At 41.0% G+C, this 120,793-nt stretch overlaps 6 protein-coding genes and 2 long non-coding RNA genes across 10 annotated transcripts; 4 read left to right on the top strand and 4 right to left on the bottom strand.

Annotated features, from left to right (window-relative positions):
* The first annotated feature begins 15,615 nt into the window (after positions 1–15,615).
* LOC138594172 (uncharacterized) lies at positions 15,616–16,327 on the top strand. The gene is made up of 3 exons (XR_011308429.1): positions 15,616–15,684; positions 15,767–15,816; positions 16,042–16,327. It is a non-coding gene; the product is annotated as an uncharacterized lncRNA (long non-coding RNA).
* Positions 16,328–26,625: 10,298 nt separating this feature from the next.
* On the top strand, positions 26,626–27,205 carry LOC138594210 (uncharacterized). The gene is made up of 3 exons (XR_011308436.1): positions 26,626–26,728; positions 26,811–26,860; positions 27,086–27,205. It is a non-coding gene; the product is annotated as an uncharacterized lncRNA (long non-coding RNA).
* A 28,987-nt stretch (positions 27,206–56,192) lies between these two features.
* On the bottom strand, positions 56,193–68,317 carry LOC138594580 (stromal interaction molecule 2-like). Of its 2 annotated transcripts, none has more exons than XM_069665721.1 (12): positions 68,221–68,317; positions 65,551–65,681; positions 64,213–64,324; positions 63,815–63,926; positions 63,559–63,674; positions 61,562–61,739; positions 61,294–61,471; positions 60,941–61,102; positions 60,721–60,821; positions 60,386–60,636; positions 59,736–59,931; positions 56,193–59,570 (listed from the first exon to the last, which is right to left on the bottom strand). In XM_069665721.1, the coding sequence occupies exons 1-12, from the start codon at positions 68,315–68,317 to the stop codon at positions 58,064–58,066; spliced, it is 3,141 nt and encodes a 1,046-aa protein (XP_069521822.1). In that variant the 3' UTR covers positions 56,193–58,063. The 2 variants fall into 2 exon arrangements, with proteins under 2 accessions (XP_069521822.1, XP_069521821.1); XM_069665720.1 differs by having other exon boundaries at positions 68,194–68,240.
* A 2,547-nt stretch (positions 68,318–70,864) lies between these two features.
* LOC138594566 (recombining binding protein suppressor of hairless-like) lies at positions 70,865–76,849 on the bottom strand. The gene is made up of 11 exons (XM_069665701.1): positions 76,792–76,849; positions 75,997–76,035; positions 75,747–75,842; positions 75,470–75,635; positions 74,926–75,100; positions 74,679–74,816; positions 74,426–74,538; positions 74,179–74,319; positions 72,623–72,778; positions 72,391–72,494; positions 70,865–72,308 (listed from the first exon to the last, which is right to left on the bottom strand). The coding sequence occupies exons 1-11, from the start codon at positions 76,809–76,811 to the stop codon at positions 71,966–71,968; spliced, it is 1,491 nt and encodes a 496-aa protein (XP_069521802.1). The 5' UTR covers positions 76,812–76,849; the 3' UTR covers positions 70,865–71,965.
* Positions 76,850–77,471: 622 nt separating this feature from the next.
* hgsnat (heparan-alpha-glucosaminide N-acetyltransferase) lies at positions 77,472–86,102 on the bottom strand. The gene is made up of 18 exons (XM_069665859.1): positions 85,931–86,102; positions 84,956–85,071; positions 84,694–84,830; positions 84,307–84,425; positions 84,097–84,166; positions 83,878–83,947; positions 83,607–83,710; positions 82,921–82,997; positions 82,755–82,785; positions 82,165–82,325; positions 81,948–82,063; positions 81,639–81,760; positions 81,188–81,314; positions 80,947–81,033; positions 80,770–80,847; positions 79,845–79,915; positions 79,195–79,307; positions 77,472–78,843 (listed from the first exon to the last, which is right to left on the bottom strand). The coding sequence occupies exons 1-18, from the start codon at positions 86,100–86,102 to the stop codon at positions 78,662–78,664; spliced, it is 1,953 nt and encodes a 650-aa protein (XP_069521960.1). The 3' UTR covers positions 77,472–78,661.
* A 469-nt stretch (positions 86,103–86,571) lies between these two features.
* LOC138594961 (dynactin subunit 6-like) lies at positions 86,572–88,621 on the top strand. Its single transcript, XM_069666251.1, has 7 exons — positions 86,572–86,658; positions 86,871–86,935; positions 87,089–87,194; positions 87,310–87,395; positions 87,506–87,553; positions 87,685–87,827; positions 88,289–88,621. Exons 1-7 carry the CDS (start codon positions 86,630–86,632, stop codon positions 88,379–88,381), a joined length of 570 nt encoding a protein of 189 aa, XP_069522352.1. The 5' UTR covers positions 86,572–86,629; the 3' UTR covers positions 88,382–88,621.
* A 282-nt stretch (positions 88,622–88,903) lies between these two features.
* On the bottom strand, positions 88,904–100,926 carry gtf2e2 (general transcription factor IIE, polypeptide 2, beta). Of its 2 annotated transcripts, none has more exons than XM_069666094.1 (8): positions 100,550–100,926; positions 97,955–98,115; positions 92,822–92,904; positions 92,051–92,158; positions 91,116–91,298; positions 90,910–91,003; positions 89,814–89,929; positions 88,904–89,668 (listed from the first exon to the last, which is right to left on the bottom strand). In XM_069666094.1, exons 2-8 carry the CDS (start codon positions 98,112–98,114, stop codon positions 89,549–89,551), a joined length of 864 nt encoding a protein of 287 aa, XP_069522195.1. In that variant the 5' UTR covers position 98,115; positions 100,550–100,926; the 3' UTR covers positions 88,904–89,548. The 2 variants fall into 2 exon arrangements, with proteins under 2 accessions (XP_069522195.1, XP_069522194.1); XM_069666093.1 differs by lacking the exon at positions 100,550–100,926 and adding an exon at positions 98,921–99,169.
* Positions 93,655–97,355, top strand: smim18 (small integral membrane protein 18). The gene is made up of 2 exons (XM_069666224.1): positions 93,655–93,850; positions 96,218–97,355. The coding sequence occupies exon 2, from the start codon at positions 96,223–96,225 to the stop codon at positions 96,544–96,546; it is 324 nt and encodes a 107-aa protein (XP_069522325.1). The 5' UTR covers positions 93,655–93,850; positions 96,218–96,222; the 3' UTR covers positions 96,547–97,355.
* Positions 100,927–120,793: the final 19,867 nt, after the last annotated feature.

The following is a 120,793-nucleotide window of genomic DNA, read 5'->3' as shown; positions in this document are numbered from 1 at the left end:
ATTACTGCAGTCATTAGTTTTCATTTCCTGCTCTATTTTGTCATTGAAAAAAACATTTGGCCATCCGTAAGTTATTGTGGTGTCTCTGAGGCAGAGACCAGCTGCAGGAGATGCCACAGTAAGGGCGTCCTTGAAGAAGAACTAAACTGAAACTCTTGTAGCTCACAGGCAACACTGAGCATATACAGTATATGTAGGACAAACAAAAAGTAGGCAGCCTCATAATCCTTTAGATGTTTAATGAAATATGTCAAATGTATGATACTACATTACAATGTTGTGTTATTTAAAATGGTTTCTGTTCACACAGTTCGGTGTTTGTACATATTGTTCTTGCCTGTAGTGTTAGTGTTTACAGGATTTCTCTTCATGATTTAAAAATTCTCAATAAAATAATCTAGATAAAACATTAGTGTGTTGTTATTGAGTCAAAATTACAGTAGCTCAAGTTTATTTATGGACATGTCACAAACAATTTCTCCTTTAGCTGATGTAATACAAACTGCCCTGACTATACAGTATCAAACATGTGCAGAGACCATATAGAGTTCACATTAAAGCTAACCAAGGACATCATGTTGTCTGTGAGATCAGGAAGGCTCACAGGAAACCCACAGTGAAAAACAGACCCTCATACGGCTACAGAGCTCAACATGCAGGCCGACTGAAGCTGCAGCTTAGTGGCTTGATGAAGGTGTTGGTGCACAACATCACTGTGTTCACTGTTTATCAGGGGAAACTAAACATCTAGATCAAACCACCACACATGCTGAGTCTGATGTGAAGCAGGGAGACAGGTTTCTGTTTTAATCACAGATACTAATATCACTGAATTCATCTTAAACCAACATTAACTTTTTTTAAAGGGGCAGTCATGGTTCTGTTGATCTGATGAATGAGTCCAAGTTAGTAACTTTCCTGGCTGAAAATAGCTGTGTCTGGTTGTCATGCTAATGAGAGAGAACTAAACCACTGAAGTGACCATAAAACCAAAACAATGAGACTCAAGGCTCTATGCAGCAGCGACAAACTGCAGAGTTGGGTTCCTGAGGGCACATTATTCACCATATACACACAGGAAAACTAAAAAGTTAAAACAACATATTTGATAACCCCTTAGCTCGCATCTAAGAACAGCTAATGTTAGCATTAAGTCAAATCAAGCTAACTGTTTGCTTGAAAGTGGCTAACATCTAACAGTAGCTCTACTTTATGATACAGTTAATGCTGGTTCTGATACAAAGCTGTCAGAACACTCAGTACATTGCAGTTTGTTGCTTATGGGACTGGGTAGCGGCAGACCAGTCACAGGCCCATGCTGACCCCGTTCACCGTCAAAAGCGTGAACAATGTGCATGTGAGCATCAGAACTGGACCATGGAGCAATGGAAGAAAGTGGCCGGGTCTGATGAAGCACGTTTTCTTTTACATCATGTGGATGCCGGGTGCGTGGGCCTGAGGGAGACATGGCACCAGGATGCACTATGGGAAGAAGGCAAGCCGGCTGAAGCAGTGTGATGCTTTGGGAAATGTTCTGCTGGGAAACCTTGGCTCCTGCCATTCATGTGGATGTGAACTTTTGACACTTTTGTCCAAAGCAACGTATATCTGAGAGTTCATACGACACAAGCAACGATCGAGACAGGAGGGAACAAAGTCAGTAAGTGCCAACAAACAGCTTCAAGTGTGATTGGACACAGGTGCTGACAGGCAGTGCACAGGGCGTTTGTTCAAAGTGTTGATTTGGCCTCCACATTCCCCAGATCTCAATCCAATCCAGCATCTGTGGGATGTGCTGGACAAACAAGTCTGATCCCTGGAGGCCCCACCAACTTAAAGGACTTAAAGGATCTGCTGCTAACGTCTTGGTGCCAGATACCTCCGCACACCTTCAGAGGTCTACTGGAGTCCATGCCTCGATGGGTCGAGGCTGTTTTGGTGGCAAAAGGGGGACCTATATAATAATAGGCAGGTGGTCATAATGTTATGGCTGATCGGTGTATGTATACTCAGTTGTTGCATTGCTAATACGAACCTATGAACAGCTTTAAGGATACATCGTTTTTCCTGGCTCTGCCACACTTGCTCAAGGTCAAACTCTTGTTGACCTCTTTGGAGATGTTGGAGGTTTGACCCCTTGTTGCCATAAAATCAAAAACTCAAATATTCTGTATTATACAAGTTATTTTGTCATCATAGCTGCTTGTACCATATATTTTGGATATTAATATTAAAATGTTACTTCTGACCAGCTTACAAATCCCATTCAATATATTCAACAACAAACAGGTTAAAGTTTCGCTTTCATCAGTCATTGAAAGTTACTTATTGAACTGTCTGTTTCATGTTATTAGCATGGAAGCTCAACACCAAATGCATCATGGGATTTTATTTTTAACCAGATGTGGGTTTAAAATGAGATGAATACAGTGAAATGTGTATTATTTTACAGCCATTGTATCACAAATGTTTCCATACAGACATCAAGTTTGCCACACTACATTGGGTTAATTGGGTCAAAGCTTCTTCAGTTTTTGTTTTTCCTTTTTTTTTTTCTCTCTTCCTGAATGTGTCATAGTGTCAGATATCTGCCAGTCCCTTTTTATCGCTCAATATGGCAGCTCGATGGAGATATAACTGTGAAGTCCTCTGTCAGAGCCTCAGAGAAGGATGCCGCTCTAAACTGTACAAAAATGACTTCATCTCTTCTTTTTTACCTAATACATCAAAAAGCCTCCAAATGCAAAATACAGTGTGGTATCATCTGGATACATCTTGTTTAATCTCTTCAACTAGGCTGTCACTTTGCATCAAACAGAAAACAACCACAGAAAAAAAAGTTCAATTCAACCAGCCAATCACATCTTACGTTTCCTTTAATGAAAAAGTCTGTGCAAGGCATGACACCCTGTCGTAACACCTGCTTCGTTGTCTTTCAACACCAGGTCGTCGTCACATATGGACGGGCTGCGTATTTTTCTGCTCATTCTCCAAGGTACGTTTACATAACATTATTTAAAATCAGATTGTTATAAATACAGATATTTCATGCCTACCATGCAGTAACTCTGCTTTGTGGTTGTGTTTGTATTACAGGAGTTGGTTCCTTAAGTCATGATCGGATCTCCAGACCAGCGTTGGAGGTGTCAGTCAGACCAGGAGACAACATCACTCTCTACTGTGACTGCAAAACATCAACTGGAGTATTCATAGTTTGGTACAGAAACTGCTCTCATGAGAACCAGCCTCCTCTCGTCCTGGAACTAAATCTTGCTGAATTGAAACATACCAGTGAGGCTGCAGGCGTTCTGAATCCTCTCCCTCGTTTCCACTTTGTGAAGAACCAGTCCTCTGAATCCTACGACCTGCTCATTATGAACACCACTGATTCTGATGAAGGTCTCTACTACTGTGGAACTTGGGAGAACAAGGTGTTGGACAAGGAAACAATCACTGAGGAAAAGGTTTACAGCTACGGCAACATAACAACAAGGGTCCTATTCAGTAAGTATGCTGTTAGAATTGTCTCTGTCTCTGTGTGACTGTGGTTTCAGTAAATGTAATCATTTGAATTAATGACCGTCACGCATGAGAAAAATGTGCCTAGACATCGAGAATTACACGTTTATATTATATCATATTTTAACACCTTCCACAGACATGTGACACCTGGTTGCAATATTTCTTTCACCTTTCAGCAACAAAAGGGGGCAAAGATATTAATGGGAATGCAGCAGCAGTTTATTTTCTTCACATTTCTTGTATCAGAGCAATACACTTAGATTCAGTTAAATGACACAACTTTGTGTTTGTCCAGACTCCAGTGAGCCTCACGGCCCAATTACGCAAGACTGTGGTGTGTGCTGGATGCTGCTGTTCTCTCTGTGTCCGGCCTTTGCTGTTCTCTCCTCTCTCTTATCTGTTCTGGTGAATCACCTCTGTCAGAAAGCAGGTACCTGTTGTATATGACACTTATATCCATTCACTCCTTTCTTAAGTTCATTGCATTACTTTGGTGACAAATATCTTCTGTTTCAGTTCTCTTTCTCAGCTAAATATTTATCAAGTGCTTCTTTTCACGATGTTGGTTGTCATGGTTTTTGATGCTTTGATCATGTCTGCAGCTGGGGAACCTAAAACTGATGGGAAAAGACCTGACAGCTGGAATAAGGTAATTTAAAGCTGGACGCTGATGTATGGAACGTTTTCAAGCCGCCATTTGATTGACCAGATACAAGTACGACTAATATTATTTATAAGTGGTGGTTTGCATTTGGTGTTCCAGGAGTAGGACCCTGTTATTGTGCTTGTTGTCTCGTTGGCATAGCTCACTGTCACAGCTTATGCAGTTATTGACTCGTCATCATTATTGTAATGAGTAAGACGTGTGTTTTAGTTGCACCATGCATTTCAGTAAATCATATTACATCAGAAAATGTTGATTCATTAGAAATGAGAATGTAAATATTTCTGTATATCAAATCTTAGGATGGAGGTGTGTGTTTTGCTGCAATGGAAATCCTTCAGACATCACAGAGACCAAAGAAGAAGAGAACGCTGAATTCAGACTCCAGCACCTATTCTGCCATATACTATACTGTACAAGGAGGATGTGAAGAGATGTAAAGAGAGGAAAGGCAATTTACGCTCATATAAGAAAATGTCAATTTATTTTATTGGTGTAATTTAGCTTTTCTTCTAAACCAAACTCGCTCCATATTAATAATGAAACATGCATTATAAAAAGTAATGATGTGTTTGAAAAGTTGATAATAAACTCTTCTAATCTAACTAATCAGTTTTCATCTGTAAATAAATATTAGTAGCTCATGAAGAAAACCAGAAGCAAATAAAAATAAAGATAAACTGTGTGTGTGTGTGTGTGTGTGTGTAGGTGTGTGTGTGTGTGTGTGTGTGTGTGTCCTTGTGTCCTTGTGTCCTTGTGTCCTTAAAGTGTGCCTTGTGTTTGCATAAAGACGTCATTCTCAAGTAATGAACATTGAACATAGTGAACAGATGAGGGGCTATTTCACTGTGGGTTTCCTGTGAGCCTGGTCACATGGGAAACACAATGTGGTTAAAGTAAACAACAACTACATTTTCACTCTGTACTGAGCTGTGAATACTCAGAGGAAGACAATTGAAGAGCAGCAACCTTTACTTTTGTGTGATTTGTCCATGGAACATACATTGAGTCTAATTCTCATAGAAAAATTGGCGTCAGCATAACAAATAATCCCTTTCCAACCCCAATCATTAAAAACACACTCTCACCATATCACAGACAACAGAATAATCCTTTGTACTGTTTTACAAACATGACATCACTTATTCTAGTTTACAATACATCAGCTCAAAGGACCATGACAAGTCTTAATCAGCCAACTTGTGTCCAATAACTGAGAATTAAGTTATTCATAAATGAACTGATCTGAAATAATGTTGCACTCTTATTTGAAATAAAGGCAATACAAGCACAGAGCTCAGGGTGGTCCAAAGATTTGCCAAGTTGAGACCATGTGACTGACTGGCACAGATAGCACTTTATTTGTTATAACTGCACAGCAGCAGAATATTCACAGCTAATGAACCACCTTAGACACATTCCTACTTTGCAATAAACAAAGCCAAAATATGTCAAAGAGAACATTAAGGAATTAATGGCACTCTGTGTAAGGTCGGCGATCATATTAAATATTTCCGGGTGGAAACCCAGTCGTCCAGGTCCAGTCTGATCTTCTTCTCAAAGCTGCAAATACTGAAACTCTGTCCATGCGTGTCATACAGAAGCACCAGGCACCCTTTGTTATGCATCGTCCCTGTTGTTGAATCTTTGCATTTCAATTACTGCAGTCATTAGTTTTCATTTCCTGCTCTATTTTGTCATTGAAAAAAACATTTGGCCATCCGTAAGTTATTGTGGTGTCTCTGAGGCAGAGACCAGCTGCAGGAGATGCCACAGTAAGGGCGTCCTTGAAGAAGAACTAAACTGAAACTCTTGTAGCTCACAGGCAACACTGAGCATATACAGTATATGTAGGACAAACAAAAAGTAGGCAGCCTCATAATCCTTTAGATGTTTAATGAGGTATGTCAAATGTATCATACTACATTACAATGTTGTGTTATTTAAAATGGTTTCTGTTCACACAGTTCGGTGTTTGTACATATTGTTCTTGCCTGTAGTGTTAGTGTTTACAGTATTTCTCTTCATGACTTAAAAATTCTCAATAAAATAATCTAGATAAAACATTAGTGTGTTGTTATTGAGTCAAAATTACAGTAGCTCAAGTTTATTTATGGACACAAACAATTTCTCCTTTAGCTGATCTAATACAAACTGCCCTGACTATACAGTATCAAACATGTGCAGTGACCATATAGAGTTCACATTAAAGCTAACCAAGGACATCATGTTGTCTGTGAGATCAGGAAGGCTCACAGGAAACCCACAGTGAAAAACAGACCCTCATACGGCTACAGAGCTCAACATGCAGGCCGACTGAAGCTGCAGCTTAGTGGCTTGATGAAGGTGTTGGTGCACAACATCACTGTGTTCACTGTTTATCAGGGGAAACTAAAAATCTAGATCAAACCACCACACATGCTGAGTCTGATGTGAAGCAGGGAGACAGGTTTCTGTTTTAATCACAGATACTAATATCACTGAATTCATCTTAAACCAACATGAACTTTTTTTAAAGGGGCAGTCACGGTTCTGTTGATCTGATGAATGAGTCCAAGTTAGTAACTTTCCTGGCTGAAAATAGCTGTGTCTGGTTGTCATGCTAATGAGAGAGAACTAAACCACTGAAGTGACCATAAAACCAAAACAATGAGACTCAAGGCTCTATGCAGCAGCGACAAACTGCAGAGTTGGGTTCCTGAGGGCACATTATTCACCATATACACACAGGAAAACTAAAAAGTTAAAACAACATATTTGATAACCCCTTAGCTCGCATCTAAGAACAGCTAATGTTAGCATTAAGTCACATCAAGCTAACTGTTTGCTTGAAAGTGGCTAACTTCTAACTGTCACAGTTTCCATTTCCTGGTTTCATTCATTCATTCACTCTCTGCCTCGGCCATGCATCAGCTTGCCTCTGCTCTGCTTCAATCAGGACAATCACACACACCTGGCTGCAATCACTCTGCCACTATAAAGACTCCGGTTTCACTCACACTGCCAGATTGTTCTTCGACATCCTGATGCAAGACTGTCCAGCGTTTCCCGATTGGATTACCTGTTGCCGACTCTGCCTGTTCCCGACTCTTCTCTTTTGCCTGCTACCCGGTAAAATACCCTGCCTTCTGTACCAGACTACGAGACTTTGTTCAGTCCTCCTGTTTCTCTGCCAGTTTGAGGTGTGTGTTGTTTTACCACATCAGTGGTGGATTTTTCTCCGTGATGCATTATCTCCGTGGAGAGAATACAGGGATTACGTCTGTGCCTGCTGTTTACTGTGTTTCCTTTCAGCTGGTATCTCTGCCTGAAGCTTGTCAGTAAAAGACACTGTGAACTGTACCTGGTTGTCTGTGTGTTGCATTTGGGTCCTGTGGCACGTTACACTAACAGTAGCTCTACTTTATGATACAGTTAATGCTGGTTCTGATACAAAGCTGTCAGAACACTCAGTACATTACAGTTTGTTGCTTATGGGACTGGGTAGCGGCAGACCAGTCACAGGCCCATGCTGACCCCTGTTCACCGCCGAAAGCGTGAACAATGTGCATGTGAGCATCAGAACTGGACCGTGGAGCAATGGAAGAAAGTGGCCGGGTCTGATGAAGCACGTTTTCTTTTACATCATGTGGATGCCGGGTGCGTGTGCCTGAGGAAGACATGGCACCAGGATGCACTATGGGAAGAAGGCAAGCCGGCTGAAGCAGTGTGATGCTTTGGGAAACGTTCTGCTGGGAAACCTTGGCTCCTGCCATGCATGTGGATGTTCATGCAGACTGTATTCCCTGGTGGCAGAGGCCCCTTCAGCAGGATAATGTGCCCTGCCAAATTGCAAAAATGGTTCAGGAATGGTTTGAGGAGCACAACAAGGAGTTACAATGTTACAATTTAATTTAGCAGACACTTTTGTCCAAAGCAACGTACATCTGAGAGTTCATACGACACAAGCAACGATCGAGACAGGAGGGAACAAAGTCAGTAAGTGCCAACAAACAGCTTCAATTGTGATTGGACACAGGTGCTGACAGGCAGTGCACAGTCCGATCCCTGGAGGCCCCACCAACTTAAAGGACTTAAAGGATCTGCTGCTAACGTCTTGGTGCCAGATACCTCCGCACACCTTCAGAGGTGTAGTGGAGTCCATGCCTCGATGGGTCGAGGCTGTTTTGGTGGCAAAAGGGGGACCTATATAATAATAGGCAGGTGATCATAATGTTATGGCTGATCGGTGCATATATACTCAGTTGTTGCATCGCTAATACGAACCTATGAACAGCTTTAAGGATACATCGTTTTTCCTGGCTCTGCCACACTTGCTCAAGGTCAAACTCTTGTTGACCTCTTTGGAGATGTTGGAGGTTTGACCCCTTGTTGCCATAAAATCAAAAACTAAAATATTCTGTATTATACAAGTTATTTTGTCATTATAGCTGCTTGTACCATATATTTTGGAAAATAATATTAAAATGTTACTTCTGACCAGCTTACAAATCCTGTGTCCTCTGTCAGAGCCTCAGAGAAGGATGCCGCTCTAAACTGTACAAAAATGACTTCATCTCTTCTTTTTTACCTAATACATCAAAAAGCCTCCAAATGCAAAATACAGTGTGGTATCATCTGGATACATCTTGTTTAATCTCTTCAACTAGGCTGTCACTTTGCATCAAACAGAAAACAACCACAGAAAAAAAAGTTCCATTCAACTAGCCAATCACATGTGACGTTTCCTTTAATGGAAAAGTCTGTGCAAGGCATGACACCCTGTCGTAACACCTGCTTCGCTGTCTTTCAACACCAGGTCGTCGTCACATATGGACGGGCTGCGTATTTTTCTGCTCATTCTCCAAGGTACGTTTACATAACATTATTTAAAATCAGATTGTTATAAATACAGATATTTCATGCCTACCATGCAGTAACTCTGCTTTGTGGTTGTGTTTGTATTACAGGAGTTGGTTCCTTAAGTCATGATTGGATCTCCAGACCAGCGTTGGAGGTGTCAGTCAGACCAGGAGACAACATCACTCTCTACTGTGACTGCAAAACATCAACTGGAGTATTCATAGTTTGGTACAGAAACTGCTCTCATGAGAACCAGCCTCCTCTCGTCCTGGAACTAAATCTTGCTGAATTTAAACATACCAGTGAGGCTGCAGGCGTTCTGAATCCTCTCCCTCGTTTCCACTTTGTGAGGAACCAGTCCTCTGAATCCTACGACCTGCTGATTATGAACATCACTGATTCTGATGAAGGTCTCTACTACTGTGGAACTGGGGAGAACAAGGTGTTGGACAGGGAAAAAATCACTGAGGAAAAGGTTTACAGCTACGGCAACATAACAACAAGGGTCCTATTCAGTAAGTATGCTGTTAGAATTGTCTCTGTCTCTGTGTAACTGTGGTTTCAGGAAATGTAATCATTTGAATTAATGACCGTCACGCATGAGAAAAATGTGCCTAGATATCAACAATATGCACGTTTATATTATATTATATTTTAACACCTTCCACAGACATGTGACACCTGGTTGCAATATTTCTTTCACCTTTCAACAACAAAAGGGGGCAAAGATATTAATGGGAATGCAACAGCAGTTTATTTTCTTCACATCTCTTGTATCAGAGCAATACACTTAGATTCAGTTAAATGACACAACTTTGTGTTTGTCCAGACTCCAGTGAGCCGAGTACGCAATACTGTGGTGTGTGCTGGATGCTGCTGTTCTCTCTGTGTCCGGCCTTTGCTGTTCTCTCCTCTCTCTTATCTGTTCTGGTGAATCACCTCTGTCAGAAAGCAGGTACCTGTTGTATATGACACTTATATCCATTCACTCCTTTCTTAAGTTCATTGCATTACTTTGGTGACAAATATCTTCTGTTTCAGTTCTCTTTCTCAGCTAAATATTTATCAAGTGCTTCTTTTCACAATGTTGGTTGTCATGGTTTTTGATGCTTTGATCATGTCTGCAGCTGGGGAACCTAAAACTGATGGGAAAAGACCTGACAGCTGGAATAAGGTAATTTAAAGCTGGACGCTGATGTATGGAACGTTTTCAAGCCGCCATTTGATTGACCAGATACAAGTACGACTAATATTATTTATAAGTGGTGGTTTGCATTTGGTGTTCCAGGAGTAGGACCCTGTTATTGTGCTTGTTGTCTCGTTGGCATAGCTCACTGTCACAGCTTATGCAGTTATTGACTCGTCATCATTATTGTAATGAGTAAGACGTGTGTTTTAGTTGCACCATGCATTTCAGTAAATCATATTACATCAGAAAATGTTGATTCATTAGAAATGAGAATGTAAATATTTCTGTATATCAAATCTTAGGATGGAGGTGTGTGTTTTGCTGCAATGGAAATCCTTCAGACATCACAGAGACCAAAGAAGAAGAGAACGCTGAATTCAGACTCCAGCACCTATTCTGCCATATACTATACTGTACAAGGAGGATGTGAAGAGATGTAAAGAGAGGAAAGGCAATTTATGCTCATATAAGAAAATGTCAATTTATTTTATTGGTGTAATTTAGCTTTTCTTCTAAACCAAACTCGCTCCATATTAATAATGAAACATGCATTATAAAAAGTAATGATGTGTTTGAAAAGTTGATAATAAACTCTTCTAATCTAACTAATCAGTTTTCATCTGTAAATAAATATTAGTAGCTCATGAAGAAAACCAGAAGCAAATAAAAATAAAGATAAACTGTGTGTGTGTGTGTGTGCGTGTGTGTGTGTGTGTGTGTGTGTCCTTGTGTCCTTAAAGTGTGCCTTGTGTTTGCATAAAGACGTCATTCTCAAGTAATGAACATTGAACATAGTGAACAGATGAGGGGCTATTTCACTGTGGGTTTCCTGTGAGCCTGATCACATGGGAAACACAATGTGGTTAAAGTAAACAACAACTACATTTTCACTCTGTACTGAGCTGTGAATACTCAGAGGAAGACAATTGAAGAGCAGCAACCTTTACTTTTGTGTGATTTGTCCATGGAACATACATTGAGTCTAATTCTCATAGAAAAATTGGCGTCAACATAACAAATAATCCCTTTCCAACCCCAACCATTAAAAACACACTCTCACCATATCACAGACAACAGAATAGTCCTTTGTACTGTTTTACAAACATGACATCACTTATTCTAGTTTACAATACATCAGCTCAAAGGACCATGACAAGTCTTAATCAGCCAACTTGTGTCCAATAACTGAGAATTAAGTTATTCATAAATGAACTGATCTGAAATAATGTTGCATTCTTATTGATTTGCCGAGTTGAGACCATGTGACTGACTGGCACAGACAGCACTTTATTTGTTATAACTGCACAGCAGCAGAATATTCACAGCTAATGAACCACCTTAGACACATTCTTACTTTGCAAATATACAAAGCCAAAATATGTCAAAGGGAACATTAAGGAATTAATGGCACTCTGTGTAAGGTCGGCGATCATATTAAATATTTCCGGGTGGAAACCCAGTCGTCCAGGTCCAGTCTGATCTTCTTCTCAAAGCTGCAAATACTGAAACTCTGTTCATGCGTGTCATACAGAAGCACCAGGCACCCTTTGTTATGCATCGTCCCTGTTGTTGAATCTTTGCATTTCAATTACTGCAGTCATTAGTTTTCATTTCCTGCTCTATTTTGTCATTGAAAAAAACATTTGGCCATCCGTAAGTTATTGTGGTGTCTCTGAGGCAGAGACCAGCTGCAGGAGATGCCGCAGTAAGGGCGTCCTTGAAGAAGAACTAAACTGAAACTCTTGTAGCTCACAGGCAACACTGAGCATATACAGTATATGTAGGACAAACAAAAAGTAGGCAGCCTCATAATCCTTTAGATGTTTAATGAAATATGTCAAATGTATCATACTACATTACAATGTTGTGTTATTTAAAATGGTTTCTGTTCACACAGTTCGGTGTTTGTACATATTGTTCTTGCCTGTAGTGTTAGTGTTTACAGTATTTCTCTTCATGATTTAAAAATTCTCAATAAAATAATCTAGATAAAACATTAGTGTGTTGTTATTGAGTCAAAATTACAGTAGCTCAAGTTTATTTATGGACACAAACAATTTCTCCTTTAGCTGATGTAATACAAACTGCCCTGAGTATACAGTATCAAACATGTGCAGTGACCATATAGAGTTCACATTAAAGCTAACCAAGGACATCATGTTATCTGTGAGATCAGGAAGGCTCACAGGAAACCCACAGTGAAAAACAGACCCTCATATGGCTACAGAGCTCAACATGCAGGCCGACTGAAGCTGCAGCTTAGTGGCTTGATGAAGGTGTTGGTGCACAACATCACTGTGTTCACTGTTTATCAGGGGAAACTAAACATCTAGATCAAACCACCACACATGCTGAGTCTGATGTGAAGCAGGGAGACAGGTTTCTGTTTTAATCACAGATACTAATATCACTGAATTCATCTTAAACCAACATTAACTTTTTTTAAAGGGGCAGTCATGGTTCTGTTGATCTGATGAATGAGTCCAAGTTAGTAACTTTCCTGGCTGAAAATAGCTGTGTCTGGTTGTCATGCTAATGAGAGAGAACTAAACCACTGAAGTGACCATAAAACCAAAACAATGAGACTCAAGGCTCTATGCAGCAGCGACAAACTGCAGAGTTGGGTTCCTGAGGGCACATTATTCACCATATACACACAGGAAAACTAAAAAGTTAAAACAACATATTTGATAACCCCTTAGCTTCCATCTAAGAACAGCTAATGTTAGCATTAAGTCACATCAAGCTAACTGTTTGCTTGAAAGTGGCTAACTTCTAACTGTCACAGTTTCCATTTTCTGGTTTCATTCATTCATTCACTCTCTGCCTCGGCCATGCATCAGCTTGCCTCTGCTCTGCTTCAATCAGGACAATCACACACACCTGGCTGCAATCACTCTGCCACTATAAAGACTCCGGTTTCACTCACACTGCCAGATTGTTCTTCGACATCCTGATGCAAGACTGTCCAGCGTTTCCCGATTGGACACTGTGAACTGTACCTGGTTGTCTGTGTGTTGCATTTGGGTCCTATGGCACGTTACACTAACAGTAGCTCTACTTTATGATACAGTTAATGCTGGTTCTGATACAAAGCTGTCAGAACACTCAGTACATTACAGTTTGTTGCTTATGGGACTGGGTAGCGGCAGACCAGTCACAGGCCCATGCTGACCCCTGTTCACCGCCGAAAGCGTGAACAATGTGCATGTGAGCATCAGAACTGGACCGTGGAGCAATGGAAGAAAGTGGCCGGGTCTGATGAAGCATGTTTTCTTTTACATCATGTGGATGCCGGGTGCGTGTGCCTGAGGAAGACATGGCACCAGGATGCACTATGGGAAGAAGGCAAGCCGGCTGAAGCAGTGTGATGCTTTGGGAAACGTTCTGCTGGGAAACCTTGGCTCCTGCCATGCATGTGGATGTTCATGCAGACTGTATTCCCTGGTGGCAGAGGCCCCTTCAGCAGGATAATGTGCCCTGCCAAATTGCAAAAATGGTTCAGGAATGGTTTGAGGAGCACAACAAGGAGTTACAATGTTACAATTTCATTTAGCAGACACTTTTGTCCAAAGCAACGTACATCTGAGAGTTCATACGACACAAGCAACGATCGAGACAGGAGGGAACAAAGTCAGTAAGTGCCAACAAACAGCTTCAATTGTGATTGGACACAGGTGCTGACAGGCAGTGCACAGTCCGATCCCTGGAGGCCCCACCAACTTAAAGGACTTACAGGATCTGCTGCTAACGTCTTGGTGCCAGATACCTCCGCACACCTTCAGAGGTGTAGTGGAGTCCATGCCTCGATGGGTCGAGGCTGTTTTGGTGGCAAAAGGGGGACCTATATAATAATAGGCAGGTGATCATAATGTTATGGCTGATCGGTGCATATATACTCAGTTGTTGCATCGCTAATACGAACCTATGAACAGCTTTAAGGATACATCGTTTTTCCTGGCTCTGCCACACTTGCTCAAGGTCAAACTCTTGTTGACCTCTTTGGAGATGTTGGAGGTTTGACCCCTTGTTGCCATAAAATCAAAAACTAAAATATTCTGTATTATACAAGTTAATTTGTCATTATAGCTGCTTGTACCATATATTTTGGAAAATAATATTAAAATGTTAGTTCTGACCAGCTTACAAATCCTGTGTCCTCTGTCAGAGCCTCAGAGAAGGATGCCGCTCTAAACTGTACAAAAATGACTTCATCTCTTCTTTTTTACCTAATACATCAAAAAGCCTCCAAATGCAAAATACAGTGTGGTATCATCTGGATACATCTTGTTTAATCTCTTCAACTAGGCTGTCACTTTGCATCGAACAGAAAACAACCACAGAAAAAAAAGTTCCATTCAACTTCACATCTTCCGTTTCCTTTAATGGAAAAGTCTGTGCAAGGCATGACACCCTGTCGTAAGACCTGCTTCGTTGTCTTTCAACACCAGGTCGTCGTCACATATGGACGGGCTGCGTATTTTTCTGCTCATTCTCCAAGGTACGTTTACATAACATTATTTAAAATCAGATTGTTATAAATACAGATATTTCATGCCTACCATGCAGTAACTCTGCTTTGTGGTTGTGTTTGTATTACAGGAGTTGGTTCCTTAAGTCATGATTGGATCTCCAGACCAGCGTTGGAGGTGTCAGTCAGACCAGGAGACAACATCACTCTCTACTGTGACTGCAAAACATCAACTGGAGTATTCATAGTTTGGTACAGAAACTGCTCTCATGAGAACCAGCCTCCTCTCGTCCTGGAACTAAATCCTTATGAATTTAAACATACCAGTGAGGCTACAGGCATTCTGAATCCTCTCCCTCGTTTCCACTTTGTGAAGAACCAGTCCTCTGAATCCTACGACCTGCTCATTATGAACATCACTGATTCTGATGAAGGTCTCTACTACTGTGGAACTGGGGAGAAAAAGCTGTTGGACAGGGAAACAATCACTTTAGAAAGGGTTTACAGCTACGGCAACATGACAACAAGGGTCCTATTCAGTAAGTATGCTGTTAGAATTGTCTCTGTCTCTGTGTGACTGTGGTTTCAGTAAATGTAATCATTTGAATTAATGACCGTCACGCATGAGAAAAATGTGCCTAGATATCAACAATATGCACGTTTATATTATATTATATTATATTATAACACCTTCCGCAGACATGTGACACCTGGTTGCAATATTTCTTTCACCTTTCAGCAACAAAAGGGGGCAAAGATATCAATGGGAATGCAGCAGCAGTTTATTTTCTTCACATCTCTTGTATCAGAGCAATACACTTAGATTCAGTTAAATGACACAACTTTGTGTTTGTCAAGACTCCAGTGAGCCTCACGGCCCGATTACACAAGACTGTGGTGTGTGCTGGATGCTGCTGTTCTCTCTGTGTCCGGCCTTTGCTGTTCTCTCCTCTCTCTTATCATCTGTTCTGGTGTATCACCTCTGTCAGAAAGCAGGTACCTGTTTATTTATCTAGTGCTTCTTTTACCGGTGTTGGTTGTCATGGTTAACGATGCTTTGTCCGTGTCATGTCCGCAGATAGGGAACCTAAAGCCGATGGGAAAAGACCTGACGGCAGACAGAATAAGGTAATTTAAAGCTGGACGTTTTTCATATGTATCATTTTCAAGCAGACATTTTGAATTACCAGTTTAAAGTGAGACTAATGTTATCTATAATTGGTAGATGGCATTTGGTGTTCACGGGGTAGGACCCTGTTATAGTGCTTGTTGTCTCGCTGGAATAGCTCGCTGGTACACCTTAATGCACACGCATTGACTAAATATTGTCAATTTCTGTATATCAAATCTTAGGATGAAGATGTGTGTTATGCTGCTCTGGACATCCGTCAGACATCACAGAGACCAAAGAAGAACCAAAGACAAACACAGAGTTCAGACTCCAGCACCTATTCTACCACCAACACTTGTAGAATTTAAGAGTGAAATGTGCACAGCAAGTTACACACACTTAAGAAATGTTAGTGCAGTTTTGTTAGTGCAGATAATACTTCAATGTAGATTTTCTTCCAACCCGGTTCTGACAATAACATTGATGATAAGCATTATAAAATAGTTTTTAAAAACAAGTATGTTTAAAAATGTGACAATAAACTCAAAGTTTTGCTCTGAAAAATAATATCAGTAGTTCATGAACAGTGCTGTTACAGCAAATAAAGATAGATTGTGATTTGAAGTGTGTGTGTGTGTGTGTGTGTGTGTGTGTGTGTGTGTGTGTGTGTGTGTGTTCTGATAATTGCACCCGAATTGTGTTTCATTGCCAAATCACACAAAAGCTAAGTATACTCCACTTCAAACCTACAACATCTCCAACACACAACAGAAAATGAAGTTGACCAAAATCACATTTTGTTTCCCATGTGATCATGTCCGCAGGAAACAGCCCCTCACGCAGACTGACTGAAGTTGAATAAGAAGCCTTGATGAGGCAGCCTCATAATCCTTTAGATGTTTAATGAAATATGTAAAATGTATGATACTACATTACAATGTTGTGTTATTTAAAATGGTTATATCTTTGTTTTCTGTTCACACAGTTCGGTGTTCGTACATATTGTTCTTGCCTGTAGTGTTAGTGTTTACAGTATTTCTCTTCATGATTTAAAAATTCTCAAGAAAATAATCTAGATAAAACATTAGTGTGTTGTTATTGAGTCAAAATTACAGTAGCTCAAGTTTATTTATGGACACAAACAATTTCTCCTTTAGCTGATGTAATACAAACTGCCCTGACTATACAGTATCAAACATGTGCAGAGACCATATAGAGTTCACATTAAAGCTAACCAAGGACATCATGTTGTCTGTGAGATCAGGGAGGCTCACAGGAAACCCACAGTGACAAACAGACCCTCATACGGCTACAGAGCTCAACATGCAGGCCGACTGAAGCTGCAGCTTAGTGGCTTGATGAAGGTGTTGGTGCACAACATCACTGTGTTCACTGTTTATCAGGGGAAACTAAACATCTAGATCAAACCACCACACATGCTGAGTCTGATGTGAAGCAGGGAGACAGGTTTCTGTTTTAATCACAGATACTAATATCACTGAATTCATCTTAAACCAACATTAACTTTTTTTAAAGGCGCAGTCATGGTTCTGTTGATCTGATGAATGAGTCCAAGTTAGTAACTTTCCTGGCTGAAAATAGCTGTGTCTGGTTGTCATGCTAATGAGAGAGAACTAAACCACTGAAGTGACCATAAAACCAAAACAATGAGACTCAAGGCTCTATGCAGCAGCGACAAACTGCAGAGTTGGGTTCCTGAGGGCACATTATTCACCGTATACACACAGGAAAACTAAAAAGTTAAAACAACATATTTGATAACCCCTTAGCTCGCATCTAAGAACAGCTAATGTTAGCATTAAGTCACATCAAGCTAACTGTTTGCTTGAAAGTGGCTAACTTCTAACTGTCACAGTTTCCATTTCCTGGTTTCATTCATTCATTCACTCTCTGCCTCGGCCATGCATCAGCTTCCCTCTGCTCTGCTTCAATCAGGACAATCACACACACCTGGCTGCAATCACTCTGCCACTATAAAGACTCCGGTTTCACTCACACTGCCAGATTGTTCTTCGACATCCTGATGCAAGACTGTCCAGCGTTTCCCGATTGGATTACCTGTTGCCGACTCTGCCTGTTCCCGACTCTTCTCTTTTGCCTGCTACCCGGTAAAATACCCTGCCTTCTGTACCAGACTACGAGACTTTGTTCAGTCATCCTGTTTCTCTGCCAGTTTGAGGTGTGTGTTGTTTTACCACATCATTGGTGGATTTTTCTCCATGATGCATTATCTCCGTGGAGTGAATACAGGGATTACGTCTGTGCCTGCTGTTTACTGTGTTTCCTTTCAGCTGGTATCTCTGCCTGAAGCTTGTCAGTAAAAGACACTGTGAACTGTACCTGGTTGTCTGTGTGTTGCATTTGGGTCCTCCGTGGCACGTTACACTAACAGTAGCTCTACTTTATGATACAGTTAATGCTGGTTCTGATACAAAGCTGTCAGAACACTCAGTACATTACAGTTTGTTGCTTATGGGACTGGGTAGCGGCAGACCAGTCACAGGCCCATGCTGACCCCTGTTCACCGCCGAAAGCATGAACAATGTGCATGTGAGCATCAGAACTGGACCGTGGAGCAATGGAAGAAAGTGGCCGGGTCTGATGAAGCACGTTTTCTTTTACATCATGTGGATGCCGGGTGCGTGTGCCTGAGGAAGACATGGCACCAGGATGCACTATGGGAAGAAGGCAAGCCGGCTGAAGCAGTGTGATGCTTTGGGAAACGTTCTGCTGGGAAACCTTGGCTCCTGCCATGCATGTGGATGTTCATGCAGACTGTATTCCCTGGTGGCAGAGGCCCCTTCAGCAGGATAATGTGCCCTGCCAAATTGCAAAAATGGTTCAGGAATGGTTTGAGGAGCACAACAAGGAGTTACAATGTTACAATTTCATTTAGCAGACACTTTTGTCCAAAGCAACGTACATCTGAGAGTTCATACGACACAAGCAACGATCGAGACAGGAGGGAACAAAGTCAGTAAGTGCCAACAAACAGCTTCAAGTGTGATTGGACACAGGTGCTGACAGGCAGTGCACAGTCCGATCCCTGGAGGCCCCACCAACTTAAAGGACTTACAGGATCTGCTGCTAACGTCTTGGTGCCAGATACCTCCGCACACCTTCAGAGGTGTAGTGGAGTCCATGCCTCGATGGGTCGAGGCTGTTTTGGTGGCAAAAGGGGGACCTATATAATAATAGGCAGGTGATCATAATGTTATGGCTGATCGGTGTATGTATACTCAGTTGTTGCATCGCTAATACGAACCTATGAACAGCTTTAAGGATACATCGTTTTTCCTGGCTCTGCCACACTTGCTCAAGGTCAAACTCTTGTTGACCTCTTTGGAGATGTTGGAGGTTTGACCCCTTGTTGCCATAAAATCAAAAACTCAAATATTCTGTTTTATACAAGTTATTTTGTCATCATAGCTGCTTGTACCATATATTTTGGATATTAATATTAAAATGTTACTTCTGACCAGCTTACAAATCCCATTCAATATATTCAACAACAAACAGGTTAAAGTTTCGCTTTCATCAGTCATTGAAAGTTACTTATTAAACTGTCTGTTTCATGTTATTAGCATGGAAGCTCAACACCAAATGCATCATGGGATTTTATTTTTAACCAGATGTGGGTTTAAAATGAGATGAATACAGTGAAATCTGTATTATTTTACAGCCATTGTATCACAAATGTTTCCATACAGACATCAAGTTTGCCACACTACATTGGGTTAATTGGGTCAAAGCTTCTTCAGTTTTGGTTTTTACTTTTTTTTTTCTCTCTTCCTGAATGTGTCATAGTGTCAGATATCTGCCAGTCCCTTTTTATCGCTCAATATGGCAGCTCGATGGAGATATAACTGTGAAGTCCTCTGTCAGAGCCTCAGAGAAGGATGCCGCTCTAAACTTTACAAAAATGACTTCATCTCTTCTTTTTTACCTAATACATCAAAAAGCCTCCAAATGCAAAATACAGTGTGGTATCATCTGGATACATCTTGTTTAATCTCTTCAACTAGGCTGTCACTTTGCATCGAACAGAAAACAACCACAGAAAAAAAAGTTCCATTCAACTAGCCAATCACATCTTACGTTTCCTTTAATGAAAAAGTCTGTGCAAGGCATGACACCCTGTCGTAAGACCTGCTTCGCTGTCTTTCAACACCAGGTCGTCGTCACATATGGACGGGCTGCGTATTTTTCTGCTCATTCTCCAAGGTACGTTTACATAACATTATTTAAAATCAGATTGTTATAAATACAGATATTTCATGCCTACCATGCAGTAACTCTGCTTTGTGGTTGTGTTTGTATTACAGGAGTTGGTTCCTTAAGTCATGATTGGATCTCCAGACCAGCGTTGGAGGTGTCAGTCAGACCAGGAGACAACATCACTCTCTACTGTGACTGCAAAACATCAACTGGAGTATTCATAGTTTGGTACAGAAACTGCTCTCATGAGAACCAGCCTCCTCTCGTCCTGGAACTAAATTTTGGTGCAGGCGCTCTGAATCCTCTCCCTCGTTTCCACTTTGTGAAGAACCAGTCCTCTGAATCCCACGACCTGCTGATTATGAACATCACTGATTCTGATGAAGGTCTCTACTACTGTGGAACTGGGGAGAAAAAGGTGTTTGACAGGGAAAAAATCACTCAGGAAACAGTTTACAGCTACGGCAACATAACAACAAGGGTCCTAATCAGTAAGTATGCTGTTAGAATTGTCTCTGTCTCTGTGTGACTGTGGTTTCAGGAAATGTAATCATTTGAATTAATGACCGTCACGCATGAGAAAAATGTGACCAGACATCGAGAATTACACGTTTATATTATATCATATTTTAACACCTTCCACAGACATGTGACACCTGGTTGCAATATTTCTTTCACCTTTCAGCAACAAAAGGGGGCAAAGATATTAATGGGAATGCAGCAGCAGTTTATTTTCTTCACATTTCTTGTATCAGAGCAATACTCTTAGATTCAGTTAAATGACACAACTTTGTGTTTGTCCAGACTCCAGTGAGCCTCACGGCCCGATTACGCAAGACTGTGGTGTGTGCTGGATGCTGCTGTTCTCTCTGTGTCCGGCCTTTGCTGTTCTCTCCTCTCTCTTATCTGTTCTGGTGAATCACCTCTGTCAGAAAGCAGGTACCTGTTGTATATGACACTTATATCCATTCACTCCTTTCTTAAGTTCATTGCATTACTTTGGTGACAAATATCTTCTGTTTCAGTTCTCTTTCTCAGCTAAATATTTATCAAGTGCTTCTTTTCACGATGTTGGTTGTCATGGTTTTTGATGCTTTGATCATGTCTGCAGCTGGGGAACCTAAAACTGATGGGAAAAGACCTGACAGCTGGAATAAGGTAATTTAAAGCTGGACGCTGATGTATGGAACGTTTTCAAGCCGCTATTTGATTGACCAGATACAAGTACGACTAATATTATTTATAAGTGGTGGTTTGCATTTGGTGTTCCAGGAGTAGGACCCTGTTATTGTGCTTGTTGTCTCGTTGGCATAGCTCACTGTCACAGCTTATGCAGTTATTGACTCGTCATCATCATTATTGTAATGAGTAAGACGTGTGTTTTAGTTGCACCATGCATTTCAGTAAATCATATTACATCAGAAAATGTTGATTCATTAGAAATGAGAATGTAAATATTTCTGTATATCAAATCTTAGGATGGAGGTGTGTGTTTTGCTGCAATGGAAATCCTTCAGACATCACAGAGACCAAAGAAGAAGAGAACGCTGAATTCAGACTCCAGCACCTATTCTGCCATATACTATACTGTACAAGGAGGATGTGAAGAGATGTAAAGAGAGGAAAGGCAATTTACGCTCATATAAGAAAATGTCAATTTATTTTATTGGTGTAATTTAGCTTTTCTTCTAAACCAAACTCGCTCCATATTAATAATGAAACATGCATTATAAAAAGTAATGATGTGTTTGAAAAGTTGATAATAAACTCTTCTAATCTAACTAATCAGTTTTCATCTGTAAATAAATATTAGTAGCTCATGAAGAAAACCAGAAGCAAATAAAAATAAAGATAAACTGTGTGTGTGTGTGTGTGTGTGTGTAGGTGTGTGTGTGTGTGTGTCCTTGTGTCCTTAAAGTGTGCCTTGTGTTTGCATAAAGACGTCATTCTCAAGTAATGAACATTGAACATAGTGAACAGATGAGGGGCTATTTCACTGTGGGTTTCCTGTGAGCCTGATCACATGGGAAACACAATGTGGTTAAAGTAAACAACAACTACATTTTCACTCTGTACTGAGCTGTGAATACTCAGAGGAAGACAATTGAAGAGCAGCAACCTTTACTTTTGTGTGATTTGTCCATGGAACATACATTGAGTCTAATTCTCATAGAAAAATTGGCGTCAACATAACAAATAATCCCTTTCCAACCCCAACCATTAAAAACACACTCTCACCATATCACAGACAACAGAATAGTCCTTTGTACTGTTTTACAAACATGACATCACTTATTCTAGTTTACAATACATCAGCTCAAAGGACCATGACAAGTCTTAATCAGCCAACTTGTGTCCAATAACTGAGAATTAAGTTATTCATAAATGAACTGATCTGAAATAATGTTGCATTCTTATTGATTTGCCGAGTTGAGACCATGTGACTGACTGGCACAGACAGCACTTTATTTGTTATAACTGCACAGCAGCAGAATATTCACAGCTAATGAACCACCTTAGACACATTCTTACTTTGCAAATATACAAAGCCAAAATATGTCAAAGGGAACATTAAGGAATTAATGGCACTCTGTGTAAGGTCGGCGATCATATTAAATATTTCTGGGTGGAAACCCAGTCGTCCAGGTCCAGTCTGATCTTCTTCTCAAAGCTGCAAATACTGAAACTCTGTTCATGCGTGTCATACAGAAGCACCAGGCACCCTTTGTTATGCATCGTCCCTGTTGTTGAATCTTTGCATTTCAATTACTGCAGTCATTAGTTTTCATTTCCTGCTCTATTTTGTCATTGAAAAAAACATTTGGCCATCCGTAAGTTATTGTGGTGTCTCTGAGGCAGAGACCAGCTGCAGGAGATGCCACAGTAAGGGCGTCCTTGAAGAAGAACTAAACTGAAACTCTTGTAGCTCACAGGCAACACTGAGCATATACAGTATATGTAGGACAAACAAAAAGTAGGCAGCCTCATAATCCTTTAGATGTTTAATGAAATATGTCAAATGTATCATACTACATTACAATGTTGTGTTATTTAAAATGGTTTCTGTTCACACAGTTCGGTGTTTGTACATATTGTTCTTGCCTGTAGTGTTAGTGTTTACAGGATTTCTCTTCATGATTTAAAAATTCTCAATAAAATAATCTAGATAAAACATTAGTGTGTTGTTATTGAGTCAAAATTACAGTAGCTCAAGTTTATTTATGGACACAAACAATTTCTCCTTTAGCTGATGTAATACAAACTGCCCTGACTATACAGTATCAAACATGTGCAGAGACCATATAGAGTTCACATTAAAGCTAACCAAGGACATCATGTTGTCTGTGAGATCAGGAAGGCTCACAGGAAACCCACAGTGAAAAACAGACCCTCATACGGCTACAGAGCTCAACATGCAGGCCGACTGAAGCTGCAGCTTAGTGGCTTGATGAAGGTGTTGGTGCACAACATCACTGTGTTCACTGTTTATCAGGGGAAACTAAACATCTAGATCAAACCACTACACATGCTGAGTCTGATGTGAAGCAGGGAGACAGGTTTCTGTTTTAATCACAGATACTAATATCATTGAATTCATCTTAAACCAACATTAACTTTTTTTAAAGGGGCAGTCATGGTTCTGTTGATCTGATGAATGAGTCCAAGTTAGTAACTTTCCTGGCTGAAAATAGCTGTGTCTGGTTGTCATGCTAATGAGAGAGAACTAAACCACTGAAGTGACCATAAAGCCAAAACAATGAGACTCAAGGCTCTATGCAGCAGCGACAAACTGCAGAGTTGGGTTCCTGAGGGCACATTATTCACCATATACACACAGGAAAACTAAAAAGTTAAAACAACATATTTGATAACCCCTTAGCTCGCATCTAAGAACAGCTAATGTTAGCATTAAGTCAAATCAAGCTAACTGTTTGCTTGAAAGTGGCTAACATCTAACAGTAGCTCTACTTTATGATACAGTTAATGCTGGTTCTGATACAAAGCTGTCAGAACACTCAGTACATTGCAGTTTGTTGCTTATGGGACTGGGTAGCGGCAGACCAGTCACAGGCCCATGCTGACCCCGTTCACCGCCAAAAGCGTGAACAATGTGCATGTGAGCATCAGAACTGGACCATGGAGCAATGGAAGAAAGTGGCCTGGTCAGATGAAGCACGTTTTCTTTTACATCATGTGGATGCCGGGTGCGTGGGCCTGAGGGAGACATGGCACCAGGATGCACTATGGGAAGAAGGCAAGCCGGCTGAAGCAGTGTGATGCTTTGGGAAATGTTCTGCTGGGAAACCTTGGCTCCTGCCATTCATGTGGATGTGAACTTTTGACACTTTTGTCCAAAGCAACGTATATCTGAGAGTTCATACGACACAAGCAACGATCGAGACAGGAGGGAACAAAGTCAGTAAGTGCCAACAAACAGCTTCAAGTGTGATTGGACACAGGTGCTGACAGGCAGTGCACAGGGCGTTTGTTCAAAGTGTTGATTTGGCCTCCACATTCCCCAGATCTCAATCCAATCCAGCATCTGTGGGATGTGCTGGACAAACAAGTCCGATCCCTGGAGGCCCCACCAACTTAAAGGACTTAAAGGATCTGCTGCTAACGTCTTGGTGCCAGATACCTCCGCACACCTTCAGAGGTCTACTGGAGTCCATGCCTCGATGGGTCGAGGCTGTTTTGGTGGCAAAAGGGGGACCTATATAATAATAGGCAGGTGGTCATAATGTTATGGCTGATCGGTGTATGTATACTCAGTTGTTGCATTGCTACTACGAACCTATGAACAGCTTTAAGGATACATCGTTTTTCCTGGCTCTGCCACACTTGCTCAAGGTCAAACTCTTGTTGACCTCTTTGGAGATGTTGGAGGTTTGACCCCTTGTTGCCATAAAATCAAAACCTAAAATATTCTGTTTTATACAAGTTATTTTGTCATCATAGCTGCTTGTACCATATATTTTGGATATTAATATTAAAATGTTACTTCTGACCAGCTTACAAATCCCATTCAATATATTCAACAACAAACAGGTTAAAGTTTCGCTTTCATCAGTCATTGAAAGTTACTTATTAAATTGTCTGTTTCATGTTATTAGCATGGAAGCTCAACACCAAATGCATCATGGGATTTTATTTTTAACCAGATGTGGGTTTAAAATGAGATGAATACAGTGAAATGTGTATTATTTTACAGCCATTGTATCACAAATGTTTCCATACAGACATCAAGTTTGCCACACTACATTGGGTTAATTGGGTCAAAGCTTCTTCAGTTTTTGTTTTCACTTTTTTTTCTCTCTCTTCCTGAATGTGTCTCAGTGTCAGATATCTGCCAGTCCCTTTTTATCGCTCAATATGGCAGCTCGATGGAGATATAACTGTGAAGTCTTCTGTCAGAGCCTCAGAGAAGGATGCCGCTCTAAACTGTACAAAAATGACTTCATCTCTTCTTTTTTACCTAATACATCAAAAAGCCTCCAAATGCAAAATACAGTGTGGTATCATCTGGATACATCTTGTTTAATCTCTTCAACTAGGCTGTCACTTTGCATCAAACAGAAAACAACCACAGAAAAAAAAGTTCAATTCAACTAGCCAATCACATCTTACGTTTCCTTTAATGAAAAAGTCTGTGCAAGGCATGACACCCTGTCGTAACACCTGCTTCGTTGTCTTTCAACACCAGGTCGTCGTCACATATGGACGGGCTGCGTATTTTTCTGCTCATTCTCCAAGGTACGTTTACATAACATTATTTAAAATCAGATTGTTATAAATACAGATATTTCATGCCTACCATTCAGTAACTCTGCTTTGTGGTTGTGTTTGTATTACAGGAGTTGGTTCCTTAAGTCATGATCGGATCTCCAGACCAGCGTTGGAGGTGTCAGTCAGACCAGGAGACAACATTACTCTCTACTGTGACTGCAAAACATCAACTGGAGTATTCATAGTTTGGTACAGAAACTGCTCTCATGAGAACCAGCCTCCTCTCGTCCTGGAACTAAATGTTGGTGCAGGCGTTCTGAATCCTCTCCCTCGTTTCCACTTTGTGAAGAACCAGTCCTCTAAATCCTACGACCTGCTCATTATGAACATCACTGATTCTGATGAAGGTCTCTACTACTGTGGAACTGGGGAGAAAAAGGTGTTTGACAGGGAAAAAAACACTCAGGAAAAGGTTTACAGCTACGGCAACATAACAACAAGGGTCCTATTCAGTAAGTATGCTGTTAGAATTGTCTCTGTCTCTGTGTGACTGTGGTTTCAGTAAATGTAATCATTTGAATTAATGACCGTCACGCATGAGAAAAATGTGCCCAGACATCGAGAATTACACGTTTATATTATATCATATTTTAACACCTTCCACAGACATGTGACACCTGGTTGCAATATTTCTTTCACCTTTCAGCAACAAAAGGGGGCAAAGATATTAATGGGAATGCAGCAGCAGTTTATTTTCTTCACATCTCTTGTATCAGAGCAATACACTTAGATTCAGTTAAATGACACAACTTTGTGTTTGTCCAGACTCCAGTGAGCCTCACGGCCCGATTACGCAAGACTGTGGTGTGTGCTGGATGCTGCTGTTCTCTCTGTGTCCGGCCTTTGCTGTTCTCTCCTCTCTCTTATCATCTGTTCTGGTGTATCACCTCTGTCAGAAAGCAGGTACCTGTTTATTTATCTAGTGCTTCTTTTACCGGTGTTGGTTGTCATGGTTAACGATGCTTTGTCCGTGTCATGTCCGCAGATAGGGAACCTAAAGCCGATGGGAAAAGACCTGACGGCAGACAGAATAAGGTCATTTAAAGCTGGACGTTTTTTATATGTATCATTTTCAAGCAGACATTTTGAATTACCAGTTTAAAGTGAGACTAATGTTATCTATAATTGGTAGATGGCATTTGGTGTTCACGGGGTAGGACCCTGTTATAGTGCTTGTTGTCTCGCTGGAATAGCTCGCTGGTACACCTTAATGCACACGCATTGACTAAATATTGTCAATTTCTGTATATCATATCTTAGGATGAAGATGTGTGTTATGCTGCTCTGGACATCCGTCAGACATCACAGAGACCAAAGAAGAACCAAAGACAAACACAGAGTTCAGACTCCAGCACCTATTCTACCATCAAAACTTGTAGAATTTAAGAGTGACATGTGCACAGCAAGTTACACACACTTAAGAAATGTTGGTGCAGTTTTGTTAGTGCAGATAATACTTCAATGTAGTTTTTCTTCCAACCCGGTTCTGACAATAACATTGATGATAAGCATTATAAAATAGTTTTTAAAAACACAAGGATGTTTAAAAATGTGATAATAAACTCAAAGTTTTGCTCTGAAAAATAATATCAGTAGTTGATGAACAGTGCTGTTACAGCAAATAAAGATAGATTGTGATTTGAAATGTGTGTGTGTGTGTGTGTGTGTGTGTGTGTGTGTGTGTGTGTGGGTGTGTGTTTTAATTTGCTTTGATAATTGCACCCGAATTGTGTTTCATTGCCAAATCACACGAAAGCTAAGTATACTCCACTTCAAACCTACAACATCTACAACACACAACAGAAAATGAAGTTGACCACAATCACATTTTGTTTCCCATGTGATCATGTCCGCAGGAAACAGCCCCTCACGCAGACTGACTGAAGTTGAATAAGAAGCCTTGATGAGGCAGCCTCATAATCCTTTAGATGTTTAATTAAATATGTCAAATGTATGATACTACATTACAATGTTGTGTTATTTAAAATGGTTATATCTTTGTTTTCTGTTCACACAGTTCGGTGTTCGTACATATTGTTCTTGCCTGTAGTGTTAGTGTTTACAGGATTTCTCTTCATGACTTAAAAATTCTCAATAAAATAATCTAGATAAAACATTAGTGTGTTGTTATTGAGTCAAAATTACAGTAGTTCAAGTTTATTTATGGACACAAACAATTTCTCCTTTAGCTGATGTAATACAAACTGCCCTGACTATACAGTATCAAACACGTGCAGTGACCATATAGAGTTCACATTAAAGCTAACCAAGGACATCATGTTGTCTGTGAGATCAGGGAGGCTCACAGGAAACCCACAGTGACAAACAGACCCTCATACGGCTACAGAGCTCAACATGCAGGCCGACTGAAGCTGCAGCTTAGTGGCTTGATGAAGGTGTTGGTGCACAACATCACTGTGTTCACTGTTTATCAGGGGAAACTAAACATCTAGATCAAACCACCACACATGCTGAGTCTGATGTGAAGCAGGGAGACAGGTTTCTGTTTTAATCACAGATACTAATATCACTGAATTCATCTTAAACCAACATTAACTTTTTTTAAAGGGGCAGTCATGGTTCTGTTGATCTGATGAATGAGTCCAAGTTAGTAACTTTCCTGGCTGAAAATAGCTGTGTCTGGTTGTCATGCTAATGAGAGAGAACTAAACCACTGAAGTGACCATAAAGCCAAAACAATGAGACTCAAGGCTCTATGCAGCAGCGACAAACTGCAGAGTTGGGTTCCTGAGGGCACATTATTCACCATATACACACAGGAAAACTAAAAAGTTAAAACAACATATTTGATAACCCCTTAGCTCGCATCTAAGAACAGCTAATGTTAGCATTAAGTCACATCAAGCTAACTGTTTGCTTGAAAGTGGCTAACTTCTAACTGTCACAGTTTCCATTTCCTGGTTTCATTCATTCATTCACTCTCTGCCTCGGCCATGCATCAGCTTCCCTCTGCTCTGCTTCAATCAGGACAATCACACACACCTGGCTGCAATCACTCTGCCACTGTAGAGACTCCGGTTTCACTCACACTGCCAGATTGTTCTTCAACATCCTGATGCAAGACTGTCCAGCGTTTCCCGATTGGATTACCTGTTGCCGACTCTGCCTGTTCCCGACTCTTCTCTTTCACCTGCTACCCGGTAAAATACCCTGCCTTCTGTACCAGACTACGAGACTTTGTTCAGTCATCCTGTTTCTCTGCCAGTTTGAGGTGTGTGTTGTTTTACCACATCATTGGTGGATTTTTCTCCATGATGCATTATCGCCGTGGAGTGAATACAGGGATTACGTCTGTGCCTGCTGTTTACTGTGTTTCCTTTCAGCTGGTATCTCTGCCTGAAGCTTGTCAGTAAAAGACACTGTGAACTGTACCTGGTTGTCTGTGTGTTGCATTTGGGTCCTCCGTGGCACGTTACACTAACAGTAGCTCTACTTTATGATACAGTTAATGCTGGTTCTGATACAAAGCTGTCAGAACACTCAGTACATTACAGTTTGTTGCTTATGGGACTGGGTAGCGGCAGACCAGTCACAGGCCCATGCTGACCCCTGTTCACCGCCGAAAGCATGAACAATGTGCATGTGAGCATCAGAACTGGACCGTGGAGCAATGGAAGAAAGTGGCCGGGTCTGATGAAGCACGTTTTCTTTTACATCATGTGGATGCCGGGTGCGTGTGCCTGAGGAAGACATGGCACCAGGATGCACTATGGGAAGAAGGCAAGCCGGCTGAAGCAGTGTGATGCTTTGGGAAACGTTCTGCTGGGAAACCTTGGCTCCTGCCATGCATGTGGATGTTCATGCAGACTGTATTCCCTGGTGGCAGAGGCCCCTTCAGCAGGATAATGTGCCCTGCCAAATTGCAAAAATGGTTCAGGAATGGTTTGAGGAGCACAACAAGGAGTTACAATGTTACAATTTCATTTAGCAGACACTTTTGTCCAAAGCAACGTACATCTGAGAGTTCATACGACACAAGCAACGATCGAGACAGGAGGGAACAAAGTCAGTAAGTGCCAACAAACAGCTTCAATTGTGATTGGACACAGGTGCTGACAGGCAGTGCAGTCCGATCCCTGGAGGCCCCACCAACTTAAAGGACTTACAGGATCTGCTGCTAACGTCTTGGTGCCAGATACCTCCGCACACCTTCAGAGGTGTAGTGGAGTCCATGCCTCGATGGGTCGAGGCTGTTTTGGTGGCAAAAGGGGGACCTATATAATAATAGGCAGGTGATCATAATGTTATGGCTGATCGGTGCATATATACTCAGTTGTTGCATCGCTAATACGAACCTATGAACAGCTTTAAGGATACATCGTTTTTCCTGGCTCTGCCACACTTGCTCAAGGTCAAACTCTTGTTGACCTCTTTGGAGATGTTGGAGGTTTGACCCCTTGTTGCCATAAAATCAAAAACTAAAATATTCTGTATTATACAAGTTAATTTGTCATTATAGCTGCTTGTACCATATATTTTGGAAAATAATATTAAAATGTTACTTCTGACCAGCTTACAAATCCTGTGTCCTCTGTCAGAGCCTCAGAGAAGGATGCCGCTCTAAACTGTACAAAAATGACTTCATCTCTTCTTTTTTACCTAATACATCAAAAAGCCTCCAAATGCAAAATACAGTGTGGTATCATCTGGATACATCTTGTTTAATCTCTTCAACTAGGCTGTCACTTTGCATCAAACAGAAAACAACCACAGAAAAAAAAGTTCCATTCAACTAGCCAATCACATCTTACGTTTCCTTTAATGGAAAAGTCTGTGCAAGGCATGACACCCTGTCGTAACACCTGCTTCGTTGTCTTTCAACACCAGGTCGTCGTCACATATGGACGGGCTGCGTATTTTTCTGCTCATTCTCCAAGGTACGTTTACATAACATTATTTAAAATCAGATTGTTATAAATACAGATATTTCATGCCTACCATGCAGTAACTCTGCTTTGTGGTTGTGTTTGTATTACAGGAGTTGGTTCCTTAAGTCATGATTGGATCTCCAGACCAGCGTTGGAGGTGTCAGTCAGACCAGGAGACAACATCACTCTCTACTGTGACTGCAAAACATCAACTGGAGTATTCATAGTTTGGTACAGAAACTGCTCTCATGAGAATCAGCCTCCTCTCGTCCTGGAACTAAATCCTTATGAATTTAAACCTACCGGTGAGGCTGCAGGCGTTCAGAATCCTCTCCCTCGTTTCCACTTTGTGAAGAACCAGTCCTCTGAATCCTACGACCTGCTGATTATGAACATCACTGATTCTGATGAAGGTCTCTACTACTGTGGAACTATGCAGAAAAAGGTGTTGGAGAGGGAAACAATCACTTTAGAAAGGGTTTACAGCTACGGCAACATGACAACAAGGGTCCTATTCAGTAAGTATGCTGTTAGAATTGTCTCTGTCTCTGTGTGACTGTGGTTTCAGTAAATGTAATCATTTGAATTAATGACCGTCACGCATGAGAAAAATGTGCCTAGATATCAACAATATGCACGTTTATATTATATTATATTTTAACACCTTCCACAGACATGTGACACCTGGTTGCAATATTTCTTTCACCTTTCAGCAACAAAAGGGGGCAAAGATATCAATGGGAATGCAGCAGCAGTTTATTTTCTTCACATCTCTTGTATCAGAGCAATACACTTAGATTCAGTTAAATGACACAACTTTGTGTTTGTCCAGACTCCAGTGAGCCTCACGGCCCGATTACTCAAGACTGTGGTGTGTGCTGGATGCTGCTGTTCTCTCTGTGTCCGGCCTTTGCTGTTCTCTCCTCTCTCTTATCATCTGTTCTGGTGTATCACCTCTGTCAGAAAGCAGGTACCTGTTTATTTATCTAGTGCTTCTTTTACCGGTGTTGGTTGTCATGGTTAACGATGCTTTGTCCGTGTCATGTCCGCAGATAGGGAACCTAAAGCCGATGGGAAAAGACCTGACGGCAGACAGAATAAGGTAATTTAAAGCTGGACGATTTTTATATGTATCATTTTCAAGCAGACATTTTGAATTACCAGTTTAAAGTGAGACTAATGTTATCTATAATTGGTAGATGGCATTTGGTGTTCACGGGGTAGGACCCTGTTATAGTGCTTGTTGTCTCGCTGGAATAGCTCGCTGGTACACCTTAATGCACACGCATTGACTAAATATTGTCAATTTCTGTATATCAAATCTTAGGATGAAGATGTGTATTATGCTGCTCTGGACATCCGTCAGACATCACAGAGACCAAAGAAGAACCAAAGACAAACACAGAGTTCAGACTCCAGCACCTATTCTACCACCAACACTTGTAGAAGTTAAGAGTGACATGTGCACAGCAAGTTACATACACTTAAGAAATGTTGGTGCAGTTTTGTTAGTGCAGATAATACTTCAATGTAGATTTTCTTCCAACCCGGTTCTGACAATAACATTGATGATAAGCATTATAAAATAGTTTTTAAAAACACAAGGATGTTTAAAAATGTGATAATAAACTCAAAGTTTTGCTCTGAAAAATAATATCAGTGGTTCATGAACAGTGCTGTTACAGCAAATAAAGATAGATTGTGATTTCAAATGTGTGTGTGTGTGTGTGTGTGTGTGTGTGTGTGTGTGTGTGTGTGTGTGTGTGTGTGTGTGTTCTGATAATTGCACCCGAATTGTGTTTCATTGCCAAATCACACGAAAGCTAAGTATACTCCACTTCAAACCTACAACATCTACAACACACAACAGAAAATGAAGTTGACCACAATCACATTTTGTTTCCCATGTGATCATGTCCGCAGGAAACAGCCCCTCACGCAGACTGACTGAAGTTGAATAAGAAGCCTTGATGAGGCAGCCTCATAATCCTTTAGATGTTTAATTAAATATGTCAAATGTATGATACTACATTACAATGTTGTGTTATTTAAAATGGTTATATCTTTGTTTTCTGTTCACACAGTTCGGTGTTTGTACATATTGTTCTTGTCTGTAGTGTTAGTGTTTACAGGATTTCTCTTCATGACTTAAAAATTCTCAATAAAATAATCTAGATAAAACATTAGTGTGTTGTTATTGAGTCAAAATTACAGTAGCTCAAGTTTATTTATGGACACAAACAATTTCTCCTTTAGCTGATGTAATACAAACTGCCCTGACTATACAGTATCAAACACGTGCAGTGACCATATAGAGTTCACATTAAAGCTAACCAAGGACATCATGTTGTCTGTGAGATCAGGGAGGCTCACAGGAAACCCACAGTGACAAACAGACCCTCATACGGCTACAGAGCTCAACATGCAGGCCGACTGAAGCTGCAGCTTAGTGGCTTGATGAAGGTGTTGGTGCACAACATCACTGTGTTCACTGTTTATCAGGGGAAACTAAACATCTAGATCAAACCACCACACATGCTGAGTCTGATGTGAAGCAGGGAGACAGGTTTCTGTTTTAATCACAGATACTAATATCACTGAATTCATCTTAAACCAACATTAACTTTTTTTAAAGGGGCAGTCATGGTTCTGTTGATCTGATGAATGAGTCCAAGTTAGTAACTTTCCTGGCTGAAAATAGCTGTGTCTGGTTGTCATGCTAATGAGAGAGAACTAAACCACTGAAGTGACCATAAAGCCAAAACAATGAGACTCAAGGCTCTATGCAGCAGCGACAAACTGCAGAGTTGGGTTCCTGAGGGCACATTATTCACCATATACACACAGGAAAACTAAAAAGTTAAAACAACATATTTGATAACCCCTTAGCTCGCATCTAAGAACAGCTAATGTTAGCATTAAGTCACATCAAGCTAACTGTTTGCTTGAAAGTGGCTAACTTCTAACTGTCACAGTTTCCATTTCCTGGTTTCATTCATTCATTCACTCTCTGCCTCGGCCATGCATCAGCTTCCCTCTGCTCTGCTTCAATCAGGACAATCACACACACCTGGCTGCAATCACTCTGCCACTATAAAGACTCCGGTTTCACTCACACTGCCAGATTGTTCTTCGACATCCTGATGCAAGACTGTCCAGCGTTTCCCGATTGGATTACCTGTTGCCGACTCTGCCTGTTCCCGACTCTTCTCTTTTGCCTGCTACCCGGTAAAATACCCTGCCTTCTGTACCAGACTACGAGACTTTGTTCAGTCATCCTGTTTCTCTGCCAGTTTGAGGTGTGTGTTGTTTTACCACATCATTGGTGGATTTTTCTCCATGATGCATTATCTCCGTGGAGTGAATACAGGGATTACGTCTGTGCCTGCTGTTTACTGTGTTTCCTTTCAGCTGGTATCTCTGCCTGAAGCTTGTCAGTAAAAGACACTGTGAACTGTACCTGGTTGTCTGTGTGTTGCATTTGGGTCCTCCGTGGCACGTTACACTAACAGTAGCTCTACTTTATGATACAGTTAATGCTGGTTCTGATACAAAGCTGTCAGAACACTCAGTACATTACAGTTTGTTGCTTATGGGACTGGGTAGCGGCAGACCAGTCACAGGCCCATGCTGACCCCTGTTCACCGCCGAAAGCATGAACAATGTGCATGTGAGCATCAGAACTGGACCGTGGAGCAATGGAAGAAAGTGGCCGGGTCTGATGAAGCACGTTTTCTTTTACATCATGTGGATGCCGGGTGCGTGTGCCTGAGGAAGACATGGCACCAGGATGCACTATGGGAAGAAGGCAAGCCGGCTGAAGCAGTGTGATGCTTTGGGAAACGTTCTGCTGGGAAACCTTGGCTCCTGCCATGCATGTGGATGTTCATGCAGACTGTATTCCCTGGTGGCAGAGGCCCCTTCAGCAGGATAATGTGCCCTGCCAAATTGCAAAAATGGTTCAGGAATGGTTTGAGGAGCACAACAAGGAGTTACAATGTTACAATTTCATTTAGCAGACACTTTTGTCCAAAGCAACGTACATCTGAGAGTTCATACGACACAAGCAACGATCGAGACAGGAGGGAACAAAGTCAGTAAGTGCCAACAAACAGCTTCAAGTGTGATTGGACACAGGTGCTGACAGGCAGTGCACAGTCCGATCCCTGGAGGCCCCACCAACTTAAAGGACTTACAGGATCTGCTGCTAACGTCTTGGTGCCAGATACCTCCGCACACCTTCAGAGGTGTAGTGGAGTCCATGCCTCGATGGGTCGAGGCTGTTTTGGTGGCAAAAGGGGGACCTATATAATAATAGGCAGGTGATCATAATGTTATGGCTGATCGGTGTATGTATACTCAGTTGTTGCATCGCTAATACGAACCTATGAACAGCTTTAAGGATACATCGTTTTTCCTGGCTCTGCCACACTTGCTCAAGGTCAAACTCTTGTTGACCTCTTTGGAGATGTTGGAGGTTTGACCCCTTGTTGCCATAAAATCAAAAACTAAAATATTCTGTATTATACAAGTTATTTTGTCATCATAGCTGCTTGTACCATATATTTTGGATATTAATATTAAAATGTTACTTCTGACCAGCTTACAAATCCCATTCAATATATTCAACAACAAACAGGTTAAAGTTTCGCTTTCATCAGTCATTGAAAGTTACTTATTAAACTGTCTGTTTCATGTTATTAGCATGGAAGCTCAACACCAAATGCATCATGGGATTTTATTTTTAACCAGATGTGGGTTTAAAATGAGATGAATACAGTGAAATGTGTATTATTTTACAGCCATTGTATCACAAATGTTTCCATACAGACATCAAGTTTGCCACACTACATTGGGTTAATTGGGTCAAAGCTTCTTCAGTTTTGGTTTTTACTTTTTTTTTTCTCTCTTCCTGAATGTGTCATAGTGTCAGATATCTGCCAGTCCCTTTTTATCGCTCAATATGGCAGCTCGATGGAGATATAACTGTGAAGTCCTCTGTCAGAGCCTCAGAGAAGGATGCCGCTCTAAACTGTACAAAAATGACTTCATCTCTTCTTTTTTACCTAATACATCAAAAAGCCTCCAAATGCAAAATACAGTGTGGTATCATCTGGATACATCTTGTTTAATCTCTTCAACTAGGCTGTCACTTTGCATCAAACAGAAAACAACCACAGAAAAAAAAGTTCCATTCAACTAGCCAATCACATCTTACGTTTCCTTTAATGGAAAAGTCTGTGCAAGGCATGACACCCTGTCGTAAGACCTGCTTCGCTGTCTTTCAACACCAGGTCGTCGTCACATATGGACGGGCTGCGTATTTTTCTGCTCATTCTCCAAGGTACGTTTACATAACATTATTTAAAATCAGATTGTTATAAATACAGATATTTCATGCCTACCATGCAGTAACTCTGCTTTGTGGTTGTGTTTGTATTACAGGAGTTGGTTCCTTAAGTCATGATTGGATCTCCAGACCAGCGTTGGAGGTGTCAGTCAGACCAGGAGACAACATTACTCTCTACTGTGACTGCAAAACATCAACTGGAGTATTCATAGTTTGGTACAGAAACTGCTCTCATGAGAACCAGCCTCCTCTCGTCCTGGAACTAAATTTTGGTGCAGGCGTTCTGAATCCTCTCCCTCGTTTCCACTTTGTGAAGAACCAGTCCTCTGAATCCCACGACCTGCTGATTATGAACATCACTGATTCTGATGAAGGTCTCTACTACTGTGGAACTGGGGAGAAAAAGGTGTTTGACAGGGAAAAAATCACTCAGGAAACAGTTTACAGCTACGGCAACATAACAACAAGGGTCCTAATCAGTAAGTATGCTGTTAGAATTGTCTCTGTCTCTGTGTGACTGTGGTTTCAGGAAATGTAATCATTTGAATTAATGACCGTCACGCATGAGAAAAATGTGACCAGACATCGAGAATTACACGTTTATATTATATCATATTTTAACACCTTCCACAGACATGTGACACCTGGTTGCAATATTTCTTTCACCATTCAGCAACAAAAGGGGGCAAAGATATTAATGGGAATGCAGCAGCAGTTTATTTTCTTCACATTTCTTGTATCAGAGCAATACTCTTAGATTCAGTTAAATGACACAACTTTGTGTTTGTCCAGACTCCAGTGAGCCTCACGGCCCGATTACGCAAGACTGTGGTGTGTGCTGGATGCTGCTGTTCTCTCTGTGTCCGGCCTTTGCTGTTCTCTCCTCTCTCTTATCTGTTCTGGTGAATCACCTCTGTCAGAAAGCAGGTACCTGTTGTATATGACACTTATATCCATTCACTCCTTTCTTAAGTTCATTGCATTACTTTGGTGACAAATATCTTCTGTTTCAGTTCTCTTTCTCAGCTAAATATTTATCAAGTGCTTCTTTTCACGATGTTGGTTGTCATGGTTTTTGATGCTTTGATCATGTCTGCAGCTGGGGAACCTAAAACTGATGGGAAAAGACCTGACAGCTGGAATAAGGTAATTTAAAGCTGGACGCTGATGTATGGAACGTTTTCAAGCCGCTATTTGATTGACCAGATACAAGTACGACTAATATTATTTATAAGTGGTGGTTTGCATTTGGTGTTCCAGGAGTAGGACCCTGTTATTGTGCTTGTTGTCTCGTTGGCATAGCTCACTGTCACAGCTTATGCAGTTATTGACTCGTCATCATCATTATTGTAATGAGTAAGACGTGTGTTTTAGTTGCACCATGCATTTCAGTAAATCATATTACATCAGAAAATGTTGATTCATTAGAAATGAGAATGTAAATATTTCTGTATATCAAATCTTAGGATGGAGGTGTGTGTTTTGCTGCAATGGAAATCCTTCAGACATCACAGAGACCAAAGAAGAAGAGAACGCTGAATTCAGACTCCAGCACCTATTCTGCCATATACTATACTGTACAAGGAGGATGTGAAGAGATGTAAAGAGAGGAAAGGCAATTTACGCTCATATAAGAAAATGTCAATTTATTTTATTGGTGTAATTTAGCTTTTCTTCTAAACCAAACTCGCTCCATATTAATAATGAAACATGCATTATAAAAAGTAATGATGTGTTTGAAAAGTTGATAATAAACTCTTCTAATCTAACTAATCAGTTTTCATCTGTAAATAAATATTAGTAGCTCATGAAGAAAACCAGAAGCAAATAAAAATAAAGATAAACTGTGTGTGTGTGTGTAGGTGTGTGTGTGTGTGTGTCCTTGTGTCCTTAAAGTGTGCCTTGTGTTTGCATAAAGACGTCATTCTCAAGTAATGAACATTGAACATAGTGAACAGATGAGGGGCTATTTCACTGTGGGTTTCCTGTGAGCCTGATCACATGGGAAACACAATGTGGTTAAAGTAAACAACAACTACATTTTCACTCTGTACTGAGCTGTGAATACTCAGAGGAAGACAATTGAAGAGCAGCAACCTTTACTTTTGTGTGATTTGTCCATGGAACATACATTGAGTCTAATTCTCATAGAAAAATTGGCGTCAACATAACAAATAATCCCTTTCCAACCCCAACCATTAAAAACACACTCTCACCATATCACAGACAACAGAATAGTCCTTTGTACTGTTTTACAAACATGACATCACTTATTCTAGTTTACAATACATCAGCTCAAAGGACCATGACAAGTCTTAATCAGCCAACTTGTGTCCAATAACTGAGAATTAAGTTATTCATAAATGAACTGATCTGAAATAATGTTGCATTCTTATTGATTTGCCGAGTTGAGACCATGTGACTGACTGGCACAGACAGCACTTTATTTGTTATAACTGCACAGCAGCAGAATATTCACAGCTAATGAACCACCTTAGACACATTCTTACTTTGCAAATATACAAAGCCAAAATATGTCAAAGGGAACATTAAGGAATTAATGGCACTCTGTGTAAGGTCGGCGATCATATTAAATATTTCTGGGTGGAAACCCAGTCGTCCAGGTCCAGTCTGATCTTCTTCTCAAAGCTGCAAATACTGAAACTCTGTTCATGCGTGTCATACAGAAGCACCAGGCACCCTTTGTTATGCATCGTCCCTGTTGTTGAATCTTTGCATTTCAATTACTGCAGTCATTAGTTTTCATTTCCTGCTCTATTTTGTCATTGAAAAAAACATTTGGCCATCCGTAAGTTATTGTGGTGTCTCTGAGGCAGAGACCAGCTGCAGGAGATGCCACAGTAAGGGCGTCCTTGAAGAAGAACTAAACTGAAACTCTTGTAGCTCACAGGCAACACTGAGCATATACAGTATATGTAGGACAAACAAAAAGTAGGCAGCCTCATAATCCTTTAGATGTTTAATGAAATATGTCAAATGTATCATACTACATTACAATGTTGTGTTATTTAAAATGGTTTCTGTTCACACAGTTCGGTGTTTGTACATATTGTTCTTGCCTGTAGTGTTAGTGTTTACAGGATTTCTCTTCATGATTTAAAAATTCTCAATAAAATAATCTAGATAAAACATTAGTGTGTTGTTATTGAGTCAAAATTACAGTAGCTCAAGTTTATTTATGGACACAAACAATTTCTCCTTTAGCTGATGTAATACAAACTGCCCTGACTATACAGTATCAAACATGTGCAGAGACCATATAGAGTTCACATTAAAGCTAACCAAGGACATCATGTTGTCTGTGAGATCAGGAAGGCTCACAGGAAACCCACAGTGAAAAACAGACCCTCATACGGCTACAGAGCTCAACATGCAGGCCGACTGAAGCTGCAGCTTAGTGGCTTGATGAAGGTGTTGGTGCACAACATCACTGTGTTCACTGTTTATCAGGGGAAACTAAACATCTAGATCAAACCACTACACATGCTGAGTCTGATGTGAAGCAGGGAGACAGGTTTCTGTTTTAATCACAGATACTAATATCATTGAATTCATCTTAAACCAACATTAACTTTTTTTAAAGGGGCAGTCATGGTTCTGTTGATCTGATGAATGAGTCCAAGTTAGTAACTTTCCTGGCTGAAAATAGCTGTGTCTGGTTGTCATGCTAATGAGAGAGAACTAAACCACTGAAGTGACCATAAAGCCAAAACAATGAGACTCAAGGCTCTATGCAGCAGCGACAAACTGCAGAGTTGGGTTCCTGAGGGCACATTATTCACCATATACACACAGGAAAACTAAAAAGTTAAAACAACATATTTGATAACCCCTTAGCTCGCATCTAAGAACAGCTAATGTTAGCATTAAGTCAAATCAAGCTAACTGTTTGCTTGAAAGTGGCTAACATCTAACAGTAGCTCTACTTTATGATACAGTTAATGCTGGTTCTGATACAAAGCTGTCAGAACACTCAGTACATTGCAGTTTGTTGCTTATGGGACTGGGTAGCGGCAGACCAGTCACAGGCCCATGCTGACCCCGTTCACCGCCAAAAGCGTGAACAATGTGCATGTGAGCATCAGAACTGGACCATGGAGCAATGGAAGAAAGTGGCCTGGTCAGATGAAGCACGTTTTCTTTTACATCATGTGGATGCCGGGTGCGTGGGCCTGAGGGAGACATGGCACCAGGATGCACTATGGGAAGAAGGCAAGCCGGCTGAAGCAGTGTGATGCTTTGGGAAATGTTCTGCTGGGAAACCTTGGCTCCTGCCATTCATGTGGATGTGAACTTTTGACACTTTTGTCCAAAGCAACGTATATCTGAGAGTTCATACGACACAAGCAACGATCGAGACAGGAGGGAACAAAGTCAGTAAGTGCCAACAAACAGCTTCAAGTGTGATTGGACACAGGTGCTGACAGGCAGTGCACAGGGCGTTTGTTCAAAGTGTTGATTTGGCCTCCACATTCCCCAGATCTCAATCCAATCCAGCATCTGTGGGATGTGCTGGACAAACAAGTCCGATCCCTGGAGGCCCCACCAACTTAAAGGACTTAAAGGATCTGCTGCTAACGTCTTGGTGCCAGATACCTCCGCACACCTTCAGAGGTCTACTGGAGTCCATGCCTCGATGGGTCGAGGCTGTTTTGGTGGCAAAAGGGGGACCTATATAATAATAGGCAGGTGGTCATAATGTTATGGCTGATCGGTGTATGTATACTCAGTTGTTGCATTGCTACTACGAACCTATGAACAGCTTTAAGGATACATCGTTTTTCCTGGCTCTGCCACACTTGCTCAAGGTCAAACTCTTGTTGACCTCTTTGGAGATGTTGGAGGTTTGACCCCTTGTTGCCATAAAATCAAAACCTAAAATATTCTGTTTTATACAAGTTATTTTGTCATCATAGCTGCTTGTACCATATATTTTGGATATTAATATTAAAATGTTACTTCTGACCAGCTTACAAATCCCATTCAATATATTCAACAACAAACAGGTTAAAGTTTCGCTTTCATCAGTCATTGAAAGTTACTTATTAAATTGTCTGTTTCATGTTATTAGCATGGAAGCTCAACACCAAATGCATCATGGGATTTTATTTTTAACCAGATGTGGGTTTAAAATGAGATGAATACAGTGAAATGTGTATTATTTTACAGCCATTGTATCACAAATGTTTCCATACAGACATCAAGTTTGCCACACTACATTGGGTTAATTGGGTCAAAGCTTCTTCAGTTTTTGTTTTCACTTTTTTTCCTCTCTCTTCCTGAATGTGTCTCAGTGTCAGATATCTGCCAGTCCCTTTTTATCGCTCAATATGGCAGCTCGATGGAGATATAACTGTGAAGTCTTCTGTCAGAGCCTCAGAGAAGGATGCCGCTCTAAACTGTACAAAAATGACTTCATCTCTTCTTTTTTACCTAATACATCAAAAAGCCTCCAAATGCAAAATACAGTGTGGTATCATCTGGATACATCTTGTTTAATCTCTTCAACTAGGCTGTCACTTTGCATCAAACAGAAAACAACCACAGAAAAAAAAGTTCAATTCAACTAGCCAATCACATCTTACGTTTCCTTTAATGAAAAAGTCTGTGCAAGGCATGACACCCTGTCGTAACACCTGCTTCGTTGTCTTTCAACACCAGGTCGTCGTCACATATGGACGGGCTGCGTATTTTTCTGCTCATTCTCCAAGGTACGTTTACATAACATTATTTAAAATCAGATTGTTATAAATACAGATATTTCATGCCTACCATTCAGTAACTCTGCTTTGTGGTTGTGTTTGTATTACAGGAGTTGGTTCCTTAAGTCATGATCGGATCTCCAGACCAGCGTTGGAGGTGTCAGTCAGACCAGGAGACAACATTACTCTCTACTGTGACTGCAAAACATCAACTGGAGTATTCATAGTTTGGTACAGAAACTGCTCTCATGAGAACCAGCCTCCTCTCGTCCTGGAACTAAATGTTGCTGAATTGAAACATACCAGTGACGCTGCAGGCGTTCAGAATCCTCTCCCTCGTTTCCACTTTGTGAAGAACCAGTCCTCTAAATCCTACGACCTGCTGATTATGAACATCACTGATTCTGATGAAGGTCTCTACTACTGTGGAACTGGGGAGAAAAAGGTGTTTGACAGGGAAAAAATCACTCAGGAAAAGGTTTACAGCTACGGCAACATAACAACAAGGGTCCTATTCAGTAAGTATGCTGTTAGAATTGTCTCTGTCTCTGTGTGACTGTGGTTTCAGGAAATGTAATCATTTGAATTAATGACCGTCACGCATGAGAAAAATGTGCCCAGACATCGAGAATTACACGTTTATATTATATCATATTTTAACACCTTCCACAGACATGTGACACCTGGTTGCAATATTTCTTTCACCTTTCAGCAACAAAAGGGGGCAAAGATATTAATGGGAATGCAGCAGCAGTTTATTTTCTTCACATCTCTTGTATCAGAGCAATACACTTAGATTCAGTTAAATGACACAACTTTGTGTTTGTCCAGACTCCAGTGAGCCTCACGGCCCGATTACGCAAGACTGTGGTATGTGCTGGATGCTGCTGTTCTCTCTGTGTCCGGCCTTTGCTGTTCTCTCCTCTCTCTTATCATCTGTTCTGGTGTATCACCTCTGTCAGAAAGCAGGTACCTGTTTATTTATCTAGTGCTTCTTTTACCGGTGTTGGTTGTCATGGTTAACGATGCTTTGTCCGTGTCATGTCCGCAGATAGGGAACCTAAAGCCGATGGGAAAAGACCTGACGGCAGACAGAATAAGGTCATTTAAAGCTGGACGTTTTTTATATGTGTCATTTTCAAGCAGACATTTTGAATTACCAGTTTAAAGTGAGACTAATGTTATCTATAATTGGTGGCATTTGGTGTTCACGGGGTAGGACCCTGTTATAGTGCTTGTTGTCTCACTGGAATAGCTCGCTGGTACACCTTAATGCACACGCATTGACTAAATATTGTCAATTTCTGTATATCAAATCTTAGGATGAAGATGTGTGTTATGCTGCTCTGGACATCCCATCAGACATCACAGAGACCAAAGAAGAACCAAAGACAAACACAGAGTTCAGACTCCAGCACCTATTCTACCATCAAAACTTGTAGAATTTAAGAGTGACATGTGCACAGCAAGTTACACACACTTAAGAAATGTTGGTGCAGTTTTGTTAGTGCAGATAATACTTCAATGTAGATTTTCTTCCAACCCGGTTCTGACAATAACATTGATGATAAGCATTATAAAATAGTTTTTAAAAACAAGTATGTTTAAAAATGTGATAATAAACTAAAAGTTTTGCTCTGAAAAATAATATCAGTAGTTCATGAACAGTGCTGTTACAGCAAATAAAGATAGATTGTGATTTTTAAATGTGTGTGTGCGTGTTTATGGATGTGTGTGTGTGTGTGTGTGTGTGTGTGTGTGTGTGTGTGTGTGTGTTTTAATTTGCTTTGATAAGTGCACCTGAAGTGTGTGTTTCATTGCCAAATCACACAAAAGCTAAGTATACTCCACTTCAAATCAACAACATCTACAACACACAACAGAAAATGAAGTTGACCACAAGCACCTTCTGTTTCCCATGTGATCATGTCCGCAGGAAACAGCCCCTCACGCAGACTGACTGAAGTTGAATAAGAAGCCTTGATGGAAATACTAGGCATGCTTTAACAACAAACACATTCACACAAACACACCGCATTATGTCACAGACAACAGAATTAAGCCCTTATACAGGCTAACCCTTCTTTAGCCAGATAAAAATAACATTCTCATTCAACCAACTTTGTTGTCATGATTGATGTTCTAGTAACTCCTAGCTTGTGTTCTAGTGGGTGGTGAGAATCAAAAGGTAGCTGCTGGTCTGTGTGGGTGGGTTTCCTGTAAGCTTCAATGTTGAGGCTTCTGTCTTCTTCGATGTGCACTGTACAGTCCAAGTTCTACCTTGGTGTTAAATATTTCTATGATATTTCTGTTTATGTTACCTCCCAAGGGACACTTGTAAATTAGCATTGCTGCAAACTCCAGCATTTTAACATCCTGTACTTTTGTACTCATGTTCAAAAATGTGCTCTGTCTCGATCAAATGACAAAAACATAACTAAGTGAAAATGACTCCAAAGGCAAAACACAAAGGAACATGGAAACGAAGATAAACCAAAGGAAGTCACATGACTCATCTTAGCAATTCCATAAGTAAACCCAGGGTCTCCATGAGCATGTTGGCATATAAGGGGTTTTGGGTTAGGGTTAGGGTATGGTACAGCATATGACCTATAAGTGTGTGACAGTTAATATTTATTAGCTTATTTTTAATTTGAATGTTTACTAGAAATAAAATAGTTGGTTAAAAGAAAAAGTATTCAAGCTTCCATTTGTTGTCTTTATGGTCATGCAGTGATGGTTCTGAGTGGAAAGGCTGACGCATACGATCTCCAGCATGAGGTCTCAGGGTCCCATCTATGCATGGGGACTTGTGCTTTAAAAAAACTGTACTGGTTAAATACATTTTTTCTTGAATTTTTCAAATACTTCCTGAACTATTAAGAATTATGCTTAACCACACAAACATAAACTCTCGCCCAAGGCCCTAGAGACATTTTATGTCAAACTGTGACTGACTGAAATAGAGTGATAATGAAAAAACAATGAAATGCTATGCTATAAATCACACCCCATTAACCAAAATAAAACAAGAAGCATTCTGACCTTCCGTTATTCAAAGGTCATTCAAGGTTTGCTCTTCTTCAGATACAGCAAACCTTTTGTTTCACTGAAGAACGTGTCTGTGGTGAGCTGAGAGCTATATTAAACTCTTTCAAGAGTCAGTGGTTTCCCAGCAAATCACACCTCAGACACACAACACAGCCTGCAAATGCACACAGGAGCAGGCTATAACAGGGGTATTATACTATGTTAATGTCCCATTAAAAAAGAGAGCACTGAGTCATGACCATGGAGTCTATATTTCAAAGGTTTAGTGAGATTCAATTATATTCTATTTAAAGGTAAAAATCAGAAACAGTTTCAGGACAAACTTTTTTTCTTGATTCCTCTAAAGCTTAATTTCCTTTCTCCATTTCCCTATTATGTGATACTAATAAAAGATTGACATTCAATCTTGTCCTACTGTAATTAAAAATGATAACCTGGCCTTGTTCCAGCTTTAAAAACAGACTTAGGTCTATATTGACAAATTACAATGCACCAACATCAAAGATGCACAAAGGACTTTTTATCTCACTCAAACAATGCTGCTATAAATTGCCCACAAACACCTTCCCACTAATCTCACAACCTAGCATACCAGAAGGATTTTCAAAATAAATTCCTTCACATCAGTGCTCAGACCATCAAGCAGCGTCACGCTTAAAGGAAAAACCACAGGTTGAAAGTGTCATACCTGATGGCCCAATTAAACATTTCCTTTTCTGTGTGGTTAGATGGCGTTTCTTACGAAGGCCTACCTTTTTGTTTTTGCTCTCGAGCATCATCATACATGGCCGGGCAGCATGTTGTCCTCGTTGTTCTTATTGGGACTTTTTGGATAAGTAATTCATACGCTGCTGTGAGTTGATAGGTGACATAACTAGGACAGTAGCGCTTTTTACATCACGGAGCACAGCAACCATCAAACCGTCAAATCATCCTAAACATTGGACATGTTCAAGTGATTATTTTCCGTCTTACAGGAGTACCAATAACATATTCTTTGTCTCTGAGATACAGACTTGGCAGTTAGGCAGTAGGACTTCAGGCAGACACTGCAGCGCAAAAATGTATCACTCCACAGGTGCTGTCCTACATTAATACTAAATAAGTGTTTCAGCCAAGGCAGCCGGGAAATGTTAAAAGACTTCAGCATCTAAGGGCAAATATTGACCACAGTGACCTCTTCCAAGGATATGTGTCGGGCTTCCCCTGGACCTTCAAACTCTGCCTCCTTATCAGTGGACATGTTGGTTTGGTTCAGGAGTTCCTCAAACTATTCTCTCAACCGCTGGATAACATCCCTGGTCCTGGTCAGTAATTTTCTTTCCCTGCTGAGAACAGCATAAGCCAAGTTCTGCATTTCCTTCCAGAGTCGTCCAACAGTTTGCCAGAACTTCCTTGAGGGCAACAGAGGGTCCTTTTTCAAAGCTTCCCTGAACTCTTTCCACACCCAGGTTTTGCTTCTATGAACGCCAAAGCCACAGCCTTCCTGGTTTGCTGCTTCAGATTCAGTGTCCTCATGCTCAGTGTCCACATGCATGAGAAATTTCAGCATGTGTGGGTTTGAAACCCTTGCAGACAGAGGCCTTAGCCAATTTAAATTAAACACAAGATATTTGTGCTCTAATGATAAGGATAAGCACTCAGTGAAGAAACACCTCCCCTTGTGCCCTCATCCCAATACTTATAATTAACTTACCACATGACCCTTAGTGGTCACCACAACCCAAGCTGCATGCGAGCGGCAGGTATTGACAGCACCGATACTACCTAGTCTACCACATGGCCACTAATGACCACCACAACCTAAACAGCATTGACACCTTCAACAGACCAAGGCTCCGTTCATGCGAGCTCCAGGTATTGACAACACTGATACTACCTATCCTACCACATGGCTCCTAATGGCCCCTACCACTCAAACTTGGAGTTGGATATAACCAGTCGTGAGTTTCCTCACAAGGCAGAATTTTTTCGCTTTGTAATTCATGTCAGATATATTGATACATTTGATTCTGAGCATCCAGCTTTATTGTATAATTTCTACAACATTCTACAAAAACATTCGACTTTTCCTTAATGAACAACTTTTTGTTGGTCCGTTAAATAATTTGGTAAAATGATTTCTGTCTCAAGAGACTGTCTTTGTTAAATATCGTCAAAAAGAATCAATAATGTAAAATAATAAATCCAACAGCTTAAACTGACAAGACATTCTGTCTGTAATCATTTGCATGTGTGAAACAAGCGCTAAAAGTTAACACAGCTCTGTAGACCTGAATACAGTTTCCTGTGTAGTTTTTTTTTTTTAAACACACACACACACAAACTCACACACATGCACAAACTCACACATACCCGCAGTGTGTGACCAGACAGAAGACAGAAGCAGCAGATGGAAACAGTTGTGGTTTCTGCAGGCTCCTGCCCTTCCCACAATGCTGAGGGGCATCAAATTAATATGCTCACACTAACATGCACTAACATGCATAGCAACAGTATTGGCACTTGATAATGCCTCACAGATAACCACGCAATGCTTAATGATTTAATGATGTATTTTTTGATGATTTTTTTCATGTTTATTATGTGCTGCCCTGTAAGGTTGTTGATGTCTTTGTCAGTTATATTTTTGTTTTTATGCTTTTGGTGCAAGAAAATTTTTTTGCAACACATTAAGGCAATACATATCACTTAACATGACTTTTAATGGCTAATATTTCAACACAATGATTTCATGCAGACTTTCTGTATTTAAAGTCAATATGAGCAGGACATATAAAAAAGGCACCCCACTAACAAATCAAAACAAATCAACTGATCAGTATTCTTCTTTGAATTTCAGTCAGTTGAAGCTCCTCAACATTGTTTTGTCTGGAACATCAGATCGTGGTATTGTTAAAAATGTAATATGTAAACGAAATACATACAGCACACATCGAGTACACCTCCCACAAAGCATACAAAACGAAAGCGCACATTTGCATTTTTTTTTAAATTCCCACATCTTTTTAATCACTCTTTAGCGTCTTTATTATATGTGTTAATGTCACTGTCCAAAATGTCACCTTGCATTACTCTCATAGAAAACCACAGAAGAAAATGTTCAACTTGACTGCCAGTAACCACTGGTACTTCCTTTTAATTGAAATGCGATGCAGGTCATAATACGTGTGGGTCTCGGCCGTTTCACTTCCTTTGAGCACTCGATCATCGTCAGTCATGGACGGGTTGCACGTTTTCCTGGGCGCTCTCTTAGGTAATCTTTTTATGGATGATTTATGAAGTTCCATTTTAAGAAAAATCACATTCTAGTTGTTGTGTTCAGCAGGAACCTGCTTCTGCTGTTATTATGTAATCATGTATCACTGTGCACACTTTAAACTGCTTTTATGGTTGTGTTTGTATTCCAGCAGTTGTTTGGATAAGTCAGGACTGCGTTTCTGGATCAGTGTTGGAGGTGTCAGTCAGACCAGGAGACAACATCACGCTCTACTGTGACTGCAAATTAGCACTTGGAGTATACATAGTGTGGTTCAGGAACTGCTCTCATGAGAACCAGCCTTCTCTTCTCCTAAAAACAAGTAAACTTGGACAATTTGTCTCTCATCGTTTCCACTTCGTGAGAAACTTTTCCTCTGAATCCTACGACCTGCTGATCCAGAACATCACTGACTCTGATGAAGGTCTCTACTACTGTGGAACTGAACAGAGACAAGTGGAGTTTAACGAATACATTACCGCCAGAGATATTTACATCTATGGCAACATCACAACAAGGATCATGGTCACAAAACATTCTGGTCTGGCTTTTTTTTTAATTATAATTTGAATATACAGGGCAGTGAATCTGACTCATCATTACACAGTGCTTTTTCTGGTATGTTCAGTGTTTTCAATGATTATAATGCTAAGTCTTAACATACAAAACTGCACATTTAAGAAAAAGTCTTATAATGAGCAAGTTTTGGTGTTGAATTCTGAGTGATACTTCAGCAATATCACATGAGAGGGAGTGATGTTGCACTGAACATCATCACAGTTGTGATTCGGTCGCAGATAATCACAGCCGTGATATTCAGTACAACATCACAACCTCGAGTGTGGTATTGCTTTTATACAACAAGGGGCAAATAGTAGTAAAACAGTAATAATCAACAACAGATTGTTTTTTGCTCCACTTACTCAACTAGTTCCACAACTTAACTGAAACTGGACTGTTGTTGCCAGGCAACACGAACATTCTCCTGCACCCTGTGTCTGCAGGTTACCACAGATCAGCTACTTTGTATGATGTATAGTTATCTGTTTGATTTAATTTATAAAGCAACCAGTGAAGTCAGAGTCTGCTGTGTGATTCAGAGGTACCAGCTTGATCAATGTAGACATACATGGTCTGCTGTAATGTTAATTAACAGTATTGAGAACACCTGGCTGAGGCGGAGTGATACACAGTGAAAAGTCCCAGTGATGTTGTACTTTATATCGCCACCCATGGAATGCCTCTTGTCAGATCAGATTACTTGGTCAGAACTACCTGTTGTATAAAAGACGGTCCCAAATGAGAAACCTCTTGGGTTTGGGGTGTAGAGTGTTATTTTAAGCTGCAGTATTTTTCACGTTGATAATTTCATCTGTTTTTGGACTATAAAACAGCAACACATAATATGACTGTTCCATATTTGGTGTATTGCCAAGTCAGTCACAAATGATGTTTGTTTTTCTTTTCGTTGATAAGAAATTTGACGTAGAAAAGTTCTACCAATGAGGAACTAAAAAAATGTTAAGCATTTTGAAGTGTTTTACTTACTAGACAAAGTGCAAAACGAGTGAAAATAATGAAAAAAATGTTATCCACAGATGTATTTGAGAAAGATAACAGCCCCATTGGTGTGCCGGCTGTATCCTGGATGATGGTGTTCACTCCGGCCATCACTCTTCTCTCCTCCTTCATCTCCTTTATTTTGGTTTATCACTTCTGTCAGAAAACAGGTACCTCTAATCTCACAGTTGCAATTTTTTCTCATCTTGTTTGTAATTATGTTAAAATAATTAAGTAACGTGTTATTACATCCCTTTAGATGCAGATATAGTGTGTGCAATGATGATGTAATCGTTTTTTTCAGAATCTCAAATAGTCAAGATAAGACCCGACACCAGAGCGAGAACCAGTCACAATCAGGTAATGAACATCTTTGTAATGATCTTAATGATTCCCGTAACATATCTTATGATGTAGAACCACAGCAGTGAGCTGCATCATAATAATTGTAAATATCAAACTGTTCCTCAGGATGAAGAGTGTTTAACACGAGTTCTGTTCCAGCCTGAGGGTGAACAAACACACCAGTAGGCAGAGGAGGATTCCTGCATTAGAGGGGTGTCAGGGTGTCGCAAAAACTAGTACGCCACGAGGAAAATAACATGTGACGGACAAGAAACTTTTACATAACTCACATATAGATTTGTAAGTAATTTGAAATAAAGTTAGTTGCTGTCTGTGTTAAATGCTACAAATGTATGTCTATAGCATTATTTTATGTCGTTCTGCATCTGCAAACTGTTGTTTTATTACTATGTTATCTTTTTGATGCAAGTGAAGGAATTAAAAGTGATCTGGTTCTCTCATTTGTATTTGGACTGTTGGATGTGCTAATAAAATGTTGTGAACTGAACTAAATGTTAATATTTCTGATTAACATAGAATATTTTACATATACTACAGCCTCATCTTTTGTATTAGCCCTGTTAGCGTGTTGAATTATAATGAATATTTAAACAGTATAATATAAACACTAATTTAAAACATAATACGATATATTATAATGAAAAATAAATAAATATCTTCATCTGTTATTTTTAAATGTAATAGCCTTACGGCTGTTATTAAAATGTAAAACAACAGAAGTGGTAATGAAGAAGATAAATTGAATGCATCTGATTTTACTACTTTCCACCTGTGGTCCTCGGGGCATTAGCTATAATACAATAATTAAGATGTTTTGTCGCCTATTCCCTTTTGACACGGAGAGAATGCAGATCAAATCTGACAGCGTGCAGCAGATGAACCTTTTCTTATTATGAAATCATTTTCCATGTCAAAATTACAGAAGTGTACTGCATTCACTTGACAGAAGAAAGTGGGCTCTGTTTTTCTGAATTAACGAGATACTTCAAAACCCTGCGAGAGCCTCTCACGTGCACACACACTAAGTTGCTGCTGCTGATCGGCCTGGCCCTCCAACAGCACTACATGATTTCCTTTAGAAATATACCATCTAAAACTTAAAGACTTAAAGTATCTCCCAGTGTCTCAACCCCAGAGCAAAATTATTAGATTAAACTCAACAGGCAGGACATGCTTGCTTCCATAAAGTCGATCTTTCGTGTAAAGAGAGCAATCTGCAGCATTTTGACGTATATCGTTAATTCAGAAATATATAGACATATTTTTTTGTTGTTGTTTGTTTGTTTTACTATCATCTTCCAAAAACACCTGCATGTCAATTTCTAAGAAAGCTACCAGGGAGTACAATAACGTTAACCACTAACACACTCAGTGGTCCGAGTTATATGTTCTACAGGAAAACCAAAGAGACAAAAAGCCCCTCAGCAAGTGCAGAGCTGTACGTGCAGAGAGACTCGAGCTGCCAACTGAAAGTGTTTGTGCATAATGTCTCTGAAGTAACTGTGAACATGCTGTATCTTAGATGTTGGGAACAAGGCCATACTTTTATTTATTTCAAACTGACACTGCTGAAATCTACATTACCCTTAAATTATCTTAGTTCACTGGCAAAATTGTTGCAAGTAGTTTACATGGTGCAAATCACCACTGACGCACTGTTCACTGTGATCCACAGCTGACTCCTCTCCTGCCCTCTAGTGTTTGTTTCTAATGATGAGAAACAAACAACTCTAAAAGGACACCTGAAGAAGTTTGGGCCCTATGCTATCCATAATGCTCCAAAGGACATTGTATTGGTTTATCCTATTTCTCTAACAAATCCAGGTGTAAGAACTGAGAATATTTATACAAAGATTAAGACAAAGATGCATTTTACCAAACAAACTCAATGGCAACCTAATTATTTGCAAGCCAGACTGGTGTTAAACTTAACGACTGAATAACAGTTCTACATTTAGATATTAGGTCAAAAGAATGACATAACAACGACTGTCTCCTAATTCCTAATACATCCATGCATTATCTACTGCTTTACATCATCCAGTCATTCACAGGGCTAAGAGACTGTGGCTACACTGGTCTGATGAAATAAAGGAACGTATCATACAGATGTCTTTTGATGATTTATTTTATCTCTCTCTCTCTCTTTCGTCAAAAACTACAAACTACAAATTAAATTAAAGATGTAATAGGTTCAAATATTTAACTCCAGCGTCCATTGATGAACAGGTTCAGACACTTTAGCACAACAGAAATGTGAAAGAACAAATAAAAGTGTGTCACATTGTCCATGTAAAGGCATATCAACAAACATTCTGTACTAATATGAAACAAATTAAAGACAATTTACCATGTGCACCTCTTGGACCACGTGCAGAATAAGGTGGTTTTGAGGCTATGTCTTTCCTCTGCATGATGGTTCAGACCCAAAATACCATGGGGTATACTCTTAAAGCCTCTCTATGGAGTTTTTCTCTGGTTAAATGTATTCTGATTACTCTCTATGACCTACAAAAGCAAACTAGACCATCAACGACAAGATTGATTATTTCTATATAGTTATTTTTAATGCCCAAAACTGCTGGCGGGGGTAGGTGTCAGGCGAAGCGATTAACTGCACGCTGCCTTTGTTTACATTTTCCAGGGCATATATTTAAAGTGAGTAATGCATATGACTATGAAAGAAAGCAGGATGAGATTTTTGTTAATAAAACTACCACTTAAAGCTGCAGTAGGTAAAATGGAGAAGAGAGCGGACTTTGCTTCAAAATTTGAAAAATTATAACCTCCAGGTCCCTCCCCCTCTCTCTCCGCGGCGCTCAGTCCTGCCTCCAAAGCAGATACACACACCAAACCAGCGGCAAAACCACCAGCACTTAGTTGGCTAACAGAGACTGTGGAATAAACAGTGCCAACTAAGCAGTAACACACTGATGTGAACATTTAGCGGTGAGAGCACAGGCACACAGAGCTATCAGGAGAAAGTCTGAAACGTCACACTGCCTGGGCACTTCACAAACATATTTTCAGCCACACTGCCATGAAACAATGTTGTGTACAGTAGCCACATTGAGAACAAGCTAACCTTAGCCCGACTGCAACACCAACAGTAACACAACGTCCCAGTAACCGCAGACATCTTAGCCATGTGAAACAAATACAGCAGGAATGAAGCTGGGGTAATTACCTGTAGAGTAGAACTGTCTAATTCAACTTCGCTTTTTAATCCTTTCAGGTCCCATAGCTCTCGCCACCTCGGAAATGCTGCTACCCTCGTTTCATTTCTGTCTCGGTCTAACTCTTTCTTTTTAGCTTGCTTTTCCTCATTTATCTTCTTTAGTGTCTTTGTAGTATAAGCCTAGTTGGCAGTTTTTTGATTCTCGGTGGTTGTTTTCAAGCCTTAATGGACACAAACCGACTGACCCTGCGCACGCCGAAGAAATTAAGCTTGACCGTGTGAGCATGCGCAGAGGAGTGCTGCTGCGCAGCGTGTGATTGACAGCAGCCTGAGAGACTGCTTGGCTCTGATTGGTTGTGTGGCTGGAGCGTTGGATTCTTGCAAAATGCCATTAGGAGCAGTAGGAGGAGCCAGAGGAACATAATTATCTCTATCATGTAATACTGCATGTTTAAAGCGACAGTTTGAGCAAATATGACAAAAATGTAGTTTTAATAATGTAACCTACTACAGCTTTAAGCATGTACAGGACAAAATCAGCAAAGAGATAAGAGGTACGGCTTTGTCCACAGGGGGGACAAACCGAAAGTTCCTTAAAGTTCCTAAAATTTTACATTAACATTGGTTTATGGTGGTATTTTTTTAGACACATTTTTATCAATGTTACCCTTTTTAACATCTTATTTATTACATTTTTGAATCCTTTTAATGGATGTATGACCTCAATATTCATGAATTATGACAAAAACATTTAAAATCTTACTGTTATATGTCTCTGAGACAGTTACACAGACAATCTATCCGTACTGGGAGAGAACCTGCGCAGGAGAACATGCAAACAATGTCGGCCGAACTAGGACTCGACTGAAGAACCTTCTTGCTGTGATATACCAGTGCTAAACACTGTACCACAGTGCCGCCGCTTATTCATAATGCACAATTAAAAGCTGTCTGAAAAACGGTCAAATGGCCTAATGAGAACTGACGATATCAACTGATAGATGATATTGTCAGAGATGTCTAGAAAGGGTTAAAAAGTTTCATTGACCTGCAAACAAGAATCCCTTTGGTTAGTATTATTATATTAACTGTATCTCTGAATGTCAGTAAAATAATGTTTCAAATGAAGGGTGTATACGAGTAAAAATCTCCTGCCTAAAACAAATGCACTTTAAAGTCTACTAATGACCTCTGGGTATTGTTAGTTCCAGACTAGCCGGCTGCTTGGTTGGAGGTGAGAGCTCAGTGGCTTTTACTTGAAAGTACCTCTGATTTCATCTGATCTTCACTCTGCTGAGACCATCACATAGCTTCACACCAATAGAAAACAACCACACCAAAAAAAAAATCTTTTGTTCGACTCACCAGTCACCACATTCATTTCCTTTCAAGGAAATGTCTTTCGGGTCTTTCTTATAAGCTACCTGTAAACTCCACTCTACAGTCACCCTAACACATGGACAGGCTGACTGTTTGTGTTGTGGCTCTCCTCTTTTTTTCGGTAAAAACTTAAATTTCTGTTGTTTGATTCAACTGAAAAAAAAACTCTAGTTTTTTGCTCTACCTTTGGTTTTCCTTTTTTGTCTTTTGTTGGATTTTAGATTTTGTTTTTACATTTTTTTGCCTTTTTTTTATTTAATCATATCAAAGTCTGCATCTGGGTCCTCAACCTTCTTGTTTAAAATCCAAACCCTGACACGCTGCAGGCGTTCTGAATCCCCTCCCCCGTTTCCACTTTGTGAAGAACCAGTCCTCTCACTCCTACGACCTGCTGATCATGAACGTCACTGATTCTGATGAGGGTCTCTACTACTGTGGAACTGAGCGGACCAAGGTGTTGGACCAGGACAACATTTCTCACAGATACTTTTATAGTTACGGCAACATGACAACAAGGATTCTACTCAGTAAGTCTTCTCTGACTTCTCTTTGTGTGATGTGTTTGTGTTTATACTTCCTAACAAGGGACAATGCACATTATCCAACCAACAATATTGCAAAGTACATTACACTTTGAAAATGTCTCTCTTTATGTGCTGGATTTGTCTATCCTTTAAGGATCTCTAAATTAAAGAATCATTTGAGAGAGAAAAACTACATAACTCGCAAAGCTGTTCAGACTAAAGCTACAACCTGTAACAACAGGTCAAAAGTAGAAATTGCTTCATTTTGAGGAGTCACCAAAAAGGTTTCATACAAGGGGAGTAGAGAATGGGAAGTATTTAAATATACAGCGTCAGAAAAAATTAGGAGACCACTGCAAAAATCTGTTTTTCTCTGGTTCTACTCTTTATAGGTTTGTGTTTGTGTAAAATGAACTTTATAATATTGTATACAACATTTTTCACTACTTCCAAATCAAATATTCTCATTTAGGTCTATTATTTTGAGAAAATGTAAGTAACCAAAAGATGGAAAAGAGATGTTTTTTAGACCTGTATGTTTGTTTTTAAAGAACAGAATAATGTTTTAGCTTAGGAAGAGATCAGAAATCAACATTGATAATAAGCTCACTAATGCATTTTAGAATAAAGGCTATGAATCATAAAAACTGTAAAAAACAAAACAAAACAAAAACGTACTTATATCCTACTTTCAGCAAATCATTCGGACGTAGGTTATATATTATATTAAATATTTATAGATATTGTCATACAGATATTTATTTTTAAGCTGTAATTTAACATTTCATATTTCTTTCACAGAGTATTGAAATTATTGTCCTGCTGACAATGTTTCTTGTTTTATTGCAGAACAGTGCGAGTGTGTGTCATGAGATAACAAAAGTACAAGAAACAGCCATTTAAGTAACATGTGTCTGAGACAAGGTCAAACTTTTTATTCATATAAGGCCTTACACTTAGCACTGAATCAAAAAATTAAAGACAAGAAAATATTTATTCAAATTGGCAATTTTAAACAAATAAAATCTACAAATCTGAACACTGACTTCAAATAAAGTACTCAATGTCTGACTTTATGCCTGTAAACAACTAAAGAAACATAAATCCTCTAAGAACATCAACATTCATGGTATGCATTGAAATGCACTCAATAAAAAAGTGGCCTAACCCTCGCAAACTGTTCAAGAGCATCTCTAAAATTAAAGCAGAACATTTAAATAAAACTTATCCCATGTCGATCCACAGGATCAGGACCAAGTCTGACAAATTCCTAAACCTTTGTTTACTTCCGGTGCGCCAGTTTTCAAAAATGCCCAACTGCATTCTGTGAAAACATCACTTCAATGCTGTGTCCGCAGTACCAGCACGTGTATGTTACAGTGCCCAAATAAATCAAAAGCAGCAAGCAACTTCAATGATGCCAGCATGTGCATCAGGGAACAACATCATTAAAACATATTTTGTCTCTGATTCAGCAACATTTACAGGTGAACCACACCTTAAAAGTGCATTCGAACTTTTGATTGTTCTGGAGATAACACAAGGTCGTATAAACCCCCTGAAAACTTTCAAATGCTAAGTCAATCCTGAGTTACAACTGACTGTGAGGACTAAATAAACAATCGAACGTAAAGTTAAGAAAAAAAAAAGGTCTAAGTACTATTTTTAAGAGTCAGACCCTAAAAAAGAAACAACTCTTAAGCTTATCTGCTTCATCTGGACTGTGAAGCTGTGGTACTTTCATAATCAAACAACCCATTACTGACTAGATACTTCAAAATTGGATGAATCCTGATTTATGGAAATACACAACATCCTGTTTTTCTAACCGAGCCCCACCAATCTCTAACCAGTGAGAAGAAAACAGAGAAAAACACAAGTCCAGAAATCTATCGTGAAATAATCAAAACTGTTCCTACCACTGCAAATCGTAATCATCGTAAGGGGCTTATTGACAAAATACCTTTACTCTGTTTTTAAATGTTCTTGCTAATTGTGATGTGTGCAACCTCACTCGAAGTTTTAATTCAATTCAAGCATTGTCTCTGTTAAACAGAAGAGCATTGTCATTTTAAACATCCTCCGAATATGGCATACCCCAAAGAAATGTGCATCTAAAATAATATATGGTATCAACCACATGTCTACATAAGACTTAATGAGAGAAAAGAGATCGGTTTCAAATATAAAATAAGTTATGTAAAAACTATCAAACTCTCCACTCAGACACTTTTGTCCTTTTTAAATAATCTATAGCGCATTGTCTAAAGAGCACTGCGCAAGTGCATTTAGGGCGTCATCACCCATGGCTTTTCAAAGCCAGGCACGCCTGCAGGCAGACATTGATATTTATACAGCATATTTCAGCCATTATTCTCTCAAAGACCACCTCAGGTCACTCTGGCACATTTAACTTCTCTCAATGCCTATGTACCTATGCCCCCTGTATGCATAATAGACACTCGTCAGTGATTTTTGGTGGCACTTGTAGCTGTGTTTGAGGTCCATGACAAATTTACCTCTTAGTTGTGTGTGAGTTTGTGAGTTTTTGCGTAGATTTGACATGTGCACCATGAACAGCTTGGTGTCAGTCTCCTGCTTGGGTGGCATGTGCAGGGCTCAAACATAAATCTTCCAGAGGTGAAGCAGGCTTTGGAAGGGGAAGCAGTGAGCATGGTCCTTCCTTCTGGCATCCCAAGAACAGCCGCACAAAGCAGAAAGAAGTACAATGATGTTACGAGGCGGGAGATCTAAAGCTTTCCGACGCCCAGGCTTCCTAGTAAAAAGTCACTTTCTGCTGCCTCAAGACAGCAACACACCACCAATGGTCCTGATCACACGTCATTTTAAGACCGAAACACCCATGGGCACACAGGTGGGCGCAAGAACATATACTACTAACACAATGTAGGGTTGTCTTGTCCAATGTAATGAAAACAAAAAGAAAAAAGCCAATTGTCAGAGTTTCTGAAGGCCACTTTGAAGCTTCTCTTGAGTTGACTCATATTTCTTTTTAAAAAGATTTTTAAGCTTTAAGGATTTCTTGCTCTTTTCCTTTTCCTTGTGCCTTTCATTTCCAGTCTCATTGGATGATGCAGAAGATGGAAAAGCAATCCTTGTTGGTGGCAATGGTGGCTCTACCTCTGCTGGCAGCCTGCTCTGGGGCAGGTTGGGTGTTGAGGCAGAGAGGCTGGTTGGGGTTGTAGCCATGGAGTTGCAGGACTTCTCAAGGATTCCATCATAAACAAGTTGGCTCAGTGGGCCCACAGTAAAATGGTCTGATGATGACTTCCATGGCCCCTGATTGGTTACCATAAGGTCTGGCTGTCCAATGGGACCTGGGGATGAACCTAATTCAGATGCTCCCAATTCCTCCCTCATTATGGATTGTCTAGGCATTTCAGTTGGCACATCAACTCTTTCAAAGTAAACTTTTCCCGAGTGGGTGTCTGTGGAACTGTCACTGTCATCTCTTGTCAGTCTTGGTATTCTCCTTCTGAGAGAACCAGCAGACATCTCAAGTTCATCTCTCAGCATCCTCCTACTTGTTGGTTCCAAACCAAATTCTTGCTTCTCTGTTGAGGATGAGGTATCCAGAAGTGATTCTAATTTCTCTCTGTGTAACATCTTTATGGAAGCAGCATCTGCACCATATTCCTCCAGCTCTTCTCTGGATATCTTTCTCTGTGGTATTCTAGTGGTCTCAACTATGTTGTCCATTGCTAAAGCCCTCACAGAAGAAGCAAGCTGGCATTCACCTTTATTCCATGCAAGCTTTCTGGGACCTGTGTCTATGGACATTCCCATTGAGTCTCTTGTTACCCTTCTGGATACTGAGTCAAACGGATAGTCAACATCATCTCGTAACATCTTTCTTGAAGCACTGTCCACTGAAGCCCCCATCATATCTTTTGATGTCTTCCTAGGTGCCACATCTGTTTTTGCTTCTATTTCATTCCAAATCATTTTTCTTAGGTCCATAGGTAAGTCACTTCTTTCTCTGTATACACTCCTTGAAGCAGTGTCCATCAGTTCCCCTATCGTATCTCTCTCTACTTTCCTGGCAGGAAATTCTGCATCCAACTCATTGGAAAGGCACTTTCTGACTGCAACATTCAAAGGAACTTCACTCCTGTCTCTGGATATCTTCCTGGACGTAGCCTCCACCAAAGACTCTTCTTGGGGCATCATAAAAGAAGAGGTTTCCAAAGAAGTATCCAACACTAGGTCTTTTGCCATCTTCCTCGATACATCAACAGAAGCTTCAAGTTCTTCTATATAAATTTTGCGAACTGGAGATTCAATAACAGCTTCTGCTTCTTTACTCAAAGGCTTTGTAATGGAGCTGTCTAAAAGCAACTCAGTTTCGTCATGAGAAGAATTGTCAACAGTTGCGCTCGGGAACATTTTGCCCAAAGGAAGTGAAGTCATATACTCGGTGTCTGAAAACCTCTCCTCTGAGTCTCTATTAGTCAGAGAAAGGAGAGCAAGAAAATAGGAAGGGAAGGGACAAAGAAAGGACAAAGAAAGAAATTAAGGAGTGAAAAATGAAAACCACCAAGGTGTAACAAAAATGCAGTGGTCTAGCATGAGAAAATGACCTCTAAAATATGTTAGCAGGGAGACTTACTGTTTCTTAAGAGTTTTCAGAAAGCGCTCTGGTTCTTCATCAAGACAAGGATAAGGGGCTCGGATTGGGATGAGAAGGTCAGGGTCCGGAGAGATCATGGTGGCCGGTGGCTGAGTGATGACGCCAGGACGTCTTGACCGACATATGGTGGATCCCTGTGTTCGAGGAGAACGCTTCAGTGTTGTAACTGGAGGAACTGGAGAAAGGCCAAAGATGGACAAATTAGCAAATCTGGTCAGCCCACACATAGCAGACACGAATGAAGAAGTAACAATGAGCAATGAGCATGTAGCACTAAATATGTACCTCTAGTTTTCAACCCTAAAAGCCTTGTATCAGAGACTGAACAGCCAGATTTGTCTGACAGATTTATCTAGAAGCAACTGAGGCACTACTCTCAGGCATTGTTGACAATGGGTGAGCTAATCATTTCCATGCTAGCCATTTGGGAAGATGCTAGCCCTATTCAGTTACAAAAGCTGTCCAAGAGAAACCCTGCAGACGAGGGGAAAACATGCAAGCTCCAAACAGAAAGTTTGAACCAGGAACCTTCTTGCTGTGAGGTGAAAGCGCTTACCACCTCACTTCTTTCTTCAATTGGTACAAATAAAGACTCAAAAACACTACTCATTATCATTGATTTCTCTTACCTGGCATCTGCGGCAATAATGGAGACGTAGGATCTTCTAACAGATCCTCTATAGATCCATGGATAGAGCTATGGCATGAACAAGGTTGGGACGCCCGCGGTAATCCAAGGGCACCTGAGTCTGAGTAGAGCTGAGCAGTGAGGTTTGCTAGGCCAGGATTCCTGATGATGGGGAAGCCACAGAGACGCTCAATCTGTTGCCATCGATGGAGGCGCTCCCGTAGACAGGCTGTTACTTCAGACAGGGCATTCCTTTTGGAGACAAAGATTTCTATGAAATATGTTACACATTTACGGTGACAGTCACAAACAAGTTTTGCACAGGTAATGACTCACTTTGCCTCCAGGATCTTTTGGTCAACTTGGTCTAGAGATGAACTGTGGGCTACATGGAGAGTCCCAAGCAGAGAGCTCCTCTTCCTCTTGATCCTCTCTGCCTACAAGGGAGGACAGGTGCAGGACATTACGTATGCATTACTTTGCTGATGTATTAAGTGGAGTCACTCTAAGTATTACTATTGTGTTTGTCATGTGTGTCTCTACTTGTAACCATTACCTCTTCCTTTGCGGTAGCAAGCTGCAGTTCTGCACTCTGCTTTTTGACATTGTAGTACTGAACCTCTACCTCATGGGTTAACTGCAGCCACTGCTGGAGGGCCTCTGAGGCAGTCCAGCTGGCATGCATTTCCATTTCCGCTTGCTTAAGTGCCCCGAGAACCTGAGGGGGCAGCATCAGTCAACATTATAGAGTATGTAAGTATGTTGTTGAATTATTATAAACAGCAGTTACAGCTCAAATCCCTCACTTTAAATTGTTTAAACATTCCAAACTATAGCAAGCACAACAAGTATTAAGTGCAGCATTTGTGATGTTTGGTCGTCCAGTTGTATGCTAAGCAGCGTATTTACCTGCTCTAGCTCTTCCTCTGCATATCGAAGGCGGCTGAGCTCACTGACAGCTCCTTGTCTCAGCCTGTGCAGACGATGAGCCTCCTCCTGCGCCCCTATGATCTCGTCCCTCATCTTCTCCTCCAGGTTCTGTTTCTCCTCGGCAACATTACGCTTTTCTTCCTGGGCACGTTCCAGCCTTAGTGAGTAAAACATTTTTAGTGCAGTCAAAAAATATATATATACAATTCATGAATGTACAGGTAGAGAAAGAATTCTGAATACTCACTGTTCCTGCAGCTCTATGAGGCTCTGTTCAGCCCTCTGCAGACTTTCCAAATCTTTCATCATCCTTGATATGTGGACTTTACTGGCTTTGTTCTGGACCTGGGCAAACCAGCAGCCTCCAATTCCCATCACCACAGATACAATTAGCAGCAGGTCCTTCATGTAGTTATGAGGGGGACCTATTGTGGAATTGAAGGTCATGATCATTAATGTTGGATGGATCATTAGTGCATCATAGAAAGTGCAATAGACAAATGACACAAAGTTTGGAACATGGAGCAAAGCACAATGACAAACAAGCGGCTTGCATATTTCAAGTGAAAAAAGGTTTTAGCCCCTGCATATCCAGCCTTACAGCGCAAACGCAGTTTGCGTAGGTTCAGGTGGGGTTTTGGGGGTTTATGGGATTTTGACACACAATATTAACAGTTGGGAATATTCAAATAAGAAAATGCACATGGGCTTAGGCTTAGTTTTTTGGGGAAGCAAAAACCTGGGCATGGGAATAGTTCGGGGAGGCTATAGAGAAGGACTTTTGGTTGAACTCAAGGAAGTTCTGGCAAATCATTAGAGGGGAAAGCAGGGCTTGGCTCAGGCTGTCTTAAGCAGGGGAGGAGAACTGGTGATCCGCACTGGCATACCGTTGAGCACTTTGAGGAACACATTGTAATGTCTGCCCGTTCCTCATGTGTCTTGTCTAGTATTTCCTGTTTTATTTTGAAATCACTCACCCCTGTTCCCCCCGTCTCTGTTTCAGGTCTGTGTCCTGCCCCTCCCCCGTCGTGTGCTCACCTGCTCCTGATTGTGCTCTCCCCAGCTGTGTCTCATCACCCTCATTACCTCATGTGTTTTACCCCCTGTCTTCCCGTCTTGTCGCCAGTTCGTTTGTACTCTTGTGTCGCGTTCCAGCATTTTGTTCCCAGCTCTCGTTTTTTGACCTCTGATTCTGACCCTGTTTTCCCTTTTTACCTTGCCTTTTCGCCTCACGTTTTTTGGATACCTCTGCTTGATTCTGACTGCTTTTTGTGTACCAAACCTTGCCTGGCATAAAACCATCCTGAAATCTGTCCACTGGTTTTGAGTTTGCTGTTGAGTCCTTCCTTTTGGTCCCTGGTTCATGACACACATCAACCCGATCAAGTTCTCCTCTGATAAGAAGTCAGAGCAATAAGATCTAGGAAAAGACTCACCTAGATTCTTGGTAGAGGTCGCTATGGTAGTCAAGAAACCCCTTCAGAAACCCCAATGCGCCTAGCTCTGAGATGCTGAAGGCTCTTACCATTTTTGGGCTTCAGTGTTGGTGAAAGGTTTGGAACAGTGCCTGTCCCCAAAGGGGGTGGCTCCGATTTTTAAAAAGGGATACTGGGGCCATTGCTACAGGAAAATCTGTTCCTTCTACAACTAAAGAGAGGACTGTGTATATATCCTAAGTACAAAATCGAACGCATTCCCTGTGAAAATTGGCCTCAGACTGGGTTGTCCCTTGTCACTGATTATGTGATTTTGATCAACAGGATCTCAAGGTGAAACTGAAGAAGAATGAATGGTTTGGGGACCTCAGAATTGCGACTCAGCTTTATGTAGAGGATGCATCCAATGGTGAGGAGACCCCGGGGCAGACCCAGAGCTTGCTGGAGGGATTATATATCCCATCTGGCCTTGGAACACCTTGGGATCCCCAAGGAGAAGCTGGAAAATGTTGCAGGGGAGAGGGAAGCATGTGCTAACTTGGACCTGCTGCCACTGCAACCCAGCCCGGGACACATAGCAGAAAATGGAATCAACAAAGCGGCTGTTGTAAACCCCATAACCTTAAAGATCTTAATGCACCAACGCCACACAGGAGCTTATTTGGATAAACAACGTTGATTGCATGACATTGGTTGCATGTCTACTAGAAAAATTTGGGGGAACTCTGAGAGTTGGTAGACAGAACAGGAGCCGATACATTACAGAGACATGAGAGTAGGGAGAGAGAAGGTTAGGACTTGTTCTTACGTGTAGGGGGTCCAAACAGAACAACATCCAGAGCTTTGATGTTGAGTTTCTGTTTGTCCCTCTGGTCCTGAACCCTCAGCTGTCCACTCAGGAATGAAGGCTCATTAGCTGCAATCCTGCACACAGATGTCATAGGCAGTTCAACGTGATGATGTGAACCTTAACAGCAACTGACCTGTTTTCAATTTGAGTCATTTGCTTGGTCAACTGCACATATGAGAGAGTCTTGGTTGACATCATCATTGGGTATTCTCACCTGGGAAGTGTGTTTCCATTGACCTTAAAATCTTTAAAGTTCCTCTCATACTGTGGCAACTCAACAAATTCCTTCAGCCAGCGGATCACATCATCTTGAGTCCAATTATGTACTGAAAGATAGATAGGAGAGAAGATTATGTTAGACTCTCTCTCTCTCTCTTTCTTTCATACGTATACCAGTGAGCAGAGATGCATTTATGGTAAAACCTTATAAAACCCTGATTTTATTTTGTGACTCCGATTTTAATGTTTAACTACCGTTGCATGTTTTTTTAATATTTATTATAGGAAAATATAAGAGATCACCTTTGCAGAGTTATCTTCTGAACATGGGAGCACAGAGCAGACACACACACACACACACAGACACACACACAGACACATACACATACACACCTTCAGAAGACTTCCAGCCCCTCCAGAGCTCCTCAATTGTGATGTGTTGGTCTTCTCTGTGCAAGTGGCTGTGTTTGTTGGTCTGCTGCTGCTTCATATCTTCAATGATGAACTGCAAAGAAAGAAAGGGACAGAAAAGAGGTGATAATATTGTTACTATTTTAGATGCAATTTTAAACAGCAAGTCACAAGCACATAACATTAGACTCAAACTCTTAACCTCCCAGTCTAAAATAAAATGGGTGGGTGTTGCAGTGTGTTATGTTCTTGGATTTCAACCTAGGAAAAAGGATTGGTTGTTTTGAGACTTTATTTTATTTAGAATGTACTCAGAAGCATGTGTGTGTATTGCGTGTGTGCGTGCATGTGTTATGTGCTATCTTGGTATGCGTCCTTGGCTGTAAACGGAGGCTTCATATGATGGCTAGCGGAATCTTGGGGCTATGTTCTGATGAGCCCCAGCCCGTCCCCTCGAGTCTCTATGGCAACCGCAACTTGAGCCCCTGGATACTGTGTCCCTGAACTACATTCTAGTAGGGGGGGGGCATTCTAGAATTCTGGATTTAAAACCAATGTCACAAACAACTAGAGACACACGCCCCCTTGAACATAATACTTTAAACTTGTAACGTTACACAAAGAACATGTTACACAAAATTACAAATATACTTTGCATGCAGTAAAACTGTCTTTAAACACACATAGAGAGCCATATGTATGGATGAAAGACTGATAGTTTGCTTAGATGACTAAATGAAAAATGTGTTTTTGACTCGTTAACAAGATGTTTTTGTTAAAGAAAAAACATGTTCAGACGTGGTTATAAATTGTTGATGATAATTTGTGGTCTGTAAAACAGATATATGTGTCAATATTTGTAATATTTAGAATATATATTATTTCACCATCAACATTTGGTTATTTCTCCATGGTTATTTAATGCAATTCATTTAATTATACATTTCATGCAAGCCATAGATACACATAGATTTACACTGATATTTCCTCTCTACTTTGTATTTCTACAGTGTTGTTTGATTTGAGGCAACTTCAGCCAAGTGGCTAAAGAGGGAAGTTGGATTTAGAAAACATGAAGGAGTAATACTCATAAGTATGATTATGAAGGTCACCAGTGTTACAGTATTCTATTAGTGCAGACCAATTTTGTCACTGAGCCAAAAGCAAAGTTATACCCTCGCTATCCTTAGTAGCATTTGACTCCACCACCTGTTGTTGTATTGCTATACCCTGTCTGTCTCTTTCATGCAATAAACAGACACGCACAACAATTTACAACAGCTAATGAGGTATATATTTAATGAGGAGTAATCTTTGTACCTCTACGCTCTCCTCCACCTCAATCCCACCATCTTGGTCATCGTCAATCTTCTGATGGATGCTCTGCAGGGCATCCAGGCTGAAGCGGTCGGCCTCGCTCATACACGGTGGAGCCACCACCATGCAGGGATCTACATGAGACGGGATGACAATGACATTACATCAGTCCCTTCACATAGTCACATGATAAATATTGCTATCACATTAAATCACTCAACTTATACAAGGAGTTACTTTAAATTAAACATTGATCCAGCTCAATCAATTACTTCTGTTGATTTAAAGATCAAGCAATGTTCCTTTGAGAGATGATTGGAAAGATCAGCTAATTTTCCACAGTACTTTTGGCTCATTCAGGGAATGCATGGTGTTACTTATTTAATCCTCTCTATTACAGTACATCAGAGGTGTCTCTTCTTTTTGCCGAGTAAAAATGTCATTAAGTCAATGGACATGGATACTCTTAAAACACAATCTTTGGGTCATCAATTGTCAATTGCAGGTTGAAATATAAATCATATATGATATCCTGCTTGCCACATGGCATCCTTCTTTGTCTCTCCTAGAATTGATTTAAAATCATTGTATAGCAAAGTTAAAGTTATAAAGTTAACTGAAAGTTTAAATAAATAAATAAATAACTTCCTGAAGTTTTATTAAGTAAATAAAACAAAGTTAAATAAAATTTGCAAAGAAATGAACTTTTTCTCCTCTCCGCCGTGTTTGTGAGCACTCTGCACTCTTATCTGCCGTCGGATAAAAAAAGAAAAAAAAAAGGCCGATGCCGATATGCGTCAAAATGCCGAATATCGGCGCCAATAATCGGCCCGACCGATAATCGGTCGATCCCTAACATTTACATGTGTTTTTTTTTGTTTGTTTTTTGCATTTTAACCAGTGATAATGTTCAATGTCCAGTCTGTTTGCAACAAAGATTTTATGTACTTTTCTGTCTACCAGGAGGCAGATGCCACTGAACAAAGAGCCTGACATGTTGTTTCAAGCTGCTTGTGTGAGTATAGATCTTGTGTACTGAAGCATAAGTTCTTACTGTGAACACATATCTCCAATGTGACACTTGTAGGCAAACACATTTTTACAGTGTTTCAAACATTACATCACAAATATTCTTTGTGTGCAAGTCATAAACATATTAAAAGCAACAAAAAATGTGTCTTTAACAGCTTTAAGCAGTTCTTACTTGTTTGCTGAACAAGTTTGAGGTTCAATCCCGAACGCCGGCTCACTACAAGACTATGTGGGCCGAATGTACTTGGTCACATGCCAGTGAGGACTCTGGATTATTATCATGGAAACAACAGCTGTAATTAGGCTTTAAACTGTCCATTGTCTTAACGTAAATAAATGAGAAGATGCCACACAGCTTTCCGTCATGTGTCAAACTGAGTCAGAGCCCAATTTTGTCTCTGTGACTCAAGTTTTGGTCTTCCAAGGAGCTGAAGGGAGTGGGGGTCAAGGGTCTGCGAGTAAAACCCACTATCAAAGCAAGCTCCTGTGACACCTGCTTCTCCTCTTTCCCAATTTAAAAGTGAATTGTGAATTCTGGGGCAATAAAAGTGAATGTCTAAGGCCTCTATACTGCTAGAGTACAAAGTGTTTCTGTATACAGCTTTATAGATGCAGAAGAAAAAACTGAACTGAATATTGGCAGCTGAAATTGAATGAAAGGCGTTATTGTTTCTTTGACTCACGTAAGAAACTAGATACATGACAGATCAGAATCAGAAATACTTTATTTATCCCCGGGAGGAAATTCGGGATGTGAGACGCTCAGCAAGATAGTGATTGGTAAAAACTTAATGGTTAGAGTTCAATCTCCTGCTTCCCCTGTAATTTTCAGACTCCCTTAAAATGCAGTTGAGATTAATTATCAATAAAAATAATCCACATTCACCTGCTTATTCCCACAGCCAGGAGCTGTATCTGTGTACCAATGTAAAGGAGGACATGGAAACATTGGTTGTTGATTAAACTTCCATTTCTGAACTGTGAGGAGACCTCTCAGCTGTATAGGCTATCAAATATCAATGGTCTATGCACAGTCCCGCTGAAAGGTGTGTGTGTGTGCATGTGTGTGTCAAGTGTGTGTAATTGGTGTCCCTGTAGAACCTCCACGTATGACCTGAGGTTGTTGAGGTCCTGGGCTAAGGACAGAAGCTGCTAAGTCTTGAGGTCAAACTATCAAAATAAAAGCCCTGGAATAAGTCCTCGAAGTTTTAGGAGCGTGATGGCAACTTTTTTAAAGACTGAGAAAGAAAGAGGAAGAAAAGGCTCAAGGAAGCATGTGGAATATTCACAATCATTTAAATGACTCACCAGTCCTCCATCTTGTCCAAACATTATATTTGTGTTATTATTGTTAGTCATAAGATTGCCGGATGAGAATGAGCCATCGCAAATCATGAGGAATTCACTTGGAAAGCAAAATTACACACAGACGCATGACGGATTATCATTCTCAGCAATGCCAAGTGTAAACGAGATGTATTGATGCCAAGCCTGTAGACATGTGGGCAGAAGTGAACGACGAAAATGACAAGCATAAGGATGAAAATGGATGTCCAGCTTCCTCATGTGATTAAGACTCTGTTTAGTTCATCACTCATCAGAATACGGGCCTACCTGTTGGGTCGTAAACTGCGCTCCCACCGTGGAAGGTGAAACCCTGGAAGTCTACGGCGCCCTGTGAGGCCACAAAGAGCGCAGCAGGGTAAACGAGGAGCAACAGAAGGGACAGAGGCAGCATCTTAGATGGTAGATAATATTGTCGTCCAGAGGTGATAAACTCAACAAAACAGACGGAGAAGGAACATATGCTGCAACAGCCCCCGTGTAGGGGGCACCAGAGTCAGTCTGCGAAAGGTGTTAGGCGATCTCTGTTGCTATTATGGGTACGGCCAGAAGCGAGATGTGACACTGATGATTCACTGGAGAAATTAGGCAAGCTGCTGGATATATAGTGCAACCCTATAATGGATGAAAGCGCTCAAAGGTGCCAAGAATCTTCAGAAAGTTTGTAGTTCTGTTTAGCCCAGGCACAAACCATCCAAAAAAAGGCTACTCCAAAAGTGGTATCCCGGCAAATGGCAGATAATAAAATTATAAATCCATATCAGGCCAAAAAAAAGTTAAGAAGTTCCGAGGCTTAAAATCCAGTGTTATAACCACGTGCTCGGTGATTTTAAGAGCGCGTGGAAACACCCCTTTTCAGATCAGATGTTTAAATCTTTAGTCCTGCAAATGGTGCAGACTGCTTCTCTGTCCCTCGTGTCCAGTTGGAGTCTTTCCGTGTCTGCTTTTAGTGTCTTCTTCTGGTCTCTTTATAAGCCATCTTGTCCAGTGCTCTGTTTTCTCCACTGTCACCAATTTCCCAACACCCAGGGACGTGTAGATGTGACACTCTTACTCGGAACTGACTGCCTGTCTCTGTCCGTCTGTCTGTCTGTCTTTCTCTCTGTCTCCCTCTCTAGCAACAGGGCCCCCACCACTTAACTATGTTCCCCAACACCCTCCCACCCAACACGATCATCATACTGTGAGGTCAAAATTTGCAGTGTGGTTGATCCAGTGACCTCCATATAGAGTTTTTGGATAGCCTGAGTCTATCATTTGTAACAAACCTGAGCCTATAATGAATATTATTGATGGGTTGAACTAACAGAACAATTATTACTACCCTTTCTATGGCCTTGACGATCCTGGTTTAGTTGGAGGATCAATTAAAGCCCCTTAAACCTCACTATGGGAAATAATAGGCCTACTCATGCCAGGAATAGTGTGTCATATGTCAAATCATGGCCAGGCTGTCTGAGTCTGACAGTTGTATGCTTGTTCACAGATCTTCAAGCTATTCGGTGGGGCTTAGTAATTGTTTGTGCACCTGTTCATAGGCTTTGCAATGGTGTCTATATGTGGCTTTTTTTTTTTTTAACACTCTAGTACAGAAGAAAAAAAACAATGCACACAGTATACCACCTTAAACTAAAATTATAAGTAGAAGCATGGAGAGAGAGAGGGACATAAACAGAGCACAGACTGCACATACACACAGAGTAACAAAGTGTCAGGTTTCATTCCAGCAATTCGGCTTCCAGTTTAAAAATAGGGGGGCAGATTTGACCTCTACCCTGTGGAGCATGCCCGAGTGCCGAGTAACCAATAAGGCATCAACAAGATCTGAGTATGTAGTACATGCATTAAACATGATTGGATCTAACCTAAGTCTTATACCAATACCCTTTAATTTAACTGAGACATATTTAAAAGAAGAAAAAAAATGTAGATATGAGTGACACTCTAGAATATCTCAGAAAATTAAACAGACAGCCACAAAAACACTTCTACAAGTGATGTTTAGCTTCAACGTGTTTTTATTCATGACCTTTCACTGACAACCCTTCACAGATTTACTTTAAGAGCAATACACCAGACTGAAAGACGACGGGGTGTCACCATGTAGAGAAAGAGCAGTCGGAAACAAAAGGCAGGTTATGAGAGTCAAGGCACCTATTGCATAAACAAAAGAGCAATGAAAACGCTCGTAAAGCTGCCAGTACGATGACACGATGAGGTTGATTTAGCAGGCTAGCTCACAGTCGACCTTATGAAAGTACTAACTTGCATCACACCTAGCCAGGTAGATAATATGTAGTACATTTCCTAACCAGGAAATCAAAGTAAGGCACAGCTGAGGACGCAGACCGAAAGAAGAAACAAACAGAACCAGATGACTACAATAATGTTGGCGTAATGAAAGTACATCCTTAAGCAAACTGCTGTAAAACATTGACTCAAATCTAGGAAATGATGGAGAATGAACACAAAAACGGGTGACTGTGCTACCAACAGGTGTTGCTGGATGGTTAGGATGCAAAATATATCTGTGCAACCACAAATCAACGCACGCTGAAAAAGACATAAGAAAGAAACTATTCACATTTGCTGTATAACCTCTCAACGGGCATGATTGGATGTTTACTTGAAACTTGAAACTAAACATGATCTGCAGTAGATGGTTGGTGAGAATTTTTCAGCAAGACACTGCTGCTAGTGGTTTTAAAAGTAACACAACCTGAATGACATGTCAGTTCAAATGTCCATTTTTTAAGTTCAACCTGGTGACCAAGGTGTCTAAAGAGGAAGAACAAACCAGGAGTTTGAATCTATTCAAATCCTCTCCTCGTCACACAAGAGCCAAAACATAAACACAGATGATTAAATAAGATCAAATTTTAGCAGTCAGATGCCATGTTTGACTCCCATAGTGTCACAGTTAAGCTGAGGTGGACTCCAGCACAGAAGCACAAACCCAAAGCCAACTTAATCCCCATCCAAAATGCCCGATATTACAGGAACTGGTTAGGTTTAGACTTCAATTGAAGCCCTCTGGTAAGAAAAGAGCAGACGTATTAGAAAACAAAGGTCTTGATCTTCTGAAAAACACACACAAAAAAACATTTAACCACACACATACAAAAATCATCCAAAAAATGTCATCTTTGATATAGAAAGTATTTGGGGACAGATTGGACAATCAAAGAGACTTAGATGATTGATGGCAGCTAAGGAACTTCTGTAAAATATGTCCTAAATTTCTGATGCCTCATTATTTCTTATTTATAGTTATACAGCATGATAGATATAACAAGTGTGGTGATTGTTAAACAATCATAAATTTGGCGTTTAATTCCAGAGCAAATCAGTGAAGATAAACGAAGGAGTAGAAAAGCAGAGGGGGCTGCAGTCAGTCTATTAAGAGACACACTACAATTCACCAGCATCGTGAGGCAACAACATGACAAATTCTATTTGGTAACAAAAGTGATCTTACTATGTAGTATCATACAAAACATGTCAAAATGTACCATGGCAAACGCTTATAAAATATAATATGAATAAAATAATATAATAATATTCCTTGGTCCATAAAAACTATGTTATTCTTAACATTTTTCCCTTACACGCATCAAATAAATCAAGTTTTTCAGTGAAAACATGATCTGTGTAGAAAGGGAGCACAGTGTAAATAGTTTCTAATCCCACAGGCGTATAAAAACTAAATGGTTCTTGTACAAATCCGGTTGTTTTGAATTAGAAGGCAGATCCGTCTTCTTTAAATCAAGATCTTGGATATATGAAGGTCCTTTGCGTGGTGCTTTTGACCTGTCCTTAACAAACCACAAGAGGGAGCTAGAGAGAGGACTCAGTCAGTTCTCCAGCTCTCTGTAGCTTTCCTCATGATCACAGGTGCTCTCTGATGAAGGCTTTCAGAGTGTGCGTGCAATTCTTCACAGGTCCATGAGCCTCTTTGGAAAGTCCGAGCACACTTCTTCTCTCTCAGTCATTCAAAGACCAAACAAATAACAACAAATAAACACACACTGGATGAGTATGACTATGACAGCACCGACATGGTCGACCCCCCTGACGACATGCCTGAGTCACTACTGCTGTAAGACCCATGGCCGTCCCCGAGCCCGCCCAAAGAGGATGATGGCGATGATGACGACGCCGGTGACGATGAAGAGGTGCTGTGTGAGCGCAGGATCGCCCCAGCAGCGCTGCAGTGGGGTCGGGGCCCTGGTTCAGGGGTGTAGGTGAAGGTGAGGGCGGTGGAGTAGATGATTCCATCGTTGCGGACCAGCGTAACTGGGACCTGAACCGGCTGTCTCACCCAGCGCCAGCCCTCCCTGAAGGCAGAAATGTCCGGCACCACACACAGGACGCTCTCTCCACATCTACGAGGACAGACAGGTGAGACAGGGTTTTGATATTTCAGCCATTTCACACTAATGAGCACGGACAGATAGTAACACTCACCTGTACATGGTGTCAGCCTCCACATCTCCGAACCACACTCTGAGGTTAGGGGTGAAGTTCTGACCCGTCAGCTCCAGCATTGCCACATCTCCTCCCCCGTTTAACTTGACACGGACATACAAAAAAAAATTAAATTACTTAAACAGGAAGTACTTGGTATTAGAATAGCGTTAATGTTTACTGATGAGAAGCATTACAAACATATTTTCAATAGATTAGACGGTGTGCATACCTGCAGACTTTCCACTACAGGGACAGGTGTGACAGGTGTGGGGACGGGGCCCATACCCTCGTAAAAGGTGTATTCTGCCTTGTCAGTGCTAATGATAGTCCAAGATGCCCCGTCGTTAATAATGTCCTTGTTAGACTCCTTCGAGCATGGCGTGGCCTAGAAAAAGAAAAAACACAAGCATATAAATACATTTCAATTCCTCTTTTTATATATGACAAGGAGCAAAACACTTTGGCAACAACCATAATGACAAGACAGGGACAAACATTTGACTCCTGCTCTTAGTATATACATTACTCCGTCTTAGAATGCTCATTAAAATTAATGGGTAGTCCTCTACTTGGGTAATAACACCACAACACATACCTGCTGGTAAATGCTCTCAGCAGACAGAAAGGTTATATTCTGTTGTCTACAAGCAGACAGAGCAGCATGTTGCCAGCTCCGGATATAACCTTTTGAAAAGCCACTAACACACAGAGAAAAACAAACCCATAGCTTATACACTCTTACTTACCAGGAACAATATCAACAATATGAGCGTCATAAATGGTTTATCCTTGAAAGTTTTTTCATCTGCTTAATCAGAATCAGAATGAACGTCATAGAGAGAAGAGAGAAGAGCTCTTTTGTCAGCTACTGGAAAAGGAAGTAAACATTACATTGATTGTCTTCACAGAAAAGGTTAGGTGACTCATAGCTGGAGCAGTTATCCTGACTTGGATCAGCATGAAACCCTCACAACTGAAATATCAGAACACCAGATGAATAACTGCATTTGAAAATATGTGAATAAATAGTTGAAGTGACAAGCTTGAGTACTATCAATATATAGAATGTAATGAGTGCTCCAAAAAGAGCATTTCAACAAAACTGCTAACCAAGCTTAAAAACTCGCTGGCAGACGATTAGGATTACCCTCTGGAGAAAACTGGAAAAACAGCAGTTTAATAAAATCCATGTTTTGAGTTTCTTGATTTCTCAGAAACAAAGCTGAAATAATTTGAAACTGTTTGACACAGTAAGAAACTACTGCAACATTGCATTATCTGGCAGAGTCCTATGTTTCTATGGTAAGTAACAATGAGTAAATAAAATATTTTCAAATGAAATACAGAATGAGGAAAATAGTGTCTATTTAAATCCATCCATCTACATCTACCGATTATCCTGTTCAGGGTTGTGGGGAGCTGGAGACTACCCCAGCTGTCACTAGGAGAGAAGCGTGGTTACATCCTAAACCTGTCCAGGGCCAGTCAATCATAGATCTGACACATAGAGACAGACAACCTCTCACGCTCACATTCACACCTACGGCGGACAATTTAGAGTCACCAATGAACCTAACAAGCATGTCTTTGGACTGTGGGAGGAAGCCCACCTAGAACCCACACATGCACAGGGTGAACATGCAAACTCCTATTCTCCTGAATCTATTTAAACTATATTCTAAACTGTTATTTATGAATATGATAAAGTGGAAGAAGCAGATTAAATAAGCAGAATTAAAAGAATAAAATAAATCTCAAGCCCAAATTGTGTGTATGATTGCGCACCTGGAACTGTATGATCCTCTCCTGTGAGAGACAGAGATACATTCTTTCTGTATCTTTCAGGTAGAAGCAGCACTTGTGGAGCTGGGACACTGGGTCATCTGCATCCATTAGTGCAGCCTGCTTATCCACTTTGCGAATGACCTGAGGAACAGAGGCAAAAACAGATCCATCAGAAATACACAAACAAACAATATACAGTTACAGACATCCCACTAGTACATTCAATGAGTCATAGATGCATGCGTACCAGTCTAGGCAGGGCCATGCCAGAGACAGAACAGACCAATTTGACCGTCTGGCCATAGTGAATGTAGCCATCTCTAACAGCAAACTCCTCTCCTTCAGACTCCTCATCTTCCACTAGACAAAATGACAGAGCAAAATAATACCGTAAATGTCAATCAGTCCCTCACTACCGCTACATAGGTGCTTTTCATCAGTGTATTGATTAAAATACTCAGAGAACACATGGAAGAAAATAAAGACAATGTGTGACTTACACAGGTGGATGTAGAAGGCTCCCCATTGTTGGGAACTGGCAAGAAAGTTTCCCCCCTCCACATGAAGATACCTGGTACTAACCGTCTGGGAACGCAGGCGGTTAAACAACGCCACCTTGGTGCCCGAAGCTATACACACTGACAAGAGTGAAAGACAGAAAGAGTGAGTGAGACTGACAGCGGATCTTTACATGAGCTAGTGTGAATCTGTGTGCATGTGAGTGTGTTGACACTTCCTACAACTCACAATCTGCATTTTTCAAGGACTGTTTCTTCTTGGAGGGCTTGGAGATGACCTTGATCCTCTTGCTGAGGAAGACTCCTATGTTGGCGCTGTTCCCGTACAACATTTTCACAGACAGCATGAAGTGTTTCCTCTTATCCGAGTCGCTGATGTACAGTGTCTTAGCGGTGCAGAAGTGCTAACGTAGGGAGAAAGATACAGGTTAGGTGGTTTTGTATGAGCGTGCGTGTTCTTGTTTGTACCCCTTTCACTTCCCTCTAGACTACTTCTGAGAACATGTTCACAAGAGGCACTGGTGCAATGACAAACAGGGCTTTGCAGTGGCAAACAGAGGATATGGTCAAACTGCAAAGCGAAGCATTTCATGCTGTGGTTTCTTTGCTTGTTTTTTTCAGTACTGAAGCAGAGCAAAAAACAAGCACCTTGTTTATTGCTAGAGCGATTGAAGCATGGGAAGAGTATGTGAACAGTGAAGATTACTAATACCATCATATGGAAATATAGTTAAAACCACTGCAGTACTGTGTCATTATAAATGCCTACTCACCTTCCCCTCCAGATTGAGTTGCTGCGTCTCCTGCTCGCTGTTGCCTATCCCAATAAATGCACATGGCTGGGCCTCCTGCTCTGTGCAGCCCTCCTTCTCCATATTCTCTAACTTCTTCTTCCAGCCACTGCCCATCAGATACACGCATGGTGGAGGGCAGAAAAACCTGATTGATTCAAGCATAGGAAAATAAACATCAAGGAGCTCCAATGCATCAGTGTAGAGATTTCTCAATCCCACACACAAACTATGTATCTTTTAACAGTCCCGGACAAACCTTTTCTCATTGCCATATGACTTTTGTGCAACTTTTGCATGTAGTATGAGGACCGTTTGATCATCCTTCCCCTTTAAGTAATTCCTCATAGCCTCCCTGAAATGGGGGGGAACAGGTGTTAAAACTTGGACAGCACAGTACAAACTGTTCCAAACATATGCTTTAATCAAGTTGTTTTTATCAAACATCCAGCACTGATTCAAAGTTTAGAGTCGTTTGCAAAATGGAGGTAAGCCTTCTATGTTTGTACCTTGTCAAACGCTGAGGCTGTGGTCGCTCACCAAACTTCCTGCAAAACAAAAACATCAGGGTGCAAGGTGTTTACATGTGGTTTTAGAGCTGAGGTGAGGTAAGGCAGCAGAGATCAAACCAACGGGCTTGAAGACCGAAAGTGGCTTAAAAAAACTGAGGCAAAGTGCATTGTGTAAGACATCACACAGACTGTAAGGCAGGTGCACTTGTATTATCAATATGAGTTAAGACCACAGAGCCACATATGGTTACGTTTTGCCTTTGTTTGTAGAATCGTATGTTTATGGAGCTCGACTTTGATCATTCTTTTAGCTACTTTAAAGAAAGAAATGTCACAGATAAATGCATGCTGGGGGTGATGTTTAAATAACTACTTAACGTCGCTGCCGTGACGTCAATGTAACAACGCAATATTCTGCGTAGTTTTTAAAGATATGACGTTGTTTCTGTGTCCTATATGCATAAACTGAAATAAAATAGACACAGAGGTAGTTAAGCCGAAATGCTAAACTTTTGACTGATGAAAAAGTTTTAAAATAGTCTCTAACTGAAACAATTTCGTACGAAAACTGAACAAATGTCTGTGAAAACCAGCCGACAGGTTTAACGTTACTACGAAGAATAGTTTTGCACAACTGACCCCACATCAAGTAGCACTGTGTGGGGTAACAAAGACCAAGGCAAAAGTACTAATACCACCAAACAGAACTCAAAGTACAACAAACTGGCAACGGTTTATCACAATAAAAACAAACTTTCTAAGTAACATTTAGCTTTGAATTTCAGCACTCACCCCGTAACAACGGGCGCCATCTTCCAAATAACTCTCCCCCCCGAAAAAAAAGTCCAACAATCGCGAGATCCCTCCCCCCCAGTCCCCTCAGCAAAGCCAACGGCACCACAGAAGAATCAGACTGGAAGGAAAGCAGGGAGAGAAAGAGGGGGGGAGGTGTGACGGGGCAAAGGGGTGAGAAGAGGGGGAGGGAGTGGCGACGGGCAGAGGGCAGACGCCAAAACAACAGGCGTGGGAAAGTTACAAAGTCACGCGAGATTGGAAAAACTCTCACAATAGACATGAATGAACATTGACCAATTGTATCGCGAGATGATAAGGAACCCTCACGACTTGCTTTTTTTTTTTTTCACAAGGCACCCACACCGTAACTCGATTCCCACGCCTTATTGAGCAATAAAGCAAACTACACCTCGCTGCATTGAAAAGCTAAAAACACAGCACGAAGTTACATGAGGGTTATGTGAACTGTATCACTGGAAATACACATTCTTATATAAATTCACAGTATGTGCGTTTCTTTAATGCCATATTAAGACTGATAAGCAGGACAGTATTAGAATAAGAACAGGATAAAACAGCAATAATGTTTTAAAATAAGTTTTATTACATACATTTATTCTGATGAATATAAAAACTGTATAAAACTTTGACAAATTAATTTCATCAATTTAGACAGTGCTAGATGAAAAATGGTTCCAACAGCATTAAAATATTCTATAGATTGAACATATGATTTAGCAAAATATGTTAATGAAATTAATATTTACACTGACTGCAAATGGCAGAGGGCATATTTATGTATAAACAGTTTTCCAAGTAATGGCAACACAGTTTTATGGTAACATAGGACATTTTCAGATATAAAGTTTCAAATCAATGAAACTACTATAAATGGGTAATATAAAGTAGAAGAGCTTTCCATAAACGTATGACACATTTAATCCAATGTGAAAAAAGGGCAGCTTAAATATAACTTTTGGCAAATAATTTCAGCCAATGGTAACATAAAAGGGACATTTTTTTAATGCCTGATCAGGAAGACAAACACACATGCCTTGATTTAACCAAAATGCAAAGCAAGCAACCTCCTAAGGGTTTCAATAGTCATCTGACATGCCTTCCTCCTGTTATAAAGGAAACAGGACACTTGCTGATGCAATGGGGCAGAGAATTGCAACTGACTTTAATAATTTACAATAATGCCTACACAGACAACTGAGGAATGATATATTGCAGATGTTTAACTTTCATGTCTTTTAACCTCAACATGCTGTTTCCTCTTGTTCAAATATCACTTCCAGCTTCCACTGTGGTAGCATTGGAGGCCTTTTCTATTGAGTGCAAATCATTTACAGTCTCCTTCTGCTTTTGAAGAGCAAATATTTTTCAGAGTAATGTGACAGTACTTTAGATTGCAGCATGAATTTTCCAGAGGGGAAGTAAACCACGACCACAACAGACTGCTGCTGTAGTCTGTGGTAAAAGATGAGGAATAAAATCCAGCAGATTTACAATGTCAGTTTTCATAGTGTTTTAAGGTCTAAAACAATTCTTAGAAAAGTTATTCCTTAGTCAGTTAGGATATTTGGCAGGAATAATCTGCTTCCTAACTGGAGGTCTTCGGAAAAAGTCTTTAAACATTTATGATCCTATAAAGTAGTGGCTACAAATTTTTTTTAAAAATGAGGTGCTGTGTGGAAGAAGAAACCCATATTTGTTATAACGACCCACCATAGTTTGTACAAAAGAAATCCGTCTCCTGTTTCCCGCTTTCGAAATGTTTTCAGATCTTAACTCCAGCATTTCTGATGAAAACAATGTCTTCTGGCATTGTTGTTTTAATGTCTCATTATTTTGGGGCTCCGCTTTAAATTTTCCAGAAAATCCTCTTCCTATAGAGTACATAGGAGATGAAGACCCAACAGGAAGTGGCCAGGAGGTTCTGGGTGAGGTGCTCGGCGTGAGATTGGCTGTCGACCATGCGCCAACGGAAGGGGAAGTACTCCTCGAACACTTCATGGCCAACGTACACGAGGATGGAGTTCATACCTGGAAGCAAGGAACCGAAATACAGAGATTTTCATAATTATTATCCAACTATCCAAGGACTTAATAATATTTATGTGTACCCTCACATACACACTGCCAGGAGAAAATACTGTACTAATTAGAGAAAACTGAAGGCCGGCTTTGTTTTAAGTGAAAAATATGTAGAGTGGCTTTTCTTCAGCTCATTTGATGCCTTTTTTCTATCATTGCCAGTGTTTTTTTTAAAGATAATTTTTTGGCTTTGCTTCAACCTCCATGAACGTGGGCGCCTGCTCTGCCAACTGAGCTAAACCACATCCCCCAAAAAGTATCTTTAAAATGTATTGTAGTAATATGTAGTGCAATTCTTACCAGGGTAGTAGAAAGGTGCCCCTGACCACCATTTCTTCACATCCACTGTGTAGTAGACCATTACAAGCAGCACATATGCAAAACAGGCCAGTGTTGTCACATAAGACAGAGACCTAGAAGGGATATAAATAAACAGGCACACAGAGCATTGATAAAAATTACAGTAAATAGGTATCATTTCATTTGTCATAAGGCTACTTTCAAACAAGACAACTACTCCACATCTGAACCTCAAACACTGTTTAACATTCTCAGACAGCATACACACTGCATCCCTGGACAGTACAGAAATGTTGTGATTAAAAGGACGGAGGAGGTATCTCAAAAAGCGTGTCATACAACATTTGAAATCAAAGTAAGAAAATTATAGACTACAACATTTACTATCAAGCAAGCACGAAAACATAAAATAGGCACAAAAACTGACAACTGAGATGCTATAAAGTATAACAGCACTGAATGACTTACAGATGCAGAGAACAAAAAAATCATTCATACAAAAATATAAGTGGTACACAACAATAACAAAGTCACTAAGGACTTTCCAAACTTCATATTAGCTGCAGCAACTTCCCCAAACATTCAGTCAACAGATACCGATACCAATCAAATTCCTGTGAAAACAAGTGTTGAAAGTGTTTAAACTTTACCACAGGTTCTTGTTGACAGGAATGAAGCCCTGGTCCGTGGAACACTTGGTCAGAGCTGCTGAGATGACTCCCTGTGAGTAACAAGAGACTTTACTTCCTCAGGGGAAAAATAAGTGTCATGACATTTCAGCATCAATTACTCATTTGATATATTTAGAAGTAACAATAAATTGGTATACACCAAAGACTGTATAAAAAGATGGACCTCATGACAGCTCCCTAAAAGTGAAGCCACATTTTGAGCCCCCCTGCTGACTGAATGCAGTATAGGTCATAAAGCCCGCCTCCTCCATGTTAACAGATGGGACATGAGTCAAACTATAAAATCAAAACACACGCCAAATAATTTTTTCTAAAACATGGTTTCTGTCATTATAGTTAGTTATTATCATGCTGATTTATGTCCAAGTGTTCATTTTTCTGATAAGTTCAGTTTAAATTAGTTATTTGATCCTGAAAAAATTATGATTGACAGCTCTGTTGACAAATACGGCTCCTGCATCCGATCTGTTCCGGATTCGCAGAGTGGAGGACGAACGGTGAGAGGAGACGTAACAAAAACAATCACTACGGTCAATGAAGTTTCCATTCCTGTGAACGTCTGCTTCAGACCAATTCAAAATAGCAGTTCTGCTGTTAAACACGCCAGCGAGCGAGGTTCTTCCTTTTTTTCAGTAAGTTAAGTGTGTGTTTTGGTTAGTTGAAGTGGCCACGGCGGTTCCACTCGCCGATCTCTACTGCGCAGACTCTGGCTCCATATGATGTCACCACCACAAGATGGCAGCGCCTATCACGGGGGGTATTTTGGCATCACTTTCGTACAATGGGAGCAGATGGAGACGCGTCGTTCATCTTTATATACAGTCATTGGTATACACGTGTGATCATACTGTAGTAGCATGTAATGTGAAGGGAATTTACTCACCAATAAGAGACCCCATATGAGAAACCTTGACATTATTCTTGTGTGGACATCTCTGTAGTGTAAGATAATTTTTCCTGCCTGGGGAGGATTAAAAGTACAAACATTTAAAAAAATACTCCTTTTGGTTTGTATTCAGAAGTATCAATGAAAGCAGGAAGACAAAAACACATTACAAACCTGTAATCCAAGAAAAGCCATGAGGATGGAGTTGATGCTGCCGAGAACACCCTCTGGATCATACGGCATATGGGTTCTATAAATCACCTGAATAACAACAGAGACATACTTGAGTTCTGACACAGTTTACCCTTGCATCACCTGTAATTTTAGCATGGTAGGGGGTTCAGGGTCAGAGGTTCAATGTGACAACTGCTGGTGGTTTGTTTGGGTTGTTTGGGTTGTTTTGCTGATCACTAACCCGTGATGAGGGATTCTGGTAGATGTGGTTATCTCCCAACAGCCAGCGGTCAATGTAGCCAGCTGCTCCTCCTGTGCAGTTAGCATACAGGCCCATGTCCCCTATGCCACCTGGACCCAGATAGCCTCTGTTCACAAGAGTGGGGTGAGGTCAGTGTTCAATCAATGTAGGATAAAAGGAATCAAAAGGTGCAGGGAAGAGTAAAAACTGAACTACTACTAAAAAAATGTTGAACCTGCGACTGAACCTTACTCTAGATCAAAAACGTATAAATGGTCTTCTAAGGCATAGTGTGATAATCAGACTTTACTGCGACTGCACACAAACACATACAAGACCAAACAAGCATACACAGATACTTCTCAAGAGTCGACAAAACCATGTTGCTGACCGAGCATTTCCCGTTTTACATGGTTGGTATTGCCCACACAACACGCCCTGCTTGACTCACGTTGGGCAATCTGGTACTGGAAGTAGAAACGTGAGGCACAGCCAGACGGTTTCCAAGAGAAGCACACACAGCCAGGCCGGCCAGTACAGCAGGATGTCAAGTCCAGGGGCCCAACACGCATCCTGGAAAACACAGACACTCCTCAGACTAACGCACTTGTTCTCCTAAATCATACATTTAGCATGAAAACATTTAGATACATACATATAGCTGCAAGACACACACACACAAAGCTATTCTATTTAATGTAGCTCTTGGACAGTAATTAGACATTTAAACAACGAGGGAAATATGGAGTTATTGGCTAACCGATGTAAGGATGTCGAGATGACCTCTCGCCACCAACAAATCCAGGCAGGCTACGACTAAATACGACCAGGCCAGACGCTGCAAGACACCTGGGATCCGCAGGTTGTCCCAAGACACTGTGGAGTGGGTGAGGATTAAATAATATGGGTCAGTCATCATCTAAATTATTACTAACATTATTGTCAACATCAAAGAAGTGTGTTTATACAGTACTAACATGCTCCTTGGCAGTAGTTTGGGTTGATGATGAGGACGCCGATGATGAAGAGCTGGAGGCTCCTCCACACAACTTTCCTCAGCAGTGAGCAGCGAGTGGAGCCGGAACGGAGCTGAGAGTTGATCGACAAGGCAACAGACGTCCCCATTATAAACACAAACCTGGTGGAAGAAGGAAAGAAGGAGGACGCTTCACTGATGGAGAAATTATAAGGTTTGGTATTTTGGTTTGTTTTACTCTATTATCATTTTAGAAATAGAGGAGGCTCCAGTGTGAATCCAACTGGCATGAAGGAAAATCAAACCTTAATGGGTCTGTTAAGGAAAGTTTGCTCTGCACACATTCTTCAATCAAGTTACAATAAAAAGGGAAAATCCCGTTGTGCAAATCCACAGTGTAGCTAAATAAAGGTGGGATGAGTTCATGTTTCTGGAACTCTGCAAGCACATGTGATGTACACTATATGGTATAATTTGTTATTGTTTATTTACCTCAATGTTTAATTGGAAAAAAGATAGTATTATAATAAACTTCCAAATCAAGAGCGGGCCAACAAATCTGCAGTAGAAGAAGTTTTAAATTGAACTCACCAAGGGAAAACAAGATCTGCAACAGTCAGCCCTGTAAGGACACGAATGACAAACACAGGCTTAAAAACAAATACAGAACTGAGCCCGACACCAAAGCCGGCATCAGATTTATAAATGATGAATCCTTTATGATTAAAAACTAAAAGTAGAAGCAGGCTGAGCTCACCATTCCAGCTTTCATGTCTAAAAAACCAGTACCGTCCCCCTCCGTAGTTCACAAACACCATAATGACTAAGGAGATTCTGACGGGGAAACGGAAAATTGAGACATTGAACACTACAGGAAAGAGGTTATACCAAAGAAGCAAAGTTATATTGACATACTTGTGTCCAATAATGCATTGAAGGCAGAATATAACAGAAATACAGCCAAATGATCCACGTTAGGGACAAAAGGCTTCTAAACAGACACTACAATTCAAGGCACTGGGTTCATGTTAATGCTGTTAGTAAGCGGGCTCATTAATCAGAGGCAATTCCTGTGTCTGCTGCCAAAATGTCACACTGCAGTGCTAATCACATGATGCAGTATGAGGACAGACCAGACCGATAAGTCATTTCTTTTTTCCTTCCTTTTTTTCCTCTTTTCATGGGATGCACAGAGGAAACTGCTGCTGCTGCACTTCAATCACCTAATCTGGCCAAAAAAGATTGAGCTTGTGACTAGCATGAAAGTTCAACTCAATGTCACATTCTCTTCCTCAATAATGTTTAAATTCTTATAAACCTTGTTGTAGGAGGAAGACAGAGACCATATCAGCAGGAATAAACAGGAATGACTAAGTGGTTGTTTAGTCTGTATCTTTCTTTGATGAAGCTGGGCTGCAGGGGGGAGAGGAGGAGGAGGCCTACCCTCTGAACGTGTCCAGAGATCGCAGCCTCTTGCTGGGGCTGGGCGGAGGAGGGAGGATGTTGTCGGTAACTGGTGGTACTATCCTGCCAGGGGAGCCCAACTCCTAAATGATAACAGTTATAGATATCAATACTGTTCAGTTGGAGACATACACACCCATGCACACCTCAGACACAATTAATGGTTAATACAAATGTATTCAATTTAACAAGCTTGTAATAATATCTTAAAGTTTGTGGTGGGAAGAATGCCCCCTACATTAACACTCACAGAGTTTATGAGCCTCTCTGTTTCCAAGGAGCCGCCTATTCGGAAGAGGATCCCCCTCACTACTTGAAGCCTGTGAGAGAAACAGTCAACCAGTTTAGGAGTTGTTTTATAACACACACACACACACACACACACACACACACACACACACACTTAAAATTGAGATATGAGAATGCCACTACAATACAAACAGGGAACAAAACTATAAAAGATCTTTACCCATATATTGTTCTTCCGATAGCAAACAACAAGGCGAGTCCAGCAAAGATAACAAAAGCTATCAAGACCGCTGTGTGGAGAGAGTAGGGAAATATTTAGATGCAGCATTATTTTTAGTACATCACAGCAGGGATTATTAGAGCGTCAAAACACTTGGCATATGGACATGTCATACAAGGTCATGAATGTGTTTATGTGATTGAGACTCACGAATGTAGCTGTTGATGGCCTCTGCATCAGTCACTACGGAGCAGTTGACCACCGCTGAGTCGTTCAGATTCTTCACCCACAGCGAGTAGTTTCCATGCTCACCAAAGTGGAACGGAACCCTGGACATGAAGTCATAGGTGTCAAAACTAGCCAGACTGATTGACATAAAAATATATGGTCGTAGTCATGGATCTTTTTTGATGCTCGCTTTGTAGATCATCATTCTACAGTTTGATTATATAACAAGACTGCTAGCTGACACCCACCCGTTTCCTTGACAAAATGTGCTAGATATACGTATGCTAGAAATTCTGATGTTGAAACTGACCGACCAAATGTAAATTACACTTTTTGGGAGCATTTATACTGTAACAATCTCTGACTTACTTGCAGAGCTCCGTTTTGACAGTAGTGCTGGTGAGCTGTAGTGTAATCTGATGCTGTGTGCTCACAATGAAGTCTACTGAACTGGGCTGACCAGGACTGGACTCTGCAGGTACAGGCCCTAGCTGCTGGTACAGACACTGGCACACAAAGAAACAAGGGTCCAGATCAGAGCATCATCATAATCATCATCATCTTCCTCAAACAAAAGTCAGACTGCAACTGGAGAAGAATATCTGGAGTGTGTCTGTTTATGATAGTGTACCTGGTAGCAGCGCTCTGACACCCAGGACACCACCACCTCAGTGCCCAGCTCATTGTTTACTGTCAGAAGTGCCTCATCCATTTTCAGGACTATGTGCCTCTGATGAGGGAAGCCAGCTGGAGGAAGACACAGAAAAACACATTATGTAGAATTGTTGAAACCCGTCAGCTGCACAGAAAGTGTCACACAGGCAGAGTAGATATTGAACCCTGTAAAGCAGCTGACCACACCCAAATGTGAAACCACTGTTCACAAACCAATTATGAATTATACACATACACTAAGCAATACGTTTAGCTTGCTTTTGTTAGAAGTATGTGTACATGCAAATAACAACGTTTAGCCTAGTTTTCCACAATAGCTACATGTTAAGAAATATATTGTACAATTCAGAGAAAAATCACACCGAAAAGACTTTAATTTTTAGTGCATTTTTACTGGCTACAGTTGTGCAACTAGTCAGCTTCTTGTAACTTACCTCAAACCTATAGTTCACTGCTATCGTTATGGACCAGAAACCTACTCCATACCATGTGCGAGCTAACGTTGGCTATAAGGTATTCAGACAAACTAACTGCAAGCTAAAGCCAGTAAGCTAACGATGCTGCCTTGAAAAAGAAAGCATGTGAGAGGGCTGAAGTTATGGCTGCAGAGCCCCGTGGTCACATGCTGATATAATCCGAACACTACCCCCAGGAGGGAGGTTCAAACGACTGGAGCTCATTCTTTAACTGTCAAATGTGTCCCTGAGTTGGTGCTGTTAGCCTCGTGCGAACTTGACATGACTTAAAACTCGAATACTAGCTTTATATCTATGATGTGTGGAGATCGTAAGTTGGTTGATGAAAGCCACCGTCATTGCTGCATGGAGGTTTAAACACAATAATAAATCTGTACCTGGAAGCTACAGCTAGCCTAGCTAAAAATCAATATCCTGTCAGGTTTCAAGGGTCAACAACAGTCCTAGGTACTTACAGGTGGATCTTTCAGCTCTCAGTGGTGCCACGCAAAGGGCTACAAACAAGACAATAGCAGAAGGAGACAACAAAGTATATTTCTCTGGTTGTATCATTTCCTCCTGCCTTTCCTTCGCCCCTACAACTGAAGATGTGTCTGCTGAGCTCTTTTTCAGCTTCCTTTTGGCCATAGCAGATGCCACTTCCGACGCTTCCTTGTTTTGACATTGTAGTGGGAGCGATAAGGGCCAAAGTACATTATAAACGCTAACCTGTTAGCTGACCTGAATAATCACCGCCTTTGGTTACTACATCCAGGAGGGCCACCTTTTTGTAAAGGGGCATTTAGGCAATCATAACAGGCTGATCTAGTTATGTGTAAAATGTTTGTGTGAACATACAATACGATATCGTGCTGCAAACCTTTCTGCATTTTCGCATAAATGGGGGTTACAATGGGGTTAGTCTCTGTCTATTGCTATGGATACGAATATTTCGACCAACTATTATGAATTTACCAATTGACATATGTGCTTAATAGTCTCTTAAAAGCGAGAGTATAAGTTTTTTATGAGCTACGCATCTACTTCAGACGTACGTATGTGAGTCCATTTTTCAATAAACCAATGACGCATGCGCGCATGCTGACATAGCCAGGAATCTAAATCGATAATCGAGTGAGTCAACGGTGCCTCCCTCCCCGACTTCATCCGTCAGAATGGCAGATAAACAAAATAATCAGAAAAGGTAATATTAACGTTAGCCCATAGATAACGTTCAACATTTAAGCTTAAAGTTAATAATGAAAAAAATGATAACTAAATAGCCACAATGAAGACACCATACCAGTTAGCTAACGTTATTTTAGACGGCTAAGCGAATTAGCAAGCTAGCAACGTTAGCTATCACTTTATCCCTCTCTTCCCTCATGTAATATGTCTTTTCTTTACGTTTTGCAGTGTCAAAATAGCCGCTGGAGCCGTAGTTTGTGTTGAAAGTGAATTAAGAGGAGATGTCACCATAGGTAAGATGTTTTCCTTTTGAGTATCATACAAGTAGTGACTGCAGAAACACAATACTTACATTTTTGTAGCATAAATCGTATCAACTAATTTTCCAAGTTTACTTCCGTTTTGAATCCAATGACAATGTTACCATTTATATTCCGTGTCTTCAGGTCCCAGGACAGTAGTCCACCCTAAAGCCCGTATCATTGCAGAGGCAGGACCCATCGTGATTGGAGAAGGCAATTTGATCGAGGAGCAGGCTCTGATCATTAATGGGTAATTCTAAATAAAATGCACTTTCATATATAACCCGTATCTCATTGTTAAATATAGGGTGGGAAATATTTGCACATTGAAAGCATCTCAATAAATACAAGCTCCCCTGTTCTAGTTACCCAGAAAACATCACTCCAGATTCTGAGGTGGAACCGAAGACAATGACTATTGGCATGAACAATGTATTTGAAGTTGGATGTGGTATCCTTTGACTTGCCTGACGAGTCTTATTCATTAAGTCAAATGATTGTATGTTGTAAATATGAGTTTTAACTATCAACAATCAGTTCTCCTTAGCTGGCATCTTACAGTATCACAAGCCCTGAAGATTGGGGACAACAACGTGATTGAATCAAAAGGTAAGATGTTTAGTGTCTAGCTGGCTTTCAGTGTGTCCATGTACGAGCGAACCCACATGAGCAGAGGTGAACAAAGCATTCTGATGAATAAGTCACTCACTGTTTCAAATATCCTCTATTTTGCTGTCTAGCTGACGTTGGCAGGAATGTGATCCTCACCAGTGGCTGTATCATTGGAGCCTTTTGTCAGGTCAACACCTGTGAAGTCATACCTGAGAACACGGTAATCTACGGCTCTGGATGTATGAGGCGGGTTCAGACAGAGAGACCACAGGTATGGATATTGATGTTTAGTTTGTAAACAGGTGCACCACGCATGTGACTAACTTCTGGTTTTGAGGTTTTATTGGTTGGGTGCCCACTAACTTCATGTATTGCATCTCTATAGACAATGTCCATTTAATAATTCATGGCAGGCAGGTCATTTGTTTTTAGCTTCAAAAACTTGCTCATTGTCACTCTGATAAACATAATACTGCTTATGAACGTTTGGACTTCATGCTGGCTGATTTCCAAAGAGATCGGTCCAGCTAAGTCAGACACACTGAAGGTACCTCAAGGAGATCCTGAAAGTTGTTGCACATTACTGCAGATTTCTGAATAAATCACTCTAGTCTATAGTTTTAAGTAGTAGTGCATGATTTAGAAACGTGGCAAATGTCTGAGTTTGAAAGACTTGTAAAAACTACTGTGTGTCCTCAGTTTATAAGCATGTTTGTTGTATTATGTCTACAGCCCCAGACTCTTCAGCTCGACTTTCTGATGAAGATCCTGCCAAACTACCACCACTTGAAGAAGACTGTTAAAGCAGGCCAAAATGCTAGCTAAACTTTAGCCTTACACATTTTAAATAGATTGTAAATGGCAAGCAAACCTTTATTTAAATGGATCTTGCTGGAAGGAAGCATGAATGTATATAACTATATAATATGTACCTAGCTTTCTCAGTACTTTTTCTCTCGCTTTCTGATTTATATTTTCTACTCTAACCTCAACAGCTGATGAAGCATTTCATCTTCATCTTGCTGTTCTGATACCGTTTTCTATAATTAATTAAATAACCTCAAAAACTCTGATTGTGTGCAGCATGTACTTGTGTATTATCACCGTGGTTAGCAACATTGTTACCAATAGGTTGTACAGAGCGCAGTAATTATACGCAACAATTAAATGTTTTTGTGTTTATCTGCATTTTAAATATGAAGAGAAAAACCAACAGCAAATTGATTACTTTTAGTATTTCACTGATTTTCAGTAAGAATAACAAAACACATAAATGTGTGCATTTAAAATGGACACTGATCTAATTGTTGTCATTGCGGTGCAAGGAAATCAATCAAGGAGGCAGCGTCCTGTAACTGTCATTTATTAAAATAAGTTCCAAAAGTGTTCGCATTTGGTGCTGCAGCGAGAAAGAATTCAAATACTTTGAAATTCCACAAAAATTAATGTCTAAGATGTTTCATGCTGGATGAAATGCCTCCATGTGATGCACTGCACAACACAATCCTGTCCTCTGCATTTCCTTTTAAAAGGACTGAAGGTTGCCATTAGAAGAGGACTGCTGCCCTTCAAATAAAACCTTCCACACACACCTTTTTGCGGCATACTAAATAAAATGAAGAAAAAAGTATTTACACGTCAACCGTATCAACATTTTAACGATAAGGTTGCAGCGCCCCCCTTCAGGGTGGTTTCGGTCAGGGCATTCAGTGTCTTAAATGGTCTCACCGTTTTCCTTCTGTGTCCTTCAGTTATCACTGATCAAGGAAGTATAAAAGGATTCCACAACACAGTTGCTATTCACTCCATGACAAGACCACTGATCACAGAGGAGTGCAAAGAAAGGAAAAGAAGCTAGTTTGTTTGACATAACAGACACTCATGAAAACGTCTTTGTATCGTAGTGTGGCCATGGTTTCCATCGGCAGTCATTTCTGATTTACAGATTCTACTTCTTCCCCTCGAGGGCATGAAGCAGTGCGGGAACGGTTTTCATTTCTTCACAGGAACACCATCTGAATAGTCCTCCAGGACGCCAGCCAGATGGTTGTTGTGGGTCTTGAAGTGGCTCTTCCTCTGGCCACCTTGCTTCTTCCTCTTTTGAACTGGTAACTGCAGGAAGCACAGAAACACAATCAGCACTGATTACTTTGCTTTATTAGCCATGTATCAACATTGAGTGTTAAAATGTACAGGTAGATTGAATTTGTAAAGTTAGAATAAATATCAAGCAAATGTAAGTCCAGGGAACACTGACCACTTTCTTTGGTCCTGTTTCCTGCATGGAGGTAATGCCCTGTTTCTTCAGGTACTCCTCAATCTTCTCTTCATCCATGGAATCAACAGGAACACTTCGCCACAGTTTCTGGAATTCTTCACATTGAAAGAAACATTTTTACAATAACACAATTAAAGAGCTGGACAAACAATTATTTCATGATTTGAACAAACATAATGACAGTAGCACAAATCAAACTGACTGTACTAGATAGAAATCAGTGTGACCCTAATCTCTATTTACAGATTCTACATAGAAATGTAGAATCTGTAGGCAGGGACGTGGATTTTAGTTTCCGTTCGTAGTACGCTCGTAGTCCCAGTGATATTGAACAACCATGTATCAGCAGGCTGACCGACTCAATCTGACCGCCGTTAAACAAAGGAGCATTTTAAAAGCAGTTTTCTTCTCCTCTTGAGGACAGACCTGACAGAGCTTCATTTTTACTTTCTACAAATCTGCATTATGACATTGAAATTTCAGCAAATTTCAGTTAATTAAAGTAATCCACAAGAAAAAAGGGTTATTTTTCTGAAAACAAGGCAGCACGCGGAAAAGGAAGTCTTGACTGGAAATCATTTATTGCTGCTAGTGCTGGCTACACGCTCAGCATGTTCACCCTTGTCCCAAGAGGCTATATCATCATCAGACTATAGACGATGGGATCAGAGTTTGGTGTGACCGTCATATTAGGGTTGTGGCACCTGTTGGTGGGGAGGGGTTACACCTTTATCATTCTAATGAGGCTCAGTAAGCTTAGATAATGATAGTGTAAGTATACCCAACTTCAGGTTAAACATTTACCATGAGTAAAGCTGGTTTTGATTGTTATAATTAAAATAGGAGAAAACATAACCAGCAGAGATGTTACATGTACAAATTAGATCCTTATTTTACAATCTTGGTAATTGGAAAAAGACAAATCTCCACTCAAATCTTCGTGGTACTTTTGTGTTTGTATTTGACAAATTCAACAACTAATTGATTATCAAAACCTCCGGCAGCCAACACTTTTACATGCCAGAGAAAGAGCGAGCTATATCGCTATTAAATGACAGCGCTGGGTTCTGCTCACCTTCGTCCACCACAAACTGGCAGTGCTTGTCGTTGTAGAATAAAATCTTCTTCTTATCTGGTCTTGTCACGAAGATTATCTGATCCCCCAAAGCCTGTGAACACACAAGAGCTCATGTCTTTCATCGGTTTAGTCGACACAATAATACAGAGTATGCAGACATACTGTACATTTGCTCAGCATAAATCCCATTCATTGTGTGTTACCTTGATGGCTTTGGCTGAGTTGGGCAGCCCCTCCTCGACATCGTCCAGCAGCACCCCTCCCAGGCCCAGCTGGTCGTGTTTGTCCAGCAGCCTCAGTAAGGCTTTCTTGTCCTTCAGGTTGTACTTGGGCTTGAAGCCATACGTTCCATCCCGGACATCAATTTTTGGGTTGTTGACCAAGGCCTGAGAAAAAGGAGAAGACATCATGTTTTAGGTTTGGTTAAAGGAGCGATTCACCCCTGGAAGAAGCCACTGTCAGTCAAAGCTGGTGTTCACTGTAATCGATAGAAGCAATAATATTTGAAATTGGTGCCATAGCTGCGGAGAAAGTTGTACAAACAGCTCGTGGTTTCGCCCACTCTACATTCCTACAACACCCAGCGTGCATTGCGCCCCTCCCTCTGAAAGGAACGGCCCAGCGAGAGACACTGGAGTGAAATACTACTGTTTCACAGAGCGGTACAGAATCCGAAATACGACGAGAATATACCGGTGGATTGTCTAAAAAATCTTCAGGTCTGCAGTCTACATTTCAAACCTGACGATTTTAAAAGAAACATGACATCGGAGGCGGGCGTCCTAGACTGAGGAAGTGTAGTTTAGCAAGCTCCCTGGGAGGTTTTCCAGGGCCCATTGGAGAAGCGTATAGCGTCCTCCAAAGGCACCAAATTATGTTTTTTTCCAACCATAATGGCATTAGCTCCCCGTGATAGCATGACAGGACTGAGGTTGAAAATCAGCAAACTGGCTCTTTAAATTAGAAAGGAAGATGTGCCTAGTATTTAGAACATTTTGTTTTAAAAATATTTGAAGACAAAAACATATTTTATAAGTGTAAATATAACATATAGAAGTGTTGGAGATTTCCACTGAAGAACAAGTCAATGACAAGTGCACTCTTGATGATAACAGTTTCATAAGAAACAAAAACAGACCTCAGTCATGAGCCACTGTTTCTGCTTCATGCTGATGTCAAGAAGTTTGGTCTCATCCAGAATCTCTTCTAGGGTCAGGCAGTGTGTATCACCGTTCTGATGCCTTGTCTGAAAGAGTAAAGGACAGAACAGCACACGGATAAACAAAATAACTCACGCATATAGTCAACAAGTTACACAATCCTCCTTAGCACTTGTTTCTAAATTTAAGCATTTATCCACATCAAACCTTTGACAGGGCTTTAGCCAAATGTCCACACTGATTTCGTGCCTGACACCCAACTGTCAGTGCATTTTACACGCTTTACAGCTCTGTGTATTCAACAGATGGCACACAAAATGAACACATTAAAAGGAAATCTGTCAACTCGAGTGTGACTTCTGCAGTGAGGGATGAGTCAGACAGCTCGTGTGACAGGGCCTGGCTGCCTCTCTGCAGAGCCCCAGCATGGTAATCAAGCTGTTAACATACCAAAAAAATAAAGACTGGGGACCAAATGATAAGCAGCGGACACAAGCGACTCACTGGGCTGACACAACAGTCAACAAGTCAAGCTTTTAAAGAGCTTTGATGGGGATGAGGACGAGCTTAAAAATCTAGCAATTAAGTGGATGCTGTTTTGCCGGCTTAAATCAATTTGCAGAGGAACAATCTCCGTGAGACTCAAACACACGTTTGTGTAAAAACGGTGCTCGTTTGCAGAGAGGCAAAACTTCAACGATGAATACATCGGGCTGATAGGGTTCATTCTTTTGTCTGGAGACGTTTACCTTCATGTAATTGACTATCTTGGCGAGGCAGCCAAACTTGTACCCAGAGCTCGTCTTGATGTTAAAGTTGCCATTACTGGATTCTGTGGAGGAAAAGAGAGACGACAGTTCAGCCAAATACAGGATTTTATTATTGCATTATTTATATTAAAAGGCTGACACCAGTGGACTATAAGAAAGCCACAGGTTTTCTGTTAGACGGTTTAAAAGCAATACATGAAGAATAATGAGTGTAAAAGTGAAGAGTTTTTCTGTCTGTAAACGAATCCCTCAGTCTGTGGCACTCTATAGCTATAATGCCTGTGTATTCATGATAATTGAGGAGCATGACAGCCAGTGCAACAATGTGTTTTTTGTGTGTGTGTGTATGTGTGTGTGTGTGTGCGTGTGTGAGGTCTAGAGGGAAGAGGAAGGAGGAGTTTTTGGCTTCACCACCAAATCCAGTTACTTTGATCAGTTATGGTGTTTTCGTAGGATTTGTTGACAATGATGCCAAAAAAAAAAAAAACACCCTACAAGTACTGCTTGAGATATTATGCGATGTAGTAAGAATGATTTGAAGTGCGGGCAGCTGGTCCCAGTCTCTGCTGGGCGTCCTCCCCCCCCATGGAGACTGTCTGAGCTCTGGACTCAGCACTCGCCAATCAAAGCTGAAAACAGACACTGATTCATGAATGATTCATGACAGAGGGCGGGAGCTCCTGTTGCTGCGAGCTGCACCGTGGGCGGGACTCTGGGATTGTGACAGGCCGCTTAGCGAATGGTGCAGAGGCAGGGCTAAAAGAGAAGCTCCAATGACGGAGAGGAGCCCCCCCTGCCGTTCGGCTGAGACGTGGAGCACTGCAAGGAGTGGCGGAGGGGAGCGAGCGAGCGCACGAGCGACGGCTGAGAGCGCATGAGGAGGAAAACAGGTCGAGGAGTGAACGCGGAGGAGGGAGAGAGTGGAAGACAGAGCATTAGGTGGAGCTCCAGAAAGAGGAGAGCGCATCTGTTGCCTCGCATCTTCTAAAGACTGAGCCAGACACGCAGGTGAGTCTGCATATTTTACAGAAGAGCATCATCAGAATAATATGTGCGTGTTTGACACCAACAGATGATAACAAGCCACAGTGATCATTTTAGCCACAGGCTGTAGGTTGTTGTAGCTACCACTTTAAGGTTTTTGAGCATATACAGGGTAAATCATGCATTTTTAATTTATGTTAGCAGCATAACACTGAGCTCAGATCTGTAGCTGGCAACTGAAGTATATAGGCCACTGAAAACAGAAGATTAAATAAACATGGGTCTGTCTGCCTGCACTCTTTGAATACCAAGCATCAGAAACTGTGTGTGTGTTTTATGTCTGCATGCAAAAGCATCTTGTCTGCATCTGTGGAGGTGCATGACTCCATGCAAACTGCAGCTCTAAAGACCAATCAATGAGGGACGGACATCTGTGAGGAGCCAGCCAGGGGCATTAGGAGTGTATAAGTGCGTCTGGTTTGTGTGTGTGTGTGTGTGTGTGTGTGTGTGTGTGTGTGTGTGTGTGTGTGTGTGTGTGTGTGTGTGTGTGTGTGTGTGTGTGTAGTGAGAGGCAGCTGCTGTAGTCAGAGAGGAATATCTGTTCCTACAACACCTTAAAGAGCCTGCGGTGGGGTGGGGCTCATTTAGGGTGAAATAACAGATGCCACAGGGAGCCAATCTGTCTTTATGTGCGTGACTGCTCTGACAAAAAAAATAAAAATATGGGAGGGGGTGGTCGGGAGCAAGACCGGGGATGACATGTTAGCAAAAAAAGGTGGTTGGCATGGCATTGATTACAAGTGAAGTTGATATACTGAGCTAGGAGTTAGATAAGAGGATGCTCAGAGGGGATTGGGACTAACAACAACTACAGTCTGCTCCCATTAACAGATTACAAGCAAACACAACTGTAGTCAACTGAGTATGACCCCCTAATAGTCATGTTTCCTGCCGGACATAGACTGATATAATTACTATCTAAGTGAGTGCATTTAGTCAGTATGTAGGAAATATGCAAGCTCTCATCTTTAGCTATGTAAAGAAGACTTCACAACACATTTATATAAGTCATAAAGCGTTTTAAACAAAGCTGTAGTTAAACATTTAAAGTACATTGTTCCTTGAAAATAAAATGCACCAGAACAGCTTCTCTAAAGAGACTACTGCACATAAAGAGACTTGGCCACATGCTTTATTCAGGCAAATATTTGTTAGTAATTGTTGTTTTAGTTCAAATCTATGACTTAGGTTGGTCCTGAGATGACGGTGTGTAATCTCAAGTGAGGGCACACCAACAACACAGCACAGTGAGCATCCATCTCTTCCTGCAAGTGCACTAAAATACACTCTCAATAGCCCAGTTACAACTAGTTAGAACATCGTAGAAGTACCACACACACATTAAAGAAGTGACCTCACAGGATAAGCCTTGTGTAAAGAAAAGCACTTATGCTCCTCTTCCTCAACTCACTCAAGTAATCTGGGTCAGCTTCCTTGGTCTCAGTAAAAGATGGCTGCGATTGCATGTGTGCATGTATGTACGTTTGGGCACAGATTCTGGCACACTCTGAGGATCCCTGAGGATTTGGAATGGTGATAGAAGAGCCGAGGAGAGACAAAGGCCTGCCGATGTGCACATCGCAGAACATCTTTTAATGACATTGCCAGATTGCAATTCTTTAACTACAACATTTATGTCGGTTGTTACGGCTGAAGAGTAGATGCCGCATTTCACTGTGCAGCTTTCCTTCCCGACCAGACTTTCAAGACTATTTTTACTGAGAGCAGATGGACTCAGTAGGGTTTACCTTGTGCTTTAATAACAAACAGCCTTCTCATTTCATTTATAGTCTCTTCTGAAGGCCGGGGTTTATTGTGTGTACAAACCTGCACAGCAATTTTCACATTTTACAACATGATACCCCCTGTGACTGATAATGATGTAGTGCTGTCATAATCACATTATAGCAAACTACCTACCAGAACAACGGGTGGTTCTAACAGAGGAAATGGCTTTCCCATTCTGCCTGCTCTCTCCAGTGAGATTTATTGCCTCATCAAACAGCACATTAGCTGTGTGAAAGTGCAAATGGGATTCAGGCACATTCTCTGTAAATAATAATGATGTTTTTGTTTTGTTTATAAAGCTGTGATTTTTAAATCCTGGCAATACAGAGCCCAGATTAAAAATATTAGACCTTACCAAATAGTGTGTCCTAAGGATTTATTCTTCTTCATTCATTTTCTAATCATTCTCTCACTATGGAAAAAATAAACACATTCTAATTTGTTCCCCCAATGCCATCACCTCTATTTTGCTGTGACACCCACAACCAAACACCCTCACAGCCATTACAATCTGTCTTCTCTGTATTTGTCGCCTCAAACCAGACATCATGACCAACGCAACGACCACGATACACCCGAGTAATCTCCCATGGCACCCAGAGGCGGCCCACCTCTCCCGTGTCTCCATGCAAGTCCAGGAGGTCTACCCTTTCCACGACGGCTGGAACGTGGCCTGCTTCATCATCCTTCTGCTCTTCATCCTCACCGTCCTGTCTCTGGCGGCCTTGGCCGTGCTTTATGAGCTACTGGACTGTGGCTGCTGTGCCAAAGGGAAGACGCATCAGCAGCTACAGGAGGAGGGGCCGGGAGGCTGCAGCAAGCTCATGACAAGCATTTGCAAGGAGCCGGAAAGCCACACTGAGGTGGTATAGTGGCAGCTAGGATGGAGCTGAGAGAGGAAGAGTTGGAATCCCAGGGCAACACCACAATATAGACCCTGATACCCTCAGAGAAGAACCTCTAAAACTGCCCATTAGTGGATCAAGTGCTTACATTAAGGAGGTTTCAGAGGGGAAGAGAATATATAAGATAACAGAACATTGTATTAAAGAGGAAGGGGGAAGCTTGTCACTGATTTGGAGTAAGTATTATTAGCTGTTTATTTCAGTTAGGAGGAAATGTTCACACATCTACATTCACTAACACTTAACACACAGGGCAGGCCCAAAAAGACCACGAACACCAGAAATACTACCAGAAAAGAGACACAAGTAGTCTAGAAATAATAGAGCTACATATAGTGCTAACAGTTTGGCCAGAGAAAAACACCAATCAGACCCAAGCTAGCTACATTAACAAGTATTCTTATTCAACGACACCTGCCCTGCAAGTACATGTGACCTGCTGGATGCAAATGTACATCTCTGACACGTGGGGAAATGTTGTATACAGGCAGGAAATGCTGTCCAAATCTAAGGACTTGAGTATCAAATTTCCCATATGGGATCTGATAAACAACAAATAATTGATCAAGCTAAGCTGGATGTTTGGATAAAGCCTGTGTTTGTTCTTTAGTAAACTGTATGCCAGTGTTGTCAACATGTTAAGCATTGCAACATAATCTCATGCCAAGTCAAGTGATACTTGATTGCTGCACAGTGATGTAATTTATCATGTCATATTAAGCACAATGTGTAATTTCATATGCCTTACCACAAAATGCCTAATAAAATGTCACTGAATTATGCACCAGGTTTGGTTTCTGCTAGAAGAACAGATTAATAAAGGGAAGATTTATTAAGTGTTACAGGGTACAGACTTATCTGGGCTAACCTCAATTATAGTGCTGAGAGTTAACAAACTAATGGACTAATACAGACCATTATTATGAAAGTTCTTGATCTGTTTTATGCTTGAGATTCAGCTGTTGAGGCCATGGCTGGAGAAAAGGAAGGTGCCATGAAAGCCAGAAGCTGATGGATGGCCTAAAAGTCTTCAGCTGAAGAACGCCAACAACAACGCTTGAGACGTCACATTCATCTATCCAACTACAGTGCGCGCACATTACAATCATGTTGCAACAATCAAGAGATTCATTTGTGATAACTGTGCTCACAATAGTGTTATAGAATAAAGTGAAAAGGAGCTGGCTACACTGAAATATACAAGTAAATAAAATATTAAAAGTATTGTGTTGATAGTCACCACACAGGTGTTAGAACAATTCCGTCTGTCAGCGGCTTTCATCTCTACACAACCCACTTAAATCAACGTGAAGAGGCCAATAACTGTGACAGTCAAACATGTCAGGAATCATTTTAGAAAAGTCTCCTCACTCACCAGCGCTGTGTTTGGACCCTGAAGAGCTCTCCTTTTCAACACGGGCCTTCTTCTTCTTGTGTGATCCAGAGTCTGAAGCAGCCTGTCTCTTCTCTACTGCTGGAGTGGACAGAGCTCTCTTCTTGAACAGCTCCCGATCCCTCACTAGAGCTGGATCCATCCTGATTAAGAAGGCACAAAATATAGAAGAAATAAGAATCCAAAAACACTTGGATTAGACTAAATTTAACCTGGATTAACCCATTTTGGGGGATCTGTGTGCTGCAGAAGACTTATTGAAACCCACTCTCCTTGAATAGATTCTCCATTGTCTTAAAGTATCCATCAAGTTTCTGGCACACAGCAGACTACACTATGGAGCATGATTATTTCTGCACAGTCAGAGACAAACCAGTATCTATATGGTGTCTCACAGTACCTTACCCTACAGTTTGTTTGTAATGACAATCAATGAACCATGAGGTCCTGTGGTCAGGTGCTCCTGCTGGGGCAGTTACCTGCTTTGCCCATTTGGTAATTCAGCCCTGGAACCACTAATTAACTATTTGACAATAAAATCTAGATTAGTACCACTCATAACAGATGTAAATAATACCAGCAAACAGCAGCTCACTCACTGGGATGAAAGGTAAAAATGTACTGTAAACAAATTATACTAACGTCAAACAGGGGTAAGGGCCTCATATTATAGCAGCTTTATTATTAGCCCACGTTAACGTTGATTAGTTTGTTTGCCAGCCATGCTCCAACTAACTAGTTAGCTAGTTAGTTAGCCGACGTTGTTTTGAACCGATCACGTAAACCCACAAAGAAGCAGTGGCTAACGCTATCTACTTCGTCAAACGTTACCGACTACTTTGAATATTTTGATATCAGCGTATGTAAGTAAAGGCAAAGTAAAATACACTTTTGCTTAATAGTTAGCATTAGCTTAGCGATTCTTTAACGTATCTTAGTGACCGTTACCTGACAGTTTGTTCCTGCTCTCAGAGAAGGCGACGGGTTAGTCCAGGAGGACTAATTTGGGAGTATATAGGTCAGAAGGAAATGCTTCCTTCAGCAAATAACCGCAGTAAACTGATCTTTGTTGGATAATCTGACTTTACGGTAGCTAACTAAGTTCATACACAAAACATCTCCTTTTTTCTCACGCTGCATTTCCTGTTCTTGTTCGATTTGTCGGATTTCGACTGCTAATCCCTGGCCGACGTCATCACGTATGGTATGATAATTCACAGTTTTACAAATGAGACAATAAAGGGTATGCAGTTTATATTATAGTAGCAAAGCATGACACACAAATCAATAATTATAAACGACGTATTAGAAAACAGATAAAAAATAATTTATAGGTATGATGAGATATACTTTACCAATTGAATATACTGATAATGATCACCACTGATTTTCCCTGGTTTTCCCCGAGTCTGACATTCTTTATGGTTTCCATGGCAGTGAAAATTAAGCAAAGAAGTGTTCAATATGACTTTTGCAAAAGCACACATAAATTATAATCCATATTATTGTGAAGAGTAGTATCACACCTCTTTTCAATGAATTTTTTATCATGATTATTTAAATGGTTTTAATTTATCAACAAATCCTGACAATGCTGGTTATCCTCAGAGAGTAAATAGCACAAGGGCACCTCTTAGTGGGTTGTTTATGCTACTGCCAGAGACACACACATTTTGCTCTAGTACTTTTTCCTTTGTGCAAGTTACACTACTGTCAACTGCTGGCTGAGTGAGTATTCTAAGTTATTGATAACCAGTGGTCAAATACTGGGGATTTTTTAGTCTAGTCTCTTCTAGTCTGCTGTGATTGAAGCCCCATCAGAACTGACTATAATGGATCTAAAATTGAATATGGAGAGGCTCCTTATTCAGACTCTATAGCTTAGAATAAACAGGTATATTCAAGCTCAGCATAAATGGCATTTCAGGGTTAGGACATGAGAGTGAAACATGTAACAAGCATGCTAGCAGAAAATTGGCACAAATAGGCCTTTAGGGACAAAAAAGAGGAAAACTTGACAATGCTGCTAAAGTCATGAGGAAATTAAGCCGTGGCCAACCATAAAATAAACAGCCTCTAATCAACACAAAGAAAAAGCCAACCACTATGAGATGCTGAAACTGAGTACATCACTTACTCCTGAACCTTGACTTTGCTGACTGATGGGGAGAGGCAACAGCGCCACTGGGTAATCAGGTGAGAGAGGCGGCGAGATAAGGCTGCAGTTTAACCAAGTCACCACAGCAAATAGAGAGCTAAGCACCCAGGAGCAGCAGAGTGTACGATACAGATTAGAGCTGAACCGCGGCGTTCAGCTGAAACTGTAAGAGGGCTTTTTTCTCTCCACAAATTAGTTTCTCGATTCCTGCACATGCATAAGCCTTCACGCATGGATTAATTGGCACAGGATTAAACATATTCAAGAATTATGCAGTAACTTGTTTCAATCCAAAAGCTCCTCAGATGTTAACATAAAGAATCATCACAGCTTTCATTTTTAGCATGATTGGTCTGAACATAATGTAAGAGTGTTTTCTTTGTTGATTTAGTGGCTGTGTGAGGTGAGGTGCATCAAACCTTTGTTCTGAAGTACTTCTGAATCTGTTGTTGGTCACATTTTGTAGGCTGTCATTATCAAAACTTAAAAAGTATTTCACTAAGTGGAGTCACAAAGTGGAGAAACTCTACATTTGGGCATCTGCCCGAGACACAGCAGAATTTCCTGCCCCTGGCACAGTTCAAGGGCACGCCCACCCAGCAGCTCAGTCTTCCTCAGAATTTTTTTTCCACTCCACCACTCTGCTCAACGGATCTGCTCGTCACGTTGGTTAAGAACGTCTTGGAGTAAGTGTTTCTTTGACTGTGAAGGAAATACATCAGTACCAGACCTTCATTTAAAATAAAAAAAAGTGAAGTTTAGTCTTTGCCTACAACGCCATTAAACGGCCACAGGATCGGAGGCGAGTAGAGCTGGCCAATCAGAAGAAAGCAGGCTTGTAGGGGCGGGGTTTCTTAAAGAGACAGAGCTGACAGAGTTGTTTGAGGCAGATGCTGTATGAAGGCCTCCACAGAGCTACAATGTGAGAAAAATTAGGACTTTTTTAATTTGTAAATTATTCCAAAGTACTCCACAGGTATCACAGAGTGAAATATGAAGCTTGAAATTAGCTTAATACCCCCCTCCTTTAAATTTTTGAATGTATATGACCTCACTCAATAAGGCTATTTCAAACTGATAGGGGGAAAAAAAATCTCTCATGTTGAATTATCGTATCTGTTGCAGAAAATAGTGTTTTCTTGAAGGACCTCGTTGCTTACAGTAAAAAGAAGCCAAGAAAATGATTTTCAGGGACTTTAAAGAAACCCGAAGGACACTTTTTATGATACAATCACTGTGGAAGTAATGACTCAGTGGGCCGTTGAGCGATCTGCAGGTTTGTATGAACACAGATGACTCTGCCTATGAAGTACAATGTGTGATTTAGAAATGAGCGCAAGCAAAACATAAATCAAATAAAAATTTGGTAAAAGGCTAACATTTTAAAAAAGGAGCTTATCCAGTCACACACCGCACACACAGATAATGTACTCAATGCACTATCCCTCATGCATTTGCTAGAGGACATTAGCATAGCAAGCATTAGCAAGCAGGGTGCAAAAGCTCTGTGATTACTTTGTTGGATTTAGTTTTGGATTTGCAGTGAATTCTCTTTTTTTCAAATCCCCGTCAGATTTTTTTTTTCTATCGACTGGGCTTTGAAAATTTGGATTATAGTGTGTCCATATTTGTGTACATAAGTTTCTCACATTTAACATATGCTCCATATTTCCCTGTTCCATCACATCAAAAGCCGGAGATTTTGATGTTTTAAAAAAAACAGTATGGCCGCTGGTGTGTTTACGCGTGCGTGGGTGAGCGGAGTGGACACACATCTTTGGTTTTGCCGTATTATGCTCAATTCCCAACACATCAAGCTCTCCACATGCAGGTACAGAACTTAAAAAAGAAAAAAAACAGGCATCAGTTTATACAACTCTCAGATGCTGAAGCACATCACAGGACAAATTAGCATCTCCAAAACTTATAATTAAATATTCAGCAGGCCAGTCAAAGAAGTGAGCCCACATGAATGATTCAATATGTGCTAACCTAATTTAGGGCCTTATCCATAATGAATGAAAAAACACTGTTGATGGAGGAAATGGACCAAAAGTGCAGAAGACTTAGCCACCAGGGAATTATTATGAAGTCACAAACATGTATGACTCCACCTCACCCTTACTTCAACCGGAGTCACTTGAGAGCCAAATCAACCTGGGCACGTTAAGGTACAAGCACAGCCAAAACTGCGAGGGACGGTCATTTATTAGCGAGTCTGTGTGCGTGTACCAGAGAGGGATGAGAGGGAGTTAGTGTATTATGTTCTACAGTAACAGAGAGGAGGCAAAACTGTAATCTAGAGGTGAGGACTAATATCAAAGAGAAGAGACGAGTGAAGTCCTGGAGCAGCAGCCAACCAGTGCAAATCCCTGTGGAGGAGGAAATCTCAAAGTGACAGCTTTCAATTACAACAGTATGAGGAAGTGTGTGTGTGTGTGCGTGTGTGTGTGTGCGTGTGTGTGTGTATACTACCTGTCAGCACTTCTGGGCCTCACTGACAGTTCGATGTCACAGCTTCTGAATTGAAAGTAGCTCATGGACACACAAGAAAGGCCTCTCTCTCTCACACACACACACACACACACACTTTTTCGCTCTTGTTTTCTTCTTCTTTCCCTCTGTCTCTGTCTCACTGTTGTCGGTGCTGTATTCTCAGGTGTCTGGGTCGAACTGCTGTTGGACCTGAAACCAAAGGCAGAGGAGGCAGATACTGCACACTGGAACTCGGTGTACTGCTGTACATCGTGTGTAGGTGTATGTGATCTGTGCCCAAGAGTGTTGGAGAGTAAGTCATGGATATAGATTGTGTTTTGCAGCCTCTGCTTGAGGGAAGCAAAGGCTACAAGTGAACTAAATTACATCCCAAAAGCATGGCATTTAATAGTCTTCACTGTTGAAATCTTGCACAAGGTTTTGCAACCAGAGGTTTGCTCCCACTCAGCCAAAAATGTGGTTGGTGGGTGAAGGCCAGGTTCACCGTCGGCGTCAAACTTCATCTCAGAGGTGTTGCATGGAGTTGGGGCAGTCAGGGCTCTGTGCAAACCAGTGCAGTTCTTCCAGAAAATCTAATCATCATGGTCCTAGCTGTGTGCAGGGGGGCATTGACGTGTTGGAACAGGAAGGACATTTTCCCAAACTGTAGCCACAGAATTGACACCACAGTCTAAATGATCACACTGTGCTGTAGCATTAAGAATCCTCTTAACTGGAACTGAAGCTCAGAGCATGAAAAACAGCCCCAGACCAAATGTGCACAGGGCTACTGTATGTTCACAGACATTTGGCCACATAGTGCTCACTCTATTACAATAATCAGATCAGATCTAGGAAAGTGGGATTTGTATGTCATTAAAACAGGGTTATTATGTTAATTTCAAGCTTCATATTTCACTCTGTGATACCTGTGGAGTAGCGTAGCATAATCTACAGTTAAAAAAAACTCTGTGTAGGCCCTCATACAGCATCTGCCTGAAACGACTCAGTCAGCTCTGCCCCTTTAAGAAAGCCCGCCCCTACAAGCCCACTTTCTTCTGATCGGCCAGCTCTCCGGAGCCTGCTGAGGCTGCACTTTGTGACATCACAAAGAAAAAACTGTGTGAAACCTGGCGTTCACAGCAGACTGAGCTGAGAAGCCTGGGGATTACTCCAACATACTTTAACCTACAGATTTGAAACTTCGCCCACGTTTAGTCTGGACATCCAACATTGTAACATTATATATATGTCTTAAAATGTGAAACAGCATAATACCCCCTCTTTAACATGGATTCAATGTGCTTTTTGAACCAAAACTGATATATAGACAATATTCTTAAGTAATTATTACTTTGTAGTAGCACACATTTGAGCGATGAAAAGAGTGCATCTGCCAATTGCTTGTATTCTGTAGTGAGATTTGAAAGAAGGCAGCATTTTGCAAACTCTACAATAACAGTAACCACAAGGTGGCAGTAGAGCAGCACTATTTTCTGCTGCAGTCTGCCGAGTGACTCATCCAAGCAGAGGAGCTGCAGCCTCCCAGACAGACAGAGAAGATAAAAACAGCCAAACCTGCTGTATTGACCCCCAGTCTCTGGGCTGTAGCTCATCTGCTAACCTCTCTAGAAAGAAAAGCACTCTGCTGCCGCACAAGCATCGAGATTCCCTGGTTAAATATAAACAGAGAAGATCATGGGACGAAGCAGCTCTAATAGAAGAGACGTAGAGGTCTGACATGCTGTCACGCTCTAAACCAGGCCAGCAGTCTGCAGCTTTGTTCAGACCCTTTTTTTTCTCTTCCGGAGTGCCCTTTCTTCAAACCTTGCATCAAAGAAATCAATGATCTGATTTTGACTCACTGGTTGAGAAGTGCTCTGGTCAAGCCAGGCGATGCTTTGCTAAATCTGACAATTTAAAAGAAGGAAGAGGCGCCTCTTAAGGATTTTGAACAAGCTCTCTTGCTGTGAGGTGGCTGGTGAGGCATCGTTATGTAAGACAGCACAGACACTCAAGGATGGGGCAGAGTTTTGTTGCCGAGGCAGTTCTTCAACTATTCTGTACTTTGTAGCAGAAATAATTTCCCACAATGAGTGTTGTAGCCTTGTGAATGTGAGATGACGAACAGTGTGGATGCTTTATTCTGCTGTTTATGTAAGTGGAGAAGGGGGATTTTCATGAACACACAGGAAGGGTTAAAGGGAGCTTCCTCCTTTAACACAAACACACTTATATTTCTATATATCTGAGGGTCTTTGATGACTAAATTAATCTAATGTCAATTCATGTGTGTGCACATACATCTGTGTGTTTGTTGCTACCGGATGTGTGTGTGTGTGTGTGCTGTTTGGGTGCGTGGGTGGCACCCGAGCGCTACAGGACAGCCGGGTGAAACGAGTGTGTGCTGTCCAAACCCTGCGGGGGCAAGTTAATCCGGGTTCCTGATGTTAATCTGAGTATTGAGCTTCTGTATGGGGGGGCCATGCTGACACCTGATGGTGTGGAGGTCAAAGCTGTGTGTGTTTGTGTGTGTATGAGTAATGCTTCTCTTGCCCTTTCCAAATGTCACAGAAGGGCCAACACCTAAGGAGCCGGCCCATAATGTGTGTGTGTTTGCGCGTGCGTAGCGATAATCTCCACTATTAAGCCCTTCAAACGCATCGTTTCTACTGATGTTTGGGCGTGTGTGCGGACAAAACAGTGTGTGCACATGCGGCTCTTTCTTCTGCTTCCCATTCTTCATTCTCTTATTGCATCTTTAATAATCGAGGCCCACAGTACAGCGCAGCTCACAAACAAAGTCTTCAAAACAACATCTGCTTACCACAGAATCTCACGATCGATTTTCATATATTTCTCCCAAGTGTTTTATAGTTAGGTCTTGATTTATATTCATGAACAACTCTCCTAAAGTTAGAAATAAGAAATTCAAGGCACCAATCTGTCGGGGCTTTCAAGTGTCACTTTATTAAGAGAATGGAGGACCTCTCTTTCCTATGCTGCTGCTTTACACTCACTAGAGTTTCAGAGGATTTGTGGGGCACAAGAGCCCCCTGCTATGAAATAATTAGCTCACACACGTATGAAAACATTGTGAAATTCAACATGAACAGTCTACAAGCCTGGCTTAGCTTCACCAATCCCCATTTGTGTTTTCACTCAAATGTATTCCTTACCCATGTGACTAATGTGGGTGAAGACAAAAACGAGAGAACTCCATGGTGCTGGATCCCGGCTAGCGGTGTCCGCCTACAGTCTGTCAGCAGTCGGTCCTCCTCTATTCCGTACGGCATAAAAAAAAAGAAAAACAATTAGCAGAGCCGCCGTGTTTGCCTGGGAAGTGTTGACCATCTATGCCAAAGAGAGACAGGAAACGTATGTGTCAAGCGTTTCTTTATGATGCTAATGTTTGTTTCTTTTCATGGAGACACTTCAGCAGCACATCATTTTTAGCCAGCTGGGAGTGTGCAGAACGTAAGACAATGAAAAACTGCAAACAGGCCATGTGTGTTGTTTTCCTTCTCTTCTCTTTCACCACTCCTGCCTCATTTTCCCATTCTCCTCTTGCTTTTTTGGGTTTCACGTTCGAAAGAGCTCTGTTGATTGAGCTGTCCGCAATTATAGTTATAATACAGGATTGATTTCCCTTTTACCCGCCAAAGTAAAGTATAGTTTTCACTAGATTTCAGCCTGTATAATAGAATGGTTTTAGTTGCACGGCAGATCAAACCCGACGTCTCATATTGAGATGCACCTGAGCAGCTTTCATTTGCAAAACAGTATGAAAACCAATTTAAATGTGCCCAATGCTTCTATACAACATTAGCAGATCCTGATAAAAAGGTGAGTTTTACAGCGTTTAAAGTCCGACTCAGCGGGGGACTGGGAATTGTGTGGTACTGATGGCAGGGGGTAACACAAATAAAGCCAGAGTGCAGTTTATATAACAGTTTCTATGACAATCACAACACGGCGGGTTGGTCGAACCCATAATGATGCCGTTAGAATTCTCACAAACTGCAAAATATTGGCATCATTAATGTAACAAAAGTCCAACACAGTGAAGCTGCCTTATTACTATTAAAGGCACCACAACTTTGAGGTTTAACAAGCGAATACAATTACCTTTCAGCATTGCATGATCATAGAAAGAAGGCACAAGTGTATATGTAAACAGCAAAAGAACATCACATCTTTAACGTTTAAACCCACAACACGGAGAATAGAAAACAATGGTTGGCGACAGGGCTGCACGGTGGTGCAGTCGTCAGCGCTGTCGCCACACAGCTAGATTCCAATCCCGCTTTTGGACGAGGTGGGCCTTTCTCTGTGGAGTTTGCATGTTCTCCCCGTGCATGCGTGGGTTCCCTCCTCGTACTCACTGGTGACTCCAAATTCCCCGTAGGTGTGTGAGCGTGAAAGGTTGTCTTTCTCTGTGTTTCAGCCCTGTGATTGACAGGTGATCAGTCCAGGGTGTACCCAGCCTCTAGCCCAATGACAGCTGGGATTGGCTCCAGCTAACCTGAACAGGATAAGCGGTAAAGATAATGGAGGGATTGTTGGTGATATTTTTTGTTTTTCTTACTGTCAACAAATCCAATGAAACACCAAAACAAGACAAAATGTATCCGACTAACAAGTGTTGTCCGTGTATCCAAAGCCTGATACATTTATTTCCGTATGCCAAAGACCTCCATAGGCCTTATTCCGCCGAGGACATTTTGACATGTCACATTGGAAAAGCACAGGTATAAATAATAAAAATGAATGATGGCTGAGTTCAATTTAGCTGCTTCTGTTTCAGGCTCCTGGTATTGTGCATGCCGGTTGCTGTCACCCTGTCAAGGCTCACAGAGACAGATGAATACAAAAAAGCCATTATTGTTATTAGAAACACCTGTGCTGTTCCTGCATTACAAGTCAAAATGTCTGCTGTCAGGAAGGCCTGTTGTGCAAAACTATTAAAAACACATGAGGAAGCCTGGTGACTTGTTCCATCATTATGAAAAATATGTCCACTGTAATTAAATATGAAATGTACATACACAATCTACATAAAGTAGTCCTGAACACATATCCTAATAAAGCAGAACAGATTATCTTTTTTACTAACATAATGCAGAAGTGTTGGTTATGAAAGTTATTGTCTCAAAGACTTTAGTTTCATTCTCTTTAGCGGCACCTTATGGTGATAAACGGTTATAGCAGGAGCCCACTTCCCACATATCCAGACGTCCACGGTTGGCTCTGGTTGTAACGGTTGTAACTCGTGATTTTCCTGGCGGAAATGTCAAATGCTGACACTGAACATATCCACATTATGTTTACTCACAAATATGCTGCTGAAATGTTCAAAGTGTGAGCTGCTGCCCTCTTGTGGGCTCTAATGGTATTGCAGGTGGATTGCATCTGAAAGTGGTTGCAATAAAAACTGTAAAGTGACTCTAGCATTTTGTGCGTCCAACGTATTATGGTTATGTTAAGAGAACAAAAAGGGCTTAGGTTGGTGAAGGTTTTTAGTCTAACTCAAAATACAATATTACTCTAACCTTTACCAACTGATTCATACAGTAGCTTCATTATAGAAGCTGTGAGAACCATGAGAGTAACTTCCATACTCCCTTGAAATGAGACGTGAGCTCTTACAGCCTAGGGATCCTCGGGTCGAGCCTGTTATTATTGTCCTCAGTGCCAGGTGGAGCCACGAGCATGGGCGCTTGGGGTGAGCCTGGTACCGTCCTGCCGGTGCCCTGCCAGCGTGAGCACAGCCATCCGCTGTAGAGGGCTTCTGGTCCAGGACCTCATTGGCATCCATCCAATGGGAGCCTAGAGCTCTCACTGTCCTCTGTTGGAGCTGGATCGATCGATTGGTCAGTTGGTCGGTCGGTCGGTCGTTTGGTCTCTCGGCTGGTTGTTTGGTCAGTCGGTCGTTTGGTCAGTCGTTTGCTCTCTCGGCTGGTTGTTTGGTCAGTCAGTCATTTGGTCGTTTAGTCGGATGGATGGATGGATGGATAGATTTTTCGTGTGCTCGTTCTTGCTATCTCTGTTTCTTTCTCTTTCTCTCTCTTGTTTTAACAGCCTGATTTTTGCCACTCCAAAGTGGTTACAGAATTATCAGTATGAATTCAGTTTGATTTAAGATGGTTGCAAAACACTAGAAGGCTCACTGTGTACACCCCAATCATTATACAGTGACTGATACTTGTTCTCTTCATTATCATGTTGAATGTCATAAACTGGTATGACAATCCAACTTTCCATCTAGGTATTGGTTATCCATCGTGTATCATTGCTTCTTTCTTAATGCTGCATCAGGAGCACCGCTAACCATCTTTTAATAAAATGTCTAAAATAGCACAGCTTCACTAAAGCAGCTCTTATCCACTCATCTATTTCTGTTCTCGGCTGACTCTTAAATGTTCCTCTTATGTTCTAGGGTGGATTTTTTCCTACGCAACCAACTGGACCCTGTGGTAACAGATGTTGTGAGAACAGTAAGGGTCAGCGAGGGTGAGTGTGTGTGTGTGTGTGTGTGTGTGCGTGTGTGCGTACATGCACATTTGTTTTGGAATTCCCCTGATATCAGCCAACACATTACTTTCCCAGACTCTCTCATTTCCCTCTTCCCATTAAAAAGTATCCAGACTTAAATAGAAAACTGAATAATGACGTACAAAATGATAATAAACATATTTTCCACTTATTATCCTCAAAACAAGCAGGGAAGCTTACAAGTCTGTTTTAGTTGCACATTATTGATAATTTACAGGCAATATTTAAAAAAAAAAACTAAGAAAAAGACACAGAATCATATTCCTTTCAGTTTCTCCATCCTTGTTTTAAATGCCACAGTTGGTATATTTTAATTGTACCAAGTACCAAAAATGAGCGCAACATATTCACACAAGTCATATTTCAGCCCATAACTCCTTTGTAGCTAACAGTTGAACTGCGATTCCCTTTACAAACCCGAACCGGAATTGTTAAAAGATTTTTCTTTGTCTCTTTTAACTACCTCTGAGTTGTTCAAACCCTGTTTTGGTTTTCACGCTTATTCCTATGAGGAAAACTTGATTTTATTGCTCATTTTTTGTAGCAAATCACTAAAGGTTCTGACATTTGACAGATGATAATTATGCATTGATAACATAATCTCCTAAATATGGAAGGAAAAGGAAGGGATGCTCATTACTCTGCAGTTGAGTCCTGGATTTCATTTACGGGGACGTTCTTAACATTACACATCACAAGTACTGAAAAGGAAATACCTTCTCTATCAAAGATAGCGATTATTCAGATCATAGGTCGTAGATATCTCACTGTCCTTTTGAAGCTGGAATAACTGATTTAATTACCTAACTGTGCGAGCAAAAGGTCAAGCTGCATCTGACAGATTCTCCTTATAATGCTGTTAATGGCATGCTAGCATCATTGCCATTCATTTGGAGTTTTGCTTCTACCCACCTGATGGATTTAAGTCCTACATTCGCTCTTTTAGCAGTTTCAACCACCGCTAAAAAAACATGCCTCTTTATCTTTATTTATCTTTTATGGTCCTCTATGTTACTTACCGTGTCTCCATATAATTTTAGGCCGGGTAGGTTTAGCTAAAAAACAGGTACTTGTTGCTGCTGAAAACGTGAAAAGGAGCCCAAAACAAACTGCTAAAATAGGCTAAAATCTACATATTTGTAAATTGAAAAGGAGTCTGTTGATACTAATGTGTTTGTCTCTACAAGTGGCAGACTTAATAATGTCAAGTCATTAGCTCCTTTGTGAAGAAAGTACCAAATCAACAGGTCCACAGCTATGCTAGTTGCTAACAGTGGCAATGCTAACATGCTGAGGTCTAGCACAATGTTTTTTGACATTAAAGTCGAGCTGAAACGGCATTTCGAGAGTATCTAGCTTCCGTATCGTGACGTATTTCCAAGTGAAACAGGACGTGCAGGCGGGACATATCATTAGAGGGATTTGATTTGATCGTTGAGAAGTGGGCGTAGACAGACGTTCTCCACAGCGCAGTAGCTAGCTAACTGACCGAGCGTTCTTGGTGCTCTGCGGCTAAATGTGTTAGTGAAATGAGTGATTGGGTGAAATTGGTTGGTTCTAGCCTACGTAAGCACACAGGATATTTTTTTTTCCGGAAGAAAAAAAGATCGAATTTTGATATAAGAATACGAAGAAATGGATTTTCTGTATTTTTTTGGGCTATATTGTCAAATAGATGCAAATATTACCGGGGATGTGATCTAAAAGGATTAAAATGACATTTTTCATTTCACCTCGACTTTAATATTCAGCAAGCTAACATTTGCTAATAATCGCTACACATTATAAGGAACGCTTAGGCTACTGGGAATTGTGTACATGTCTAGAAGGTCATGACAACTTAGACCTTTAAACCCTAAATAGCTAATCTGAGGGTGGCATGAGCGGAGAAGTCTGGTGTAACCAAAGTTCTCTTCGGACCAAGATTATCCGTCATGACGATCCTTTCATGATAGTAGAAGATGGCCCAGCCAACTGACACCTAAATTGCTATCCCTAATTGCTTTATGTAGCCTAATTACATACTATTAGTACATTACACTAGCCTATTGGCAAAGTGGAATGACTAAAACAGACATGTTGTTGCATACTAAAGACAGTCATCTGAAGTTGTTGCACTGCTCTTGGACTCTGAATGTGGTGCATCTAGCTCTCTTTCCATTTTGGCTAAGAGTTAATCATCATTACGAGGAGATGATTGCCTCTGTCCATCGTTACATCCCTTCTCCCAAACTCCTCTTCTTCCTCTTTATCGGAGCTTCCGCATCACGTCGAGCACATGCAGCCGTACATCCTTCAGAAGACTCTGCAATAGCTCATTCACTGCTGTGGATATTTGCTTTGAATGTGTGTGTGTGTGTAAGCTTGCATCCACACACAAACACTTAACCGTGAAAACAGACAAACCCACAGATAGACAGACACGTAAACACACACACAGTAAAATTAGTATTGTAGTTTAACATGCGTTCAGCTTTATATGTTTGTTCAGATCTCTCCCCTCAAAACTTCTTATCACACACTAGATGTTTATTAGAGCGAATGATGACTTCAATTCACACCATTCTTTGTGTCACTCACACTCTCCTGCTTCCTCCCTCCTGTTGCAAAGTTGACACCACAAATGCTATTCTCTCTCTATCTCCGTCTTGCCTTTTCCATCTCACTCTCCCTGCATGAGCCTAGCCAAGTCTAGCATAGTGGGTGTAGCACGGTATATCCATTTCGGGTATCGTTAGTCTCTTTTGGGAGCTTCACCTGTAAACAAGTCACACAACTGTCAGAGACGGAGGTAAAACCAATGGTGAGACGTGGAGGGGCATGCAGTGGGAGTAGCACAATAATGCAAATAACCACCTCATCGTGCACGTTGTATTAATTCCAGGATAAACAGACATGTTGACGGTCAAACTGTCTGTTCCTGCTCGTACTGCACTGAAAACACTTCCAGGACACTCAGCTGTCACTCAGCTTCTCATTAAAGCCTCTGGAAATCTGGCTAAAAATAGTAAAGATGCAAAATGATATCAATGTTGAGAGTCTCATCAAGCATCTGCAAAAATATGAGTGAAAATAAACCTTCGTAACTACTTGAAAACTAAGATTTAAAGCCTCATTTTGCGGTTTAGACCATTTCTCAAGAGAGTGGAGGCGTGGCCGATGACATTTGATTGACATCTGCATGGTTCATCTGCACAGCATGACGCATGCGACAACCAGTGTTGTCATATGCAGTGAAGCTCTCAGCAGTATGTTTGAGTTGTCAGAGTTTGACTCAGAAGAGAGAAGAGAAGCCCTCTCATCTTTACATATTCATTTTAACTGGTTGCAAAATGATGAGTAAAAAGTAGTTAGCATACGAGTGCAATGTTAGCTGGGATGCCACTATTTGGTCTCACCGCTACAAATGCAATGCTAAATGATGGCTCTGTAGTGTTAGCTGGTGCTTTAAGGGGGGGATATTATGCTAATTTGAAGCTTGATATTTCACTTTGTGATATCTGTGGAGTAGCTGAGCATAATTTACAGTTTAAAAAACTCTGTGCAGGCCCTCTTACAGCCTCTGCGTGAGACGACTCAGTCAGCTCTGTCTCTTTAAGAAACCCCCGCCCCTACAAGCCCACTTCCTTCTGATTGGCCAGCTCTCTGAAGCCAGCTGAAGCTGCACTGACGTCACAAAGTGCAGCGTGTAGAAAAAACTGTGTGAAACCTGAGGTTCACAGCAGCCTGCAGACTGAGCTGAGAAGCCTGGGGATTAACATACTTTTACCTACAGATTTAAAACTTTGAAACCCACGTTTAGTCTGGACATCCAACATTGTAAAGGCTATGTCTTTAACAGCATAATAGCCCCTCTACCCCCTCAAGAAGCAGATGTAAAATAAGTGATATATTATTAAAACACCAATATACAAATAACTGCAAATTATACCTATTACTTTTGAGATTTATTTTTTTGTTAGCTGCAAAAAAAAATATTCCCTCTGAAATTCTTATTTTTGTTTTATATTTGAGAAGTTTTGTTTTAATATATTTGCACAAATCTGATTCCACACATGATGATTTAATATTACATGTAATAATTAATAAGCAAGTTAGAAAAAAATGTTTTACTGATTACACAATTTAAATTCAAATCTAATTAATCACATCAAAAGTTGTTTAATTGTATTAATTAATTAATTAGTTATAATTAGGCACTGAAAAAGTCTATCATTATTTTGATGGCACACTTAAGCCGGAATGCTAATTGCCCCTGGAGGGACATATAAGATATACTGAATCGCACTGAATGAAACAAACCTCGGTCGTTTAAAGCTGACAGCACGATGGCTTTAACACCGGGAGGCTACAGGTCACTTACTGAGTCACTGTCACAACATGTGGCAGCTGTTACCAGATGAAATGTCAGACCAAACAGGATTTATATTTTATTTATGGTCACTAAGAGAACAAAGAACGTGGACAAGCTGTTTTGGAGTACGTGTGTGTTTGTTCTTTCATGGTGTGGGGGTCACATTTAGAAGTTTATGCATTTACTGTAAATGAGCCTCAGCTGCTTGTACAATGAGCTAACCTTTTAGCACAGCAGTAGGACAGTTTTTTAAGAGTCATCCAACTGGTGTAACGTGTCATTAGTTACAAACAATAAAACAATTAAACTGTTTAATCAAAAATAGTTGAATAATTTGAACTAAATTCATCTTATTTATCAATTTTATAACATCATCTTTTCATTAGAGGCATAAGTATATCCAATACTGAAATGTATTCAATATTATTCCTACTAATGCTCGGTGATTCGTACCTCATGTTTATATATTTTCAGTTGAGGACCTACAGACTTTTTTTTCTACCTGTCACAGATATGAACAGATTTTTTTAACCCCTCATTTTCACACAAAAGTCTTGCGTAAGTGACGCTGTAAAGGTGTTCTATATACAATCACACATGTTGGACTCCGCCCTGTCCAGGGTGTACCCCGCTTCTCGCCCAACAACAGCTGGGATCAGCTCCAGCACACCCGCGACTCTAAAGAGGATAAGCAGTGTAGATGTGTTCTGAACTGGTCTAGTCCCAGGACCCACCATCCCCTTCTACGACTTTAATTTATGAAATGAAAAACGGTGCAGTTTGGAACAGGAGACGGAACAAAACATCACAGTATGTCAACATCACAGAACACAGCAGTATAATAGTCAAGCAAAATGACTAGCAGGTGGCAGGAAAATATTCCCTCTAGAAATCGTTCAATTAAGAGTGTTTATTTATAACAGAAGTAAACTTAAAAGGTGCAACATAAATGCAACTACAGTCTCATCAAGTTTCAAGAAGGTAACTGTAGCTGGGATTACCCAATCAGTTCATACATGCAATGTGAATAAACTACACTGCTACGGCAAGCACATCATAGGAAACCCATGTCCTTCAGAATAAAAGCGCAGCATTTTTTTCAAGCACACATCAGTGACCGACTGAGAAAAGCCCCGTGACCCACTTATGGTTCCCGACCCACTATTTGCAAACCACTGGTGTAGGTAATGGATAGATGGATGTTAGACTCCAAAACATGAATGTGTCTCCCTGTAATCATAGAATAAGAAAAAACTATTTAAAAAAAAATCAGCAAGCAATGAATCAGAGCATCCTTTATGACGATATAAAGGGATGGATTTGAGCATGTCTGCAACCTCTCTGCATAAAGCTAACTCAGTGATGTCTCCTCTGTTTGTTGCACACTGTTATGTCTGTTTCATGATTTGCATTTTGTGTCTTTGATTACCTGTCAAACTGATTTACAGCAAGTGATTGAATGAATATCATTATGTATTCATTTAGCAGTCAGTCTATATTTAGCATTTAGTTTTACATTGCGTTGTTAAAATGCAGGACAGTTTCTTAGACAAACACTTTGTCACTTTTGTGAACATGGTAAACCAATAAAAGATTTGCAGGAGATGTCAGGTAGCTGTGGCTTTAATTTTTCTGTGCCTGCATGCACATCTAAAGCAATCTCTGCACCCAGCTGGGGTGAATACAGCCTCGGTGCTTCAGACATGTCAAATTCACAACTTCTGCCACCCAACCTCCTCTCGCTCTCTGCTTTTAACTCCCGCTTTTTAATATCACTTTCACTTTTGCTATCTTCGCGAATCTCTTAACACAACCATCTCTTTCACTCTCTCTCGCTCACACGCACACACACACATACACACACTCTCTCTCACTGTCTCATTTCCTCACACATAGAGCAATCTTTTCAAAATCACTTCCTTGATTCACATCTCTGCCCTCCCCATTTATGAGCACTTTATTGAGAAGCAGAGAGGTGGCAGAAAAACAGACATAATTGCCTAGGGTGGTAAGTTATTGGAAAATGGATGAATTTCGTTCTTCAGGGGAGAGCGGAGAGAGTGTCAGGAATAAAAGAGGCTCCTTAATAACACTGAAGGTCAGGTGCAGGGGTGTTGGGGAGTGAATTCTTTATGCTGCAGAAGTATAGGGGATGAATAAACACACAGCATTTTCTCTCCCTTATTTATCAGCGTGTAATTTTGAGGGCATCTGTGTTTGAGTGTCTGGGCCCCTCAGGTTGGGGTGCGTGTTAGCGTTGGGTATTGGGCCCGCTGTTATTGTTATTCCTTGCCAGCTGGCTGTGGCTCACTAAAGTTAGGGCGTCTTTTGATGGGGTCGTTCAAGTTCATCACCATGGCTACAATGCGACACCCACAAGCTGGCTCAGGTACCTTAAATGAGGATGAGTATAGAAAAGAATATGACAGAGAGAGGCTCAGAAAGCCCGTCTAATAACAGCATCAGTGTGTTGAGTTTTTATAATGTGTGTGTAGGGTGTGTTTTTGTGTGTGCGCGACATTTTCATTGTCGCATTTCCAACAATTTTAAACATGGTTTTACAGTTTGGTAAAAAACGTCACACACTTAAGGAGCTCTTTGTCCTTTTTGAGGAGAGTGGGGATGTTTTTGAGATTCCTGGTATTAGGAGAGTTTTAATGAAGCCTCTCCTTCTGCAGTCATTCCAACTGGAACATTTCTGGTGGCACCTGCAGCAGACAATCACATCTGACAAATAAACAGCTATAAAACCATTGAAACAGAGAAATCAAAGAATATTAGACACTAAGATGGGGATGCCAAATCTCGCCTGCAGGGCACCAAAATGGCTCGATCCATCCCTGCCCGTGAGAGGGCTGATGTGACCGGCTGAGCTTCTTTGGCCGCGCTTTGACATCATCTGCATTCTGGGAACTCTGAGAGAGCTCAGGAAGTTCTCAGCCCAAGGGAAAAATTTTGCGGATTTTCAATCTAATTAGTGCAGCATTCACCAATGTTTTCTCTGTCACTGGATTGCAGCTTCGCGCAGCTGAAAAATCTTTTGTAGTTGTTGGCTCTGAAGGACTACAGTTTGGATTGGCAGTCCTCTCCTTCACTTGTGTTGCAAACGATCCCACGAGACTAGGCTACAAACTGAAAAAAATGTAATCCTTCAAAACGAGTGAAGAGGATGTTTTGGGCGAAGATACAATCAGTAGTGTTTTGGATGTTTTGATGTTAAATTGTGTAAATTCAAGTCAGTGTGTAAGACTGAAGAAACGCAGCACAGTGAGGACAAAATTGACGAAATGAAATTAGTCAGTGCAGACCGATAAACATCCATCCATCCATCTGTCAGGAATGTGCTTTAAACAAAAAGGGAGAGGACCCAGATGCAGACAATAATATTAAATATGACAACAAAATACAAAACAAGGCAAAACGAAAGCTTACTTCAAGAGTCCAGAGGGTCAACAGTTAGGGGCCCAGGAGGGAAATCCAACAGACAGCCCGGCCAGTCACTGTGAGTGACTGGCCGGGCTGATGATGTTTATAACATACGACCCAGAAGGGCGACACATAACAGGTTGATTCAAAACATCCGAGGTTGAAGAAGAAAGATCATTTACAAGAAGACATTACCAAAGATGTGTGCAAATTGGAGAGATGAAGAGATGTTGGAGCTTCTGGCTTCTGCATTTTTGCCTTGAGGCTTGTTCGTCTTGCCTATTAAGATCTGTTGTGGAAAAAAGGAAGATTTCAGACTCCACTCTTTCCGTCTTATGTTGCCAAATATCTCACTTCTAAGACCAATCACCTGTCATTGGAATCCTGTTCAGAATTGGACAGAGGATGTAGACGTGGCCAGCATTTCCTCCCCGTCTTACACAAGCCATCATTTCTCTCTGTGTAGCTGCTGCTCTACCTGTCAAAAACTGATCTTAGCCTGTTTGGTAGGGGTGAAGGAATCCTCACTGTTATCCCTTACAGGACCGGGCTCGTTGGCGTGGACCTGTTTTCTGATGAGGTGCTTCAACAGATTGTTGGCTGAGTCTGCTTCAGTGGAAAAACAATTCTTGACAGGAGGACTGGCATTTATTTTGATCCTGACAGAAGAGAGGAGACGGAGAGTGAGCGGAGGTAGAGGAGGGTTTGCAATTTCACGATGAGCATCTAAAACACCAGACTGCTCTAAACTGGATTCAGCTTACGTTAAATGCTGATATAGTTTTCCCAATTTATGACAAGATATCCTCTAGTCTCATGAGCCAAGACAAAAAGTAGCGTGATTGCATTAATGTCCAATTCTTGTTAGGAGGTGTTGCATTCCTGTCTGGCTGACGAAACACTGAATCAGACCTGTAATGAGTTAAGCTCGGGGCAAGTTAGGATGGTGTGTTTGGATCATACCAGCCCGATAATATGAGGCAGAGAAGTGTGTGCATATGTGTGGAGATGAGGATTTGTATGGGCTGAAGCCCATCATAATTGCAAGCCTTCCAGACAGCCCCGAAACCACTAACGGCAAGCAGCGCAGCTTATGTAGTGTGGTACTGAGAGTTTGGCATTTTTTAAATCTGTAGACAAGTGACGCTTCCTGCCTCCTCTGCCTCATCCCCTGGAGACGCAAGACCTGACATCATTCGCATAGAGAGAAACACGGCTACACCTCAGTGTATATCTACACATATTTAGACATCAAAATGCCTGTGCATGCCCGCACGTGCACGCACATTTCCACAACAAAAAGAGTTTCTCGGTGGGAAACTGGGACAAACTGTTCTGGCGGGGGAAAATGTCTGTGCTCGGGGAGCAAATCTAACTGTTTGGCAGCCGACGAAGAAAATGTGCTGGCTAGCATGTGCGCCGGAGAGGCTGCACACACGTACGTATTAGCAGGACAGTGGCAGATATAATATTGATGACTTCGCCCTGTAGCGAGGTTCTCCACCTGTGGTCATGTTTGTCCTATCATCCTGAGAAATGGAGGGAATTTGGCGTGACTCTCTCAAGATCCAGAGGTAAACAACATCTCTGTCATGGAAGAGCGTGTTAATATTACCTGCAGACAGAAAGCAACGCGATGTGTGGAAGATGAGAAAGAGGAGACAAGGCGATGAGAGGAGCTGAAAATAGGATGTTCAGGAATACAGACGACAAGGTTTGAGAGCGGGGAGGAATAAAAGGTAGAAGGGAATAGGGATGAGGAAAGGAGGAGTGGAAACAGAGGAGACGAAGCTAGGAAAAAGGAAAACAGCAAAGGACTTTTCTCTCTTTCATTCAATCTCTATTTCTCTCCTCTCTGCCGCTCTCATGGGAACTAAGTTTTGAGTTGCTTGAGCTGTTTGGAGGTGCTGCGAGTGTTTACCAGTTTGTGTGTGTGTGTCAGTCTGTGTGTCTGTGCGTGTGTGTGTGTGGGAGGTGGTAAATTGAGCAGGTGTATCAGGAACAAAAGAGCAGGGAAGATCAGTGAGTCAACTTTCGCCATGCTGTTTGTGTTTTCGCGCACGTGTGCGTGTGTGTGTCTGCTTGTGTGTGCGTGACAGAAAGAGCGAGGGAGTGTAATAAAACTGTCGACCTGGGGGATTTGTCAGGGGAAACAACACAATGTGAATCCTACTTAATGTGCAAGCGAATACACACACTTGAGCGCGCAGAATCAAACAGAAACAAGCGCTCGAACACGGCACAGGATTATGTTGATTTTTGTAAATTCCAGTCGGCACTCAGCGGCAAATACGCGCCTGATTGTCTCTTGGTTTCAGGTGAGCAAGTGGCTCTTGACAAACACACTTCCAACGCCTTTTTTTTTTAATCATCTTTTATAAACTGTCACCGTCGTTCCAGTGGACATCTTCTGTTCGCACTGAGCACGAGCAGACGAATTGCAGAACATTACGACAGCTGAGTGTAAGTTTGATGTACTGGGCACGATGTGTGTGTTACATTATGCAAATCCGATTCAAATGCAATAACCTGAACACAAGTGAGTCAACAGTATTATTCAGCTCCGTCTTCATGGAAGGTGACAACAGGACGGGGCGCCAGGTAGTTGGAAAGCACTAATATAGTCTCTGTGTCAAATCTCACACAGATAAATACTTAAGCACGTATAAAATGTGTACAAAAAAAAAAAAGTTTAAAAAAGTTTTTTTCTCTTCCTTTTGATTCGTCTCTTTCAGAACTTTAATGAGGTACAGCGTGGGTGCTGCTTCTCATTTTCTCTCCATCCTTTTTCCTCTCTCCTTCTACTCCCACCATTTTTTTTTTCTACCAAACACTCCCCATCGCAAATAAGTGACTCCACTTTCCACAGGGGGTACGAACAGAGCGAGCTCACTGCAAAATGTGGTCAGTTTATTATCCAGTTTTAATAAACTGCCGTTAAAGATCGGGGGTTATTTTTCTATATGCAACATTTTTTCCATATCATTTGTATGTAAATATTTAGCTTATAAGCAGATCTGTTGGTAATTTGTAATTTTTTTTTATGTTTTTCAAACCGATCAGGACATTTTAAGGTTCATTTTTTCTTACCGGTTGCTCAGGAAAGCCAGATTTGCATGTTTGCGTTTTATTTGTCACCTACCTGCTTTTTTTTTTATCAGTCACTTCACCTTGTGTGCTCGCTGCTTTTAACTCCACTGGGATTCAGTCCATGTTCACCATGTTCTTCTGTGATTCTGGAGGCGGTGTACTTCACCGCAAGATTTTCTTCAGCATTGAAGAACACACAAAACCGGAGGTAAAAAAGCCGAGCGCACTAACGGGTAATGCAGAAATGTACCCTATGGTGATGAATTCACACATAGCTCGGCATTCACAACATTTTTACCTCCTTGCAGACAAGCAGAGAGAACATGAAGATTTTGTGCTGTGAGTTTGCTTCTTTTGCTTGATGTAGCTGCAGATTCAGACCAGGTCAGCATCATTTCAATCAGGAGAGACTTCATTATGAGCTCGCAATTATTTATTTACAAGTTTGGAAGGATGAGAAATATGCGAAAGTCTTTTGGAGATTAGACCCCATCGTGACTTCTTTGTGTACTCAGAGGTTTAGAGGCAGAGAGCAGTACACTGGTGGTGGTGAAGAAAGGATGCAGGGTGAGCTGAGGAGCTGCTGGACGCTGATGAGATGGGTTGAAGATGGACTGGGTTGGAGGAGGGTCGCAGTGATCGAGCTGAAATGACAAACTGACAGCGGGGAGAGGAGACCAGATTTAAGATTCGACGGCAGCAAGATGATTGGTCGACGGTCGAGGCTAAATCGGGTTGGTTTAGTACTTAAAATAGTAAACGG

The sequence above is a fragment of the Semicossyphus pulcher genome, unplaced genomic scaffold (genome assembly GCF_022749685.1).
Source record: "Semicossyphus pulcher isolate SPU_LCO1_2020_fin unplaced genomic scaffold, fSemPul1.0.p SCAF_17, whole genome shotgun sequence".
Taxonomy (NCBI): Eukaryota; Metazoa; Chordata; class Actinopteri; order Labriformes; family Labridae; genus Semicossyphus; species Semicossyphus pulcher.
Note: the sequence above shows the minus strand (reverse complement) of the source record. Positions and strands in the feature narration are given on the sequence as shown.

What these genes read in the sequence shown, in the direction of transcription:
- LOC138594580 (XM_069665721.1), bottom strand. Translation starts at nt 68,317, where the DNA reads ATGCTGCCTCTGTCCCTTCTGTTGCTCCTCGTTTACCCTGCTGCGCTC. An exon ending in TCTGTTTGGACCCCCTACAC is followed by an intron (nt 61,740 to 63,558) that starts GTAAGAACAAGT and finishes ATTCCACAATAG; the next exon opens with GTCCCCCTCATAACTACATG. An exon ending in CTGAAAACTCTTAAGAAACA is followed by an intron (nt 59,571 to 59,735) that starts GTAAGTCTCCCT and finishes TCTGACTAATAG; the next exon opens with AGACTCAGAGGAGAGGTTTT.
- LOC138594566 (XM_069665701.1), bottom strand. Translation starts at nt 76,811, where the DNA reads ATGGCGCCCGTTGTTACGGG. An exon ending in TCATATGGCAATGAGAAAAG is followed by an intron (nt 75,636 to 75,746) that starts GTTTGTCCGGGA and finishes TGAATCAATCAG; the next exon opens with GTTTTTCTGCCCTCCACCAT. An exon ending in GCATGGCCCTGCCTAGACTG is followed by an intron (nt 74,320 to 74,425) that starts GTACGCATGCAT and finishes TCTGTTCCTCAG; the next exon opens with GTCATTCGCAAAGTGGATAA.
- hgsnat (XM_069665859.1), bottom strand. Translation starts at nt 86,102, where the DNA reads ATGGCCAAAAGGAAGCTGAAAAAGAGCTCAGCAGACACATCTTCAGTT. An exon ending in GCAGATCTTGTTTTCCCTTG is followed by an intron (nt 82,326 to 82,754) that starts GTGAGTTCAATT and finishes TTCTTCCACCAG; the next exon opens with GTTTGTGTTTATAATGGGGA. An exon ending in TCATATGGGGTCTCTTATTG is followed by an intron (nt 79,916 to 80,769) that starts GTGAGTAAATTC and finishes TGTTACTCACAG; the next exon opens with GGAGTCATCTCAGCAGCTCT.
- LOC138594961 (XM_069666251.1), top strand. Translation starts at nt 86,630, where the DNA reads ATGGCAGATAAACAAAATAATCAGAAAAG. An exon ending in TGTATTTGAAGTTGGATGTG is followed by an intron (nt 87,396 to 87,505) that starts GTATCCTTTGAC and finishes GGCATCTTACAG; the next exon opens with TATCACAAGCCCTGAAGATT. An exon ending in CAACGTGATTGAATCAAAAG is followed by an intron (nt 87,554 to 87,684) that starts GTAAGATGTTTA and finishes TTTGCTGTCTAG; the next exon opens with CTGACGTTGGCAGGAATGTG.
- smim18 (XM_069666224.1), top strand. Translation starts at nt 96,223, where the DNA reads ATGACCAACGCAACGACCACGATACACCCGAGTAATCTCCCATGGCAC.
- gtf2e2 (XM_069666094.1), bottom strand. Translation starts at nt 98,114, where the DNA reads ATGGATCCAGCTCTAGTGAGGGATCGGGAGCTGTTCAAGAAGAGAGCT. An exon ending in AGGGTCCAAACACAGCGCTG is followed by an intron (nt 92,905 to 97,954) that starts GTGAGTGAGGAG and finishes TTTCCTCCACAG; the next exon opens with AATCCAGTAATGGCAACTTT. An exon ending in AACAGTGGCTCATGACTGAG is followed by an intron (nt 91,299 to 92,050) that starts GTCTGTTTTTGT and finishes CCTTTTTCTCAG; the next exon opens with GCCTTGGTCAACAACCCAAA.